Source organism: Raphanus sativus, chromosome 6, assembly GCF_000801105.2.
Source record: "Raphanus sativus cultivar WK10039 chromosome 6, ASM80110v3, whole genome shotgun sequence".
Classification (NCBI taxonomy): Eukaryota; Viridiplantae; Streptophyta; class Magnoliopsida; order Brassicales; family Brassicaceae; genus Raphanus; species Raphanus sativus.
Genome location: NC_079516.1, coordinates 43428229 through 43540032, shown reverse-complemented (window position 1 = coordinate 43540032; position 111804 = coordinate 43428229). Strand labels below are relative to the sequence as shown.

General features: G+C 33.1%; 16 protein-coding genes and 2 non-coding genes across 21 annotated transcripts; 10 read left to right on the top strand and 8 right to left on the bottom strand.

Annotated features, from left to right (window-relative positions):
• Positions 1 to 7727: 7727 nt before the first annotated feature.
• Positions 7728 to 8409, bottom strand: LOC130497041 (classical arabinogalactan protein 2-like). Its single transcript, XM_056989884.1, has one exon. The coding sequence runs from the start codon at positions 8319 to 8321 to the stop codon at positions 7911 to 7913; it is 411 nt and encodes a 136-aa protein (XP_056845864.1). The 5' UTR covers positions 8322 to 8409; the 3' UTR covers positions 7728 to 7910.
• A 4027-nt stretch (positions 8410 to 12436) lies between these two features.
• On the top strand, positions 12437 to 15202 carry LOC108811965 (GLABRA2 expression modulator). The gene is made up of 4 exons (XM_018584091.2): positions 12437 to 12934; positions 13021 to 13122; positions 14057 to 14328; positions 14833 to 15202. The coding sequence occupies exons 1-4, from the start codon at positions 12553 to 12555 to the stop codon at positions 15022 to 15024; spliced, it is 948 nt and encodes a 315-aa protein (XP_018439593.1). The 5' UTR covers positions 12437 to 12552; the 3' UTR covers positions 15025 to 15202.
• Positions 15203 to 18767: 3565 nt separating this feature from the next.
• Positions 18768 to 21895, top strand: LOC108811963 (ATP-dependent 6-phosphofructokinase 5, chloroplastic). Its single transcript, XM_018584090.2, has 12 exons — positions 18768 to 19245; positions 19522 to 19683; positions 19770 to 19881; positions 19973 to 20068; positions 20153 to 20254; positions 20344 to 20418; positions 20522 to 20662; positions 20750 to 20866; positions 20950 to 21054; positions 21141 to 21221; positions 21321 to 21449; positions 21553 to 21895. The coding sequence occupies exons 1-12, from the start codon at positions 18908 to 18910 to the stop codon at positions 21718 to 21720; spliced, it is 1626 nt and encodes a 541-aa protein (XP_018439592.1). The 5' UTR covers positions 18768 to 18907; the 3' UTR covers positions 21721 to 21895.
• A 9867-nt stretch (positions 21896 to 31762) lies between these two features.
• On the bottom strand, positions 31763 to 33706 carry LOC108806119 (cyclin-D2-1). Of its 2 annotated transcripts, none has more exons than XM_018578151.2 (5): positions 33177 to 33706; positions 32947 to 33033; positions 32579 to 32873; positions 32351 to 32478; positions 31763 to 32246 (listed from the first exon to the last, which is right to left on the bottom strand). In XM_018578151.2, exons 1-5 carry the CDS (start codon positions 33453 to 33455, stop codon positions 31992 to 31994), a joined length of 1044 nt encoding a protein of 347 aa, XP_018433653.1. In that variant the 5' UTR covers positions 33456 to 33706; the 3' UTR covers positions 31763 to 31991. The 2 variants fall into 2 exon arrangements, with proteins under 2 accessions (XP_018433653.1, XP_018433654.1); XM_018578152.2 differs by having other exon boundaries at positions 31763 to 32243.
• Positions 33707 to 36249: 2543 nt separating this feature from the next.
• On the top strand, positions 36250 to 36340 carry LOC130497329 (small nucleolar RNA snoR128). The gene has a single exon (XR_008936325.1). It is a non-coding gene; the product is annotated as a small nucleolar RNA snoR128 (small nucleolar RNA).
• A 667-nt stretch (positions 36341 to 37007) lies between these two features.
• On the top strand, positions 37008 to 38627 carry LOC130496886 (protein ALWAYS EARLY 2-like). Its single transcript, XM_056989503.1, has 4 exons — positions 37008 to 37600; positions 37672 to 37827; positions 37910 to 37988; positions 38076 to 38627. The coding sequence occupies exons 2-4, from the start codon at positions 37678 to 37680 to the stop codon at positions 38279 to 38281; spliced, it is 435 nt and encodes a 144-aa protein (XP_056845483.1). The 5' UTR covers positions 37008 to 37600; positions 37672 to 37677; the 3' UTR covers positions 38282 to 38627.
• Positions 38628 to 38713: 86 nt separating this feature from the next.
• Positions 38714 to 40124, bottom strand: LOC108813413 (mitochondrial uncoupling protein 5). The gene has a single exon (XM_018585955.2). It carries the CDS (start codon positions 39833 to 39835, stop codon positions 38891 to 38893), a length of 945 nt encoding a protein of 314 aa, XP_018441457.2. The 5' UTR covers positions 39836 to 40124; the 3' UTR covers positions 38714 to 38890.
• A 4741-nt stretch (positions 40125 to 44865) lies between these two features.
• On the bottom strand, positions 44866 to 45517 carry LOC108809497 (extensin). Its single transcript, XM_018581635.2, has one exon. It carries the CDS (start codon positions 45425 to 45427, stop codon positions 45044 to 45046), a length of 384 nt encoding a protein of 127 aa, XP_018437137.1. The 5' UTR covers positions 45428 to 45517; the 3' UTR covers positions 44866 to 45043.
• A 3117-nt stretch (positions 45518 to 48634) lies between these two features.
• LOC108813843 (E3 ubiquitin-protein ligase ORTHRUS 2) lies at positions 48635 to 52021 on the bottom strand. The gene is made up of 9 exons (XM_018586516.2): positions 51428 to 52021; positions 50619 to 51151; positions 50409 to 50534; positions 50216 to 50318; positions 50061 to 50122; positions 49874 to 49976; positions 49599 to 49728; positions 49307 to 49521; positions 48635 to 49010 (listed from the first exon to the last, which is right to left on the bottom strand). The coding sequence occupies exons 1-9, from the start codon at positions 51878 to 51880 to the stop codon at positions 48768 to 48770; spliced, it is 1968 nt and encodes a 655-aa protein (XP_018442018.2). The 5' UTR covers positions 51881 to 52021; the 3' UTR covers positions 48635 to 48767.
• Positions 52022 to 61445: 9424 nt separating this feature from the next.
• On the top strand, positions 61446 to 62877 carry LOC108809898 (F-box protein At2g21930-like). The gene has a single exon (XM_018582034.2). It carries the CDS (start codon positions 61642 to 61644, stop codon positions 62746 to 62748), a length of 1107 nt encoding a protein of 368 aa, XP_018437536.1. The 5' UTR covers positions 61446 to 61641; the 3' UTR covers positions 62749 to 62877.
• A 341-nt stretch (positions 62878 to 63218) lies between these two features.
• On the bottom strand, positions 63219 to 67941 carry LOC108806644 (uncharacterized). Of its 3 annotated transcripts, XM_018578808.2 has the most exons (17): positions 67779 to 67941; positions 67609 to 67702; positions 67487 to 67531; positions 67240 to 67407; positions 67076 to 67160; positions 66887 to 66993; positions 66713 to 66793; positions 66507 to 66559; positions 66323 to 66425; positions 66104 to 66247; positions 65872 to 65968; positions 65535 to 65772; positions 65347 to 65440; positions 64323 to 65243; positions 64153 to 64245; positions 63795 to 64081; positions 63219 to 63470 (listed from the first exon to the last, which is right to left on the bottom strand). In XM_018578808.2, the coding sequence occupies exons 1-17, from the start codon at positions 67904 to 67906 to the stop codon at positions 63344 to 63346; spliced, it is 2865 nt and encodes a 954-aa protein (XP_018434310.1). In that variant the 5' UTR covers positions 67907 to 67941; the 3' UTR covers positions 63219 to 63343. The 3 variants fall into 3 exon arrangements, with proteins under 3 accessions (XP_018434310.1, XP_056845250.1, XP_056845249.1); XM_056989270.1 differs by lacking the exon at positions 67779 to 67941 and having other exon boundaries at positions 67240 to 67400; positions 67609 to 67703; XM_056989269.1 differs by lacking the exon at positions 67779 to 67941 and having other exon boundaries at positions 67240 to 67412.
• A 3275-nt stretch (positions 67942 to 71216) lies between these two features.
• Positions 71217 to 74805, top strand: LOC108806246 (MADS-box protein SVP). The gene is made up of 9 exons (XM_018578308.2): positions 71217 to 71829; positions 72770 to 72848; positions 73177 to 73241; positions 73325 to 73424; positions 73518 to 73559; positions 73650 to 73691; positions 74044 to 74085; positions 74163 to 74317; positions 74549 to 74805. Exons 1-9 carry the CDS (start codon positions 71648 to 71650, stop codon positions 74565 to 74567), a joined length of 726 nt encoding a protein of 241 aa, XP_018433810.1. The 5' UTR covers positions 71217 to 71647; the 3' UTR covers positions 74568 to 74805.
• Positions 74806 to 77730: 2925 nt separating this feature from the next.
• LOC108806785 (protein NETWORKED 2D-like) lies at positions 77731 to 81187 on the top strand. Its single transcript, XM_056989115.1, has 2 exons — positions 77731 to 78186; positions 78261 to 81187. The coding sequence occupies exons 1-2, from the start codon at positions 78093 to 78095 to the stop codon at positions 80879 to 80881; spliced, it is 2715 nt and encodes a 904-aa protein (XP_056845095.1). The 5' UTR covers positions 77731 to 78092; the 3' UTR covers positions 80882 to 81187.
• Positions 81188 to 81261: 74 nt separating this feature from the next.
• Positions 81262 to 82678, bottom strand: LOC108806787 (nicotinamidase 1). The gene is made up of 5 exons (XM_018578977.2): positions 82408 to 82678; positions 82127 to 82310; positions 81910 to 82043; positions 81622 to 81807; positions 81262 to 81498 (listed from the first exon to the last, which is right to left on the bottom strand). The coding sequence occupies exons 1-5, from the start codon at positions 82552 to 82554 to the stop codon at positions 81418 to 81420; spliced, it is 732 nt and encodes a 243-aa protein (XP_018434479.2). The 5' UTR covers positions 82555 to 82678; the 3' UTR covers positions 81262 to 81417.
• An 82-nt stretch (positions 82679 to 82760) lies between these two features.
• TRNAA-CGC (transfer RNA alanine (anticodon CGC)) lies at positions 82761 to 82833 on the top strand. The gene has a single exon. It is a non-coding gene; the product is annotated as a tRNA-Ala (tRNA).
• A 672-nt stretch (positions 82834 to 83505) lies between these two features.
• Positions 83506 to 86526, top strand: LOC108813608 (RNA-binding KH domain-containing protein RCF3). Its single transcript, XM_018586207.2, has 6 exons — positions 83506 to 84249; positions 84653 to 85102; positions 85187 to 85426; positions 85532 to 85854; positions 85954 to 86062; positions 86149 to 86526. The coding sequence occupies exons 1-6, from the start codon at positions 83638 to 83640 to the stop codon at positions 86278 to 86280; spliced, it is 1866 nt and encodes a 621-aa protein (XP_018441709.1). The 5' UTR covers positions 83506 to 83637; the 3' UTR covers positions 86281 to 86526.
• Positions 86527 to 87406: 880 nt separating this feature from the next.
• Positions 87407 to 92515, top strand: LOC108812613 (kinesin-like protein KIN-14R). Its single transcript, XM_018584914.2, has 19 exons — positions 87407 to 87718; positions 87836 to 88131; positions 88227 to 88398; positions 88506 to 88576; positions 88657 to 88840; positions 88945 to 89054; positions 89134 to 89233; positions 89326 to 89412; positions 89501 to 89677; positions 89756 to 90029; positions 90112 to 90273; positions 90381 to 90596; positions 90679 to 90716; positions 90792 to 90955; positions 91047 to 91289; positions 91374 to 91439; positions 91532 to 91657; positions 91757 to 91822; positions 91909 to 92515. The coding sequence occupies exons 1-19, from the start codon at positions 87502 to 87504 to the stop codon at positions 92389 to 92391; spliced, it is 3252 nt and encodes a 1083-aa protein (XP_018440416.2). The 5' UTR covers positions 87407 to 87501; the 3' UTR covers positions 92392 to 92515.
• A 2596-nt stretch (positions 92516 to 95111) lies between these two features.
• On the bottom strand, positions 95112 to 102687 carry LOC108807260 (probable rhamnogalacturonate lyase B). The gene is made up of 16 exons (XM_018579521.2): positions 102331 to 102687; positions 102068 to 102185; positions 98832 to 98910; positions 98648 to 98763; positions 98456 to 98506; positions 98182 to 98301; positions 97925 to 98044; positions 97711 to 97846; positions 97386 to 97556; positions 97099 to 97254; positions 96809 to 96915; positions 96610 to 96700; positions 96259 to 96400; positions 95988 to 96147; positions 95719 to 95835; positions 95112 to 95600 (listed from the first exon to the last, which is right to left on the bottom strand). The coding sequence occupies exons 2-16, from the start codon at positions 102163 to 102165 to the stop codon at positions 95237 to 95239; spliced, it is 2028 nt and encodes a 675-aa protein (XP_018435023.1). The 5' UTR covers positions 102166 to 102185; positions 102331 to 102687; the 3' UTR covers positions 95112 to 95236.
• Between the last annotated feature and the right edge of the window lie 9117 nt (positions 102688 to 111804).

Below are 111804 nucleotides of genomic sequence, written 5' to 3'. Positions count from 1 at the left end.
AGATTTTGATCCGCGCTTCGAAAGCGCGGGTATTATTTTTTACTTTTATGAAAATATATTATTGTTTGTAATTATTGAACATATTTATTTTAGTAAAACTTTCTTAATAATAAATTTGACACACATAGTGTCTCTGGTAAACATGTGTTTCTCTGACTTTGTTTTATTCCCTCTCCAATCAACATATCGAAGCGCGGATATTATTTTTTACTTTTATGAAAATATATTATTTGTTTTGTAATTATTGAATGTATTTATCTTAGTAAAAATTTCTTTATAATAAATTTGACATATAGAGTGTCTCTTGTAAACTATGTATTTCTCTGGCTTTATTTTATTCCCTCTCCAATCAACATATTTATTTGGCTTGTTGTTAAAATAAATGATTTTTAGAACGCAACTGTTTACTTTGATATTTTTTTAAACAATGTGACATATTTATGTATTAATTGTGTTCAATTAAATATTTACATTGTAATTTAAATTTGTATACAAATCAACATATTTGTGTAGTTTGTTATAAAAAATGATTTGAATCCAAATGTAAGTACTCTTATAGTGATTTTTTCAGTTCATATAATTTTTTAAAATATATTTATTTCAACTGAACCAATTAATATTTTGTTAAATTGGCCCGTGAAATATATTTTTATACATCGATATTCAAAAGATCTGGTAACTAACGATACTCAAAAGATCTGGACCGAATCAGGTTATATGGTTATTTTTTGTTACAAATATCCGAACCCGTTTTAGATACATTGGTTATTTAGATATTTTTAGGTTCCTATACATCAGAACCGAATTCATCCAGATCTAGAATAATCCAACTCAAAATCTACACATAAGTTTATAATATTCAAGCGGGACTTGGTTACCAAAAAAAAAAGGATATCCGAAAAGAACAACATGTACCTAAATAGACAGATAATGTTCATGTCTAAATGATTATATAAATTAATAAAAAACTGTTTTATGTGTTTTGTTAAATTAAGTGAAATAGAAAGAGTTTTTTATCAAGTAAAATAATTATATGGAGTGGAAAAATTAAGTGACAATAAATGTAGGACATTTAAGTATTTTGATTTAAGTTATTATTTTATTCACAAAACATATTTTTTGAACTATGTTTTTGGGTACGTAATTTTTCCACCGATTGTAACTAAAATAAAAATATTTTAGTAAAATAAAATAAACCAAATGTTTAATCATATGTAAAACCTAATTATTTAGCATTTTTGATTTTATAATTGGCACAAAGTTAATATTGATTAACTAATAAATAAAAATATGCACTATTATTATTATGGTAATATAATTAATGATGTATTTATTATTAAGGTAATATAATTAATTAAAATTGTTAAACTAAGTGAAATATGGAAACACAATTAATAGATACTACTATTCAAGTTTCCAAACACTCCATTTTTTATAGCTATAACCAAACACACTAAATTTTTTTATTAATCTTATCCAAGTATCCAAACGCACCGAATTTGTACTTCACATTTATAAGATAGACTAGATTTTGACCCGCGCTTCGAAGCGCGGGGTATTATTTTTTACTTTTATGAAATATATTATTTGTTTGTAATTATTGAACATATTTATTTTAGTAAAATTTTCTTTATAATAAATTTGACACACATAGTGTCTCTGGTAAACTATGTGTTTCTCTGACTTTGTTTTATTCTCTCCAATCAACATATCAAAGCGCGGATATTATTTTTACTTTTATGAAATATATTATTTGTTTGTAATTATTGAATGTATTTATCTTAGTAAAAAATTCTTTATAATAAATTTGACATATAGAGTGTCTCTGGTAAACTATGTATTTATCTGACTTTATTTTATTCCTTCTCCAATCAATATATTTATTTGGCTTGTTGTTAAAATAAATGATTTTAGAACGCAACTGTTTACTTTGATATTTTGTTTAAACAATGTGACATATTTCTGTATTAATTGTGTTCAATTAAATATTTACATTGTAATTTAAATTTGTATACAAATCAACATATTTGTGTAGTTTGTTATTAAAAATGATTTGAATCCAAATGTAAGTACTCTTATAGTGATTTTTTCAGTTCATATAATTTTTAAAAATATATTTATTTCAACTGAACCAATTAATATTTTGTTAAATTGGCCCGTGAAATATATTTTTATACATCGATATTCAAAAGATCTGGTAACTAACGATACTCAAAAGATCTGGACCGAATCAGGTTATATGGTTATTTTTGTTACAAATATCCGAACCCGTATACATTGATATTTTTAGGCTCCTATACATCAGAACCGAATTCATCCAGATCTAGAATGATCCAACTCAAAATCCACACATAAGTTTATAAGCGGGACTTGGTTACCAAAAAAAGGATACCCGAAAAGAACAACATGTACCTAAATAGACAGATAATGTTCATGTCTAAATGATTATATAAATTAATAAAAAACTGTTTTATGTGTTTTGCTAAATTAAGTGAAATAGAAAGAGTTTTTTTATCAAGTAAAATAATTATATCGAGTGGAAAATTAAGTGACAATAAATGTAGGACATTTTAAGTATTTTGATTTAAGTTATTATTTTATTCACAAAACATATTTTGAACTATGTTTTTGGGTACGTAATTTTCCACCGATTGTAACTAAAAAAAAAATATTTTAGTAAAATAAAATAAACCAAATGTTTAATCATATGTAAAACCTAATTATTTAGCATTTTTGATTTTATAATTGGCACAAAGTTAATATTGATTAACTAATAAATAAAAATATGCACTATTATATTATGGTAATATAATTAATGATGTAATTTATTATTAAGGTAAATAATTAATTAAATTGTTAAACTAAGTGAAATATGGAAACACAATTAATAGATACTACTATTCAAGTTTCCAAACACTCCATTTTTTATAGCTATAACCAAACACACTAAATTTTTTTATTAATCTTATCCAAGTATCCAAACGCACCGAATTTGTACTTCACATTTAATAAGATAGACTAGATTTTGACCCGCGCTTCGAAAGCGCGGGTATTATTTTTTACTTTTATGAAATATATTATTTGTTTGTAATTATTGAACATATTTATTTTAGTAAAATTTTCTTTATAATAAATTTGACACACATAGTGTCTCTGGTAAACTATGTGTTTCTCTGACTTTGTTTTATTCCCTCTCCAATCAACATATCAAAGCGCGGATATTATTTTTTACTTTTATGAAATATATTATTTGTTTGTAATTATTGAATGTATTTATCTTAGTAAAAAATTCTTTATAATAAATTTGACATATAGAGTGTCTCTGGTAAACTATGTATTTATCTGACTTTATTTTATTCCTTCTCCAATCAATATATTTATTTGGCTTGTTGTTAAAATAAATGATTTTAGAACGCAACTGTTTACTTTGATATTTTGTTTAAACAATGTGACATATTTCTGTATTAATTGTGTTCAATTAAATATTTACATTGTAATTTAAATTTGTATACAAATCAACATATTTGTGTAGTTTGTTATTAAAAATGATTTGAATCCAAATGTAAGTACTCTTATAGTGATTTTTTCAGTTCATATAATTTTTAAAAATATATTTATTTCAACTGAACCAATTAATATTTTGTTAAATTGGCCCGTGAAATATATTTTTATACATCGATATTCAAAAGATCTGGTAACTAACGATACTCAAAAGATCTGGACCGAATCAGGTTATATGGTTATTTTTGTTACAAATATCCGAACCCGTTTTAGATACATTGGTTATTTAGATATTTTTAGGCTCCTATACATCAGAACCGAATTCATCCAGATCTAGAATGATCCAACTCAAAATCCACACATAAGTTTATAATATTCAAGCGGGACTTGGTTACCAAAAAAAAAAGGATACCCGAAAAGAACAACATGTACCTAAATAGACAGATAATGTTCATGTCTAAATGATTATATAAATTAATAAAAAACTGTTTTATGTGTTTTGCTAAATTAAGTGAAATAGAAAGAGTTTTTTTATCAAGTAAAATAATTATATCGAGTGGAAAATTAAGTGACAATAAATGTAGGACATTTTAAGTATTTTGATTTAAGTTATTATTTTATTCACAAAACATATTTTTGAACTATGTTTTTGGGTACGTAATTTTCCACCGATTGTAACTAAAATAAAAATATTTTAGTAAAATAAAATAAACCAAATGTTTAATCATATGTAAAACCTAATTATTTAGCATTTTTGATTTTATAATTGGCACAAAGTTAATATTGATTAACTAATAAATAAAAATATGCACTATTATTATTATGGTAATATAATTAATGATGTAATTTATTATTAAGGTAATATAATTAATTAAATTGTTAAACTAAGTGAAATATGGAAACACAATTAATAGATACTACTATTCAAATTTCCAAACACTTCATTTTTTATAGCTATAACCAAACACACCAAATTTTTTTATTAATCTTATCCAAGTATCCAAACGCACCGAATTTGTACTTCACCTTTAATAAGATAGATGGTTTCTACGTTTCAAAATTGTAAGTTTGACAAGTACAACTTCTCTAAAGTTTTTCTTCCTTACAGCATGATCTTATCTTAAAGTAACACATGTAACTCTTCTAGTACTGAAAATTGTAAGAACTATAAAGTTTTTGTGATGTGATGTATAAGATATCAGTGAAGTTTCTTTTGTCAAGAAACATTTAACTATGTTTTTTTTTTGTAAAAGAAAATTTTTAACCTAGTTATCTAGGAGAGTCGCAAACTCTTGGATGAACTATTTTTCTAGAGCATTCAAATGGGTTCTAAAATATGAATTTATATTCACGTTAGGTGAACAAAACAATGTGACTTAGTTTTGCATAATAAGAATATCGAACCTAAAACGTTTTAGGATCTCAGGCCCGTCCACTACCACTTGACCACAAGACCCGTTCAGCATTTAACTATGTTATTTTATGCTTCGACTGTTACGTCATCCCTAATGGGGGATAATAGCAATTGAAGTTCTCATTTGATCTCTCTCTATATATATATATATATATGCCATTCGTAGAGAAAATATGAGATTAAAATTTCCCGTGGATTTTAATGGGTGACCATGAAAATATGAATATGAATAAGTTGGAAAAAGTAGTAGGAATAAAATAAAAGAAATATTTTTTTTTGTTCCATATCAATTTGATAATAAATGTTTTTGTTCATGGTTCTTTAAAATTTAAAGAATAACAAAGAATTATAAACAGCAAATATTTCTCATAAATAGTATATTTTTTAAGAAATGAAATACAAATTAGTTATTTCCCTTAATACTCTGTGTCACAATTAAAGCCTTGATTTTGTGATCATATAGAAATCAGATCCTTTTGGCTTTTGTTTAAATTTCGATCAATAGATCAAATTTCATTTTCATTCTCGTTGGATCTGTTTTTGTTTGGCGATTTTAGTGCGATAGAATAAAATTTTAAAGTTTAAAACTTCCTCTTTTTTTACACATCTCATCATATTCCATCTACTTCTGAGAACTGAATTTCTATACTGCTGGTCATCATTGATCTATATTCTACTGAGAAAGTTAATCTTCACTATTAGATGATTCAGCGAAGTGTTCTTATGAGATAAAAACTCAAATTTTGCATGTTTGTCTTCATCATTTGGTTCAGATTAATTAGAGTTGAAGCTTGCTTACAGCAATTATTTCAATGATGACTGATTTCAAATCGATTGAAGCTTCTTGGTGTTTTAACATTTTGCGGGGATGGTGAAGATCTTTAAAAGCAGAGGTGAATTTTATCTTTAGAGTTTTGGATTTTGGGATGGATCTAATATATTAAAATAGAGTCCTAATTTTTATCTACTGTTGAAAGTTGTCATTTAAATTTTGGAGCCTTTCAAAAATATATTGTTTATAACCAAATATGATTTTAGATATGTCTATATTGAAAAATATTCCCCATTCTTTTAGGATTCCTTAAGCTAACAATATCCTAAATATAATGACTATATAATTACCCATAATCAAAACAATATCAAAATCTTTCACGTGATAATGGCTATATTTAATAATTTAATACAATATATTAATTAAATAGTTATTGGATATAGAAACTCTTCATTTAAAAATATTTACGGAACACTTTTATCAAATCCACAATTTCAAAAAGGTACATTTATAGTTTATAACAATAAAAATGTATATATATATTTTTGTCTAACTAATATACTTTATTCAATTAAGTGTTTGAGTGGGAAGGACTTTATTTTAGCTGGTTGTTTTATATCTTGGCTGTAAAGAATTTTGGTGGTTAAAATGATAAAATATTATTTTAAATATAAAGATGAAATTAATAATAAAAATTATAAGAACAGTTAATAACATTTTTCACAATAAATAGAAAATTAGGAAATAATAAAGAAAATATATAATATATATATATATGTGAAAATTAAAATGATATAATATGGATCTCAAAATAACAAATAAATTTATGAAAAATTAATATAAACTAGAATAAGTATTTTAGTTCTTGTGGGAGAGTAAAAATGTATTTTTATATTAAAATAAAGAAAAAATCAATTTTTATTCTCAAAACCACCTAAATGAAATTTCAGACGAATTAATAAAAAAAAGAAATAGAAAGTGGCTTTAACAACCACCATTAAAATTATTAAAAAAAAACATGATTAGTAAAACAGATTTTAGAAACTGTTTAATCTCATAAAGTCTCAACAATCCTAACTTCACTCGAATCCTAAATTTGTTATAAAAATTACACATTACAAGATAAACCACACAAAAAGTAAATTATTCTATTCAAAAAACAATAACATTTTCCCTGAAGTTATAAAATATCATAAAACCAAAAATAAAATTTAAAACATACGTTATAAATATGAATAATTCCGCGCATCTGCGCGGGTCTGAATCTAGTTTAAATTATGTTTATGCTTAATTTTAAATTTCATTTGTAACAGATTTAGCTGGTGGGTTTTTATAATATAAAAGTTGACAAAAAACTATATTTTCTAATAACTTATAAGAAACCTAAATAAAAAATTTGGAAGTATTTCTTTTACAAAATCTTATTGTTCACAAGATTCTCAAGAGTCAAAATAACATAAAATCTTGAAAGTTTATCTTTGAGTCTCGTTACAAAGAAATCTAATTATTTTCTCTTTAGAATGATATAAAACTCATAACAGCCACTTCTCTTAGGATACCATCACCCTTTATTTATAAACCATAAATCTCAGTGGCTTTAAAATTTTTTGTGATATTAACTTTTTGATTTTCTGTTCATATCATATTTTCATTTAATTTTTCATAATTTCATTTCTTTTTTCAACAATATGCTTAAGTTTCCAAGTCGGATTGAGTTCCAAATTAGCATTTTTGTGATGTGAGCTTTTGTGAAATATCCTGTGAGGCTTCCTGTGTTTTTTATTTATTTTTGCATCAACAAGTTGATCTAAAACGAGATTGATTTAGATGTCTCGCATTATCCTTCTACGTACAAAATGTCCATTTACTTTAAAAGATTCGATTCTGAAATATATGTATACTTTTTGATTACTTATATTTTGTGGCATGAGCAAATCTTTGGTTGATTGTGTCAAAATATTTCTTAAGAAATTTAGAAGAGCTTGTAAATGTTGCTGATAGCCTTACCATCTTGTTATTGAAAACACAATTCAAAAGTCATTTGAAAGAATACTTTTAGTTTATATAAAAATGAATAATGATATATATATATATGTCCATACTCATGACAATAAGAATTATACAAATAATAATAAAAAATCACAGATAATAACGAAAGAAGTAATTAATAAAACAGTAATCGAAAAGCAGAGGAACAAGGCATCCACCGAACTCAAAAGATCTCTAAGCCAAAATGACAGCGTATAATGCTCCGGCAACAAATGTTCCCATGAGGAATGCTTGGTTAGCCCATGCGGCGCTTCCAGGCGCATCAGCTACGGTGTCTGGTCCGGGAGCCGGAGCAGAAGTGGGAGTTAATCCAGCGGAAGGACCAGAAGCTGGAGCATCGATTTGAGGAGGAGATGCAACAGGAGATGTGGTTGGAGCGGTGGTTGGAGAAGTGGTCGGAGCAGGAGTTGGCTCGTTAACTGGAACCGGCGGTGAAGCAACCGGAGAAGGTGTTTGTGCTGTCATTGGAGGAAGTGACGTCGGTGGAGAAACGGTGGTGGTTGGTGCCGGCGCTGGAGCTTGAGAGAGACATGAAGTGGCCAAGAAACCAAGAAAGATCACTACTTGTAATGCCTTGGGAGTCATCTTTAGATTGATTCTCTCTGAAAATTGAAACTGTGTTTTATGTTTAAGCTCTTGTTCTTTGTTTGATGGTGTGGAACAATGAGAGCAGAGAGGTTCTATATATATACGATGGTTAGGACTAATTATTTATTTATTGTTGTGACTTTGTGACACTAATCATTCAAAACCGCATACATTAATTCAACATGGCTTAGCTTGACAATGGCGGTTTGAAAATCACTGCGTGTTTTTCTTTTATTATTTATGTTTTCTTCTTCTTTTGACTTGGCGTGTTTAGATTTCTGAAGTTTCCTTGAAGAATCATCTACATGGAAGAGCACCAAACCGATGCACAGAGCTCTGCCACGTGCTTATCTGTATGGTGATTAGTCTAGCATCCACTATTGTGCCCCGCGTGTGGTGTTTAGATTGGTTATTAGTTATCTATATTATTAAAAGAGAAGTACACATATAGAATACCCTTTAATTTTAAGTGTTATTTACACTTTCATGCCACTGACATTAAATAATACTTCATATTTTAATGTTGTCTTTTCCACTTTGATTAATGTGTTTTCCAAAATTAAATTTGAATTAAATACACAATTAAATAATGCTTCCTATTTTAATGTTGTCTTTTCCACTTACATTAATGTGTTTTCTAAAATTAAATTTGAATTAAATACACTTCATTAACTTCTCGATTAAATCAATGTCAAATTCAAAAAAATACATTTTTCACTTTGATTAATGTGTTTAATAGACAAACGATTTTTATTGGACAAACGATTCATGGAAATTATAATATCAACTCTTCATTGAACAAATCTGAACGAAAAAAAATATTACCAAATTTGAACCGAAACTAGATAATATCCAAACGGATTACCATTTTAGTATCTAGAGAACCATAACTAAACCTTATTCGAACGAAATATTTCGGATATTCGAATGTATTTAAATCATATTTATATACTTCAATATGTTAGCTATTTTCGAGTTAATATCCAAGATATAAGCTATTTTAAGTTGATTTGAAATATAAAAAATAGTCAAAAGTAAACATCTAAAGTAGATAAACAATAATCAAAACACCAAAAATATTTAAAATATATGTATATTTATTCTTCATCCAAATATTCAAGTTAAATTTATTTTAATTTTTAATTTAGATACTTTAACTTACATTACTCAAATTTACATGTTATATTTTTTTAGATTTAAAGATATTTAAAATATATAAATTTCGAAAATTTTAAAATAATTTAAACAGGTTATCAAACCCGCAAAGATATAAATCAAACCGGAATCAAAATTTATAAATACCCGAATAGAGCTAGAATCTTTAACTCAAAAATCTCAAACCCGAATAAATTTTAACCGAATTCGAGTGGATACCCAAATACATATCTCTAGCTTAGTCAATATAAAACGATCAAATATTATAAATATACTATTTAGTATAAATAAATAAAAATTAAAAGTGAAAATTAATATATGTGCGGTCGCACGGGTCAAGATATAGTTTCTTATTATGTCTCGTTGACTGAGTGTATTTTGCTTTTTTGCTTAACCGCGTTATAATGCCAGCTTAGAGTTTTACCAATGTTTCATGTACATGTGACGTGGGACGAGTAAATAATCAACTCTATGTTATCTGAAAATATTACTCTCTCTGTTTCAAATTAATCTATATTTTGGATTTTGCACACTTATTAATAAAATGCATTAAATCATAATATTAAATGTATAGTTTTTTGTGATTAACATTTTCCCATAATTTTTAACCAATCAAAATTTAGTAAATATAATTTTTTTTAAATCAACAATTTATCATTATTATCTATTAAAAATTGCATTGAAAAGATAAAAAATACATTTTTTTAAAACAATTTTTTTTCTAAAACTTGGATTAATTAAAAATGGAGAGAGTAGTTAACTAGTACTTAAATTTTCAACTAATAACTATTTTATGGAATTATTATAATCGTTTATGTTAGAAGAGGTATTCGGATAATCTTTGTAATATATTCCCTCTGTTTCATTATAAATGTCATTCTAATATTTTTATTGTTTCAAAATAAATGCTATTCTACATTTTTTTATATTTTTAATATTAATAAATATCATTATATATTTTTATATAATAATAAAAATTGTAAGACCTCCGGTTTATCAAAAACAAATTTAGCTGAAATCTTTAAAATGTTGCCTAGAGTCCGTTACATCTCAGAACCAGCCAATTGATTTACATAATTGTTACAACATTACACAAACTTACAACTAAACAGTCAACCAACGCGCATTCTCATCTATAATATCTTGAAACTCAAACCTTTGTTACTTTTTTATTCTAACCTACCTAACATGAGTAAAAAAATATCACTACACCCTTAGCATTTTTTTCTTTTTGGTAAACGTATTAAGATATATTACCATTCCAATTTTTTTACAGAACCACTTAGATTACAAGAGACATAAAACAAATGTAAAACTAAACAAAATTCAAATCTAAGTAACGAAGAAACCGACACTATCAGCAAGCAGCTAGCCGGAGAACATATCCTAATCGGAACTAAACGTTTGTCATAAAAAGAAGATTTGCAGGGAAAACGATAGACATAATCAAGTAGAGTTGACTGGCTCGGTGATCTGCTCTTATAGATATTGGGCACAACCAAGAACAGCTCGTGAAAGCCCTCTTAACATGCATTTAACACGGACATACAACCAAATCAGAGACCAAACCCACCCCCAAAGACAAAGACCGAGTTTTATTCGGCAAGAGAAGCCCCTAAGAGTTTCAGCTCACCATCAAACCTACACATAAGAACACAAAGACAAACAACACGGCCTTATGAACGGCAGTTAGTAGACAGCCCTAGACTTTGCCCCTGAAACCAGTTGATTCAGCACGCAGTGCCACCAAAAAAAAGAGCCCCGACTATTCTCCGCCTCATGCACCCCCACAACATATCTCTTTGAACTTATATGCATTGTATCAACGTATCTTCGTAATATATTTTGTCTTGAAAGCTGCGCTGACCTTATCATATATTTATACCAAAAATATTTCAACCAATGTGGTTTATAAAACTAGTTTGGTCGAGGCATTGGTAGGTCTATCTTCCTAGTTTTTCTGAAGTTTCACAATTTTTCTGATTTTTTCAAGTCCAAAAAGTTTTGTTTATTTTCACTCCAACACCAAATGTTTAAATCGTAGCTTTAATTAAGAGTGAATATAAAAATACTAACAACCCTAGCACCAAACATCTACTAGCTGCCCAAGATCGATTTTCGCAGGACATATATAAGATCCCTAGTGGTGATTAAGAATTGCTGTGTATAATGAAAGGAAAACTCTTGGTTGGCTATGCAATTTAAATGAGGAGTTTTATCATTGAGAAATTCGTGGAAGATGATTGAAGACTGTTTACCTAACTTTTCTAAGTGTCTTGATATATGTAGTATAGTGTGATGATACTATGAAGCTTTTCTAGTAGTTAACTTAACAATATATCGAACCAGAGCCGGTCTTTCGTAGCAGAAGTAATTACAGGTTTTCCGAGAAAATATGTTGGTTGGTCCAAAGCGGGTGAAATATGGATTTCCGGTTGCCATTTTATAAGAAATAAAAATAGCCACATTTTTAAGAAAACTACCTTTATTCTAGTGTTTAAATGGCAGCATATACTTTACGGAGAATATAAGTTTTGAATCCTCCTTGCAGCATACATTAATTTCAGGCTTTTTTATCAGGGTTTGTGGTCTTTATACTAATTCTAGACCAACTCTTGTCTAACCAACATAAACATGATTAAGATTTCAAACTTACACCATGCATACAATCTGTTGTAATTGCAACCTTTATATATTCTGTCTGACGCTATCGCCTAACTTTTAGTTACGTGCACAAAATAATCAACGAATAATCATAGAATGATGATCACATATAACGTAAGAGTAGGAAATGAAATCCCGACACCGGTTAGAAGCCGGTAAGAAATTTGTCCTTATTACCGAGTAAAAATGGCAGTCACTTCTTACGGTTCGTCACCTATCTCCCCGGTAATCCCGTCTCTCAATTAAAAAATAAAATAAAAATATATTTACATATTTATTTATTTTCACCGAGAGAGAGAGAGAGACAAAAAAAAAAAAAAGGCGAAGAAGGCAACGATACCATCCTTGCCCAAAAAAATTCAAAACTCCGATAACCTCACGCGCCTCCCTACCATTTTTTACTGATACGATGGAGCCGGCGAAGGTAGATTCCGATGCGAAGACTGTCAAGGATCAGAATCCTCATCCCTCCTCCTCGAGCGTCGATCCGAAAGCCGCGGATCAAGGACCGACGACGAAGAAGAAGGGAGGCGGCGAGGACGCGAACACCGAGATCGCCTTGTCCGAGGTCGAAATCGAGACGAAAGGGATCGATCCAGCAGCGGCGCAAGGGGAAGCGCAGCCGCCGGCGAGAACGTCGTCTGGATCGAAGAAATCGGTGCATTGGAGCCCCGAGCTGGTTTCCGGGTCTCAGGAACCGGATCAGAAGTCCTCCGCCTCGTCGTACCCGGCCGGATCTAACCCGTATATCGCTCGTTCTCCGGCTGAGACGTCGGATGCTTCGTTGAAAGGTAGAAAGAGAGTATTGAGTGGGCTTAATGTTTTTATGAGATGTGTGTGTGTGTGTTCACTATTGTGATATGAATTGGATCATCAGATACGATGGAGTCTGTGAAAGGAGCGCTTGGGAGATGGGGGAAGAGGGTTGCTGAAGCTGCTAAGAAGACTGAGAGCCTTGCCGGCAACACCTGGCAGCACCGTGAGTTTTCCTTACCTTATTCACAATGTTGGTTGATTGTTTGGAAAATGAAGATTAACATTCTAATCTCTTAGCTAAGATCACGTTTGCAAATGGTTCTGACGTGAAATGTCTGATGAAAGTTTTGACCTTTTTAGTTTACGTTTAAACTGTTTTTGTGTTAATTTTTTTTTTTTTTTAACTTTATTTCGTATCTCGTTTGAATCAGATATTTAATTTGTTATGTTTGCACTCACTTTTGATATCTAGTAGATTATTTGGAACTTGGAATATGATACCTTGGATGAACATTAACAAAAGCGACAACCTTTGGTGAATTATGAGCTAAATTTGTTAATATCAGTTTGAGAATGGGGCAAGGTTATTCGTGATTTTCGTGTGTAAGGGATAGGGAGTCGAGTCGTAGTTGGCGTAATCATAAAGTCTTTTGTTTTTGTATTGAAGAATGTTAACTTGAGCAATGGATGTTGATGGGAAATGTCTGATGACTAGCTAAAGAAATTGACTTTTTGGGATTGAGAAAATTTACACACTTTAGCTTACGTTTAAACTGTTTGTGTGAACTCTCTTCCTTTATTGGATTGATTGTTCATTTTTCATTCAAGATTTGTTTGAGTGATATTTTCTTTAGAGTATATCATCCGCATAAAGTCGTTTCACTCTGAACGACTGAAGTTCTTAGTGAGTTGGATAAATGTTTGAGCGATGGAGTTTGAGAGAAATGTCTAATGCCTGCATAGTGCTTCTACCTAGGATTGGCTGAAACTTTGGATTTGTGTTTACAAAATTTACACGATTTAATTTACGCTTATAGTGTTTATGTGTGAACTCTAACTGGTTCTTCCTTGATTCGATGTGTCTTGTTCGTTTCTCTTGAATTTTTCATTCTGGATAACTTCTAGTGATCTCTCTAATAATCTTCTATATCAATCAGTGAGAACTGCTCCGAGTTTTGCGGATGCCGCTATGGGAAGAATTGCGCAGAGCACTAAGGTCCTTGCAGAAGGAGGATACGAGAAGATCTTCCGACAAACCTTCGAGACCGTTCCTGAAGAGCAGCTTCTAAATTCTTTTGCATGTTACTTGTCGACCTCAGCTGGGCCAGTTATGGGAGTTCTATATATATCCTCTGCCAAGCTTGCTTACTGTAGTGACAACCCCCTCTCTTACAAGAATGGTGGTCAAACTGAATGGAGCTACTACAAGGTAAATAATGCCATGCATCTTGTATAATCAGGATTGTAGCACCATATCACCTCTGTGATTACTAACCATGTGTGATCTGCTAAGCTAGTAGCTGCTTAAGAAAAATGTCTCCGAGCTGCCTTGTAGTGATAGAGCCATGGAATTTAAGATTCACTTGTTTTGACATCATCATGTTTTTATATATAAATTATAATATATCCAAGTCATAAAGTCATGAACTTCAGATTCAGTGCATTTAACTTGCTACAGTAACACTTTGTGTCTTCTTTGTTAGATGCTTAATATGTGAGTAACTAGTGAGCTGCCTTAGAGTGTGATTGAATTAGATTGACAAACAATCTTGACTTGTTCTGCCTTCATGATGAATTTATTGTACTTTTTGTGGAGGATTTGTGGGAGTAGTAATACGATAGCATCAGCTTTCATCTCTTGTTTACTCATATTTCTATTAACCTTGTTACGCTGATGAGTAACTAAGACATTAGTGTATTGTTTGCTAAACAGGTAGTGATACCATTACATCAACTCAAAGCAGTGAATCCATCAACAAGCATCGTGAACCCTGCAGAGAAGTACATACAGGTAATATCGGTAGACAATCATGAGTTCTGGTTCATGGGTTTCTTAAACTACGAAGGTGCTGTGACATCTCTGCAAGAAGCTTTGCAAGCCGGTGGTGGTTTACGGTCAGTGTGATTGTTACATTTTGGTGGATTCTTTGATGACCATATGAAAAGCTTGTTTGATGAATTCTGAATTGTTTTGATCTGTACTCTTGTTCTTCTTTTTTTGCTTAGCTATTATCATTTCAGTTAACATTATATGCATAAATATAATTTAATCATCATTATATGAGAGGACAGCTTATTTGCAATCGTTTTCATAATGTCTTATGCCTTCTGATTGCATTATGTGCATAATCAAGAGGCTTTTGATGATAGGGGTGTGTTGTAAATATATTGATTGCTGAATAACGAATTGAGAAAGACCATTACCATGAGTGTGTGAGATGCAATGCTAAACCGGATTACTCTCTAGTTAGTCAGACTGGATCGACCATGGTTGAACTATGGATCAGATTAATAAAGTATAATAAATAATTATATATGAATATGAAACTATTAACCATTAAAATATAAGATATAACAAAAATTCATGTTCTATTTACAAAATGTAATTAAATATTAAATTTTAACTTCAATTTACCTAGCTATAAAAATTATTTGACTAATTTTAATAATATATTAAGATTTGACTAAAAGTTAAGAGAATAAATAATTATATTTTAAATATAAATTATTCTAAAATAAGAAAAATATTTTAGGATAATATGAAATTTTTTATCATAAATATAATATATAAAAGTCAAAATGATCAAAATGTTTCATTAAAAAAATATTTTTATTATATGATTAATTAATCTAGACTTATGATTTATATTTAAGAGTTAAATAAATCCCTCTGACTTCTTGAACCAAATAGAAGCATCAGATTCAAATATAAGGGGTATCGATTTTTAAGCATTTATTCCCGAGATCACTTACTAAAGTTTCTTTTTGTTGTTTAAATCATTAACTAAAGTTCGAAATAAGAGATCTCCTTCTTCAAATAATTTAACAAAAGTTTTATCCGGAATCATCCACTCAATAAAGGTGCACTGCAGATATGTCAACTCTACGTAGGGGTGTCAAAATGAGATAGCTCGCTCAGCTCAGCTCAGCTCAGCTCATAGTAAGCTCGGTTCTTTTATGAGTTAGCTCAGATCAGCTCATTTATTATATGAGCTTCAATATATAAACTCGTACTCGGATCATCTAGATCATGAGTTAAATGAGCTAACTCGTGATCTAACACAAAATAATTATAACTATATTAAATTAAACATCGATAAAATTACTTCTATGGTATTATTCAAAATTTAATAAAACTATTAATCATAAATAATTTACCGTGAGTTCTGAGTTACGATAAGCAAAGTGAGAGGAGACGTATATCAAATTTGAGATCAATGAAATTTGTGAGAAAGATGATATGGTTAACGTGGGTTTATATAGAAGATTTTGATAATTTCTAAACAGGATAGTCTCTTTTTTCTTTCTTCGGAAAAAGTATAGATAACTTTTAAAAGTTTTACTCCTATATTACTTATGTATACTTTACATTTTAGTTTTAAAATGGGAAATCAGCCAAAAAAACACTGAACTTTGCAGGAATTGCCAACAGAAACCTGTACACTTGTCTGACCAATAAAAGTCTGAACTTTTGTTGACTTATTTAGATTATTAAGAAACTTACGATTGACTGGCCAAATTAGCACACCGTTAAACGAGAGTTAAAACAGCGTTAACTCAACGTTAACTGTTGACGTTAAGTGAAACGACGTCGTTTCGTTTTATTTGATTTGAAAATAAAAAAAAGGTAGACTCCGAGGTTCGAACACAGGTTGTTTGGATCAAATGGCAAGGTATTTTACCACTATGCTAGTGGCACATTCAATGTATGAACAAACACGTTTGCTTTTATTTGGTATTGATTTTGAATATAAAAATTCTCTAAAAATTTAAAAAGTCTTTAAAATTCCAAAATTTTGAAAAATAAAGATTTTTTTTATAAAATTAATTTTGAAATTGAAATTAAAAATAAAATTTTATTTTTACTTTTAAAAATCAAAAATCTTCCAAATTTTACATTTTTAAAAACAAATTCCAAAAAAAGAAAATTTTCATTTAAGATTAAAAAAATGAAAAAAATAAAAAAAAATCGAAAAATAACAAAAAAAAATTATAAAGAAATTTGAATCTGAAATAATCAGAATCTATAAAAAATAATTTTTTTATTTTTTTATTTTTTTTATAAAAATGCCAAAAAGAAAATTTTCATTTTTCAAATTATTAAAAGAAAATTTGAAAAAATAAAATAATTCGAAAAAAAATTCAAAAAAAAGTGATAAAAATTTTCAAATCTGAAAACATATAATAAGAAACTATAAAAAAAACAATAATAATAATAATAAAAATTATTTTTTATAGTTTCTGATTATATGTTTTCCGATTTGAAATATTTTAACTTTTTGGAATTTTTTTCGATTTTTTTTCAATTTTTTTATAATCCGAAAAATGAAATATTTCTTTTTGGAATTAATTTTTCAGTTTTTAGAAATTTTAAAGATCTTTTTAAGTTTTTAGATAATTTTTTTATATTCAATCAGTACCAAATATAACTAAATGTGTTAATAGTTTCAATGATTGAGCCACTAGCCTAGTGGTAAAGTACCTTGTCATTTGGTCCAAACAACCTGGGTTCAAACCCAACCCAATGGTCGACTTGATTTTATTTTGAAATCATGTAAAACGACGTCGTTTCATCTTATTTCAAAACGACGTCGTTTCACCTAACACCAACATTTAACGATGTCATTTTTTCTGTTAAATTTGCTGACGGCGTGCTAAATTGGCAAGTCAACGAAAACATTGTTAATTAATTCTAAAGTCAATGAAAAGTTTGTGTTTTGTTTGACCAGCCCATATGTTCAGGTTTCTTTTGGCAATTCCCGCAAAGTTCAGTGTTTTTTTGGTCGATTTCCCGTTTTAAAATAAATATGATAAATATAAAAATTATCTTTTTCATAAGAAATGAACGAGCTCATGAGTCAGCTCATGTTCATTAACGATCGTTCATATAACTCGTGATCTTTTTTAAGCTCGATCATTAAACTCATTTATTAAATGAGCCTAAAATATAGTGATCATACTCATGAAAAAATGAGCTGAGCTGAGCTAACTCATGAGTTGTAACTCATTTTGACACCCCTAACTCTACGTTAATTAAATAATAAACTAAAATAAACATTGACAAAACATTGTTGGTACATAAACAGTAAAAAAATTACATCAGTTAGATACATTTTTTTTGTGATAATTCAGGGGTGTCCCCCCGACGGACCATGTCCCATGTCTCAACCGACTAATTTTCTGAAAGCTTGATCACTGGCGCCAGTCAGATCCAATTTCTCGCAAGGGAAATTAAAACTCCTATCGCCTGACCATATAGATGGGTAAATCTGAATAGAGTGGATTCGAATCCAGGTCTTTTAAAAATACTTACGACACCGTACACCACCCGACCACACGTAGTTCACTTAATACATATTAACCAAATACATTCCAATTTTCTACCACTGAATGAATTTTATTTAATTTATTTTTCTGATAATGTTTTTGAAAGCAATAAAACTTTAAAATCTCCACACTTCTAGCTAAGAATAATCTAATATCATTAAACAGGAAGAATATAAATGGACTTTTTCACAAAATAAAAAACTTTTAGTGGAAAAACAAGAACACCTTACAATAATGGAGATTTTACAATTTTACTTGAAAAAAGAAAAAAAAAAGAAAAGAATCGCAGACAAAAGTTATTAGGGAAGAGAATCTTAAGATCCGTCTGTTTTGTACTTCTTCGTTAGTCTCAAAGGGTTTTTAGTCAAAAACATCCCTCTCCACTCATTAGTTGACTGAAGACAAAAGAAAAAAAACAAAGATCCGATCGGTACGGTTACCTCAGTTTCTTCGCCGCCGCCATGGAAACTCTTTCTCAGGCGATCACCTCCACCCTCTCGATTCCTCACAGTAACAACAGCTCCGCTCTCGTCAGGTCTCACGGTCTCAGCTCGTTACTCCTCCTCCGGAAACCGAGATCTCCGGCGAATCTCTCGCTGATCTCTTCTCGCAGCTCTCTCACTCGAGCTTCCGCGGTTGAACACGGCAGCAAAAGCTCGGCTTCTTCGATCGATCTCAGCGATCCGGATTGGAAAACAAAGTACGAGAGAGAGTTCGAGGAAAGATTCAGCATTCCTCACATCACTGACGTCTTCCCTGATGCTCAAGCCATCCGTTCAACGTTTTGTCTCAAGATGAGGTTAGCGTTAATAGGCTGTTTTTATAGAGAATTGGTGTATAGACACGTGCTTAAACCGATTTTTAGAACACTTGGTGATGTGTCCTATATATATCTTTGTGCTCTTCTAATCTATTTATAATCTATAGACACGTAGCTGAATTGGTTGAATTGGTGAACCACGTTAAATCTCTGTGTCGTTTATTTATTTATCGCATTTATTCATCTGTTTACCCGCGATATCTTCTTGCATGCTTCTATGATCAATAATTTTTATTTTTTTTTGGGATTGATTAGGTCTCCGACGGAAGATTTTGTGGGAGGGTACCCATCAGATGAAGAATGGCATGGATACATTAATAACAATGATAGAGTCCTTCTCAAGGTTATTAGTTACTCTTCCCCAACTTCTGCTGGAGCTGAGTGCATTGATTCTGACTGTTCTTGGGTTCAGCAATGGTAATCTCTCTTTTTTTTTTCTTTTTTGATTTTTGGGTTTAGAAAATTAGAGTTTCTTTGTGGTTTTTTTTGTTGTGGATGATTAGGATTCACCGTGCTGGGCCGAGGGAGAAGATATATTTCAGACCGGAGCTAGTGAAGGCTGCCATCATCACTTGTGGTGGGCTTTGTCCTGGTCTCAACGATGTCATCAGACATGTCAGTTTTATTTATTCTCTGAAATAGATTTGGCATGATTATATATAGAGAGAAAAATAGTGTGTTGAAGTGTTTGATACATTTTTTGCAGATTGTTATCACGCTTGAGATATATGGTGTTAAGAACATTGTTGGGATACCTTTTGGTTATAAAGGCTTCTCTGATAAAGATCTAACCGAAATGCCGGTATAAGTTTGATTCTCCCTCTTTTTTTTGAACTTGGAATCTTTTCTCTCCTTTTTAATGTTTTGCTCTTTTAATCTTCTTCAGTTATCAAGGAAAGTGGTACAGAACATTCATCTATCTGGAGGAAGCTTGCTTGGAGTTTCACGTGGAGGTCCCAGTGTCAGCGAAATTGTTGACAGCATGGAGGTATATATATCACTTGGTTTCCAAGTCCTTAAGGGAACCTTTCTGAGATCACATAGTTTTGAAATTCTGTAAAATTAAAATTTACTTAGGAGAGAGGAATCAACATGCTTTTCGTGCTTGGTGGAAACGGGACTCATGCTGGAGCCAATGCTATACACAATGAGGTTGCTACTTAAAAAAACACTACAAACTATATGTTCTTCTTGTGAAGATATAGATGGTTTACCATTTCTCTCTTTGCTTTTTTTTAAAAAAAATTCTTAATAGTGCCGCAAAAGAAAGATGAAGGTAGCTGTTGTTGGTGTGCCTAAAACCATTGACAATGATATATTGCACATGGATAAGACGTTTGGGTTTGATACTGCTGTTGAAGAAGCACAACGCGCGATAAACTCTGCCTACATTGAGGTAACCTAACTAGCTCTCTCACTGTTATGTCTCTTTTTACCTTAAAGTACTTAAAACCATTTTCTATATGGTCTTTTTTGTATTTAGGCACATAGTGCTTATCATGGCATTGGCATTGTAAAACTGATGGGTCGTAACAGTGGTTTCATTGCCATGCAAGCCTCTTTAGCAAGCGGACAAGTCGACATCTGTTTGATTCCTGAGGTACTTGTTTTGTTTTTATTTGCTATAATTTTTCATTTTCCAAAAAACATGTTTGATGAGTTTTTGTTCTCCTTCACTCAAAGGTACCTTTCAATCTTCATGGACCTAATGGTGTACTGAAGCACTTGAAGTACCTTATCGAAACAAAAGGCTCCGCTGTGATCTGTGTAGCAGAAGGAGCTGGACAGGTAAAAGCTATATAAGAAGCTTTGTTTTTTTCTCCACTTGAAAAAATAATGTTTTAGTTAACATCTTGGGCCGTTTTTGTTTGCAGAATCTCTTAGAGAAAACTAATGCAAAAGATGCATCTGGTAACACAATACTTGGTGATTTCGGTGTGCACATTCAACAAGAGGTTTAGTCACACTTATAACTAAAAGATTGATTGATATATCTTATATAAAGAGTATAGTTATGAGGTAGATTTATACTTGTTGTGTGTGTTTTGGTATAGACGAAAAAGTATTTTAAAGAAGAAAGTATGGCAGTAGATGTCAAGTACATTGATCCAACATACATGATTCGAGCCGTCCGTGCAAATGCCTCAGATGGTATCCTCTGCACCGTTCTTGGACAAAACGCTGTAAGTCACGTCACTCTCTCATTGCTTAGAAAAGTTGTAATCATTCTGAAGTCTATTACGTTTGTTAAAGAGCTTCTGTTCTTATTTAAAAAAAAAAAAACAGGTTCATGGTGCATTTGCTGGATACAGTGGAATCACAGTAGGCATAATCAACACTCATTACGCGTATTTGCCAATCCCTGAAGTAATTGCGTACCCAAAGTCAGTCGATCCCAATAGCCGAATGTGGCATCGTTGCTTGACATCAACGGGTCAACCAGATTTCATCTAAAGAAGGTTTATTATTATTATTATTCACTCTGAAACGTATCAAATAAAAGAAAGCCTCGAAATATGTATATACATCATTCTTGGTTCCTCATCATTATAGTTCTAAAAAAAATAAGAAACTGTATTTCATTACCGTGGACCACTTTTTGTTTGATTCAGCTGTTCTTTGTCTCTTCCTTCAACTTGTTTCTCCTGAATCTGTTCACTATGCAACGAACACTAACCTCTAAGATCTTGTGACTTTTCAAAGCTTTCAACGTTCACTATCTCTCAGCTTGCGGTTCTGAGTGTTCAATTTATCAAGTCTGATCCTTCCACCTCAAAGGTTCACGAAATCTACTTTTGTTCAACTTTTCTTGTATGTGTTTAATTGATTTTCTTTTTGGTACTTTTGGCCTCTTCCTGAGTGGATCACATGAGTATCTCTGAGAAGAGAGAAACTGAGCAGCAAACCTACCAAGTTATATACTTTCACATTTGTAAATTTTAATTTGAGGCATAAAAGTTATATTTACTGGTACAAAACATTATATTCTCTTAATATAAAATGGTTGTTTCATTAGTTTATATGCCCCAAAACAACTTCAATAGTTCAATCATTCAGCAGACCACAGTGAAATGTATTAACAGCATTCTTGGTTCCTTATTTTGATGTATCAGAATCATATATTTTTTTAACTTGGTAGCAAAGATTCTGAATCATTCAACGCATCAGTTTAATTCGATCATTTACCAAACTTGTAGAGTTAATATGTGTTCATCATCACTGAAGATCACTTTTTCTTCTTTTTTTTTCTTTCTAATTGTTATTTTGTTCTTCGTCGAACTTGCTCTCATGAATCCATGTCCAAGTTTTCACTACTTCAAATTAAGATCATCTAAATTATTTTGTACTCCCTCCGTTTCATTTTATTTATCGTTCTATGTTTATGCACACGGATTAAGAAAACATATGATTTTGTACCTTTCCAAAATAAAAACACAATACCCTAACTATATTTCAACCAATAGAAAAATAAAATGGAGAAACTTTTAAATAAATTTTGCATTGAAACTCTAAAACGATATTTATTTTGAAACGAAAATTTTTCCCTACAACGACAATTAAATCGAAACGGAGGGAGTAGTATTTAGGAGTATCTCCAGCCACCTCTATTTTTATTTTTATATTTTATTTTAAGACAGAGAAATTATATTATAAAGATGAATTGTCTTTAATGTATTATGTATATTTCCATAATATAATTTTTCTATTTTCAAAAAATAATATAAGGAAATACTAAACCTCTATACTCAGAGAAAGAATAACAATTACATATATTTCCATCTAAAATGAGAGGAATCATATTATAAATGTATACATTGAAGTAAACTCTATTCTATATTAAAGTTTATCTTATTTTAGAAGAAAAATAGAGAAAAATTGGAGATAGTCTAAAATGTGTTCTTTAGCTTCTATGATCAATTAGTTTCCACCTGAATTAATTTGGCAATTGGTCTCTTTGTTTGTTTGTTTTTTGCTTCGAGATTCTAATATTAGAATTAATTTCCAATTTTTTTGTGTGTCCGCGCCGGTGGATTTTGTAGCACCGGTGCTGACATTTTTCTTCTAATAATCTTTTTTGGTTTTTTTAGTATTATGGTTTCATTTCTAACGGTCTTTTTAAAAAAAATTGGGGATATTTTTGTTTTAATCCAGCTCTTGTAATTGGAAATATAATCTTTGTGCTCTGATCTTTGTCGTAGTGGTTATTGCAGGTTGATTGACAGGTTCCATAGAAAACTCTTTGAATGGGATTTTTTCCAGAACATATCTATGCAAAGAAAATACATGTCTTTACACTGAAAACTTTATTGTTTAGGCAATAAACATGATTACAACCCGTTGTGATGCGGAAAATTAATTTGATTGTTAAAAAGCACGAAACAAGATTATTAGGTATCAACATATTGAAAAATCTAACATGATTTCAATGCAGATTAAGATTTCATCATAATTTCTCTTGAAGTTGTATGTCTCAAATCATATTTTAATGGCTTAGATACTTTTTTATAATTTTGTTTTGACTTTTTTGATGCAATATAGTCTATCAAAGATTATTTTTTATTATCGTCTTTGATAGACTATATTAAACAAAAGAAGTTTTAGATGGAAAAAAAATCGTTTATAAAATTGTGGACCCTATATAACAGAGCGGTGATAGTAGAACTTGATAGATTACAGCATCTGGTCATTTGTATATGGGAGACTAAATATTTGATACAATTTATAATTGTTTTCCTCTTCTTAATATTGTCATATTTTTCCTATGATGAATATGATCTGGATCTAAATCTGTCTTTCTTAATATCACTTTTGAAATTACAAAAGAAAAATCTAACATGATTTCAATGCAGATTAAGATTTCATCATAATTTCTCTTGAAGTTGTATGTCTCAAATCATATTTTAATGGCATAGATACTTTTTTATAATTTTGTTTTGACTTTTTTGATGCAATATAGTCTATCAAAGATTATTTTTTATTATCGTCTTTGATAGACTATATTAAACAAAAGAAGTTTTAGATGGAAAAAAAATCATTTATAAAATTGTGGACCCTATATAACAGAGCGGTGATAGTAGAACTTGATAGATTACAGCATCTGGTCATTTGTATATGGGAGACTAAACATTTGATACAATTTATAATTGTTTTCCTCTTCTTAATATTGTCATATTTTTCCTATGATGAATATGATCTGGATCTAAATCTGTCTTTCTTAATATCACTTTTGAAATTACAAAAGAAAACTAGAAATAAGGACAAACTGAGCAAGACAAAGGGAGAGAAGCAAGAAAATGAGGACTAAAGAGTAAAGAGAAGGTGGAAAACCTGTGAAGCTTGCAGTAAGTTTGACAGGTCCTCCCCCCACCACATTTATCAGTTATTATCACTTCCTCAACATGCACTCCTAAAGTCCTACTACCCCATTCGTTTCACTTTTTACATTTTAACACCTGTTATTTTCTTTAACCTTTATCTTCATTATACATTTTTTTTCACTTTGCGGAATAACAAATCATTATTTCCGCCGGCTTTTGTCTCCAGGAGACCTGAGCTCCTGAGTCTCGAATCTCGCTGGCTTTGATCTCAAATCAGTTGTTCTAATCAGTAAAATCTTTCGGAGGAAAAAAGAATGAGTTAAATCTGCAAGTGTGCTGATCAAAAGTTGATAAGGAGGTTACATAATAATAAAATGATATAAAGGCCTTATGGCTTAAACGTGTAATTTATTATCTTATCCTGTATTTTCTTTTAAAGCAAGCATAATAAGTTATCATGGATTCCATTTCCATAATATAAGCTGACGAAAATTCAATAGTAAATAATGATTAGCAAAAGGTACAGTGTCTTATATGTGTTTGAGAGTGTTAAACAAAATCCAAAAATACTAAGATTAAATAGCTAGTTACTTTTGTAATAAGGAAAATGACCAGGCATGCCGCCTGCACTTACTTACATCCATTAGAGCTTTTATATATATTTATTCCGAACACTAAAGTTAAAAGTTGTGTCTGAAACCACGATGTCAAAACTAGATTCGATTCCGTTATTGGAATTAATCATAAAGAAAAATATGCTCATTTGATTCGAAATTCTAAATAAAGATATGTAATATATTATGTGTGTTTAAGTAGGCACTTACACTTTGTGTTAGAGAAAAAAGAAGAAAAATACTCAGAACACTTTATAATATATACATTAGATTAAAGGAGACCAAAGCGTTATATGTTCTTAATGAAAAAATCAATGTTCATGCTTTTACTAAATCTACATGCGCGAGCTATTGATAGACGCATCCTACCAGTTTCAGTGAATCCTCATCGCTGTTTAGTTTGGAATTAGTCCAAAAAAGTTAACAGATGGATAATTTGAATTTTTTATGATCCTCATCGCTCTGTGCCATTATGTAGATACTCAGGCAATAGTTTAACAAATATCATTGGGTAGAAATTGAAAATGATAGCTGTAAATTTAATGTAGAGAAATATATCAGTGAAAAATCATGAGTATATAGAAACCTAGAATTAATGCTCAGTACTATCTATTACTATAAAAGATGGTTTTTTCTCTCCAGGCGACACATAAGCGTCCACGTCAGAAATTCGGTGTCCATCGTTTTGACACGTGTCTGCCTGGTGCTAAACGCACCGTTCCATTTATTCCTCATCACCTTTCGTTTGGGCACTAATGTGTTACACGGGCTTTTAGGATGAAGCTTTGAGAAGTCCAATAAATTAAACACGTCGTTTTCTGCTTCAGTGGTTGAACCATTGTTCTTCTCCGCCATCGCAATGAAACTCCAATTTTAGGGTTTCGATTCCTCTTTCTTCCGCAAATCCTGATTTCCACCGATTACACATTCATCTTCTTAAAGTCTTCATTGATTCCCATCATCCACGATCTCCATTTATTGCATGTTTAGCTTTTGCAAGGCGGTGGGGAAATCTCTGTATAAATAGGCCAGAACCCTGTTCTCTTGAAATCATCCTGACGACCTATTCAAATATATATATATATATATATCCCTTTGTTTTCTTGAGATCCTGATAGTAGTGTTGTTATTCTTCCGGCGATCTCAAATATGGACGTTGCTCATCCACCGTGGAGGTGCTGCTTTTCTGGTTTTGGGAAACCAGAAATCATGGGAATATATATGCTTCTTCTGGATTCTAAGGTGATTCCGTTTTTCAAATTCATGTTCATCATAGATTTGAACACATAACCTTTAGATTCATGTTTAATAGAATTATGATTTCGATATTATTTATTTCCTCTTTGTGATATATTTTGAATCCAGTTTTAAATTGTGTTCTTCCGTTTTAAAACGTTTTCAGGCGACGCTCATGCCCGTGAACCGTCTTCCCACCTACCAGCGACACTTGAAGGGGTGGGTTCTATGTTCTCTTTGAGCGGCTTTGATGTCACTAGGTGTAATCAGAATTTAGACTTTCAGACTCTCCTTTGTTGATACGGTTCAGTGATTCAACCCATTTTGATGAGACATACAGTAATGTTCTATGAGTGAAATCAATTAAAAATGTTTGTTGATACATACAATAATTTTATAGTTCTACAAGGCTATGGCTTGACTGAGCCGGCGGCTATAATTGCTTCTATTTTAATTGAAGAAGAGTCTGAGAGGTAAGAATCCTCTGGTTTGTTTTCTCCAGATGTGGAGGCTAAGATTGTGGATCCGGATACGGGTCGTGTCTAGGGGGTTGATCAGACTGGCATGGCGAGCTCTGGTTCCAGAGTCCTACCGTGATGAAAGGTGTTTGTTTCTTCTTGAAAAGGTGATTCTTTTGTGTTTGGTGTTGATATAACACTGTGTTGAGTTGTTTTTAAAGGTTATTTCAAGAACGAAGAAGCTACTGCTTTTACTATTGATTCAGAAGGATGGTTGAGACTGGAGTTTTGTGTTACATTGACAGTGAAGGTTTTGTCTTTGTTGTTGATACTTGATAGATTAAAGGAGCTAATCTACTGCAATGCTTTTTTTTTCTTTTATCTACTGTAATGCTTTTTTCTTTTCTTTTATCTACCGCAATGATTATCAGGTAACAAACAAAAAATATATAATGAACATGTGTTTGATCTTTTAGAACTTATAAATTTGGTTAGGTTAGAAGCAGTGTTGCTAGCTCATCCCGAGATTGCTAATGCACCAGTAATAGTGTAATACCGTGAGGACTTGCTTTTAAACATGACCCATCACTAAGTTATTCTCTTTAATGACTTTTCTAGGGGAGGGATGTAGCTCTTACTTTTCTATCTTATTGTTTTTGAAGTATCCCTGACAATAAAGCTGGGCAATATCCAATGGAATATATCGTCAGAACAGCTGGAAACAACTTATCCGAAAGTGGAATCATGAGCTTAGTCGCAAAGCAGGGTTTTTCAACCATGCAGACCATGTTTATAACTAATCCAGTCGTGGTTCCTTATATTATTCTGAGTTTTGTTTGGATCACTTAGGTATCTCCATAGAAGAGGATACGTAAGGTCACATTTTTTTCTTCAAACCCCAAAAATCCCTCTGGCAAAATTATAAGAGGAGAACTTATAAAGCTCCAGCAGGAAGATGTGTCCACCAGCCTTACCTCACACACTTCACCATTAGTTAATTCATTTATTTGGTTAAAGAAAAATATAAATTATGTTTTAATTTTTTTTTATTAATATTGTAATTTTTCTTTTTCTTATCAATATTTAATATAAATTTGATTTAATTAAACATAAAAATTAATATACAAATAATTTTTTAAATATAAATTATATTTAAGAATATGCATGTATATATTTAAAATTATAATCTTAGATAGATTTTTCTAAATATATTAAATAAATTTGTAAAAAAATTGTATAATTATCAAAAATTAAAATTAAACAATATTTGTAAAATTTTTAAATATATAAGAAACTAATGATTTTAGATTAAAATTTTATAATTTTCTAAAAAAAGTTGTATAAATTTTCAAAAAACTTAGTGATAAAATTGAATAATTTTAAATATATAATTAAATGATATTTCAAAATTTGTAATGAAATATTTGAATATATATATTTATATATATATATATATATATATATATATTTAATGATGATTTATGAGTTATTACCATATTCTAAAAAATTCAAAAATATAAATTATATGTAATATATGAATTATTACCATATTTTAAAAATTCCCAAAATTATAAATTAATATTAAATGTAATTATTGTCAATGTCATATTAAAGAATAAGTTATGTCATCAATTTTAGTAACTATGTCATATTATTTATGCGAAAATAATTGTAAACAATATATGGAAAAATCACTTTTCAAATGATATATAGAAATTCCTCTATAGAAATCTCCGTCAAAACTGAAGTATTGATATACAAACTTATCAAGGCTTATACAGAATCTATGTTTCTCTATATATACATTTTACATAAATAAACAAAACATACACTAAATAAAAAATATAATCTAACAACCCCGAACCAGTTGGCTAGGGAGAATCTATGAATTATCAAAACTATATAAATTAGTGGAGGTTTTATAAAATATGGGCAAACACTTGGAGATATTTTATGAAATATTAAGACCAAGATCCACATAGTTTAAAGTACTATATGGTAAATTTTAAAATATCCATTATAACTAATGATATTTTATATAATTTTGAATTTGTTATCCCGCCCGTAGGGCGGACTGACCCTAGTCCATAGTATTTGATCATATAAATATGTTGTCGCCAATTATAGGTGTATGCCAATTATAGAGTGTATCTATCAATACTCTCTTCAACAGAATCATGCGTTGGGAGGAGAATCTCGCAAACATTTTTTGTGTGGAAATTTAAACTAACCAACTACTTTGGTTGGTCCAGTACGTAGTCTTGTTCGATGAAATTATTAACTTCTAATAGTTTTTTCATAACTAAAATGTAGTAGTCTTTTTAACATAGAAACCCCATTTATTACTTATATTTGAAATGGTTAAGATGGACTAAATAAAACAACCAATAAAATAAAACATATACTTTTCTAAGACAATGAGAATTTCAGATATTATTGTGTACTTCGATGGCAAATATTAAAAAGGCCGAACGGAGAAAACAATTAACAGGCATGAAGATTGTAAGGGCCTGCCCCGCTATCTCACATCTGCTCTACGCAGATGAAAATCTATTTTTTTTTTGTAAAGCAGAAAAAGGAATGTCATATGATTTTTCAGGATTTTAAAAGATTATGAAAGAGTATCGACTCAGCAGATAAATTTGATAAATCTTCGATTCAATTTGGACACAAGATTGAAGAACTAATTCGGCAGGAGTTACGGGACATCTTAGGAATACAAAATCTAGATGGAATGGGATCTTACTTAGGAATCTCTGAAAATCTGGAAGGACCCAAAATCCAAGTCTTTGGATTTATTCAAGAGCGTTTAGATAATATGGTTAATTGATGGACTTTCAATTCTTTACCAAAGGAAAAAAGAAAGTGATTATCAAATCGGTAGCTACGGTTTTACCAAACCATGTAATGTCCTGCTTTCGCATACTAAAAACAATAATAAAAAAACTCACGAACAGTGGCACAATTTTGGTGGAATCCAAAAGGTAATTTTAGAGGCATGCATTGGCAATCATAGGAAAAACTATGTTGTCCTAAGGAAGAAGAAGGTTTAGGTTTTAAAGATCTCACGGACTTTAATACAACTATGTTCGGAAAGCAATTTTGAAGGTTAATAGAGAAACCACAAACTTTATTTTCTCGGGTTTTCAAAAGTCGGTATTTTAGGAATGTTTCACCCCTGGAACCAGTTCGTACTCTTCATCCTATGGATGATGAAGTATTGTTTCAACTAGATCTATGGTTACCAAAAAACTAATCAAAAAGGTGGGATCATGATCATCTATTTCAGTATGGAATGATCTTTGACTCTCATTTACTCGTCCAAGACCAACAAATAAAAATCAATACAGCCTTTATCCTAACCTTACAGTGGCTTCACTCATCAATGAAAATTCGAAGACATGGAGATCATCCATGTATCATGGATGTAGAATATATAGATAGATAGTCTACCACGCAGTGTAAAAAAGCAATCGTCTTGATGCAGATCCTCAGATTTGATTTATAGAGTTTATATAAATCTATTATGCTGCTGACGAAAAAAAAAAGAACATATTGTCATGTCTTTTATCGGACAAACATATTAACTGTCCAAACTGTCCAAACCTTAGTCCAAATGCAGATTAGCCAAATAATAGCCATTTTGGAATAAACGGGTTTAACCTGAATTAAAGAAGTATCCAATTAAGCTGCAAGAAAATACTCCTTCTATTTCAAACTATATTATATTCTAAAAGGTTCATATTGTTGTAAAATATAAAATGTTCTGAAATTTTGAAATTAATTTTAATTTTATTAGAAATGTTCAACCAATTTGATTCTACACTATTTTCATAATTGGTTGAAGGGATTTAAAATTATATCCTTAAAAGTGTTTAAAAATATTTTTTATATCTTTTTATATTAAACCAAAATATCATATATTATAAAACGTAGAGAGTATATGAATGCAAAATACGTTGACAAAAAAAAATATGAATACAAAATACTGAGCGGATTACATATATACATGTAAATATAATAAAATTAACAGAAGAGAAGCAGTAGATTCCGTAGGTTTCTCACGCTCAGAGATTATTGTCAGTATTTTTATTCTGAGCACGAGGACAGGGAGAAAGAAGAGATATTGACCGGTCGCATAGTCAAAACAAAAAAGTGGTCCCATTAAGACCTTTTCAGGGCCCCTGAGGCCTGATGGCTTTCCCTTCTCCAATCCCCAAAACATGCAATTCTCCTTTAAACCAATTACACAATTTCGTCAAACCAGTAAAAATAAAAACTTTAACAAATTGGTCACCTTTTCGATCAAAAAAAAAATATGTCACCTTGATCATATCAAATCAAAAGAATATCTATTGCAAAGATAAACATTTTTAAAAGGAATATTTTCTTCTCAGATTTTTCTGTTAATGCAAATTTTTAAAAAGTATCTATTACATTGTTTGATATTTTTATAATTTTCACATCTATCCAAAATCAAAATGCATCAAATTATATTGAGTTATTATTACTAATCAATCTACTATTAAAAATGAATATGATTAAATATGTAGATGTAATAGAAAAGCAAAACATGTATCAATCTTTATAAAATAAAAATTAGTTAATTTCAGTAAAAAATAAAATAACATTTTTTTGTTTACAATTCACATACATTCCACAAAATATGAATCCGATTGGTGAACAACACGTTTAATACAAATTATTAGGTCATTAACCCGTTTATAATATTCTCATTTTCAAATGCAGTAACCATAGCAGTAAATAATTTAGGGTCGCATTGAATAAAAATTCATAAAAATTAGATTATATTTGTATTTATTTTCTTATATATTTGTTCTTATGTAGCAAAATAGGTGCCTTGGAAAAAGATCATGAATAGGGATGTCTCTCATCATAAGATCCCTGTTTATTTTTTATTTTTATTTTTATTTTTTCTCTCACACAAAACTCAGGTTGAAGATGAGAAACCAAAGAAAAGTAAAGAAATCTAAGTTCAAAAAAAGAGGAATAAACCAAAAATATAAAGAACCGCAGATGTCATGACCCTTATGGATTGGTGTTGGAAAAAAGCAATGTTATGACTCTTTATTTCTCTCTCATTGTTTTCTCCTCCTCTTGTTGCTATTGTTGTTGTTGTTGGTATCTGGACTACTCTGTGAGGAACTTGTACATGACTCAACTGTTCTCTCATCACTCTTATAGCTCAGACATGTTGCTTCCAACACACCAATTGGACTCACCGGTACCACTCTTGCCACTAATCTCGGCTGCTGTGGCGACAATGTAGCACCCGTCACATCCTCCCCTGTGAGGTCCCTCATCAGATTTAAACATGCCTTCACTCTCTCCTGCTAAAGAAGGACAATGATCCAATTGATCAAATTTCAACACATTGATAAAATGTGTGATACTGAAACAATACTACAAGAATCAAACGTATTAGATTGAGTATTACCTGTTTAACATATGTTACATTAGACATTGGTTTTTCATCATCAATGCAATTTACTTCTCCTGAAATGGCAACAGACGCTGCCGCTGCTGCAGCTATCTCAGAAGGCCTGAAGTCCAAGAATTCAATTGCTGCATTCAATTTTTTTTTACAAACAGTAAAACCCATCAATCACAAGCCCTTCCTCTAAACAGAGCAATTCAAACTGCAAACAAGGAAATAATACTATACCTTTAGTGGTGTTCAAGATGAACTGTGATGACCTATAGATCAAATTCTCTGACACGTGGCCGTTGGTCTTGTAGATGAAATGGTCAATGAAGGAGAATGGAGTTAGAGCTTGCAGTCTCCAATTCAAAGTGTTGAGTACCAAAAGTTCCATCCTTTTAACCGTTTTGGCCTCAAAAACAAACTCGGGATCTCCCACCTGTAACTCAACAGTTTGAGGCACATCTGATTCTTCCATTTTAGCTGCTAATGATAGGCAAGAGACAGCTAGCAACTGAACAGCCCATGTCTTGTCTCTCTATGCAATCCAAACACACACGATAAGCACATTAGATAAACCAATCAAAGAGAGAAAGATGAATCAAACTTACTGGCAGTTCATAGGATGTTAAGAACCGATCCAAGTAGTTCATGGACAGACATATGCAGAGTGTTCCAAAACTGTAATGAGCACAAACCTGTTTCAGACACAACATCGATTGGGCATTAAAGACAAAACACATCAGTTAGTAAAATATATCAGAATCTCAATCTATTGAGAAAGATCCAACTGATCTATCAACTGATCAATAAAAAAACAGAGATTCAAGAAAGATCAAACCTTTAGAATCCAATCCAGAGCTTGGTTCCTAACACGCAGCTCCCAGTCCCCAGAACGCAGCCTCTTGAGGTAATCAGGTCCTGGCAAGAACTCAACCTCTCGCTCCAGCATCTCTCTGATCCTCTCTTCTCCTATCATCATCGGGTTTGATCCGTTGACGTTAAAGTTATGGTCTTTACTAAAAAGTTCATCGTTCATGAATCCGCCGCCGCCACAGCTGACGTCATCATCAGTGATCCATGAATCGCTGGTTTCTCCACAAGTGAGATTCTCAGCCATGGGGTTTGATCTTTTTTGTTTATGAGTTTTCTATAAATATCCGTTTATTTTTGGGGTCTCACAAGTAAAGTTTTCAGAGCGTTCGGACAAAACTCAGGAAGACACAGAAGTCATCAAGATGGGAGGAGTTTGTGTCTGCGATTTTCATGGCAAGAGAGAGAGAAGAGAGAGGATTATGGAAGAGGAGGAGGAAGTGGGTGAGTGTGTTTTAGGGTAGAGAGAGAGAGAGGCCACTCTCCGTAGAGTCGAAATGTGGGATACAGAGAATATACACTTAAGCGACGTTTGGAAAATAATTAAATTACAATCATTAATGTATGAATACTGTATCTCTTAAATCACTTTGGCAATATGTGCAACGTAACTTAAGCTAATTATAGCAATTCTGACGTGGAAGTTTATTTTGAAGAAATTAATGTTTTTAACGGTAATTAAGTACTCCCTCCAGTTCCAAAATGTAAGATGTTGTTGAATGAATGTTATCAAATTTTCTTTACTATTTAGGGCCCTGATAGGTTTTATATAGCAAGGTCCAATTTTATAATTTAATTATTGTACAAAAAAAAAAAAAATAATATGGTATATAGTCCTTTTTTTGAGCCAATCTTATTTATCATTTTTACATTCAGAATGTAAATCTCTAATTTAGACAATGTATAAAGACTATGTATATCATATAGGTAGTTTTTGCAACTGAATGTTCTGAGTTGGTGAAGATAATGTCAACAACAAAAAAAATAGCATTTACTATCCATACCCTAATTTATCGATCATACATATACCAACGAACACTTACAATCACAAAAAAAACTGTACGTGCTGTTCGAAATTCTTCATTTACTTTACTATACTTTATTATATAGTGATTGTGTACCTCAGTTTGATTATCTGAATCAGTGTTTGCTTTTACCTAGTTTAGTTATTATTGTCAACCAAAAAAAAAGTCACTAATTGATCACCCAATCTAATCAGTCCGGAAGTAGCAGGCCCGTCCCTCTTTTAAAGCTGATATAGCATTGGCTTTAGGCCATCTAATACAAAAACCAAAACCTGGGCCACATCACTCATATTCTTATGTAGTTTGGTTTAACAAGAGATTTGACCTCCTTATATCTAGTTCGAACAAAACCACAGCCAGTTCCACTTACATCCTCACTAGTAATTTTAATAATATGGGGCCACATTATTTTAGAAAGCGCGGATTTATTTTTGTATATTTTTAAAATATAATTTTTATATAAGATAGTATATAAGTCTGAGAACAATTATCTGGAACCGAGAAACCTAACAGTATTAATCTGAGAAAATGAAATCAAAATTGAACTGAATATTATAAATAACTGAGAAAATCCAGAATCTTTGAAATTAAAAAATGAAACTGAACTGAAAATCAAATGGGTATATGAAATTTTAAATACAAAATATTTACCTACATATATTAATTATATTAATTTTTTAAATTTTGGTCTATCCTAAAATACTATATATAAACCTAATTACCCAAAAACTAATTTATCTGGATATTTTTATTCGAAATATAAGTAATGTTTTCATATCTGATCCAGACCCGTGGTCTAGCTAATAAACTGGGTGGCCGTATATAATTCGGACATGTAACGTTCTTTATGTAGCACTCTATTAGAGGTTCTACCAACTGATATGTTTTCATAAAATTTAGGTTTGATGAAAAATTAGTAATTAAAAGTCTGATAAAACCAAAAAAAAATATACCATTAATCCGTAAACAACACCGGTTGACCTGTCAATATCCGATATTTTCTTGGAAATTTATTTAACTTCTCATATATTTTACAATAGTACATAAAATGAAATAAACTATTTGATTGGTCATATAAGTTAAATGCATTGTATTTATGTTATGCATTTTAATTTATATGTTTTTAATGATTATTTTAAATTTACATTTATGAATTTTGAAAGTAAAATTAGCTACAATTTTTTTCATAAAAAAATGAAACAATGTTATTGCACATTTGAACACAAATATGTTATACCATAAAATAGATATGAGAATACAAATTTATTATAATTATCATGGTTCCCTTACAAAGTTATAAAAATTTTAGATTTTGAATAAGGGTTTAGGTTATAAAAATTGATAGGATATCAGTGACACATGATAGTATGATATATGACTTTATATGGATTTATGTTTTCGATATTATAATGTGACATTGTTTATAAAGTGGGGCAAGATAGAAGAACGTGTTGGTAAAGATATATTTTATTTTTGAATTAATTAAACTTAACAAAGCACAAATCATAACTAACCGATTTCAAATAATTTGCTTGGATATTACTTTATTAGATATCAGATCTATTAAAATGAGGTGTATTAAAAGCCAAAAAATTAAAAGAAAAAGAAATATTTATTATGATATAGTTAGAGAAATATAAGGTAAGACCAAATAATTGTTACTCAGATGAAATGGTCCAAACAACTTATATAAGTAGACTTTTCAATACTGCTTCTCTTTTAATAGAATAGATATTTGGGACGCCACTGGGGAGTAGTATCGGTGCCTTTAAGTGGCTCAAAGGCCATTAGCTAAAACCCTAGAGTCTCCCTCTCTTTAAAACATCTCACCTTCTTGAATGATCATCGTGGTGTGTGGTTTACAAACCTTTGTTTCGCATTCTTCTTTTATGAAAACAAACATAAAGGCGATCTTTAAATGTTTCAGGTCTTCATGGTATGTTAAATTGCTCCTGATTAGTGCTCATTCTCGTGGTTTGTGTTCAATAGGGAAGAAACTATGTGAAATGTTCTCATTTATAATTACTTTATGATTACAATGGAAGTGTTTTAGAAACGCTTAATGAACGGTCGACAAAATGTCGAACCTGAGCGGTTAGCTGAGCAACCATCTTATTGCCCTTTTCCTCGTCAATCAATCAAATCTAATTTGCTACTTTTCTAATAATTATTTTAGCTGCAGGCGTAGTAGCAAACTGTAAAGGCCTTTGATGCATGCTTAAATGGGCATGACAACAAGCCAAGTTCAAAGCGTAACAGTCGCGATTGCAAACCATAAAGCTTATATTGATGTGATGACGCTGGACTGTTTCAGCCCACAGTCTTTAAGCCCATGAGAACAACCTAAGTTCTAATGTTCGAGTTTGGTCGTGGGGTCTGGTTGAATGTCTATCGGTTTAGTTATAGCGCTGTTTTCACCTTTCACATATACATCATTTCATTTTTTCGCCGTCACAAAAAGTTTATTTTCAGACAATAAAACACAACACAGAACCAAAAAAGTAAGATAGCAGTTCTGTTCTGGACGAATATGTTTTGTCCGAAAGAAGAGAACAATTCATATCTACGCAAACAAACGATGATGGAATCGGATTCGATGACTTAAAAGTGAATCAGTTTTGAGTCGTAAACGTGTGGTAAGTGGGTCTCGTAGACGCGGTTTAATGATACACTATTAGAATATATATTCGGTGTCTTAACGTATGTGTAAAACTAAAGCATCTTAAACACATACGTGGAAGATTGCACCGATTCTCGACTTGTTTTTATACACTTTTGGGTGACGTTGTAATGTTCGCGTTTTCGAAGATTTCATTGTCTACATCTTGATCAAAGATTTCAATTATTGATCTATATGATATAATGGAATATGTATATACTTAGGAAAGGTTCTTCGAGTCAAATAATCCATAGGTTTATTGTTTTTTTTTTTTTGTAACTTAGAGCACCACTAACGGAGACGCTTAAAGAAGTGTTTAATGTTTTTATGATTTTTAAAAATAAGAAAATGATGTAATTAGGCAAGCTACGACGCTTAATTAAGCACCACAAAAGGAGTGGCTTAAGGGACACGTGTCTCACATTCACCTCACCCCGTCTCTTTCTCTCTCTCAGGAAAAACGATCAAATCGACGGAGTCCGTCCGCCTCTATCCCGTGATCGACGGTACTCTCCGCGTGTCGTTCGCTCTCCTCATCGCCTCCATGAATCCGTCGTCGTCGTGATCTGTCCTCGAGATGATCTCTCCTTGAAGGAATCGATCGAAGAAGATGATATCTCCTCGTCTCTCTCGCTCTCCATGAATCTCTCGACTCTCTTTGTGTTTTAATTAATTAGGATTTGAGTTTTGAATCAATCTTTGAACCAGGTAAAGGGGAAGATGGAATTTACTAGTATATACTCTGTATATTCTATGGCTAACACATCGATTCTTGACAGGGTGATATGATTGCTCCTATTCTCCATGGTAAAGTATCAACCAACATTAGTAGTAGCCCACATCAGACTAATCAGCCATGTATCGTAAATTGTAGCAAAGGACGTGAATCTGAGATTCAACGAGCACTTGCGTTACAGCATGCTTTAGATGAGAAGGTAATAGGATCAACATTGCTTGCAAACGAAAACTCTACCTTCTGATTAACTTGAACTAGCTTATAAATGTGATGTCTGACAGGAAATGGAGCCTGAGATGCTAAAGATTGTCAAGGGTTCAAAAGACAAGAGTGCAAGCAATGGTGGATGCAGCTATCAAGGTAATTAATGATTCGCAGCCACTTTCATATATTCTCTTGCTTACATACATATGTTTTGCTGAGTTGTTGCTCACTCTATGGTTCTAGGCTGCATCATCTGTGAAGGAAGGAGAAGATGCCATCAAAATCCATCTCCCTCAGACGCATCAAAGCCTAAGGCTAACAACGATTTCATCTCACAAGATGGTTCAGAGAAAAACGAGGCTCAAATGCCTTCAGAGCTAATCACATCCTGTGTTGCCTCTTGGTTCATGATTCAGGTTTGTGCATATTCAAGTCTTGTAAGATTGTAGTTTAGTCTTGTGTCTTGGACATTTTGTTTAAATGGTGAATTTGTGTTATTTTTTTTTTAAGAATCACTAAACAAGATGCTTGTATTGGAGGACAAAAAATTAGAAGTTTCTTAAATAAAGTGCTTAACATCTATTTATTATTAAAAATTGATTAAGCACTCCATTAGGAGTGCTAGGGATAATGATGCTCTTAGGCTTTCTAGGATTATTGTTTTAATCTCTTAAAATTAGACCCTCTCGTGATTTTCTGAGCATAGAATACGGGTAGTAGGTAACCACGAGCTTTTCAATCTTTCATAAAGATTCATCTTTGAATAGTACAAGATTTTCCGAAAGAAATGAAAAGAATATTACATAGTTCAAAACTGGAATCAATGGATCAATCAAATATATGACTGAGAAAAATCAGAAAATATCTCTCTTCAAATCGAATCAATTGAACTGTTTCTTCTTCTCATAGATAGAAAATTTCACTCCACAGAATTACTAGATAAATGAAGAACAATTAAAACTTTTAAACTATTAGATTGACCAAAAGAAAATACAATAAAAAAAACAAAAATTTATTTTGTTTAAAGCAAATTATCGCCACCATCATCTTTGAACTTCTCAAAAGTCAAAGTCCTTGAACACCTTCTTAACTTGTTCAAGCGTCACAAACATGATCACCGTGAAGGGCGCTTGTCTCGACACCGTCGGCAGAAACCCTTTGTACAAAGCCATGATCCCTTCCGCTCTCACCGTCTTCAGCGCGCAATCAACCGCTCCCTTATACGGCGCCGTTTTCCCCGCCTCCACCTTCATATTCATCACCCTCGTCTTGATCACATCCACCGGGTTCGACGCCACCGAAGCCACGAACCCCGCCGCGAAACTCGACGCCACGTGAGTCGCTAGCCCGTCCCTCATCACCCCTTTCTCCAAGATCGTCTCTTTCACCGAGTCGTACGTGGCCAGCTGCGACGCCGTCACGAGCATCGCCCTGTTGATCGTCATCGACGATCCTCTCCACAGAGACGCGACGCCTTCGCCGCGGACCATCTGCGCGATCGCGTCAAGAACGCTCTTGTAGTTTCTCCGGTCGACCAAAGGTAGCCTCCCGTCGGCTTGCATGCGCACCATGGCGACGTCGGCGGGGTTTCCGACGGCGGCTCCGATACCTCCGGCGATGAATCCGGCGGCGAGTTTGCGGGTCAGAGGTATGGATTTGGTGTCCGGGTCGGTCCATCTGGTTTTGAGGATGTCGTATAAGCCCATACGAGTCGTGGAGTAGAGAGTCTGACGGAGGACGGTGGCGGAGACGCCGGAGAAGAGAGCGCGAGTGCCTTCTTGTGTGATGATGCGAGATCCGATGGTTATGATACCCACGCGCGGAGGAGGAGGCGCGTGGAGTGCGGTGGAAGTCTGGAAAGCGAGGGCTGGTCGGAGGTTTGTCTGAATTGAGGACGCTTCGCCTTGGAGCTGCATTCGGACCTTGATTAGATCGAGCGGGTGGGTCGAACAACCCGCTACGATCGATGCGATCCCTCCTTCAGCGAAACCCTTGAGACCCATTTCAGAGAGATCCGAGAAAATTGGAGAGAGAGAGAGAGTGAGAAATGTTAGATTTTTTAGTGTCTTAGAGAGACCAGTTGGAATTAGAGCTGATCTCACTGGAGATTAGGAGATGAGAATGGAGACCGAAAGCTATAGAAGAAGAATGAGGAACTTGAGGTCTCTGAGACATATGCCGTTCAGACAAAAGTTTTTTTTTTTTTTTTAAGATTGAGAGTTAATGTCTCTTTAAGAGAGAAAGAGAGAGAGAGAGATTGTTGTGACTTGGGAGGTTGAAGAGGAAGAGAGAAGGAAGTCGTTTAAATAAGGGAGGGACGGAAAGGAAACGCGGAGACTTGTTTGCTATTTTGCGCCGATTATTAAGGAAAAATTAAAAAAGATGCTTTTTCCTTTGAAAATTTGGTAGTATCTTGTGACTTTCCTTTGTTGTTTGAAATATATGCTACTAAATCTTTTTGACCAAATTAGTGGAAACTGGCTTTAATTCCTAGTTAAGCTTATATAAAAATAAAATAAAAACTTTAAAAACAAACCAGAAAAGTCTACTGAATCGCTTAAATTCATGATTTATGTTCAAGATGTTCACATAATTTTCGAGTTACAAAATAATAATAATAATTTCTGTTCACACAAACATGGATTTATATAAAATATTGATTTTAGGTGTATAATAAAGTAGTATATTTCTTTTAGAATAATTTATGATAAAATTATAGTATTGTCAAAACTGCTGGGCCAATAACAGTCTCGTGCATGACGCGAGGCATAACACTTGTTTTTGCTTACACGAATACAGCTAGACACCTGAACACAATTTTTTTTGCCGTTATAATATTGGTCGTGAATTTTTAGCAATACAGAAATTATATTGTGCACGATTATAAAGATAAAATAAAACCTAAGGAAAAATTAAAATGAATCAAATATATTTCTGAATCTTTCTTTTAACTTTGTTTCATTTGGTAAATTCCTATCAATAAAAAAAGCAAAAATAAACAGTGTCTTTATTTTATATGTGCATGAATTATTTTTCACCCAACATTTACATCACTCACATGGGATGCTTCCTTTCTGTTAATGAGATGCTTAGTTCGTCCCTCCATGTTTGATTATTCCTTGAAAATGATCGATTGTATGGACGAAAGAAAAGAATAGGATGCTACTTTGCAATAATGGTGTGCGATGATTTTATTGAGGGTCATAATATGGCTTTAGATTTGATCTTGATAAGCTTTGTTGGTTATTTATGTTGGAAAATATACAAACCAAAACTTAACTTTATATGGTAAAAAAGGGGAATGTTTTTTTCTTAAAATAAAACAATTTTTAGAAATATACAAACGGAAGTCAAATAATTCATGGTTATGAATCTATAAACAGTAATGTCACATAACCTAGGCCTAACATAACCATTCTTGTATGTACTAGCATGCTTTATTTATATCAAAAAGTTGTCCCCTTTTAAGCCTTTGGTCAAAAAAAAAGTTATCCTTTAAACATCATGTGTGCAATATGTCTAGAAATGTACTGTTCCTTTATTTTAGTTTATATGCGTTAAAAGTATATGGAAATGGTATCAGAAACCATATGGTAAAACTTGTATGTCCGGAAGTCTGAGAGCCGTCTGATGTGATCAAAGCGATCCAAGAAAATCAAATTAAGATTCTTCTTACAGCGTACGTGATGAAGCGTAAGCTTTATATGATAAAACTATAGATCTATTGTTTCTGAGAATACTATTGTTCCTAAGAATACTAAAAAACTAGAATAATTATAAGTTTATTCGTTTAGTTTTAAAATTTCGAATAAACGAATTTTTTAAAAATTCATAGAGATCTACCAAAAACAAAGAAAAAATTCTCAATTTTTATTAATTAGTCAAAACAAAATAAAACCATAAGGTTAGAAGGTTATTTATATGAAAACATAAAATTATGAAAACCCTAATCCTAACTAAAATAGGAAAACTATTAAAATGAAGATAATACATTTTAGTATTTTATATTATTTCAATTTAATTTTTTATTGAATATATTTTTTTGTTTTTTTTTTTGTTTTTTTTCTTAAGTTATCCTTCCGCAATTGTCCACAACTGTTATTTAGAACCAGTTTTTTTATTTTAATAAGTCTCAAATGTTTTGAAACGATTTGTAGTATTTTTTGTGATTGTTTCAAAACGTTACCAACCGCAAAATCTGCATTTGCAGATGGTACCGGGAAAACCAGTCATACCCATAATTTTTTTTACAAAATAATTTGTGTTGATTTTAACAGCTTATCAAAATAATTATTTTCTATTATATATGTCCAATTTAATTTATCTCCATAAAAGATTCAAATTTAGAAAAAAAGCAAAAATTACGTAAATTAGTACTATTACATATTAATGTTTTCAAAATAAATTTTCATACAATAAAAAATTATAAAATTTATAGTAGTAATATATAAGCATTAACATAGGTATTTTAGAGTTATATAATATATCACACTAAATATACATAAGTTATTTATAATTTTATATAAACTAAAACTATTTAGTAATAGAAAGAAAAAAACTAAGATTAGCTTTTAGATTTATCATTTAGAATGTCTCCATCTTCCAAATCAATAGTAATCCACTTGGCCAATCATCGTTTTATGATAGTTGGAACTTGAAAATATAATGATTTTGAACATAGTTGCAACTTTAATATAGTGGGACTGGACATGGCTAGGACTTCGATTTTTCCGAATATAAAAGTCAAGAAAAAGTAATAATTTCCATATTACCTTGCGCTTGGAATTGTAGGTTGGATTTTCTACTCTTCTCAGCCATCCTTTTTTTTCTCTTCTCAGCCATCTAATATTATAAACTAGGGGTGGTGTATTCAACCGAGAGTTTTAGATAATTGGTATTAAAATGACAAATCCACTGTTACTCAATCATGAATTTTAAATGAGTACTGTTATTCAATCATGAATTTTAAAAACTCATTTAAAATTCACTGTTATTGAACTTGACATTTCGTAAAGTACTCTGAAATTCACTGTTATTGAAAATATTTTAAGTTGTGGAGTTTTAAAGTTTTGAGGTGATTTTAGGATGTTTGGGTGAAGTTTCTTAATTAAAAAAATTAAAACACAAACCCCATAGTTTTAGGTGATATTCTAGAGTAGTTTAACAAAAATCACATAAATCTCTACAACTTATTAAAATCATCTAAAACTCTATTAAAAATCAAATCACATCAAATATTAAATTGAATACACCTCCTAGGTAAAAAAACTAAAACATTCAGGGGGTGAAAAAACTAAAACATTTAGGGGTTATTGGCAAATGGATTCTCATCAACTTTGGAAATTTTTTAGATTCCAATTTATTAGTTCATTGATTTTAATAATCCATTAAAATCTTTTATTCTTCAAAAAAAAAATTATTATTGATTATCTAATTATGACTAAATCTACTGTTATTGAGAGATGAATTATCTTTTTCATAAGATTTATAAAATCTATGTGATAGAAAAATTATATAAAAAAATAATCATTCTTGCTAAATATCTTTTGCACCTTCAACCTAAATTATATGTCCAAAATTATAATTTATTTTTATATAATTATGTTTTGAATGTATAACTATATTTTATTATCTATTATTAAACAAAATAGAAAAAATTATACAGTTTTTGAATTACATGTGTTTGAATTCGATTTTTTATATATTTTCCAATTTCTGTTTTTGAACATTTCGAAATTATTATTTTCAATTATTTTTTTCAAAATTTTATTTTGAAATTTGAAATTCTTTGTGAAAGTATTTTAAAAAAAATATATTTTAAATTTTAAGTATTTATTTATTTATTAAATTCCTAAATAATATATTTTAAATTTATCAACCATATATTTAATTGAAAAAATGATATAAAATAAATACTATAAATTTATAAAATAGAAATCTAGAAAATTATGATCATTTTTAAGCCAGTGTATATATATTTTCTTAATCCACATAATTTTTAAAAATCTATCGACTTTTAAAATTTACAAATCCTATATAAATTTATCTCTCAATAATCCCCTTAGCCTCTGGAACTCGGATGGTTGTGTAAGGTTGGCTTCAACAGGTCATGCACCAGTGTCTTAAGTAGATGGTCCATTTGCAAGTGTTATTTATATTAGCTGTTGACCTTTTGTATATATTTTTTTTTTGTCATCACCTTTTGTATATATATTTTTAATAAATTTCACTTAATATATTTTTAATTTGTGTTTACTGATTTAAATTAGTATTCAAATGGGTGATAAATAATGATATCAGTAAATTAAAAGCTTCAGATGAATAAGAAACTAAATCAATCGAAAATAATACTTATCATGTATTTTTGTCATCCCGTCTTCTACTACGGCACGAAATCAGCTATCAGCATTGACATTTAAAATGAAAAGAAAAACAATTACGCAACAAAGATTAATTAAAGTTCCAAAAAATAAAATAAAGATTAATTAAGAAAATAAAGCCACGATTGAAATACAGTATGTTTTACTAAGATACTGTGTGTGGCCCGAAGGGGACAATTGGGCCAAGAACAAGGGGGTCATAAAAAGAGTTGACTGATGACTTGAACACCTCTCCCGCCTAGTAAAAGCCGTTTTAACTAATAATCTTCTTACAAACTCACACCTGTGACATGTCTCCGAGGATGTCGGAGTGGCCCGAGAGTTGACTGTTAACATTTTCCCAATTTCAATAAGCAAGACAGAAAAAGTCTCTAATTATAATATTCCGAAACGCAGAGGACGCACACAACACTGAACACAAGTCCACAAAATCGTTAAACAAAATAGGCTTGACAATACGCGTCTGAAAACACACGTTTTATAGAAATGTTCTAATGAGCTTATACATCATCATTAAAATTAAAATTGGGGTTAATTATGGGCCTACGTCTATCAAATGGAAACACGTGACATGTGTGTGGAAACATTTCTAGTACTTTATGGATGATTCGTCTATTACTTACTGTTTGGTCGTAGAGATCAAGCAGAAGAAATCATGTAATCACTAGAACTATATTAAGATTTATATATATATTACAAAGCATATCAGAAACAACAACAACAAGGAGGAAAACATCAAAAGAATAAAATACATTGCAATCATATGCAAACAAAGTGTGCAAGACAAAGACGGTAATCTGTTGTGTGGCAGCAGCTAAAGAGCTTAGCTTCTCACTTGGAAGGTGGTGGAGTAAAGAAAGGGATGGTGGGAATGCTGGTGGGAATATTAAAGGGGAAATTGTTTGGAATGCTAATTGGGAAATTAGGGATATTGATTTGTGGGAAGTTTGGGATATTAATCGGTTGTGTTGGGTTAGGAAAAGAAGGTATCTGTGTGTTTGGTAATGGTGGAAACGCTGCAGGTTGAGTAAGAGTTGGTTGAGGAAGCGAAGAAGGCATTGGTGGTGGCATTGTGGGTTTGGGAAGAGGTGGGAATGTTGTTGTAACCGGTGGTTGAGTGGCTGGTGTTGATTGGAGAAGATGGCGAGCAGATAGACCAGTGAATAAGCTAGTGAATGTCACTGCAATGACGAGAGATGATAGCCAAGAAACCATTTTGGGGACTTAGGATTTTGTGTTGTTACTTGAGAGAGGGGATGAAGGCTGTGTGTGTATTTCTAGGTTTGTTTGATGGAGTGATTATGAAGGAGTTGTGTATATTTATAGAGCAGTTATTTAACTAGGGATTGAGGTTTGATGAGAAGTAGGTGTGGGGAGGTTTGAAGGATATGATTGTTGTTGCAACTTACAAACAGTTACTTGTTCCATAAGAAAATGAGTCAGTAGAAGAAGCAACTATAACATTAGCACTTTATCTCGGTTGAGCAACCTTAATCTGCAAAATCAGCGTTTTAAAAAATCTGATTGGCATCCTGATTGGTCAACTTATTACATTATATTTTCCCATTATATAACTTTTTTGAAATATGAACTATTACAAACGGTGTTAAAAAAAAAATATTACAAACATGTGCAAACAAAGTGTGTGCGATCACAAATAGATGGTGGTGATGTGTTGTGTTGCACTTGCACACATTGGTTATTGTTAGATATAACCGGTGTTTTTAAAAGCGAACCGGTAAGCGGACCAGTGTTTATAAAATGTTTTATTTTAATTATTAATAATTTATTTTAAGTTATTCTGTAAAATTTTACATATATATAACAAATTTTGATTAAAATTGATTAAACTTAGGTATTTCACTTCATTTTTAGATCTTAAATGTCTGAATCCAATACAGATCCGAAAATTACGGGTATTTACTTGTATTTTAATTATAGACCCGAACCGATCCGGATCTGAGAAAAACTGATCTGAACTCAGACCGAAAATTTACAAGTACTTACTGGATCAAAATGTTTAGGACATAAAAAATCCGGATCTGAAAGGAACCCGTACGGATCCGACCTGAAGACCCAAACGCCCAGGCATAGTTCCAACGCTGATGCTCTAAGAGACTTAATCAGCAGTTCAGATTTACAAGTTTCATAATAATGGGCAGAGTCAGGCCTCGACATTTTACCCGGACCCAAAAACTTGAACCGAACCCACTCGAATATACATGTTTGGGTCCGGGTTCATGCTAAAATATATGTTGGATCTTTTTTTGGACCTGCGGGTCTCGGTTTGGGTCCGGGTCCTACCGAGACCCGGTCGCGTACCCGAAATACCTGCAAATTATTGTATATATTAGGTATATTTGGGTATTTGGGTATATTTTTGGTATTTAAGTTATTTTTAAAAGTTTCGGATTCAAGTTTTCAGGTATAATTTTAGGTTTCGAGTAAAATTTTAGATTTTCAGAAAATATAATTTGGATATCCGGATAAAATTTCTGGTGTTTTGGTCTGATTTTGGATAAATTTTGGATATCTTCAGTATTTTTTTTTGCAGTTCTTCGGGTATTTATAGAGTTTTCGGATAATTTTTCAGGTTTTTGGGTCCTGTTTGAGTACTTCGAATCTTTTTCTGGTCCTAAATATCTGAACCGACCATGTCTGAATATTCGAAGATTACGGCTATTTTACGGGTATTGAAATTATAAACCCAACCCGACTTGGACCCGACCCAAAAAATTATAGATACTAAATTCAAATTTTCAGGATCCGAAAGACTCGATCCTACCTGATATGAATCCGAAAGACCCGACCCGACCTAAACTGAACCCGATCCAAGGATCCGGATGCCAAATTGGGCAGCAAGGGCATATAATTTGTGCAAACAAAGTGTGAGATCACAGAGAGACCTTTTTACCCTTGTATTATATTAGATTTTTTTTAAGAAAAAAGCAGACACTTCTTCACACATTGGTTCTTGTTTCTTCAATTGACACATAATACAAACTCTTTGCATAGGTGGGATCCATAAAGCTTCCTTTTCATCAGAGAAAGAGATGACCGTCACAATTCTATTACCGGTTGTATGATCATACAAAGACGTTGGTTACATTTATGTAAATTTAGTCTAAGAAAACATAAAAACCATTGGAATAATTTAAAAAGCCAACCGGCGATGGATTATATTGGCTCATAACTCTCATTACCGTGTTAGTCTTCAGTCCGAGGACCTATTTAGACACCTTCACTATATCAAGAGTCATGAACTTTTCTCTTCCACCACCAGTTGACCTAGTTAGTCTTCAGGTGGGATCCATGAAGCTTCCTTTTCATCATAGAAAGAGATGACCGTCACAATTCTATTACCTGTTGTATGATCATACAAAAACGTTGGTTACATTTATGTAAATTTAGTCTAAGAAAACATAAAAACCACTGAAAAACTCAGACCTGAAAAGAGCCGGTCTGGACCGAACCCGAAGACCCAGACATTCTCTGAGATGATGATGCTCCGAAAGACCTAATCAGCAGCTCAGATTTAAAAGTTTCATAACAATGGACGAAATGTCAGTTGGGCAGCGAGGGCATATATATGTGCAAACAAAGTGTGAGATCACAAAGGGACCTTCTTTGCTCTTGTATTGTATTAGATTTTTTTTTCGAAAGCAGACACTTTTTCACACATTGGTTCTTGTTTCTTCAATTGTTACATAATGCAGACTCTGTGCACAGGTTGGATCCATGAAGTTTCCTTTTCATCAGAGAAAACAATTCTATTACCGGTTGTGTGATCATACAAAGACGTTGGTTACATTTATGTAAATTTAGCCTAAGAAAACATAAAAACCATTGGAATAGTTTAAAAAATCAACCGATGGTGAATTAAATTGGCTCATAACTCTCATTACCGTGTTAGTCTTCAGTCCGAAGACCTATTTAGACACCTTCACTATATCAAGAGTCATGAACCTTTCTCTCCCACCACCAGTTGACTGCCTTGTCAATCACTTATATCTTATATATACTCGATGACGCCTTCCATCGCTACCGATGCGGGATGAAGTAATAACTTTTGAGCCCATTTTATTACAAGCAAAAGTCCATTACTTTGGTAGATAGGCCCACTTATGAGAAAACTGAGGAAAGTTACAAAGCAAAGGTCAATTCTCAGTGAGTGATCACAAACGTTATTCTCAGTGTAGACTCGATAACGAAGCAAAGTTACGCAGTTTTTGATTTCAGAGCAGAGTTTGCAATCTTGTTCCCTTGATCAGTTGAATATATAGTGAAACAATCTTTGACATAACAAATTTAATTTTCAGGAGCAGGTAGAACCATTGTCTCATGTAAAGTATCAACTTATGTCTTCTGGGTGAAGAGATCTGTCTCTTGAAAAAACGCTTGTCCCTAAAAAGACTTTACTCAAAGCATAACTTATAATACTTATATAGAGGATATTAGAACTAAAGTGACATGTTTGTCAACATAAATACCAAAATAAATAAGTTTGCAATAAGTACACCGAAAAGTATTAAAACCACAACAGAGAGTTCATAATTTAAGCTGAGAGTTTGATCTTCTTGGCTGCTGGCTCATCTTCGGAAACATGAACCTCTTCTTCGTCTTCTTCCTCCTCTTCTTCGTCTTCTTCCTCCTCTTCCTCTTGATCTTCTTCTTCTTCTTCAGATCCTGTGTTTCCTCCTCCTTCAGCGGAATTTTCAGAGTTTACTTCATCTTCTCGCTCCTCCAACTCTTTCTTCTTCTTCACCTCCTCTATCACATCCATCAATTCCCTATTCACCTGTTTTATCACATACATTTTAAGTTAGCACAAGTACACAATACATTGGAACAGCCCAAATTACAAGACGAAATGATTTAGGAATTAGGACTCTAAGCTTTTGCTTTAACTGTATGATGTTATTAATGCTTTCATCATATGCTGTGTGCTACCTAAAGAATCAAATACATACAACAATCTTTCTTGAGTTTTACCAATGGACTAACTTCATCAGTTTTAGCAGCCAGTTATAATATATGTAATGATACTGCTTAGTACACAAAAGGAATGGAGGAAAGAGAGATTATGCTATTGACCTGTGGGTTCTGAAGGAAGTCAGAAATGTCATTTGGGCAGCAAGGACATTTCATGACGTTCTTCTGTGCACGTAGAGTGCGCCCACCTCTGCTTCTCTGCCTCACTTGAGTTATCCCAGCAAATTTACCAGTTAGGCATTCCTTGCAGAAGTTGTGAGCGCAAGGCGTCGTCACAGGAGAGCTCATGACTTCCCGACAGATTTGGCAACCAAATTCTGCATTAAAAAAACAGCTCAGATGTGCCCATGCAGATTAACCCTACATACGTTCTATCTATAGACACTCCACATACCTTTGAGAAATTTGTCCCTATTGTTTCCTGCCCCCTTCCTCGCCCTCTTCCTCTCTGCAGGATCCAAAGCAGCAATCGCCTTTTTGCTAGCAGGTGGAGACTTCATCCACTTCCAACGACCATCAGCTTCCTGTTAAAAGTAAATATGTATCATTTCACTGTTATAGATAATGGACCAGAAGAAGTGAATATTCAAAACACTCGCAACTGTAACCGTTGGTGTATTTTGAAATCAAGCTATGTACAAGAAAGAAGAAAAGAGAGGTTGTGCTTACATCAAAATCCCATGATGGGCTTTCCTTTCTCACAAACATCTCAGTAGCCTTCTTAAGCTCTGGAATAGAAGGCAGAGGTCGTGGACGATCACCATGCTCATCACTGCGGTATAACTCAAACGTTGAGGCATAACTAAAAAAAATACAGAAAAAGAAGGTTTGACAACAACAAAAAATTAGATCAAACCTGGTCCATGGGGCTGGTTCGTTGTCACACCTGACAAAAAGGTAACGACAAACTCTCTTGCCCTATAGAAAACACACAATAGAGTAGGTCAGAAAAAGAAAAAAACAGGATCTGCACAAAAGGTGAACAATTAAGATTCTTAGCCATAACCAAACCTGAACTCCAACTTTTCGCCAGCACTTTTCAATCCTGTAGACTCCATCGTATCTCACACTTTTCTCCGCAGGGGCATACGCAGAACGCTTCTCCTTGTGAGACCTGATAATTTGTAAGAATAAAGTAAGAAACTGAACCACTAAGACAAGGCAGAGAGAATCATCCAATATCAGAAAGTAAGGACTATCTAACCTGACAACCCTTACAGGATAGCCCATTTTGCAACTAATCCTCAGAGCTTCATTTGACTTTGTAAACTTCTGATCAAACGCCTGATCTTTGTTGGTTCTCTTGTTCCCCGTCAGATCTCTTCCTCCACTGCAATACACATTCGCAACATACTTTAACAATAGAAGAGACAAATAAACAAAAAAAAAAAGAGGACTAATAACGAAAGCAAACCTTCCAGTATAGAGAAACCACTCTCCATGATCCTCATCATCCTTGTAACCTCCAGAGAGCGCCACAGACTGAGCTCCATGACTCGACTGTCCACCAATCCCAGCAACATGCGGGAAGTGAGCTCCCCACTGCCGACACTCCTGTCTATCCTCCCAAGACTCCCCAACCAAAACGCCCTGGTTCCTCTCCGGATCATTCTCCGCCAAAATAGGCCCAAAATGATCAGACGGCACGGTCACGTATATCCTCCCACTACAAGCGTTAGCCTTCCCCGTCTTCTTAGCCCTCTCTGTAGTAAACGCCTTCTCAGGCCGGTCCATGTTTCTGATGAACTGGTAAGTTTTCGTATTCGAAACAGTAGTGGACTTGGAGACCATGGCTAGACGGATAGCCGAGACGAGGATGGAGTTGATTCTGGGATTATCCGCCACCTTCTTGGGTATCGAAGCTCGACACGTCACGCATGTTGGCTTCCTTTTGCCAACAACCCATTTCTGAAAACACTTTAGACAGAAATTGTGCCCGCACGGTGTCTGCAAATTACATTCATAAATAAATAAAAAACATCAGCTAGCATTATTTAAATAATACATCACATGAACACAAAAAAAATAAAATAAAGAGAGAAACAAAACATGCAAGCAAGCCACTCTCACGACATTAATAACAGCAACAACTAAGATTCAGACAAGAACTAAAACAACCAACACAGGAATACAAATAGATTCGATAATTAATTAATTAGACAGTATAACATAAATTAATACGATAAGACTTTAACATATAAACAGTATAATCAATAGATATACCGTAACGGGCCTCTCAGGCAAGTGGAGACATATAGAGCAGCTAACGTTCTTTCGAAGGGAAACGAGAAAGTCATCTGATGACGACTCTTCCTCTTTCTTCTCCTCTTCCTCCTCGACGGCTTTGCCGCCGCTAACCAGCTGCTGCCTCTTCTTGGCTTTCTGGGCCTCGTTCAGAGAGGCGTCGGCCTCGATCGCGCGGACCTTGGCCACCAGACTCAAGCCGCCGGGGTTTAGGCCGGAGACAGGGGCGGGATCGACGACGTCGCCGGAGCAGTCGGGGCACTCCCAAGACTGGGTGGAGGCGAGGGTGGAGGGAGGGGATCGGAGACACGCCACGTGCCAGGGAGTGACGCACGTGCCGCACGTGAGGCACTCTTCGGAGGGGATCTTGGCTTTGCAGCGCATGCATACGTCATCGGCGTCGCAGGGGAGTTGAACGTCTTCGCGATTCATTCTCTAGGTGAGTGGGTGAGTTTCGAGATCTGATGATGATGTGATGAAGGAAGCGAGAGAGAGAGAGAGAGAGAGAGAGAGAGAGAGAGAGAGATTTTAAGTAGAGAGAAAGAGGGAGGCGAAATTTGGAAAGGCGCCTTTTGAAATATTTTTGGAGCGTATTTTTCGTTTTCGAAACTAGAAATGAAAGAAGAAATAAGAATAAAAATCTCTAATTTGGATAAGATCTTAACAAATGGCAACTGTATATTCAATTTTTGTATTTTTCTTTACTCTTTTATTTTTGAATTGACTTACTCATATTTATCTCCTACTATTAGGAAAGAGAATATTAATAAAAATGTAATCTAGTAGCGTATCTCTTTTTGTATAAAAGAAAAATTATTTTCTAAATTTGATTTTATTTATGGTTTTTTTTCCTACCCATAGTCAAAGTTGAACTTATAAGATACATAACATAATGAACGAATTATCTGTAAAATAAATTTGAATGAGATTTATATATGAAATTATTATTTAAAATTTGTAAATTTTGCAGTGTGTTATCATTTCAATCAAATCGTGTATGGGGAATCGTGTTGTGTTGCATGCCATCAAATCATATTAATGAAGGAAACTAGTTTTGTGGCCCGATGTAACGTTTGGTTTGCTACTAGAATGAGAATTTTGTGTCCTGAATTACTTTTCAGTTGGTTCCTAATGGAAAAAAAAAGAGAATCATACATTGTAGACTGGAATGAATATACTAATTGCGGATCTAGCGGTATAAATGTGAATCACGTAGATGTAGCGGTTTAAAAAACGAATAGAAAACGGTTCAAAACAATATATGAATCTAAATATTATTTTAAATTAAAATTTATTTTAGCTTTATTAATTTTGTTTACCAAATATATTAATTACAAAGAAATATATACATAGTCATAGATAGCATATTCAAAATATGCATAAATATATACAACTAACATTTTAATTTAAAAAAAAACAACTAACATCTTTTTTATTTTGATTTAATAATATATGTTTTATATTAAAAATATTGATGAGTTATTACACATCTGAATCACAAGGGATTTATCAAACATTAATTGGATGAATATGTTGGTAAGTATAGTATAATGGTGAATAGAGAAAAAAAAGATGTGCGCTACAGTTTAAGATGCTTATTTTTTTTCTTAAGTTTTGTTTTATCTGTATTTAAAAAAAAATTAAAAAGGAAACCAATCGCGAGTCGCCACACGTCAGTGCAAACCGCAAATAGTTAAAGCTACCCACGTTTCACGTTGCTTAATTAAGCTCTCCTTTTTTTTTTTTTGCCGTCTGAAAAATTTTATTAAACAAAGGCAAGCCCAAAAACTGAGCCAGCCCATAATCGAAACACACATAGCCCACAGACCCGATTACATAAAACCAAAAAAGGCAAATCAGAAATGGGCCAAAAAATCCCAACTAAACCGAATCGGCGCCACCGCCAACACGCGTCCAAGATCGAAAAGCAGTCACCTACGTGTCCGTCATCACCTCTGAACGAAACACGCGTCTTCAACTTCACATCGACCCCGAGAAGACGCCGGTGAAGACTTCCAGTCGCCGGTTCCCGTCATCCATTGGATCCAATCGGAGAATCCCATCTCCGTCATCACGCCGACGAGAACCCACCTCCAACGACAATATCAGAGATATAGGGTCCCCTCAGCAAGTATCCCGGCTAAAGACCGTTGTTACCAAAACAGCGCTTCACCGGACCACATCTTTGGCATGCGGCGAATCCGCATCCAACTTCATTCACACCACCCTTTTCACCGGAGAGCCTCTTCGAAGAGAATAACGAGCTCATCCTGAAAGCGGGTCTTTGAGGAAACCAGGGAACCACCGAGAGTCGGCCGTCAGCACCAGAGAGAAAGCGATGACGCCAGAAATAGAGCCGGACGACCACCATCGATAAACGCGCCGCCGGAGTCAAAAGTCGAAAATAAAACCGAGCCGATAATATACTAAGATAAAAAGAAAACGAGATGGGGCAGACTGAAGACCAGGCCGACGGTGGCTAAGGAAGCCCACCCCGTCGGCCGGTGACGGAATTCGCGCCGGAGCTTTCTTGTCTAGAGAGAGGTCAGAGGTTTCTTGGCTGACTTTATCTACCTTCGGATTAGAAAGATTTAAGCTCTCCTTTTCTTCTTTCTTCTTTTCTTTCCTTCTTTTTCAATTAAAAAAATCATAAACAACCCATTAACAAATACCGTTAATGGTGCTCTTTCAAATAGTGGTTCTCACTGTTTGGTACTAAGAGCATTTCTAATTCATTGTTATTTTTATTTTTATAATAGTATTTAGAGGTGAAATTTCTCTATAATATAACTTTCTTTTTTTTTTATTTATAGAAGAAAAAGTAGGTGAAATTTCTCTATAATATAAATTTCTTTTTTTTATTTATAGAAGAAAAAGTAGCATTACTCGATTTTTTACTCTGTAAAATAGAGATTACTATTTAAAAAAAATACTTTGAAGTATATCTCACCTCTATTATAGAGTTCATCTATTTTAGAGGTAAGAATAGCAAAATATCCTTGTAATTATATTTCGTTTATTTTAGCTCGATAGTGTTTAACCAACTACGAGGACGATTGGTTGTGCATGTACATGCAATTGACAGCCAAAATTTAATCTAAAATTGTATATGTCAACCAATCGAGTTTTCTTTTTCTTAAACAACTCACAACAAAAATATTTCTACAAAATCAAAATATGAGCTTTATTTTCAAAGCAAAAAATAGTGATTTAGAAAGCTACAGCAAAAAAAAGTTAAAGAAAATAATTCTACACCTAAAAACATAAAACTACAACTCTTACCAATCATTCCTTATATATTGTTTTATTCCTTCAAAGCTTTTGAAGTTGTAAATAAATCATATTGGTTGAATGTTTATTATTGTTTGTTATTCCAACATTTTTCTTTTATTTGTTTATCATTTTAGTTATTATATTTAAATTATTTTTATTACTCTGAATTCACTAAATACACCCAATAAGCTGAAGAAAAATGGATCATATTTTATTTGGTTTACCTCAATACTGTTTAGCATGTGATTTATATTCATTAATTTATATATATATATATATTTGTCATATTAAATAGTTATGAAACTTTTATTTAAAAAAATAATTGGAAAGTTTGTACATCAACTATTTAAGAAAAACCCCGATAATTTCGTAGCTTATGCTAGTTTCTAGTGATCACGTAGTTACGAAAATATGTTATAATACTCTATAATTAATATAGGGATATATGAAATAGATAATGATGACAAACTTATTATTAGATCCTACCGTTTATCAGAGAGAAAGAGAGAGAAAGAAAAGAGAGAAAGAGAGTTATGTTTCTCCGGCTGACGGAAAAGCTTTTATAGCCACCGTCGGTTCGGCGTTTGTAGGTCCTTCTCCGTTCTGGTTTCTTCACTTGATGTGACATGAGGTTCTTAAATAAGAAAAAAGCGTTTTACTTTTGTTAAATCGGTTTCCGGGAGGTGGTGGCTTATTTAGCTCCGCCGTTGCCGGCTTTTCTCCCTGGAGCGTGGAGGTTCCTTCGGTTCTGCGTCGTCGGTTTCAGTGGTCTTTGACTTTGAAGACGGTTGGTGGTTTCCTTTGGCTCTACGGGAGTCGGCGTAGTCGGTTTAGGGCTTCCTGTGAGATGGAGGCGGTGGATTTAGGGTTTCCGGTTTTAATTCTCGGCTCTGGTATGGTGGTCGGAAGAGATCTCGTGTCGGTTGATGACGCTCTCCGACGGACTAAAGACGGCTCGGTGTGTGGTAGCTTCGGGATGTTAAAGATGAGATCTCGGTCTCGATCTAAATCGATTGAAGCTCTTCTTGGTAAGAAGCTACGGTGATGAAGTGGTTTACGGCGTAGACGCTTGCGTTTGGTGTAACCGGTGAAACGCTGTTCCAGCAACGGTGTCCCCGGCCGTGGCGTGGAAGCGGTGGAAAAACTTGTCGTGAAGACGATTAGAGTCTATCGGTGGAAAATTTTATTCTCCTGAGCATGGATCCATTTTGTTTATGTATCTTTTATCTAGGCTGAATGTTTGTGGACCTTCTTCTTTGTTGCATGGTTTGGGTATGGCCCTCTTAAATAAAATTCAATTTGAGTAAAGGAAAAAAAAAGATCCTACCGTTTATCATTATCATCTTCCTTATCCGAATGTGATCTTTTTTTTTCCATCAAGATTTTTATATTAGAAAAGGCCAAAGCTCAAAGAAAACAAATTACAAAGTCCGAACACATCGGGCCCAAACTTAGAAATCGAAACGGGCCTACAGCCCAACAAACTCGAAACGGGCCTACAGCCCAAAACCCTCGAAACCCTAGCGATCAGGATCCCATGGTGCGGCCGCCGCGAAGATCTGATCTGGGAGAAAGAACTGGACACGTGTTCACACCTCCACATCGAGGGACACGCGTCTCGCAGGCCGTCGCACCACCACCGCTACTCGCTACCACCGAGGAACCACACTTCGGTTCGCCGGAATCAAACCGGAGCTCACCAGCTCCAAACATCCTCACCGCAAACGCTTTGAAATCCCGGGTGGCTATGATTGGAGAGAGCATCAATTGCCGCGGCGAGATTTCATCCACCACCGTTGAAAACACATACCCACGGGAAAGCTTCGCATGCAACCTCCACTTTACCACCGGAGACTTTCCTCCGTCTCCACCGAGGCCTCGAACAACCAAGCCAAAAAACGTAAAGAAAAAAAGAAAAACAGAGACGCAAATCTAAATCCTAATAATCTAAGAGCCGAAAATCGGCGGCGTAAGACAAAGACAACTTTCACACCCCGGAGACAAGAGCCGACGACGGCGGATCTTAAAGAGCTTCCCTGTCGCGGAAACAGGAGCCGGCATCGACGGAACTGACGGAGCCTCCATCTCTCGGAAAAAGATCCGAACTAGACGCATCTCCACCGCGCCATCAAAACCCGCCACCGCATCGTTGCTCCAAAAACAGACCACCAGAGTTGATGGCTGACTAGAGTTCGGACAAAGCAGGAACCAGAAGAAATAGGAAGGAGACACCAGATAGTTGTTTTTGCTGAAGAGAAACGGACACCGGCCGACCGCCGGAATCCAAACTGGATTCACTTTCTCTCTCTTCTCTCTCTCGCGCTTCTTCATCCGAATGTGATCTTTAAGTGCATATGTTTTATTTAATATTATTTTGTCCTATAATTAGTGACACATTTTATTGTTTATCATATCTTACACGAATATCTACACAATGATAATGAATAGAAGCACATAGAACACTTACATTGAGAATATCTAGATAAAAAGTTCTAAAAATACATTTATCTATATGTATAATCACGGGATTCTAAACCTTACGAAAAACGTAATCCAAAATCTATACTACTCCCTCTGTTTCATAATAGATGAAGTTTTAGGATGTTTTGATGTTTCAAAATATATGATGTTTTCAACTTTCAATGTTACTTTTTACTTTATTAAAAACTGTGTAACCAATCATACTCAACAATGTCTTTTGTAATTGGCTAAATAGTTTTAAATTTATATTTTAATCATACTTTTTAAAATAAATAACAAATTTCTTAATAATTGTGCACAGCTTAAAACTTCAATTATTTTGGAACAGAGGGAGTATTATTTATGAAGTAATTTTGCTTATGTGTCATGCTCTCCATGATTTTAGCTAATTTTGCTTATTTGTCATGTTTTCCATAGTTTTAGGTAATTTTATTTATTTATTATATGCTTAATTTATTATAATTAATAGGTTTGCTTATTTTTAATAATTTTAATTAAACATGTGATTTAAGATAATCACAATATTATAACATCTTATTTAGTACTCCCTCTGTTTTTAAAGATCCATGTTCTAGAAAAAAAAAATTGTTTTAAAAAGATACATTTTTTACCTTTTCAATGTATTATTTAATGAAAATTTGTTAACTTCAAGAAAATTAATTGTGTTTATGGATTTTTATTGGTTAAAGATTATGGAAATTGTTATTCACAAAAATCAATGCATTTTTAATGTGATTTCTTAATATATGTGAAAAGTCTAGAATATGTATCTTTAAAAAACAGAGGGAGTATATATCATCTTATTTATAATTATTTTTGATACTATTATTTATGAAGTAATTTTGCTTATGTGTCATGCTTTCCATGATTTTAGCTAATTTTGCTTATTTGTCATGTTTTCCATAGTTTTAGGTAATTTTATTTATTTATTATATGCTTAATTTATTATAATTAATAGGTTTGCTTATTTTTAATAATTTTAATTAAACATGTGATTTAAGATAATCACAATATTATAACATCTTATTTAGTATATATCATCTTATTTATAATTATTTTTGATATCTGGTGGTTGATTCTTATTTTGATGTTTTTAAGTAAAATTTTAAGTAATTTTGCTTATTTGTCATATTTTCCAATAGTTTAGGTAATTTTGCTTATTTATCATATGCTTAATAAATATAATTAATAATTTTACTTATTTTATATTTTAATTACACATGTGGTAAATTTGCTTAGTTGTCATGTATTCCATGATTTTAGGTAATTTTGATTATTTGTCATGTTTTCCATAGTTTTAGGTAATTTTATTTATTTATTATATGCTTAATTTATTATAATTAATAGTTTTGCTTATTTTTAATAATTTTAATTAAACATGTGATTTAAGATAATCACAATATTATAACATCTTATTTAGTATATATCATCTTATTTATAATTATTTTGATATCTGCTGGTTGATTCTTATTTTGATGTTTTTAAGTAAAATTTTAAGTAATTTTGCTTATTTATCATATTTTCCAATAGTTTAGGTAATTTTGCTTATTTATCATATGCTTAATAAATATAATTAATAATTTTACTTATTTTATATTTTAATTAAACATGTGATTTAAGACAATCACAATATTAAATCATCTTATTTATGATTAATTAACTTTTGGATATATATTGGTTGATTCTCATTTTGGTGTTTTTCTGATTAAAGACTCATTTTTGGTATATGTTTCAGATTAATACTAAGGGGGGTGTATTCAACTAAGAGTTTAAAGTGATTTGTATTAAAATGACAAATCTACTGTTATTCAAACATGGATTTTAAAAAACACTTTAAAATCCAGTGTTATTGAACTTGACATTTTATAAAACACTCTGAAATCCACTATTATTGAACAAAAACTAAGTTAGTGATTTTAGAGTGCTTTAAGTGTTTTTAGAGTGTTTGAGAGGAGTTCTTTAGTTATAAAAATAAAAATACAAATCCCACTGTTTTAGATGAGATTTCAGAGTGTTTTAACAAAAATCACACCAAACCTTCTAATTCTCCTGCAATCATCTAAAAACTCATTAAAAATCAAATCACTTCAAATTTCATATTCAATACACCCCCCTAAATATTAATTGATACAAGAGATGTATATTTGGTGCATCCAAATTTTATATTGTTGGTTCATTATTTCATTATCCGTAAGTGATTAGCTGTAAAATATAATAGTTGACTCTACTTATCATAATAATAATATATAAGTGCTAACACAAGGAAAATTATCTACGATGCAGAATCTATTTTATTATTTAAACCGACTCTATTACCAACTCTATGTAAGTATATATATTATTTTGGTTTCCTGATTTAATATATTTCCCATAATTTTAGATTTAAACATAGTTTATGTTTAATTATAGTCTTAGTAAATAATTTTAGTGATTTAACTGTATCATTATCTTGAGAATAACTAAAAATATTATAACGATAGTATCATATTTAAATTTATATTATATTTACTTTAGTAATATTAAAATATCATCTATATGTTTATATTATATTTTGTTTAGTAATATTGACTCGACTCTATATATATATACATCTCACATAACATAATATAAATCATCTCTTGTAAGATAAACATTTTAGGACAATAAAAATTACTCATTGTTATAATTTTGAAAATTTGGCAAAGAATTCAAAAATCTTTATAATATTATTTACAAAGTAATTTTTTGCTATCATGATAAAATTAAAGCATTTAAAATATTTATTACCCTTAATAAATAATTAGATTAGTTAATAGTATATAATTATCCATAAATTAAAAAAAGGAATTTCATTAATAATTTGCATCATAATATTTTAAAATATATATAAATATCTGTATATAGTTTTTATGTATATATATGAATGTTTTCACGTTTTTTTATGTAATGAAGATATTATATTAAAATAAAGCACTTTATCTTATATAAAGAATAATATGTATTTAACAATTCAAAAGCATGAAAATAATTTATGCTAATGGGTTTTTGAAAATTTATTCTAATGATATTTATTATTTATAAATTTTTGAAATTTTTTAAACGTGCAAGTGCGGGCAAAACACCTAGTATAATGTATACAAATGTTACCGGTCATCATGAAGTATAGTTAGTGGCCCACTAATACGTTCCACTATTACTGAGACGTATTTCACTACAAAACCAACTTCCAAACAATTTGTTTTGTTTGTTCTGCTTTCTTAAATAGCACACTTGATTTATCAAGTGTTCAGGGTCTGACTGGTTTTTCCGATATCATTGCAAACACAGTTTTTTACGGTTGGTAATAGTTGAATATATTTCAAAATATTCATACAAATAGCTATAAATCGCTTCAAATCGCTATGAATCTTTTAAAATCAAAAGATGGTTCTAAGTAGCGTTTAGGGTTGCGGATGGTTGCAGGTGGATAAAAAATAAAAAACTAAAATTTTAAAATATTTTTAAAACTAAAAATGGAAAGATTATAAATAAAAATATATACACATTTTATATATTAATTTTAAAACAATATCATAATTTGTTTTATAAAAACTTTAAACTAACTATTCATTATGATCTTTTAAAAATTAATATACATACATATATAAAAATATACACATATATAAAACAAAACAAATATTATTTTAAAAGTTTTAATATGAATCTTCAAAAAAAATTAAAATTATAACTTTCAACTAATTAAAATTAAATAAATAAACATAATATTATTATTAATTATATTATATTAATAATTATTATACTCTACCACAATAGTATGTTTTTATATTTTTATAATGTTATAATATATTTATATTAGTAATTTATTATTAAATCATTGCAATATTTCATAGTCAACCAATCACAAATATTCCGCAAAACGCAATAATTTTCAAATTTTTTACCAGTCATACAAAATGCTACATAATGCTTGAAATCACAACCACCAGCTTCCGTAAACTCTTTTGTCCGCAAGTGCTGCATTTGAACCAGTGAGACCCTCAATGTTGATGTGGTTAACACAAGTGTTTGCTGTTTATACGTAATAGAATCGTTTGCCGTTTTTATCCCTCAAGACCCATCACTCTTTTCTCGTCTAAATTTTACAAAAAACGACAGGATGTCTAGCCAATTTTAAAAATACACATCTGACGCGTTTGATAACACGCGGGATCGTTTAACAAAAACGCAAACGCACCTAGATCTCTTCCCTCTTCTTCCTCCTTCTACCCTCTCCTCTGCAACAAAGTCAACACCCCCCCCCCCTGGTTTTCTCTCCCTCTCCGCCGCCATGAAAAGAAAAAGACAGCTTCCAAAAAGGCAGCGACGCAATCGTTGAAACAACATCACTTACTGTTTCAAAACAGAATATCTCAGATGACCGAACAACAACAAACTCAGATCTGTTTCCGACCGATCTCCTAATGGAGATACTCAAACAGCTCCCGGTCAAAACCCTAGCGAGGCTCACGTGCGTATCAAAGCTATGGGCATCCACCATCCGCCGCCAAGAATTCAAGAAGCTTTGGTCTTCAAACCAACAACCTAGTAGTAGTAATAGTACTCTCATCTTCGCCTTCAAACGTGACAAAGGCTACGGCCAAGACTGCTTCTTCTTCTCCTCTTCGCTTCAAACCCAGAACCAAGGTCAAACCTCAGCTACTTACCTTACAACATACCCTGGAGACTTGTTGTCTACTCCATCTGTCCATGGTTTGATCTGCTACGGACCTCCTTCTGACGTCACTGTATACAACCCTACCACGAGAAGATCCATCACCCTCCCCAAGATCGTTTCTCAGAGGACGTGTTTGCACCACTACTTGGGTTACGATCCCATCGACTCTGATTACAAAATGTTGTGTATGACCAGAGGGAAGCGTGAGATGGCTCAAGAGCTTCAGGTTTTGAGATTAGGAGACGAGAGTTCTTCGTGGAGGATGGTTGATGACTCCCCTCCTCCTCATTACTCTCCTGAGTCTCTTCATATTTGTATAGACGGGGTTTTATACTACGGAGTTAGTGTTGGGACAGTAGGAAGAACTACGAGTGCCGTTGGTGGTAAGGACCGTGGTGTTATGAGCTTTGATGTTCGGTCTGAGAAGTTTCGTGTTATCAGAGTACCACCGGGAAGAGCAAGAAAGTTTACGAGTATGACTAGATACGATGGGAAGCTCGCTCTTATGTACACCGTGTATGGTAAAATCGGATTATGGGTTTTAGAGGATGCTGCCAAACATGAGTGGTCCTCTACGTTTTTCGATTTGCCTAGATTATCTGGATATAATACAAAGTTTCAAGTGTTTTGTGCCATTGGTGATGATGCAGCTGGGGAGTTTGTTTTGGCACCAAGAGAATTGCATGAATCGCCGTTTTATGTTTTGTATTATGATCCCAAGAAAAAGAGGGTGAGGAAGGTGGACATTGAAGGAATTACAGAACGTGAGGAGCTTCCACTTTGGGATAAAGATTGGAAGCGTAAGACAATGTCTATCTTCCCTGGTCAGGTTGAGAATCTCATGTTTCTCTAAGAGTGTTTTTTTGCAAACAGATCTTCTTTCATGATAATTAAACTCCACTGTTATACTTTGTTTATTAATTTTGTATTTTTGAGTTTCATCTTGTTACACGTTTATAATCAGTTCGTTGTTATAGGTTTAGCTTTGGTTCTATCTCTGAATCAGAAGATGAAGAACTGAAAAACCTATAAACAAACCATTTAACACCCTCTCATTGTTTCTCACAAATCACTCCCGGTTATAACAACAACACATCCAAGATATGTCTATTGTGTTAAGTCAGGGTTTCCTCGTCAGAGACTTTTTTTTGCCGTTCCATTGATGTTCCGCGATCAAGAGCGAGAATTCCTTGATGCTTCGATCACAATGGATTCTACTCCATCGCAAACTAAACAAGATGCTCTGGTTCATGAAAATCCGTTTCAAGTTTCGAGCATGATCAAGAATCCAGAACGAGAAAAATTACTGACACTATGACCCCGTATAAAAAGTTTTCTAGCTTCCGCCCTTGATTATACACACCCTCAAAAGTTAAACATAACTGTAAACTAATAGTTGTAAACTGTAAATTCGATAAATTACCTCTACATCAATTCATAATTAACTACTAGTCTACGAGTTGTTGCGTCTTGCTTCTAAGGAAGGAAGTGACGGAGAGAGTGTAGGCAACTGTAGCAGCGACGATACAAACTCCAACGTATGTGCAAACAGTGGTTGCACATACGTACAGATACCTGTTCACATTGTTTACCATCACCAACCCCACCAGTCAGCAACAATTTCTCCCATCGGTCTAATGAGATCCGGTTAAGGGTGTTGTTCAATTCAAATAAACTAAACCGAAAAACAGATTTAAGATGTATCCGATCGGACACCGAACCTAAATCAAATCCGGTAACGTGTAAACCGACCAATAGAAGATTTGGTTTTTACATTGGTTAATAGTTTTGAGAAACCATAAAACCCAAGGTGATACCTGGATCTGAGCACCCCTAACCGGTCATATTAAAATTAAAAAAATATCAAGAGTATTTTTAAGACAGAACCAAAAGACTTACTTGGGAGAGAAGACGCTCCACACAAAAAGGTGATTCCTCATGAGTAGCAGGACCACAGTGTATGCCATCAAAAGAATTGAATTTATGCAGAGCGGCACAAGACAAGGGAACCCAAGCTTTAGCTTCAAGAGTTGTCCTAAATCCGTATCGGAGTGAGCCAAGAGTGAATGGTTTCTTAGCTTTCCACCAATGTACATCACCAAGGATAAAAGGAACAACAGGGGAGATGCATAGGTGATCATGAACATCAAGATTCCAGAAAGTATTGTTGAATGACTAGAGATTCCCTGCAAAAGTGAATGTGTCAGTGTTTTTGGGTTTACAATATGAAAAGAAAAAGAAGAAGCAGGAGGCTTACAATAAAAGCACCAGCAACGTCGATGGTTGCTAAGGTATTGCTGTTTCCAAGAGCAAAGTGACCTGCCATTCCCATGTAATAGAGTGCGGCAATCTACAAAAGAAGGAAGGCCTAAATTGATGAGCGTTTCGCAGCAACATTTCCAGAAAAAGAACCAAAAGAAAACCAACCTCGACCCATTCGTTGACCTGCACATCTTTAGACGAAAGACATGAAACTGCTAAAATTTGGATGAGCAACAAAAGTATGGGTCCAGAGTTGATCGGTTGTTGTAGAAGTAGTTGAAGAAGACACCAGCATAGTATGTATGCAGAGCCAATCATATACAAATAATCACCTGCTATAGCTACAAGGAACTTGTCTTTCTTTTGCATAGACCATGGTAAAACTAAAGCTCCTCCAACCGCAGATATAGAAAGAATAAGATAGATAACTTTTGCTGTTACGGTGGCTCCATCATTGGTTGACACTTCAAACATATCATCCTGATATCTCCAGGCATGCAGCAGAATTAGGAACCCACAAATTGAGAAACCAAAAGCTTGGATGCGGACACTTTTTCTCTTCGACCCTGTTCGAAAGAGAGTGAATACTCCTAGACCAATAACAAGAAAGCTCGAGATTAGCTGGATCCATTTTACATAACTACCGCCAGCTTGCTCTAGCCACTTAGAAATATCAGTAAAGTGAGTCCAGTTCACGCCCCCTTGATGCCAACCTCTTAGTAGTCTACCAGATATAAGAAGCAGGAAGATTGAACCGATTTTATATTCTCCGAGTGAGTTCAGCCCTCTAGAGAAACTGAATGATTTTACTGTCTTGAAAAGTAACAGAAGATAGAAGGTGGATACCATGAAATGCCATATATAGTGCTCCTCTTCCACCATTGAACTAGATCCCATACTTATAACGAGGATCAAAAGAACTGCCAAAATGAACACCCCTTCCAAATTCAACAGATAATTCAAACTGCAGACTTGATCCTTCGGTCCATTGTAAACCTCTTTGAATAAGGACAGAAAGAGAGTGACACAGACGACGCAGGAAAGAAACATGGCACTCACTCCAAGACCCAGTAAGAGAACTGGTTTCTGCAAAAAGAGAAGAGTGTAGTTAAATACCACAGATCTGGAAACAAATCGTAAGTTTTCCAATATGCGTCCATACAACTCTAAGAAAAGATGTCAAACATACTTCAGTGGTTTTGCTTGCTAACCACTCACTTGCAGTTTTCAAAAAGGCGTTGTATGCATCTAAAGCTCTGTTGAAGTCTTCCACGGCACTAGACCTATTAACATGAAAGCCATCCAAAAAGTTAGTTTTGAAGGAGTTCAAAGTCAAGAGGATCATCGCCAGTAAAGCCATCCATACAAATTACGAACTTTGTTAACTTCTTGGACTTCCAAATGCCATGGAGGACAGCAGCGTTCCTAAATAAGCAAATAAGTTGTTTCTCTTTGTCCCCAGAGCACTCACTAATATCCGAACCAAACCCCTCACAAGTTCCTTCAAGGAAGCAATTGCAGGAGAAGCTTCCAAACAAGGAACTTGGTAACTGTGCTTGCATTAGTCTGAGTAACTGCCAGGAATTCAGTTCCAGTGCCCGTAGTTGCTCAAAATCTGAAATGATTCCACACATTAATGAAAAAACAGTCAAATGCGTTCCCACAGGTTCAATTTCAAACTGAAAAAAAATCAGAGAGTTCATAAGTGGTTAACCTCTTAAAGAATTAAGTGTTCCTGGGACAAGGACTCCAACATTGTTCTTTGGGATCGGCACACCAAATAGAAGAGCTAAACTTGGCGTCAAATCTACCTACATCATAAATATTCCATTGGGTTCATATCATGAATAACTTATTGTCATCAATACTCTTTCCAAACGAGGTAGATGCTTGACTGATTTTAAAAGTAATCAAATATGTCACAAAAATTGCAATGACTGTTCTACCTGGAAAGCTAAATTATTGGTAGCGCCAGCATAATCAGAAATATTGCTACTCAAGCCAATAAAGAGCATTAGGGAGTCAGTTTCTTCATATGAAGATCCTCCATGATTTCCACTCTCAGTCATGCCATGATCACTGACTACTATCTGTAAATGAAACTCAAATAAGGTAATTCCGACATAAGAAAGCCAAATGTACAACCAAACACAAAAAGTACTCACCAAAAGGGTCTGTCCTTGATCATGGCTACGATCCACCATGGCTCTTAAATGCATTGTTCTAACTATATCATCCATTTCTTTAAGTTTTGAAGCCATCAAGGGACTACAATAGAGAAAAAAGTAATAAGATGCTCCGCACATACAACCTTTCTACTCATAAATGTGTTATGAGACTAGCAAAGACCTGTTACGGCCGCCAGTATGTCCAACATGATCCAAGCCAAGGTAATGAAGGATCTGATAAGGGGTAGATCTAGTAAGAACAAAGCACAGTAAAACTCAAAGGATCTGCTTTGAAATCACTACATATCGCAGGAAATTGAGACGAATCAGTTGGCGTTCAAGTAACAAACCCATATACTGGGGAAATAAGAGAACGAAAAAACTAACCAAGAGATTCCAGTCATCATTGTTAAGCTCATTTGGCAAGTGGCGGGACACATTTTTGTCTACCTGTACTGTATCTTTGACCTGAAAAACACATATATTAGTCATATCACCATCATACAGTAGGAAAAAATTTGTTTAACATGAACAAAAATAAACTATCCCATAGAAACTCACAAAGAAACTGCTAACACCATCATGTCTCATGAATAGACCCGGGAATAACTTGATCCATGTCTCATCTCCGAGCATCACCATTTTCCAACCAATCCTAAGAAACTGACCTGGTACATTTGGAGCAGAGCTTTCTTATCAAATTACATATGTTTAGAAGCATGAATCATTAACAAAAACTCAATTATCTACCAAGAAGGTTGTCATCTAAGAGAGCTTGCGTGTTAAAATTGAAAGCCACATCCAAGAAACCACCAATTGCTCCAGAAACCATTGCCTGAAAACACCAAAATTAATAAGTCTTCTTAAACCCTGAGCATCCACTTAGCATCAAAGATACACACACACACACATACCTTCAACCTCGGCATTGTAACAGTTGGAGGTGCAGCTTTAGCATGGTAACCAATTGCATCTCCATTAGCCAACAATGACTGTGTATAAGGCATAGACTCTTTCCATACATTCCATGGAGGTTGACCATCCTTCCCTAGAACAAACTCCGCAGGAAGACCATCTATAACCTAAACTAATCATCATTCAATAAACATTCTCTCACAAACTAAGCAAGTAAAGATCACAATCTTGACAACATGGTCTCACCATCAGAATCAGTCGATCATATCTAGAAGAGATGCCAGACAACTCCTACAATCAAACTTCAAAATCAGCCAAACAGTACTCAAAAGGAAGCTCTATATATTTGTGTTTGGATTCACTCAAACCTCGTAGAGCAATCTCAGTTTCTCAGGATGAATCTCCGACTCATTTGTATTCGGCTCAGAGTCACAGAGAGGATGAAGATAACTCTCCGAGCCACTGCCATTCACATGTAAACAAAAAGAGAGTGAGCAAATCAAATAGAGTTGATTCATCTTCGCCGCCAAAATGTTACCTGACGCCAGAGAGAGTCGGCTTGACGGGGAAGAAACCGAAGACGAAAATCGAAAGTCCGATGATCTGAAGGAATATTCCGGCGACCGTTAAGATCGTCAGCCTCGTACAAGTCATCTCCGTCGACATTTCGAGATCCGGCGAGAGAACTTGGAAACCAAAGAGAGAGGGAATGATCGTAAGAAGAAAGTCCAATAAGATGGGCTTTTATAAACTCGGCCCGTTGAAAAGCCCATTATGATTTTGTTTTTTAAGCAGCTTGTCACTGTTGTTTGATTCATGGAAAAGTGTCCGTGAGTACTGAGTAGGGGTCTGTTGAGGCCTAAAAATAGCTAAAAGGTTAGGGGCATTGTTACTCAGACTCAGAGGTTGGGAAGGTCACGAGTCCACTCGCAAAGAAAAAACTCTGACACTTTGACCATCCAGAGTGAGAACACTGTGTCACGTGCGGCTCCTACTGTTTAGTTTTCAAAATACAAATCATTCAAAACGCAGTGACCGATTGAAGCGTTTCAGTTTTTGTTATACACTAGTCTCGTGTGTGTGCACCAGCACCACCACCTCTATGGAAAAAGACTTAATTATAATCTCAGCAACTTTTGTTTATTTATACATCAAGTTTTTGTGGTTTAGGAGTTTGTATGAAAAAAATAAAAGAAAAATATGTTTTGCTTTTCTTTGGTGAATACCAGATTTGCACCATCATTGTTTTGTAGTATATGTGAAAAGATTTGTAGAAAATTAATTTGGAAATCTATGATATTGAAGAGTACTTATATTTTCTGTTAAATATTTATTTAGAATTTTAGGGTTGATCGTGCTTTAACTGGAATAACGAAATGATTGATGGTCTATCAAAAAATGATTTACGATATTGTGTGAGTAAAATCAAATTATAAAAAAAAAATATCATGTGATGATTGTAGGATTAATACATTAGCATGAAAAAAATTTGTAAACCAAAAAAATGGACTGGAACTAAATTTGTTAAAAGATTTAAATAATATTCTTGTTTAACTTGTATTTGGCGTATTTATTTAATTCAATCTTTATATGTAGTTTAGGGTGATAAGTTTTTTTTTTGAAACTAAAATGGTTAAATCCGGGTCAATAATGACATATATCTAATCTTCAGGTGGAGGTACAGCCCACAGATAGACTCTCTCCTCAACATTCAAATGAGTCGAAAGTAATGGATCCATATCCGTGTGGCCAGTGAGAATCGAACCCGAGACCGTATTGAAGCCGTGGCTCTCTCAAATACCACTAGACTAACCCCAAGGGTGATAAGTTTTTGATCCTCAAATACCTGTGTTTGGTATGTCTGTTAGAAACAATGTCTGGCTTTGAATGCGGAGGAATATCCTACAATATTGGGTTTAGCTAAATGGTTCCACGGACATAAAATTAGAATGGTAAAACAACATCCTTCTTCTTGTGGTCTCCATTTGGTTGGTTTTCTGGAGCAAAGATTGTATTGATATGGAAATTTTGGATTATGCTATTGTATGAAGATTATAACAGTCCAATGGAGAAAGAGATGTTTAATATAATTGAGGATTTTTTTTTTGAGGATAAGGTTGAAAAACAAGGGTTAACGTAAGAAGCATATTTTGGTTTATGATGACATAAAGAACACAAATTCAAAAGAAAATGTCATCACAAACCAAGCGCTCATAGCTTGGTGGTAAAGGAGGTACAACTGTACTGTCCGCCATTCGATTCGAGTCTTGGCCACAACGGATTTAACATCCCTTTTGTTGGGGCGCTTGACCCCTTTCGGGGGATAGTTGGGAATGTGGCTGCCCAGATACCAGAGTTATCAAAAAAAAAAAGTGTCATCACATAAAACTTTCAATCCCAAGCGAGAAAAACGTTTCTTGTGTAGTTGGCCTAGCTAAGTTTGGTTCTCTTGTTCGATGCCAAGTTATAACCATAATTAAGTGAACCTAAATTTTTTATAATCATAATTAAATTTTAAATTGTTAAATCATGATATAAAATCGAGCTGACATATTCATTATAATTAAATATTAGGTATAAAAAATTTCGATCTAAACGTTAGGTTCTTATGGAACAAATATTTTTTTTTGACCTAAAATATTTTTAAAAATGAGATCAGCTCATCAGTAAACAAATTATGTAATTAACAAAAAAAAATTAAAAAAATGTTTAAGAGCTAAAAATATTAGTTCGATCAAAAATATAAATTTTATTTTTCATATAATATTTCTTAAATGATTTTTATATCAATTTATTATGCACAATGCGCATGTCTTATCCTAGTTACATATAATACAACATCGGTGAAATTTAGTATATTTTGTTAGAGAGAGAATTATAAGTTTATCTTGTGCTATAGGTGCAATTTCCCTTATTTATTTGTTATGTTCATCTTTTAACAAAAAAAAAACCTGTACGGACAGTTGATCGTGTTCCAATCAGATTTCTTGTGGTGGATGTTTCGGGTCTGGTTTGGGCCCCCCTTCTTAATAATTTCTCTTTTGCACGAGGATCCCTCTGTTCCCTATTTCTTCGCGTAAGGCATACAAACAATTTTTAAAACCCCTTCAATCTTTTTCTTTCTTCCTTTTCTAACAGAATGATTGTGGCGACGGAAATCAGTGAGGTTGGTCTTTAATGAAGTTAGAATAGTGTATAAGTGATTCAGTAATGTTAAAGTTATGTAATAAAAATTAAAATGATTAATAAGTCCTAACCCTTAGAGCTCTAAAAAGTATTAGGAATTTTTATATCAACTTTTAACATGGGGGTCTTGGGCAGTGGCGAGTTTTTACATCCTCAAGAAATTGCATCTTTGATTGAACCCCTATAGTTTAATTTCTATTTGAAAGAAGTGAACTGTATGAGCTCCTGACTATAAATTATAGGTTAATAGTTTTTTTGGGTGTCAATTCAATGTATTTATTTGTTAGGAGATACTAGCGTGAGACCTGCATAAATAAATATGAAATTAATAGCCACTGTTTTTTTAAAAAAATTTACAGAGAATACGACCAATTAGTTACCAGAGTGTATATGACAAAGTGAGACAACTCATTTTATGCTTCCCTATAAAAAGAATTTCCCCACTGACCCAAACAAACACTTCTCTCATTGGAGAATTGCAAATCCTATTTCCTCACCATATCCAATAAGAGTTTTCATCCAATAACCACCACCACACAACCCAATATCTAAATAATAGTAATAAGAATAAAGAACCATTTATTCTTTCCAAAAATAATCATTTAAGAAACCCCATCTTGTTGATAAATTATTAAATAATAAACCCCTTCCTGAAAAATATCTCATCTTCACCAATCAACACCCTCTTATGTCTACTTCTCTCCTTGACATTTGAAGTGGAAAATTAAAAATTTATATATTTCCTAGCTTTTTCTCTATTTTTCTTCTTTCTGAGTTTTTGTTTGATCCTATCAACTCTGTATTTTTCTTGTGGATTCTTCATCGAGATTTAACTCCTACAAAAAAAATTAGTTTCTTTACCTTTCAAATCTTCAAAATCTAGGGTTTTTACTGTCTTCAAAAACATATTATTCTTCTAAATTTAGCAAAAAGAGCACATTTTTCTTTCCATTTCAGTCGTCTTGTCACTCTCTCTCTCTTCTTTAAAGTCTCCCTTTTAGGCAAAACACCTCTCTCTCCTCTCCCTCACAATTTATTTTCCTTCTGGGTTCTTCTTCTTCCTCCTCTCTTTCTCTCTCTCTCTTTGTCTTCGCTTTAATCATCACACATTCTTGAATCTTAATCCAAGATCTTCCTCCTGCTCATCAAATCAACCCCTTGCTTTGGATTTTCGGATCAACTTAAAGTTATTTCTCTAGGGTTTGTCTTTCCTTTTTAACGATGGCAAGAGAGAAGATTCAGATCAGGAAAATCGACAACGCGACGGCGAGACAAGTAACGTTCTCTAAACGAAGAAGAGGACTTTTCAAAAAAGCTGAAGAGCTCTCCGTTCTCTGTGACGCCGATGTTGCTCTCATCATCTTCTCTTCCACCGGAAAGCTTTTTGAGTTTTGTAGCTCCAGGTCTTTCTCTCTAACTTCTCTATGACTCTATATATCTTTGTCGTTAGATTTCTCCAAGTCTTTGAAGTAAACGTCTCTAGATCCAGATAAAAACTTGAGAGTTTTCAGATGTATATGTCGTAAACGAAAGTTTACTGTATATTTAAACCTTATTGGACCACTAACTTTTTGTATAATCAATACTAATGACCAAAAATGTCATTGTTGATAAAACTATAGTAAACTCTTTATTTAGTCATAATAAGGTATCTAAGTACAGTAATATTCAAGATAATCTATATCTTAATCTTCTGCATAAATGCTATATACCTTTGTGTTGCATAATCTGTATATATAGTTATTGTGGATACATAGGGAAGCCATCAGTGTCATATTCACTAAATATTGTGGTGACCATATATCATTAGAACTTTAGAAGGAACTCTACATATGTTGTGGATGTATGAAAATTGGATTAGGAATTTTTTTTTTCTTGAAGTGATTAATAAAAATAATAAACATGTTGGAATCTTTACTAGTGTTGGTAAATATGTCAGAGGTTTTTTGGATGTTATAGATATTGGGAATCTAAAAATGACTTATCATATCATAAAGATACGGTTGTGGATTTCTGACCCACGGGTTATCAGTTCAGTTCCTATCTTCGGGGACATCTATCTATACACACACGCTCACATATATTTATATACTTTGTATTTTAAAAAACTATAGTGCTTAACATGAAATAATGTCTGTCTCAGGATTAAATTGAGTTTTGTGAATCTAGGTTTTGTATCCTTTGATTTTACCGTTGGGTGACATTGTCCACTGATGTTCAATTATACTTAAAGGACAGGCAGGGACTTATCAACAATGTTGCTGTTTATAACATAAAAATCCATCATTTACAGTCTTATATAACAAAGTACTTACTGGAATGTGTTTGCATTATTTATTGAAGCATGAGGGAAGTGTTAGAGAGGCATAACTTGCAGTCAAAGAACTTGGAGAAGCTTGATCAACCATCTCTTGAGTTACAGGTTAGCTTTTCGATTCTGTTAAATTACAACTTTCAGATTAAATGTACCATCAAGAAGCTCTAGAACAATTTATTAATAGTAGGATAGAATTATACTTATTACATATGATTCGACTACATTTAGTGACACTGAACCCATACTTAACTCAAGGGTATTAATAATATTTGCGACTCGGACTATTAGGTTTGTAGTTTGGTTCAAACCAATTATAGTGAATGGTAACGAGCCTTTTGAAGCTAGACATGCATCTACAGTTAGTCATTTGTAGAGATCTGAGCTTAGATCATATGGATTTACTAAAGAGCTTAAATCAATGGTTATCACTCAGCTGGTCGAGAACAGCGATCACGCCCTGTTGAGCAAAGAGATCGCAGAAAAGAGCCACCGACTAAGGTACAAAAATATATGCGTATTCTTTGAATTTCGTAACACCTATCATTTTCTAACGGCATGTGTTTATATGATCATACAAATAGGCAAATGAGAGGAGAGGAACTTCAGGGACTCAACATCGAAGAGCTGCAACAGCTGGAAAAGTCCCTTGAAGCCGGTTTGACACGAGTGATTGAAACAAAGGTGGTTAAAATTTCAGATGTAATGCCATGATACCATGGATAAGATCGGAGCTTACAAATATGTTACTAAACTGCTATGAGTTTTTTGTTGCAGAGTGAAAAAATTATGAATGAGATCAGTTTCCTTCAAAGAAAGGTAAGAAGCAAAAAAGCGTTTTATCTTTACTTGTTAATGCAAATAATTTTGGCAATGACAATTGACAAGTTACAATTTCTCTTTTCCTAGGGAATGCAACTGATGGACGAGAACAAGCGGCTAAGGCAGCAAGTACACATCTTACTCTTTGTCTTTAGCACGTATCTCTGATCATACTTTGAGATAATTGGTTAAACCAAGTGATTAGCGTGGTTAAAAGTGTATTATATCTAATGGTAAATTAATATTTAGCTAATTGGTTCCAATGTAGTTTAAACACAAAGGAACTCGGTCCTAGCTGCATGTAGGAATGTGCATGGTTTTGGTTTGCGCTTTCTATGTTTTCAGTTTGTTTTGTGGAATATGGAAACTTCAAATCTTATTTTGTTTTGATAAAAGATCATCATTCAGTCAGTCGATCTCTAGAGAAGGCCAAGACATTTGGTGCCAGTAACAACTCAAAATTCAAATCTTGATTTTGCAGGGGACACAGTTAACGGAAGAGAACGAGCGACTAGGTCAGCAGGTACGTTGGTGTTATATCGAATGTTGTGTATTTTTGGTTAAATGTTAAATTTGGAAGTTTGTTTGGTGACGGTGTAGATATACAATAATGTGCATGAAAGATACGGTGGTGGTGAATCAGAGAACACTGCCGTGTACGAGGAAGGACACTCGTCGGAGTCCATCACTAACGCTGGAAACTCCACCGGCGCTCCTGTTGAGTCCGAGAGCTCCGATATCTCCCTTAGGCTCGGGTAATTAAATTAATTTATCCACCTTTGGTTTTCTTGATTTAATAATTTTCCATGAATTTTTAATGATAAGGAAATAATTTATATAAAGAAAAGGAGAGTATATTTACTATGTAACCAACCATCTTTTGCTAGTCATTTGTTTGTATAAATTATGGAAACAAAGATAATTAAATAAAAATAAAAGAAGGGTGTATTCACTAAAAATAACTAAATTATTTTGGCTTCGTGCAGCTTACCGTATGGTGGTTAGAGATTGAATACTAAGAAGCTGATGGAGTGAGGAGATTAATGTAAACCCTTTCAACTCTGTAATAACAAAAGACAAAGTAGTAGTTTAGTTCTCACAAGTGTTTCTGTCCGGGGAAGATGTTTTCCTTTTACGATTTTCGTTATATGTTTTCTCTCTCCAGTACCTTTATGTTTTGTCACCACCAAAACTGTATGGACGTGGTAAGTTGGTAAATGAGAAGAAACGTCTGGAATGATAATGGTTTATTGCACAAAAACGATGGAACGCATGTTCATCGTTTATTGGGTGTTGGCCAAATGGATCGTGATGTGTGGGTATCGCCGTATCGAATTCATGATATATCTCTTGGTTATAAATATGCACCAACAAGTACGGTAGCTCGAAGCCACCTAGTAAGAGTCTAGGACTCCTACATAAACGTTGAATGAACTCAAATCATCTGGTTGCATATTCTAATTTCTAAACCATCAAACGCTAATGACTGCATTATGAATTTGTGACAAAAGTGTTTCAAAAAAAAAAGAAATTGTGACAAAAAAAGTTTGGAAGGTTCTGGGTAGAAACTAGTTCTGAGCAGTGTTTTTAGATCCGGATCGGACCCGTTGTTAGACCGGATTGAATAATGAACCGTATACCAATTCAGGTTGGATTAATGCCAAAACCTAATTAAAGTTCAACTATTTAAAATTCATATCCAACCGTTAAAAACTTGAGAATCGGTAACTCAATCAAGCGGCCAAGCCGCAGTTCATATATAAATAAAAAAATTATTAATAAAACAATTAATATTTATCTTTTCTTAAAGTAAAAATAGAATTTATGCAAGATTAATAAATTATTGTCCTTCGTTTTTTTAATGTTCTGCAACTCAAAAATCACAAGATTTACAAAATTTAATCTTTACATCGAGGTATTGGTTTTTTCTGCTTCTAACTTTTTAATATTATTTCATAATCACTTGTGTTGAAAACTTTAATAACTGAAACTTTTATGTTTGTAAAATTTGTAATTTTTATCTTAGAAAATTAATTTTTAAACTAATATGTATATAATTTTTCAAAAAAACAATGAAAATTTAGAGTGATAAAGATCTAGAGAATAAAGATTAAATGTGTTTTTCTATTGATTTTAGAATTGAACTACTCAAATTATATTATAGCTTTTGCTACACTTTAATTGTTATTTTTTGAGTTTTTCTAAACATTATGGATATTAAAACATTTTGTTTGATATAATTCATATTTGTAAGAATATATATATATATATATATATATGTATATCTGCATATTATTTACAAAATATTATTAAATTATGTTTAATTTAATCAAATCCGATTGAATCTGGTTAAACCAAAATGACCCATAAAGCAAAAAAATCTGGTTCGCTAGCAGAGGTCTGGTTTTAAAAACATTGGTTCCAAGCAACCTTGGTCATCTCTTCAATTAGTAAAAACAGTGTTTATTTACTTTTCACCTCTGGTCGGTCTTCCATGATCTTTTGAACACGTGCATAATGAGGATGCTCATAACATGCAATGTTTGTATATTCTTAAAATATACAAATACTAATTACAAGTTCGAAGGTAAGCAATAATCTACTCTACTAATATTTTTCTGATTTGAAGTTATTTTTATTTGTTCTGTTCACTCTAATCCCGACTCTAAAATATGGTCAAGCATCAGCAAAATTAGCTATACATGTATATTGGAGGCCTGAGAAAATGAAACATATATGGGCTTCAAAAAGGACAGCCCAAAAATATATATCATCAATGAAAATGTTCGCATTTGGCACACATAGTGTACGTGATTTTTTTTTTCTGGTTGATACCAAATGGAGGCTCTTCTGGCAAAATGGATGTTCTTCCCATTTTAATAGTATTGATTTAAATATTCTTTCTAAACTTCTGATTACAAGAGAATATTGAAAGAGAACAAATATTGTGAAGATTTATTTGATTACTTTCTTATTAACATTACTTTTCCAAACTACCAACTATGTTAAAAGATAATCTACCAAATATTGAAGATTCATTAGATTTAGTAAATGATTAGATTTCAAAAACATGAGACCACATACTCCCTCCAGTCTCTATGTTTCAAAGAATGTCATTTATATATTTCTCACACATATTAAAAAACAGATTGAAATGCATTTATGTTTTCATTAGTGTCATCTATTTAACCAATAACTTTTTAGATAAATAGATTTATTTATAAAATTAATGCATTTTACAATTAATATTGAACTGAAAAACAAGTATAAATTGCATTAGAATTGCAAAGCAACACGTTTTGTGTAAAGAAATTATAAATTGACAATTAATATGCAACACTTTTTGTGTAAAAAAATTATAAAATGACAATTAATATGAAACACAAAGAGTAACAATTGTTTTTCACTCTAACCAAACTTTATTCATTTATTGAATTGAAATTTTTCATATAATTTAAATCCACATATTTTCTGAAAATAATAATTATTTATTTTTACTTCTCCAACCATAATTTACGTAGTCTTTTGTATCACTGCACCTTGGTCTGACGCATATTCCATGTGTGTGTGAGATTTCAAGTTAGAGATTCAACAATGTAATTATCTAGGCGTAAAGTATCTAGGACATGATTAATAAGTTACACTAAACCCAGAGACAGAGATTAGTCGGGTCCGCGCTTACCTCTCTAAGGGATACTTTGACAAGAAAGATCTTCTTTATGGTCGGTTCAGCAAAAAGTCGTCACGCACCTACCTCTCATCAAAACGTGTCTGGTTTCATGTTTAAACTGTCAAAAAGTGGAAAATGTTCTGTCCGATTCAGTTAATAATATGATTAAGAAGAAAGGCTTTTGCTTGCTTGAACATCTTTTCTTAAGAAAACCGACTAAATGTCATCGAAGATCAATTTAATTGATAAATTATATACAGTATATTATTCTGGTTATGACATGTTCTATAGCGTTTTGATACACCAAGAACAATCGGATTACAGAGGGAGAATATACTTCAGACTTCTCCGACCACGACGCTGGCACTTGTAAGACATTTGTAATAATCAAAGTTTTAAAATGTAGTAAAAAATCTCAAATAATTTAATTCAGTAATAAATAATAGTCTTAAAAAGAAATAAAAATATTTTCACAAAAAAAATAGAGAGAGAAAGAGCTAGGTTTGCGCCCACCCATGATCGAAGTAATCAAACCAAACAGCTCAGCTCAAAGGAGAGATTGATAGAAAGTCCCTACTCATGATTCCTTTCTTAATTACCAGCACGTTCTTTCCTCAAATCCAATCTTCCTTTCATAAAAAAAACCTAACTTTCATGGTTGGTGGGGTCTAAACCTTAACAGAAAACTCTCTTTCTTTCTCTTTAAAATTTTACCTTTTTTTCCTTTTCTTATTGAGATCTAGAGAGAGAGATAGAGAAGGATCACACACACATAAAGCTTTTCTCTGTCTCTGTTTTTTCTTAGAACTTGAATGACAAGTTTTGTTAAGTGTGTGATCATATAGAGGAGGAAGAAGAAGATGCTGCAGAGAGCTGCGAGTAATGCTTATTCATGGTGGTGGGCGAGTCATATTCGTACCAAACAATCTAAATGGCTCGAACAAAACCTTCAAGGTATACTGATGATTTGTTTAGGGCTAAACATATGAAAGAGAAAAGTTGAGATCTTTTGTCCTTTTGATTTACAGATATTGAAGAAAAAGTGCAATATGTGTTGAAACTATTACAAGAAGATGGAGACTCTTTCGCCAAGCGTGCAGAGATGTATTACAAGAAGAGACCAGAGCTCATCAGCTTCGTCGAAGAATCTTACAGAGCTTACAGAGCTTTAGCCGAGCGTTACGACCACATCTCAACAGAGCTTCAAAACGCCAACACCACCATCGCCTCTGTTTTCCCTGACCAAGTCCCCAACTTTGCAATGGACGATGATGATGATAATGGTGGAGATTCGAAATTCGCAAAAAGACAGAACCTTTCCGGTGCTAATAATGTCCCCGGTGCTCCCAAACTGCCTGTCAAAGAGTTGAAGAGCGCGGTTGTTAAAGTGGCTACCAAGAAGCTTCAGCCGAGGAAGTCTATGAAGTACACTGGCGGTTCTAGCAATGTGGTTGTCAAGAGCTCGGGTCTGAGCAAGCCTGAGGCTATGGGAGAGATTGACAAGCTGCAGAAAGAGATCCTTTCGTTGCAGACGGAGAAGGAGTTTGTGAAGAGCTCCTACGAGCGAGGTTTGTCAAAGTACTGGGAGTTTGAGAAGAGTATCAAGGAGAAGCAAGAGAGGGTCTGTTGGTTTCAGGATGAGTTTGGCGAGAGCGTTGTGATTGAAGACGATGAAGCGAGGAGATTGATGACCGAGACCGCGGTTAAGTCGTGTCAGGAGAAGCTGGTGGAGCTGCAGGAGAGGCAGGAGAAGTCTTGCGAAGAAGCTAGAGAAGAGCATGTGAAGATTGTAGAGTCTAGAGAGAAGCTTAGATCGATTTCGAGTCGGTTTCTAGGGGAGGAGAGTGTGGTCTTTGCTGAAGAGGATGATGAAGTTAGAAGAAGAGAGGAGATGGAACATGAGATGAAGGAGATGTCTAGGAAGAAGCAAGAGCTGGAGGCTGCGAAGGAGAAGATCAGAGAACATTTCGAGTCTAGTAGTGTGAACTCCTCGCTTGACGCTACAGAGATGGCTGAGAGAGTTGATGAGCTTGTGAACAAAGTGATTAGCTTGGAGAGTGCGGTTTCTTCGCAGACTGCTTTGATACAGAGGCTAAGAAACGAGACCGACGGTCTTCAGACGCAGATCAGTACTCTTGAGACTGATAAGGCGACGTTGGCTGATGACAAGAGTGATCTGAGGAAGAAGCTGAAGGAAATGGAGGAGAAACTCAAAGCATTGCAGGACTTGGACAGGAGTGTTATGGATAAGAGTAGCAATCTGCATGCAGATTTTGATGACGCGTGTAATAATCTCGATGACCTCTCTACTGGGAAGTTGCCTGAGGTGAAACCAGATGGTGAGAAGATGAGTTTAGATGTTTCTGAAGAGAGTGAGGAAGATAGAAAGAAAATGGCAGAGGAGAAGAGTGAAAGCTCTGAACAAACAACTCACAATGTGACAACAGTTGCTGAAGAAGTCATCTCTCTAAGTAAAAGTCCACAACATGTTCTGGAATCTACTGAGAAAGTAGATTCAGAGAAGACAGAGTCTGTGCTTCTTGATAATGTTTTAGAGAAGGAGTCTGCATCTGAAAAGACAGAATCTTCTGTTCTGGATGATGTTTTGGAGAAGCAGATATCTTCTAAAGAGGATCAAAAGGAGAAAGAAAGTGAACCAGACTGGAAAGAGATGTTCATGAAGGGAATGGAGAACAGAGAAAAGCATTTGCTCACCGAGTACACAACTATTCTCAGGAACTACAAGGATATGAAGAAAACTTTAGATGAAACAGAATCAAAGCTGAAGACAGAGAACGCCACAAAAGATGATGAGATCAAGCTACTAAGAGAGAAGATGAGCCTCCTGCAGAAGGGTCTTGCAGACAGTAACGACTGGACTGAGAACCACTTGTCAAACGATGACTATTCCATCGGAATCATGGCTGTAGCAAGCGAGAACATGTCCCTGGTCGAGGAACAGTTCAGGATGAACATAGATGAGCTTCTAGAGGAGAATTTGGATTTCTGGTTAAGGTTCAGCACAGCGTTTGGACAGATACAGAGCTACGACACATCAATAGAAGATCTACAAGGCGAGATATCAAAGCTGGAGCAAAGAAAAAAGCAAGATGGAAGCAGCACAGATAAATATGGAATGAGATCAGATGTTAGACCACTTTATCTACACTTGAGGGAGATAAACACAGACCTTGGTCTCTGGCTGGAGAAAGGTGCAGCGTTGAGAGAGGAACTGAAATCAAGATTCGAGTCTCTGTGTAACATTCAGGAAGAGATCACAAAGGCCCTCAAGTCAAGTGCTGAAGACGATGACTTCAGATTCACGAGCTATCAAGCTGCTAAGTTTCAAGGTGAGGTGTTGAACATGAAGCAGGAGAACAACAAAGTTGCTGACGAGTTGCAGGCAGGGTTGGATCACATCACCACGCTTCAACTCGAGCTTGACAAGACTCTAGGAAAGCTAAACGATGAGTTTTCTCTTTCGGGTTCAAAGAACAGATCATCAGATCCTGATCTCCAGCATTCGGACAGCCGTTCAAGGGTGCCCTTGAGGTCATTCATCTTTGGCTCAAAACATAAGAGAGCAAAACCTTCGATATTCTCATGCATGCATCCCTCAATATATAGAAAGATGAAGGCTTCTACATAGGTAAACAATTGCATATTACCAAATACAGATTCATAAACTGTGTAACTTATTCAGATTCATGGAGGATTTGATTCATTTTGTCTGTTTTTTTTAACCTGTATTTCCCTGGGGGAGACTGAGCCTTTTGATCCCCACATCTCCTTTTCTTTTTGGTTTGCGAGATTGAAACATTAGTTTTGTGTGTTGGCTTGTCCCTTTTGAGTATTGTTAGATTGTTTCTACCTGGAGAAACAAGAGGAATGTCTCCCAGTTGTATATCTCAGAACCATTACAAGAGAAATAGAGTTGGTGTGTTTATTTGTTTCATTTGTGTTGTCAATGATTATGTTTATGAGACAATGCTAAGACTCACCATTCTCTATCAAAAGCTCAGCGTAAAATCATACTAAAACATTTCATTTAGACAAATGAGAATTCAAATACATATAAGTTGATCTTCAGCAAACAAGCTTTCATGAACAATTTACAACATAAAAAGGCAAACTCAACAATCGACTGAATCAATCGAAATCAAGAATGATATAAGTTTTAGTCTTTCAAGGATCAAAAGAAACTTCAGAGACTACCTTAGCTCCTCTTCCTTTAGCCATGTATAGACCTACATGGTGCATCATCTCCTGATACAAAGAAACACAACAGATTAACACAAGAACATGAGCCTCACCAGAAGAAGAAAAAGAAACTAATGATGCTACTAGCTTCATAAACATCAAAAGTTTCACAAGAGAAAGTTTATATACCTGGGGATGAGGCTGAGCGCCTTTAATGTTTTTTGCGACATTAAGAGGAAGGTCATAAGTGGCGCATCCACGTGAGTACACTATCACATCTTCCAGAGGAGGAAGAACACTGTGGTTTCGAGCAGAGAGTACAGTAGCCACAAAATCAAACACACATATGTCTGTGCAGATACCTACAACCACAATCTTTAAACCATCCCCCAAGACACAAGAATGATCAAGTTAGTTAAATATGAAACTAAAAGCATCAAACAGAACTGATCACGTTGTGTAAGAAAGAAAGCTTACAACTTTGATCTGTTTCTCCTTAACCCAATCCACAAACTTATTAGAACCGTCTTTCTCCATCGAACCCACAAACCCATTAATGCAATCCTTCCTCATAAGAGTGACACCAACGTCACTTTCAAGCCACTGTAGAGCTGATTCATCATATCATACCAAAGTAAGTCACTGGTTTAAGAATCTAACAAGACATTGAAAGAGAAAGAGAGGAGGAAACTACCAGGGACAAGCTCTGCTTCTTGAGTTCCTATAATACAATGAGGAGGGTAAGGGATCTCCGGAACATCAGGATGATGAGTGTCGAGAAACGCAAAGACGGGCCATTTACGATCGCAGAACTCTCTTGCGAGCCTTGCAGATTCCTCAACCATCTTCGATATCTGTTCGCTGGGCTTTGTTGGAGCCTGCAGAATCAAATAAAGGGAAAAGCTTTATTTAGAATTGTAAAAGTGTGATATGAGTCAAGCAATATCACAAACACTTGGTGGGCATGATTAGAACCATGTTTCCGGAGCCAACGGTGCAGAAGCCGTTGACCACGTCAATGATGACGAGACCGACGCTCGAGTCTGGGTTCAGAAGAAGAGATTCCTCGTCTACTGGGATCTCCACTTTCAGGTGATTGAGTATCGTTTCATCAGTCGCCATGATCGATGCGAGTCTAGAATAAGATTAGAAAACCCCTGAAGAAAAAAAAAAACAGAACACAGAAGATATAGAGAGTTTTGATTTGGTCTTGTGTTTTCCGACCAAAGACTTTCCTTCTTCTGTCTTCTTTGACACGGTTTGAAAATACTGTTTGGTGTCAAAAGTTGATGTTGTAATATAGCAAAAGATAGGACCTTATAACAATTGGGGGTGTAGCTCATATGGTAGAGCGCTCGCTTCGCATGCGAGAGGCACGGGGTTCGATTCCCCGCATCTCCATTTTTTTTTAATTTTGTTTTTTATGGCTAACGCGAGACGCCCATTACAATTTTTTATGGTTAACGCGAGACGCCCATTACACACTTTACAATCACACAAGGCCCACATAGAAAATTTTGTTTTGGGTTTCGGTAAGAAGGTAGGGAAATAGTAGGGTGCTTTTTTTGTTTGTCCAGAGCACGTCAGTAAAAAAGTATTGCAGTCGGTCTGGAAAGTAGGTTCGAATATTGAAAAAGAAAACAATGCAATCTGAAAAAGATGATCTTTTGTTTTTTGATCTTACATGTCTCTTTAGTTAGCTATGAACCATTTTCAAAGTTTTGTTTTTCTTTTTTTTTTCAAGTCAATCAGTAAACTAATACTTTGGAAATGTTTACTCTAAATGTCTTTTACTGTTCCCACTGCTTGCTGTCAATTTACGTTTGAAACGCCGAATCACAAATTTACGTAGGAAAGTTTTCCTCCTTTCCTACCTGACAGACACGCACTGAAATAAAAACAAACTAAACGAAAATCGTGTAATTTAGAGATTTACGCGTTTTGTACGAAGTGGTGATTAACTTTCGAAATAAAACATAAAAAGAAACATATTTATTTAAATTTTTACAAAATATGAAACTCCAAAAGGATATATGATTTTAATATAATGAAATAAAATGAGAAACTACAATATAGTGATCTTTAAGACATTCACATAAACGAAACTGAAACATAGTGTTTGCTGTTCCCGCTTTTGTCACTTGTAAGGGAAAAAAAAGAACACACTCTTACGAGAGAAGCCAAAAGAGTCCTCCTTTCTCCGCCATGAACAACCGTCGCGGAACAACAACAACAAAATCCACCGCGCCAAATCATAATCGACGCTCACAGCGACGTCAGGTGATCCACGTGCTACCGGACGAGACGGCCTTACGAGTCGTCTGCCACGCGTCGGTAATCGGCGGCATAATCGGATCAAACGGCAGCGTCGTCTCGAAGCTCCGCCGCGACACCGGCGCCAAAATCCACTGCGAGACTCCGGCCACCGCCAACGGCTCCGAGCACTGGGTCGTGTTCATCGTCGGCTCGACCGCCGTCGACAAGAGCTTCCTTCTGACGGACAGAGTCGGAGACTGCTACTCCTCCGGCGAAGAGGGCGAGGGATGGGTGACATGCGATGTCTCCGCCGCGCAGACGGCGCTGATTAGGGTTTTGGAGAGGTCGTGGGCGGTTCTCGCGGAGAAGGATAGCGGCGGCGTCGTGGAGGGGGATGATGGTAAAGAGGCTTATTGTGGGTTGCTAGCTGATCGGAGTCAGATTGGTGCTGTGATGGGGTTGGGTGGGAAGAATGTGGAGTGGATGAGGAGAAACTCCGGCGCTATGATTAGGGTTTTGCCTCCTCCGCTTTGTGGGGCTAGCAGTGATGAACTGATTCAGGTATGTTCTCTTGTGGTCAAGCTTTGAAAGTCAACACGTTAAAGTTTAAGTCTTTGCTGTTTCTCTACTTCAGTCAACACGTGAAGTTGATGACTTATAAGATGTGAGAGTGTGTTTGATGTTAGTAGAAAATATACATTCATCAAGTTTCTGAAAAGTTATTTATGATCAATGTTTGACAAAAAAAAAAAACTGATGAATTTTTAAAACAGCTTTTGCAGCAATTATTGTAGTTACTACATTCATCCAAATGTTTCAGCTATCACTGCTTAACAAAAAGCTACGATTTTTTTTTAAAGTAGCTTTTGCATTATTCATCTTTTTAATGTTTCAGCTTTTCTTTTATGAAAAAGTTGATGGATTTTTATTGATTTTGGTCTTGTCTTCTTTTTCTGAACATTAGATTACAGGCGATGTCTTAGCTGTGAAGAAAGCACTGGTTATGGTATCAACATTCCTTCAAAACTCTCCACCTCTCAATGGCTACCCACCTCCACTTTGCAAAGCTTACGAGTCTTCTTCTTCTTCTACCAACGGAAACTCAGAGGATCCCCATTCTGAGTTTTTCCCGGACCTGCGTTCTTCTTCTTCGTTGCCTAACAATGCTTCAGAAGCTGCTGCTGCATCTACTAGTCGTTCACCATCATTAGGAAACAGTTTTCAGGGTGGTTCCAAAGATACAGATAAGAAGGTTGTGTTTAAAATAATCTGCACGAGTGTTGCAGCTGGGGGCATCATTGGGAAACAAGGAACTATCATCAGAGCTCTGCAGAACGAAACAGGTGCTTCTATTTCGTTTGGTGCTCCGTTGAAAGCATCCGGTGAACGACTTGTTACCATCTCTGCACGTGAGGTATCTAGCTTTTATCCTCTTGCTTCCTGCTTCTACATTTTTTGATCACACTAATTTACTTTTGTCTTTCTTGGTTTTTTTAAGAGCCTGGAGTCACGGTTCTCTCAGGCACAAAAAGCTCTGGTTCGTGTCTTTACAAGATCTATCGAGATTGATGTTGGAAAAGGTCTGTTTCCGGGTGCTCTAGTGAAAGCCAAGCTACTGGTACCGTCACAGTTTGCTAATGACTTGATTGGAAACAAAGAAGCAACTGATGTTGATGTACACATCTCAGTAGGTGGACAGACTCTTGACTGTGTTTCAGAAAATGAAATGGTGATAGAGGTAAGTTTTTTTAACCTATACAGATGAGAAGATCGTGTGATGTAATGCAGTTATTGGAGATTTTCTCTTTTTTTTTTGACTCTTTGATTGTTTTGTTTTTTAAAGATTATGGGAGAGTACAGGCATGTACAGAAGGCGTTGTCTCATGTTTCTTCTAAGTTAAGGGAGAACCTATTGCCAACGAAGGACTTGGAAGATATGAGAGCTGCATATGAAAATGGAGGAGCAAATTATAATCTCTCGGTATCAGATGGTGAACAAGACGTGAAGATGGTCAGAAGCGGTACAGATGATCAATTGATGCACACTGAGGTAGGTAATGAAGTGAACGGCTTTACACCACCGAGCTTGCTGGAGAATGGCCTGACACAGGGATTGAAACAGCTTCACCTTTCTGACAATGGCGACGTCTCTTTTTCACCACCACGGTCTGTTCTTGCCACAACAATAAATGTGTATCTGTTTTGTCGTCAACAGTCTCTCTCCTGACATAATTTCTTGTGAGTGTTTTTTTTTTGGGGAAGCAGAAGTAAAGGTGTATCTTTGAGAAACGTTACCTTGGAGCTAGCTGTGGAGAAGGATGCTCTTGCTGCACTCTACGGAAGAGATGGAGCCGGTCTAGATAATCTTCAACAGGTGTCTCTTCTTGTACTTTTAATCATATTTTGGAAGTTGATAGAGAGATTCTAAACAGTTTTGGGGACTTTTTTTTTTAAAAATAGATTTCAGGAGCTAGAGTGGAGGTGAAGGATGATGATGCTACCGAAGTTGAAACAATGGTCTTACTCTCTGGGAATCCTGAGCAAACCCGTACAGCCATGTCTTTGATCGTTTCAATCCTTGCTGATCATTGATGTAATACAGCAACACCACCAACAGACCAGAGATAACACATTCTATTGTCGCGTTTTGCAGCTACTTTTTTTTTGTAAATGGAGATCAGTTGTTCTCCACTTTATTTTTACACTATTTCGGAAACCATCAAGCTTTTTTGTTTTGTTTGATCTCATCTGCTTCATGCTTGTATCTAAAAGAACAAAACATTTGCACTGTGCAAAACATATTACGGTTAATAAATTAATGCTATAGCGTCAATATCATCAACCGGTCATGGTAGTACTGGGCTTACAAACCGTCCGTAGAATATGCTAACCGATCTGAAAAATGGGGTGTGGTTCGCACTCTGTTTAAAATAATTCCAACGGTTTTTCTATATATCCATTGATTCTGGTAGGATTTCGATGGAGCTGTCAAAACCATAAAAACACACATGCAATGGTTTCTCAAATGAGAATTTCACAAACATCTAAAGGGTGAGTTTTTGGTTTGGGTCTGGACTGGATTCAATTTGGATATTTATTTAGATTGTGTAAACAAATTTTAAAATCTCATCATACCTCCCAAAAGTAATATATCATATACATTTAATTAAAACAAAATAGCCAAAATTAACATAAAAAATTAATTTGGTTTGGATATTTGTACGGAGAACCAGTAAGTCTTTAAAGTATTTCCAGTATTTTTGATGTTTTAGGTTTTCTTTTTATACTTTGGATATATTCAAATATATTATATCTATATATACTAAGCTCGGACGTTCAGTTTTCGTTTCGGTTCTTTCAAGTTTTTTGGTTATAGAGAAATAGAAACTGTTTGGTTATTTATGAAATTTGGTTCGGGTATAGTTTGGTTTTTTTCTTTATATTTTATATTTTTATACTTTATATTATTTTGTTTAATTTTTTCTTTTTGAGAATCTGCTCTTAAGTGGATCTAATAGATATTGAGAATCGAACCGGCTCAGAACCCGAGACCCGAATGCTTTTGTTTAAATATTAAAACGGACTTTACACCGCCCAAATAATTTAGAACCGAGCCCATTACAAAAAAGCGTAGACTCATCGTTAACTCTTAACGGTCGTCAATTCAAAATTTAAACGCCAAATCGCAGAAAAGGAAAACAAATATTCTCACACCTCTTCCCCCTCACTCTTTATTTTCCACCTAAGCTTTTCATTTTCGCCTTCCAAGAGATAGAGATACCGAGAGAGAGATAAAAACAAACAGGGCATAAAATGGAGGATGTTCAGATCGACACTGTGGACCCAAACGTGACCTCCTCATCTGATTCACCACCGGAGATTCCTAATCCCCAATTCGTTAGCGACGACACAACAGAGAAACCAAAGATGATCGGAGGACATACACCCATGGACGAGCGCGACGATTCCATGCTCTGCGATCCCAACTCAAGACTCCTTCTCAGCGGTCTCTCGAAAGCTAATCACTCAGGTCCGGATCTTCTAACTTCCGAATTTCAATTTCGTTCGATCTGGGTCTCTAGGGTTTAGGGTTTTGCCTAATTTTCCACTGGATCTGGTTATGATGTTGTTGTTTGTGTGTAAGCAGGAGATGATGATGATACGATTATGTTCATAAATGCTGGAGGAGTTGATTCGAAGGAGATGAAAATCGTTAAAGACAGTTATTTCGAAGGAGGAGGTGTGCTGAGAACAGACGAGTGTATAGTGGAAGCAGGAGACTTCCCTTTCATCTACCAGTCAGCTCGTGTAGGCAACTTCAGCTACGGGATCAGCAATCTCCCCCCTGGAGAGTACTTTGTGGATCTCCATTTCGCTGAGATTGTTAATACCAATGGACCTAAAGGGATTCGAGTCTTCAATGTCTATGTTCAAGATGACAAGGCTAGTTTCACCAACTAACTAAACATTTTTATTATGAATGAGAGTTTTGTTTGCTTGATTCTTTTTTTTTTTGGTTTGTTATGTTTTTTTTTTAGGTCTTATCTGAATTCGATATCTTCTCGGTGGTTGGCGCAAACAGGCCACTTCTGTTGGTTGACTTGAGGGTCGTTGTGGTGGATGATGGCTTGTTGAAGGTTAGGTTCGAAGGGATTAATGGAAGTCCGGTGGTTTGTGGGATTTGTCTCAGGAAAGCACCTCTGGTTTCAGGTATAACGATATGCTCCTTCTCTTTGTGCGTGGTTTTATTTTTTAATAGGGAGTCTCGAAGTTTTCAGTTTTTTTTTTCTAACTCATTGTTTTGCGTTCATGTACAGTTGTAAGGACATCGCAAGATTATATTAAGTGTCAGAACTGTGCTACCGAAATAGAGATTTCTCCTGCTCGGGTACTGTTTAACTACTCTGCTGGCTCTTATTGGACTGACTATTCACTTAACTTTCTTCTTTTATGTTGATATCCGAGCAGAAGAGGCTTATGCGAGCAAAAGCTCATGAGAAGTATGAGAAGAAGATTGAAGAGCTTTCTGAGAGGTACCAACATAAGTCAAATGAGTGCCACGAAGCATGGATGTCACTGACCTCTGCCAATGAGCAACTCGAGAAAGTGATGATGGAACTCGACAATAAGATGTTTGAGGCACGCTCTCTAGGTAATGCAGAAATTCCCTTCTTTGTCAATCCAACTTTGTACTTTCTATATCTTTTTATTTGACCGAGGGTTTCTTGTTTTTAATTTAATGCTTACTTAAAACAGACCAAACTGTGGAGACGCAAGCAGATTGTTTGAACAGTATCACTAGCAAGTATGAGAATGACAAGAGACATTGGACCACTGCAATTGCTACTCTACAGGAGAAAATAGAGGTAGCTTGGTGTTTCCTCATGTATTATTGTATCAAAGCCTCTCTGCATTCTTCGAATTTATTAAACTGTTTATATGCAGATAATGAAAAGGGAACAATCTCAGCTATCCCAGGAAGCACACGAATGTGTGGGATCAATTCCTGAATTGTACAAAATGGTTGATGGAGTTCAGGCACTTGGTGAGTTTCTACCTCCTCTCTTTTAGTTCTTAAAATGAGATTTAAAGAGGCACTATCATGAAGGCATAACATATAAACTCGTTAAATCTCAGTTTCACAGTGTGAGGATCTCAAGCAAAAGTACAGCGAAGAGCAAGCAAAGCGAAAGGAGCTATATAACCATATACAAGAGACTAAAGGCAAATAAATCCGATCTTTTTCTGATGATTTGCCTTAGCTTCTTGACATCTCAATTTATGAATCTACTAACAGCATCCATTTTATCAGGCAATATTAGGGTCTTTTGTCGTTGCCGCCCTTTGAATAAAGAGGAAACATCAACGAGGTGTGCCACAGCTGTTGACTTTGATGGAGCAAAAGATGGAGAGCTTGGTGTTGTTACAGGAAATAATTCCAAGAAGAGTTTCAAGTTTGACAGAGTTTATACACCAAAAGATGGTCAAGGTAGTGTTTTGTCATGGTCACGTTATATCATTTTATATAACACATATTTCTAACAAAGTTTCTTTCTCGATCTTGCAGTTGATGTCTTTGCAGATGCTTCTCCTATGGTTGTTTCAGTGCTAGACGGCTACAATGTGTGTATCTTTGCATACGGGCAAACAGGAACAGGAAAGACGTTTACAATGGAAGGTACCCCACAGAACAGGGGTGTCAACTATAGAACCGTTGAGCAGTTATTTGAAATTGCTAACGAAAGGAGGGAGACAATTTCATATAATATTTCTGTTAGTGTCCTTGAGGTCTACAACGAACAGATAAGAGACTTATTGGCAACATCACCTGCCTCAAAGAAGTAAGCTCTACTTTAAACACACAACTAAAAGGGAGAATTTTTACAGAGCTTGATCTCTATATTTATGGATTTGGTTACTCAGGTTGGAGATCAAACAATCATTTGACGGATCCCATCATGTTCCTGGGTTAGTTGAAGCAAAAGTGGAAAATATAAATGAAGTGTGGAATGTGCTTCAAGCTGGGAGCAATGCAAGAGCTGTTGGATCCAACAATGTGAATGAACATAGTAGCCGTTCTCACTGGTATCTTTGGATTTATGCCCCTCTTTCTATGTTGTTTGAATGTTTGGATTTCCTTCATTTTATGTTTCATTATGAGGGTTGTTTAATATATTAAGTTCTCTTTGCAGCATGCTCTCTATAGTGGTGAAAGCGAAGAATCTGATGAATGGTGACTGCACAAAAAGCACGCTTTGGCTTGTTGATTTAGCAGGAAGTGAGAGGTTGGCAAAGACTGACGTGCAGGGTGAGCGTCTGAAGGAAGCACAAAACATTAATAGATCGCTATCAGCTCTTGGGGATGTGATTTATGCATTGGCTACAAAGAGCAGTCACATTCCATACAGGTTAGTCTATTTCTCTCTCCGTCTCTGTTACGAGCTTAATTATATGGCCTGCCTTGACACTTTTCCATTTGTTCACTATCAGAAACTCGAAATTAACTCACTTGCTTCAAGATTCACTGGGTAAGAATCTTTATTGACCTTTTTCATAAGGATCAATCCGTGGTTTAAACTTGTGTGAATGTGCAAATGATACAGGAGGTGACTCGAAGACGCTAATGTTTGTGCAAATCAGCCCTTCTGAGCACGATGTGAGTGAGACTTTAAGTTCACTAAACTTTGCAACTCGTGTTAGAGGGGTTGAGTTGGGTCCTGCGAGGAAGCAAGTTGATACCGGTGAGCTTCAGAAGATGAAAGCAATGGTATGACTTGTGAAAGGTTTTTTATTTTTGGTCTTCCTGGATTGTGTTATAAATTTCCCTTATATGATGCTTCATGTCAAACTCTTAAAAGGTGGAGAAAGCAAGGCACGAAAACCGATCTAAAGAGGAATTGATAAAGAAACTGGAAGAAAACATACAGAACCTGGAAGGTAAGAATAAAGGAAGAGACCATTCATACAGAAGTCTCCAGGAAAAGAACAAAGACCTTGAAAGCCAGCTTGAGTCACTGCATAACCAATCGGAAAAGCAAAACTCACAGCTTCTAGAAAAACTAAGAAGCAGAGATGAGACTTGTACCAATCTCCAGCAGAAGGTTTATTTTCTTCCACTTGATTGATGATATTGTTGATTTTCTTGCCATTCTTTATGACTAACAAACCCGTCTTCTCCATTAAAGGTCAAGGAGCTGGAGTGTAAGCTTCGGGAGAGACACCAATCAGACTCTGCAGCTTACCAACAGAAGGTTTCATCACATCAAATGTTGACTGTTATATAAAAATCTCACAATGATATTTTGTTGAGAGTTACCAAACTTCTTAAATGACGCATGCGCAGGTTAAGGATCTTGAGAATAAGCTGAAAGAATCTGAAGGCAGCTCCCTGGTGTTGCAACAGAAGGTTAAGGATTACGAGAATAAGTTGAAAGATTCTGAAAGCAACTCTCTTGTGTGGCAACAGAAGGTTAGGAGGCCGACTCACTCATTCTCACACTTACTGTGTGTATTTTTTTTTTTTTAAATTGTCTCAGTATCTTGCACATCGATTTGATATGGTGTTTAGATTAAAGAGTTGGAGAGGAAACAAAAAGAAGAGCAAACTCAAGAAGCAGTTTTACTACGACAGAAGGTTAGTTTTCATGGATTGCCTTAAGGATCTTCGAGTTTATCAAGTCACCAGATGTGTGAAAAGACTTTGGTTTTTGATTTTCGCAGATTAAAGAGCTTGAAGTGAGGCTAAAGGAGCAAGAGCTGCACGTGCAGCAAATGGCAGCAACGAGAGAGTTCCCTGATGTTGCGAGTGCTACTCCTAACGAAGTGAAAACTTGTTTCAAAGAAGACAACTTTGGCAATGAGAATGCGGAATCCAACAACAACAACATCTTGAGAACATCAAACCGGCTCAAGGCTAGTGCTGCTCGAAGAAACGATTCTCTGAATCCCAATGAGGTGACTAGAAAGAAGAGGGTCTCGAGAAGCGGTGAAACAGATAACAACGGTGGTGATGAACCTCAGATGAAGGAGAAACGGATCAGGAAGTCAGACCCACCAAAAGTTGTTGCTAGATTAACCAGACCAACAAGACCAGTCAGTTCGTCGAACCAAGTCCCTGTAGCTCAGAAGAGAGTTGTTAGCAGAGAACAACAAGCTGTTGCCGGGAAAGAGAGAGACCCCAAGAAGAAGATGTGGAATAGATAGAGAAAATTAGCTTTTAAAATATTCTCTGTCTGATTTGCTTCACTACATTGATGGTTATGTTAATACCTTAAGCTTGCTAATAACTATCAGCATTATAGCTTTTCAAAAGAATTTTTTACATCCACGGACACATTTTGAATTTATATTTACACATGTGACACACATATTTGATGTGGTTTGTCTTTTATATCCTTAGACTAAACTAACTATATACAATTGTTTTTATTGAGTTTTCTCATTTTTCATATATATCAAATAAACACAATTGATACAGTAAATTGTAATTTTTTTTTTCACATTTTAACATCCATATATATATATATATATTAACAATTAATTAAAAATATTTGAACATAAAAATTGTGGACGTGGATAGAAGTTTTTTTTTTTTTTTGGTTATATAGATTTGTATAACTAAAACCCTCATAAAAATATTTTGAGGATAAATTCATATGTTAATAAGATAACCTATGTTAATAAAAGAGACATAGAAGTCATGTGGACATGAACTCATGTCCACAAAGATTCATGTGGACAAGAGAAGAAAACAAATTCAATGTGGATGGATTCATTATGTATAAAAACATTGTGGATGAGAATTTTATGGATAACTATCATGGATGGAAGTGTTGTTTATAATCTCATCACATTTGATTTGTTTTTCCAGAACCTGAAAATCAATAACTATTTACACAGATCATGTCCACACTGACGTTGTTCATATGGATAAACAATCACATTACACATGCATCTTCTCAACTATGTTATATTGTATACACTAGCATTGCTCATCCATTCAACATGCATGACAATATTCCTATATTCTTTCAAAACCCGTCCACAAAAAAAGAATGTCATCCACAATTATTTTCTTATATACTACTCATCCATCCACAAATGTTTATTTAATATCTATGTCCACAATTGTTATGTCCATAATTCATTTATATTATATAATTCATCATACACTATCACGTAATTCAATTTTGAAAGACTGTGATTTTTAAAATATCAAAACATAAATAATATGGATCTCAAAATGTAGAAGGAAAAAAGTTTATAATTATTTATGTTCATTAGATATTTATATTTATAAATTACAATATGAAATAATAACAATAGTAAATAAATTAGAAAATAAAACTAAAGTAAAACAAATCACAAGCCATGTAACTGGCCTCTTTTTGCTTCATCCATTTTTGCTTCATAAATTAATTGAGTCTCTCTTTGAAAGGTATCAATGTCAATAGCTCACAGATAATGTCAAGAAAAAGTGTTTCACATGTATTATGTGTCTCTGAAGGAAAGAGAAAGACATAATGTGTCCCTCATTGTAATCGACTCTTTTCAAAATCTCTCATCTCATGTGATTTGATTGATTACATTGATCGTAATGATACCTTACGCTTGCTAATGACTATCACCATCATTATTGTTTTTATTTATGATTAAGTTCCCATCATTGTTTCACTGCTACATGTTGCTTCTCTTGACTTTGGTCAAGCTTCTCCGATCCATAACACTATTGTAATGTCAAAATCATATGATTTTAGTATTGTTTTAGCATTGAAAAAATCATCTTCAACTATAACACTAAATTTAATACTAAAAAAAAAATTATAATATTAAATAGAGTAACTCAGTTGAGTCTCACTCCATTTTGGAAAATTGAATAATAAACAAAAAATAAAATCATTATTCCATTCGTTGAATAATCCTATTGTTTACTCAAAATAAAGTGGAATATGAAATGATTGTTATAGCATTTCTTATTCCAAATTTTATTTTGGATTAAAATATGGAATAGGTTTAGAGATGCTTCTAGTGTGGTGAATAGTGTCACACCAAATTTGATATAAAACTATAATATTGCACTAAAATAGTATAATTTTTAATGTTAGATTGGAGACAGTTTTTATGTCAAAATCACACTAAAATAAAGTTTTGGTGTTATGAACGAAGATGACCTTGAAAGACAATGGAAACAGGGGAGCATGAGTTCTCAATCTCACTATGATAACTTGGACTTATTATAATCCTTTATTATAAGTACCTTTTTATTATAAGTAATATATTTTTTAAAAAAATAAAACATATCTTAAAATTATGTGTATCTATCTATCTATAGTATTTGTGAAATAATTTTCCGGCACTCTCACTTTAAAAGTCAAAGTTAAACTAATTAATATCATTGTTATATTTAATAAATAGTCATATTTATTTGTTAGATTAGATTATTAATTATAAATTACCATAAGAAAAAATAGCCAAAAACTAATTTAAGTCTATTTGATCAGATAAGTAATAAAAATTATCTAAAAAATAATTTAAGTCTATTTGATCAGATAAGTAATAAAAATTATCTAAAAACTAAAAAGTATTTTAAAATTAAAATATAATTCTTATATAAATTGTGTTGCTATCAGATCAATCAGAAAATTTTAAAAATTAAACAAAAAAATCATAACTAAATATTAATCAAAGAAAAGTTTTAATTTTATATAATCAAAAGAATAATTAAAAATATTTATTTATTAATAATAAATATACTGTACAAAGAAAATTTTAAAATATTAATTTTCAAATGAAAACACAAACAATAACTTATCATATTATCTTTTACTTAGTAATGTAAGTATTAATAAGTAGTTATAAATAGTTTATGTCTTGTATGTGCCGACAAAATACCTAGTTGTTGTACTATATGCTAAGAGTGCATAAATCATATACACATAATACATTATTTTATTAATATTCACAATGAATAAACAAAAACTCTAGAAAACAAAGAAAATTTAAATTCCCTCTACAGTAAATTATTTTCACTCTATCCTATTTCTTTTCGTCAAGTTGTAAAAGGACTTTCAAGACGGATATAATCATACATAACACCTTGAAACGGTCCTATACTTCTCGATTGAGTTAAATATATGGTATTATCACCAAGACTTAGTAAATCTCCAGGGACGTTGATACTATACAATCTATATAACCCATGAATCCCATGTCTTGCAATGGCATTGTCTTTTCCGATTAAACCGGTCGTGAAAATATGTTCGGATTGTGGATTATTGACCCGGACTTGTAACTCTGAATCAGCAGCTGAGGCTAAAGCTATTCGGAGCGTGTAGATACCGACCCGGTTCACGTTATTCAGGTTGAATATGATTTGCCATGTCGTTGAATCGTATGTACTATTTCCAACATTTCTATTATATTTTTATAAGAAGCAAAAAGAAAACATTTGGTTTAATATAAGAAAGAATTTAATTAGATAAATAATGTGTTATGTAAGAATTGGAATAGAACTAAATTATATGAAGGTACCTGGTGACATGTGCAAAGAACCAATCTCTTCTATAATCACTAACACCAACTGTGTAGACAAGATCGTTTTGAGGGTATAAATCTGCGTAACGATCCCATAATCCATATTGTCTAAATCTGCATGTTTAATATTAAGTTCAAATTATGTTCTTTATATTCGTTTATAACAACAAAATTGTCTAAAATTTGGAAATGATGATATCTACTCATACGTAAGAAATCTAGTAAAAATATTTATAGATGAGAGTATTTAAGATTATGGTTCTAACCTGTCTTGAAGTGGGTTAACATAAAGCTTATTCATAAGTGTAGGGTAAGGATCCGGTATATAGAACTCTCCGGCCGTTCGGTCTGGTACACCTATTTCCCACAGCGTTGGACCGTTTCTAGGCGGCTCATACACTATAGGCCCTACATTCATCTGGCTACCTGCACACCAAGATGAATAGAATGGACCGTTTTTAGTAGGCTTCAAACTATAAAACCATGATTGCCTTTTTGTTTCTGCATTTACGTTATGTCACTATTGTAGTATGGTACCTGGCGTGATGGTAATGTTTTGCTCATATTTATAGTCACCGATAAAACCATAACCCCATGCGTAGAGACTATAATTGCCTGCCCTCACATTCTCTATTACGAATCTTCCTTTTCTGTCGGCTTTCGTCCAAAATTGATACCCCTTTTGTCACAAATAAATAAAAATTATTATAGATTATAGCAATTTCTACATTTGTATAAAGTATATCTACTATTATTTTTTTTTTGAACCGATTTTTTTTTTTTTTTTTTTTTTTTTTTTTTTCAAATTTAGTTTTGTGTGCTCATTATGAAACCATTCGCACATCTAATTGAATCATCATTCAACTATATCTACTATTATTACTATACCTTTGATTCGGTTTGCCATGAACCGGCTTCACCAACTGGTGCCAAACCAACAAAAGCAAATTTCCCATATATATTTAGCCTTGACACGTATCTACAACATTATATAATACGAAGTATAGAATAAGATCTAAAAATAAGAAATAAATTATATTTGACAAAAGAAAGTGAAATTATGTTTTAAACATGAATGTTTTTTTACCGGTCTCTGATATAGAATTGACCTTCGATCGTTCCTCTCTGATGAGAAAGAGGATAATCTTCTGAATTAACAAAATCATAAGGCCAGCTTTTGACTTCTTCAGCCATCTGCGACAATGATGAATGTAAATCTCAAAATTTTCGAAAAGGAATGTAACATATAGGTAAGGAGAACTACATAATGAATTTATATATATTATGTTTGCACAAAAAAAAAGAATTCATATATATCATATAAATTCATATATATATATATATATATATAACATAGAGAAATGATAAAAGAATAACCTGTCGTTTAGCATCTCTCCAGAGATGAAGAGTGGAATCTTCGGGAGAGACAGAGTTGAGATAAGCCAAGACAGGTCCAAAAACCTTCTTCCATGGCTCTCCATTTCTGTAATCCATTCTCATCTCTTTCCCCGCGTAATGAATGCTCGTAAACATCTAAAAAGCATGATTATTGATCATGATGTACGTAAGTGTCGCATGATTTAATACTTAACAAAAGTTTAGCAATCAATACATAATGATTGATCATGCATGATTTGAGGTTAAAATAGAGTAAATGGACTCACGGACAGGGTGATGGGTCCCGCGTGAGAGGTGAGGTCTTGCTTGATGGGCCCACCAAGTCGGAACTCATCGCTTGGAGTTATCATCCAAAACCCAACCGGTGGGTCCGACGAGATCCAACCATGGACGTTGTTGTCTTTGTCTTCCACTGAGTACATATACTTATCGTCCACCTGCATCACACCAAATCATTTCCAACAATGTATCATTTGTTATATCATAATGTTGAGTTTTGATTAAACTCATCCAACATTGTATAATTAAGAACCAAACTGGTTCTTCGGTTTAGTAGTTTATCCCGTTTATTTCACTAAATTATCATAGTACCTCTCCTTTAAACATAGGGTTCTTTGGGTTTGTCAAGAGAACAGCTTCTTTGTAAGCTAATATCTTGGCATTGTCTCGATCCGCCATGGATGGCATGCTTCTCTGCCGATCATCAGATATCGCCATGAAATCAAATCTGACATTGTCCCCAAAAGTGCAAACTTAATATACAAATTTTAATTAGAATTTAAATACTAATAAAATGTGTGGTTACTTTTTGGGGTTGAGCTTGAAGACGATCCTAATCTGGTCCATGTCCACGTCGGGCCAACCTTCTAACCTCTCTAATATACCGTACATGTATATTCCAGAGACACCAGTTCGAATAATGTACCTAAAGGAAAATTTACATTCGATGGTAATTAGTTACCCTCTTTTTTGGACTCATGGTAATTATTTACTTTGGACCTCAAAGCTACATAAATATATACTATCTTAGTTTAAAACTAAACTATAGTATAATATAATTACCTTTTGTCTACGTTAAGGGGGACCAAGGAGCCACGTTTCGAGATCGTCCACGTTCTTGTAAATGAAATTTCAATTTGTTCTTCGTTCTGAGTTATGATTTCGAATTTAGTTCCTTCTAGTCTGTAAAATACCAAAAATAATGTCACTTATCGAACGATTGTTGCAATTATCACTACAAATAAACTATCATATATTGTTACATACTCGCATATATTGAATAAGAATATTCTTTGTGTATACTTATATAAAAATGGCTGCAATAAATTATACTCACTTGTCAATTTCCAATGCTTTTTCCGGTTCATACCAGGCTACGTCCCAATACCTAATTCCACAAGAATGCAGTAAGACTTTATTAAATACAGTTATTTGTATGATTGTATCAATTAATTAAGGAAATGCATGTATGTAAACATTGGTTTTTCAACATGTTCCAAACGTATTATTCTTTAAGAAAAATCTTTACCCACGATCGTCAATTTCTTCGTCCAACACGTTATCGATGCCACTATATTTGATTCCAGTTATCAAACCTTGTGGGCTCGAGAAAGTAACTTGAATAATACCATTATCAACAACCACCTGAAAACCAACAAATTCTTATTATATTATAAAAATAAAAGAATTTAAAATATTTGAATATTTCTTACCTTCTCATTACTAACTCTCCTTAGCTGAACTGCTAAGCCTAGTATACTTTGTCCAGGATTTGTGATGTTCAGTTTGTTTCTGTAATAGAAAAATTGTACCCAAAAACGTTTTTTGTTTAGTATATCATGTGACGGTTTTAGTTAAGAAAAGGCAATCTTATTCTTAAACGTATTCAAATTAGTTCAGAAAACTAAATTACTATATTTGTAATACTAATATTTACAATTTAATGGGCTCAAAGGCTCGTGGGGTTTCCTAATTAGAGTTGGTGATCTGACAAGAATTCAACTCATTCTTGTTTGATTTTAATAACTTCAACTAGAGTAGTTATAGTATGGTACGAACTCCACTCGAGCAAAAAAGGTCAACATTAGTGGAAAGAGTGTTGAAGACGAAAAGAATCAACACAATAATAACACAAGTATTTCTCAAGAAGTTGACACCTAAGCATTTTCGAGCTTTATAAAAACGACATTTCACTAAATGAAAAAAACTTTTAAAGCCAATCAAAAGATTTCATTTATACAATTCAGTATTTGGTGTAGACACATAGACAAAACAATTCTACGGAAAAAAATACTTTGTAAAATTTCAAAGCAAAAAACCTATGATATTCCATCCTTCCAACTTCATCTTCAAGATTTAGTAATATTTATCACTATTGTATAAGAAAAAAGTATTTGCTTGTGTTTTTATATCCTGCTCTCCCATTGTCTATCAGTTTGCGGGTTCTTCTCTCTTTTTCTTGGTTTGTAAAAATGTTTGTTTAAAATATTTACGAACGCGTTTAGTCTGGGGAGATCAGTTGTTCTTAGAAGCAACAAATTAAATTGTTTTCATGATCTGACATTCTTTGTTTAGAAACATCTATTTTTGATGTTTGGTGAATATACATATCTCATACAAGAAAAAAGAATATGAATGCTGCACGTATAAATTATTTAGCCACAACTCTTTTACATCAACCTTCTTCGAAGACAATCTAAAACAATGCATGATGGATTTTGGTGTTTTAGGTTCTAAAGAAATTTCAAGGTGATGTGAGCTAGAGTAAGAAACTACTACAACACCTTAATGCACAAAAAGAGTTTTTAAGTATCGACTCAAAAGATTTTTTTTCTTAAAAAAATTAACTTAAAAGATTTACACCATCAACATCAAACTCATTGAACTGATTTACCTCACTCAACAAATTATGCTTTCTTATAAAACCATGAGAAATCATATATCACTGTCTTGATAATGAATTTGGAGTAATTTTGAGTGTTCATGAAAGGCATGACATGCTTATTTCAAATAGACTGCTATGGGAAGAGTTATATGTAACTAAAAGAAAATCAATTTGTAACAAAACTGATATACTTTTTTTTCAAAAAAACAAAACTAATATACATTAAAGCAAAGAAAAAACTAATATACATCATCCAACAAAATACAATTATTTTCTGATGTATACTTTTATAAATATTTATATCCAAATTCATCTTTTTCGTTCGTTTTTTATAGTTTTCTTTTAGGACATCATCTTTATCTCTTAGTATATGGCTAACCAAAATGTATGCTCATAAGAACATAACAATTAATTACATTATATACACCTTCTATAAAACTTTCCCATTATAGAGTAAATAGCTAAAACGAGAATCACTGTTTTTGAACTACATGAAAAATAAAACTAAACCAAATTAGGGATGTATTGCTTTTCTAAACATGGATAACTCCTAAGTATAGATCCATTTACTCTTAACATTGTTAAAAATATGAATTACTTTGTTGACAAATATGTATTTAATCACAATTTCGTAAACTATTTTTTTCAAAATGTAAAAGTATTTATGGTTAAGAGATTCATAATATATATATATATATATTGATCTAAAATATTATATTTTAAAATATATATACTACAACTTTTACAGAATAATATTTGTTATTTTTATAAATTGAGAAATCTTATACATATATTAAATTAACAACATAAAATTTAGTAAAAACAACCCGCAACGTAGCGCAGGCATTAATCTAGTAATTCTAATAAGGGAACACAAATATCCATCATGGTATAAAACGGAATAAAGAACATAAATTACTATATAGTATTATATAAATAAATATACCAAATTTATTTAGGTTTTGTGTGGGAACTGAGAAGAAGACTAGTAGTTAAGAGTAATTAAAGGAAGACATGCAGGTTTAAAGCCGAAAGTGAAAAGCAATCCAATATATTTCCAAGTTTTATTGTAATTAAATTTAAAAAGAAAAGAAACGAAGATTAATGAGACCAATTCCTTAAAACAAATATTCGTTGTTTCTTTTTGTCGTGTAACGTTAGTAACTTTTAGACACACGGCTCGTGACGATCTCGGTTTCGAGATTCTCGTCTTTATATGGTTTTACGTTATAATTTTTGTATGTGTTGTATATGCATGTATATAATGTTTTTCTTTCTTTTCTGAAATAATCCGGTGTATCCTAGCATTCACCGAGGTGAATCTAAATTAGCCGCGAGTGTTTGTATCAGTCTACATTATCGGTTGGAGTATGTGTCGGTCACCGGACACTAGAAAAACCCAGATATTAAATTTTACTCCCAGTAGCCAGCGGAATTCGAATCCGGGTCCGTATTGAAGCCGAAGCTCCCTCGAAACCACTAAACCGTCTTCATTTGGTTATATAATGTTTTTATTTTCCTGATAATTGATATAATATATATAGTGTATATATAAATGAAAATTAAAAAAGTATTTAAGGATTATAATTTTTTTTTTGAAAAAGGGCTTTTTTTAAGGATTGTAATTACCAACTAGACTTCATTTATGTTCTCTGAACCGTATATATACTCAAGGAAACCAAAATAATTATTATGTTTTCTATAATAAAAATGTTTTCAAAATATTATTGATTTTTTTAACTTTTGGTTTTTTTAGTAGATAATAATAATAATAATAATAATACTAATTATAATAATAATAATAATAATAATAATAATAATAATAATAATAATAATAATAGTGGGGACAAAAATAGCAAACACCAGTTTCTGATGAAAAAAGTTAAGACCCTCTGTTTTAGTAAGTTCAACATGTGAACTTAAGAAATTCAAAACTTCTCAAACCAATTTTTGCATTTTAAAGTAGAAGTAAAAAAGGGGGGACGGATAAAACATGACCCGGCCCGGTCCGGGTGCAAAAAAAAAAAGAGAAAAGACAGAGCTTTGAGTGAAGAGCAAACATACCCTGATTTCTGAGAATGAACACTTTGAACAAGGAGATGGAGAAGAAGAACTTGGAGCATAACCCAACCTGACTTCTTTCTCGGAGCTCCGAGTTTCATTTCCACAACAATTCACGAAACTTCCGACATAAAAAACAATTGTTAAGGCAGAGATACGTATATATAAGCGCACAAATACGTTTCTGTGTATATATAGACAAGAATTAACAAACCCTTTAAAATGGGTAAAATAAAAGATAACTATGAAAGATGAAAAGTAAGTACCTTCTTGATTTTCTTCTGTGTTGGGTTTCTTGGGAAGATACAGTTTGAGGAATGCAGAAGAAGAAAGAAAGGCTTTCCTATGAAGAAGGTAATGTAATCTCTCTTTCTTCTCTCTAAAATTCACTGATTATTCTTTTTAGTTCTCGCAATAATCATAGGATTAGAATCTTAAGTAGTTTTATAAATCTGAAGAATCTACAATCAGAGATGGGAAGGAGTACATCTGTATATATATATACACGTATATGTCTATGCTGCATATCTAAATGTGCGTACGTAATTGATCTAGACCATCTTAATGTTGCAGGTGTGACTTTTTGTTGCCTAACCTTTTCATCTTTCTTTACTATTAAATTAATTAAAGAAAACTGTTTTACCAAAATAAGAGAAATATTATATTCTTTGACAAAGATATAAATTTACCCCAACAAATACATTGATGATATAAATAACTAAAGATGTGACGTAGTAATAATAATAATAATAATAATAATAATAAATAATAATAATAATAATAATGATGATAATAACAATTATAAATGTATTACTATATATATGAAATAATAAATATCTGTTGTTTTAGTTAATCTAAATTAAAAACAATGAATGCATCTTTAAATGTAAGATTTCGAAGGCATTTTATAATGTTTTAATCGATTATTATTTCAAAGATACAAGATGTTAGAGCACCCGCAACAGAGTATCACGGTTGGCTCGATAACCTATGTATTCTTTATATTATTTTATTATTATTTTTTTAGCTTTAAAAAAAAAAGAGAGATGGCCAATCAGAGGCTTTGCAGCCTGCGCACAGTGACGTTCCGACCGAAACATTGATCCTTAGCTAAAGACTCCAAGACACTTTGTTGGCACAAAAACCAAAAAACATAGAACCCACATCATTTTATAATATTCTTTTTGAGCTAAGGATTCAGCTATCATCCCGCGTTGCGGGTGCTCTTATGTGGATGGACCTTCAAAGAACAAAATAATTTTACGGGTCAAAGGTGGTTTTCCAGTAAAGGAGGCATATTTGACAATATAATATGATACGAGTCATAAATATCCAACGAAATCTATCAGCTATGTATGTCAAATGTGAAGTTTTAAATTGAGCGATAAAGTATATAAAGATATTACAATTCTCAGAACCGGTATTCACAACAAATTTTCTTTAATTAGTGAAAATATACCGATGAATTAATATGATTTCACTTCACACGTAGATTAATTTGAAAGATGTAAGAGCATGAGTAATGGAGGTTTTTTCTCCAATACTCTCAAATGAAATATTAATAGGAAAATGATAAATAGAGAGAGAGAAGAAAAAGTTTTTTTTTGGTCAAAAAAAAACTTTTGAAAGATGCAAGAACATGAATATGAGCATTTCCAATCCATGCTTTTATATTTTCCTCTAAAATAGAGATTTATATTATACATATAGATTTATTCTAATGTATGCATCTATAATAGAGTTTTTCTATTTTAAAGGAAAATATAAAATAATTTTACTTTTTGTTTATATATTTAGAGGTGAAAACAACATATCTCTATATTTTCCTTTATAAATAGAGTAATTTTATTATAAAGACATACATTGAAATAAATTCATCTCAACAATAGAAATTTTTTATTTAGAAAAAAATATAGAGAGGAAAATAGAATTGAGTTGAAGATGGTGTAATAGAGGTTTTTTCCAATGTTCTCAAATAAAATATTAATAAGAAAATGATAAATAGAGGAGAGAGAAGAAAAAGTTTAGAACATGTTTTCATATTTTAAGAACACCACTTTCTTATTTGTCTCATTCTAATTGGTTCATAAAAACAAAAAATATATGATTAGAATAATATTTTTGAGAGCTTTGGGGAAGAAAGTCCCATTGATGATGCTCTAATTTCACGATCAAATATATTTTTAGAGTAGATAAACTTTGGTATATGCTGATTCAGTTCTACTGTATTATCTTGATCAACCGGTGATTGGTTCGTAATAGAGTAGATATGGTAATACATTTACTATTATTTTATATATATTATCTTTTAATTCATATTTTAGTTTTGATATTTTCTCAAATGGAAACTTTGCAACATTCCTTCCAAAGATAATTTAAAACATTTTTTTTGACGAAAAGATAATTTAAAACATTGTCATAATTGGAAGCACATTCCCATATGAGACAGCAGAACATTTGTCCATCCCTGATTAACATTTACCATTCAAAATTATTTACATGCATACAAGTTCATTGTATTGCAAAGAAAAAGAAACTTTAGCCTTACCTCATTGTCTCATGCGCAAAAAGTTTCTTCTACTTTTGTTAAGATTTTAAAAATGCTATTGTCATTTTATGATGTAATGAAGTTGTTGAATCAAGTTTCACATAAATGTTTTGGTATTTCATTTTATCAGTTCATTATATCTATAACATCTAAAATTCGCTGAGAGACTGTGGATGTGAATGCCAAAAAAATTATCCCCCTACCGAAAAGGAGAAAACATTGTATTTACATACATACAATGCATACAACATCATGTTTTTTTTTCATTTGACATGTATATACAATAATACAAATATCCATGAAAATAACTGCCAAACATACGTCAAAACGTTTGTGCTACTCTTTATTTATATAACAAGGACATTCACACGAATTAACACACACACACATAAATTGTTAGGAGAATATTCAAGTCAGTATGTTAGGCTTCTCGGATTTTGTGTGGACGGGGCAGAAAAGATACTTGTCTATGAGTTTGTGCCTAACAAAAGCCTTGATTTCTTCCTCTTTGGTGAGTCAAGTTTAGTATGCATCTATGTAAAGCTATACTTTGCAATTTCGTCAAAAAAAAAAAAAATATTCAAGTCAGTGTAATCAGAAGGACGAGTTATGTACGGTGAACACCCATTTAAGAAACTACGGTCAAAACTCATCAAATTTCCTTATTAATACTCTCTCCGTTTCGATAAAACATCTATTCTAAGAAAAAAATTTGTTTTTTTTAAATGTATTTTTAAAAGATTTAATGTATATTTTGTCAATTAATAATGAAAAATTATTATTTTCAAAAACATTAATTATATTTTTTTAAATCTTATTGATTTAAAAATATAGAAAACATAAAATTACAAAAAACTATGCAGTAATAATTATGTTTTAATATATTTTTTAATAAATGTGAAAATCCTATAATATGTATTATTTTGAAACAGAGTGAGTATATAATTATCTCTGGTCGTTTATTGCCTAACTCATCGAGAATATGGAAGCTAATCTCTTGTAGTTTTGTTTTTCTTCAAGAATATATACATGCCTTCTTCATTAATTAATTTCAGAACTGTCAAGCAGTCGAAAGACTAAATAAATCTAGAAGACTAGAAGAAAACGACTAGAAAACTACTGTCTTTTTTGTCAACTGATCCTTTCGACCAAACAACTAACAATATCAGATTTTCACCTAATTTTCCATTTAGACATTTACCGAGACCAAATGCCAGACTACTATCGTAACATTGTGTCAACGAAAAACTAACCATTAGAAATGTTTTTTTTCTATGAGCGAAAGAAAGAAAAACAATTACAAATATTTTTTCCCTTAAAAAAAAGAATAATATTTGTCTCTTGAAGGGCCATATATATCGGATTGTCACCATACAAATATTTTTTTTTTTACCAAAAAAAAAACTTACCATCTTTCGACAATCGACACCAGTTGAATTATGTCACTACAAAAAGTAATTAAGCCACATACTTTCATCAGCGATATATATTTAAGACAGACCATCGCTTCTTTTATTTTGCAGCGACATTTATGATTCTTTAGCAACAAATAGTAATCATTTAAAAAAATAGTAATCATTTTTGATTTTTTTACATTTAGAAACACTTTTCCATCTTCCAATTACATTAGAAAACACTTTGTACAATAGAACCTCTATAAATTAATACTCTATAAATTAATAATCTCTATAAATTAATAAATTTTGCCGGTCCCAAATTGGGCTAGTGTTAAATATAACACAAATCGATAAAATAATAAGATAATAATATTTTTAAAACTTCTATATAAATATATAGTCCCCTTAAAATCATAAATTAATAATCTATCTATATATAATTTTTATATAAGTACAAGCTAAATATTATATTGTTGGTTTTATATTCACAATGAAAATTCTTTGTTTTTCTTAACATTTCAATATATTTTAATAATATTTGGTAAAATTATACCGAAAACCACTTAACAATTCTATGTAACATAAAAATATACACAAAATAAGATAATAAAACAATATGAAAGTCAAATTTCTAAAATTTAAATAATGTACATACGGTAAAATAAAATATATTTTTTATAAATAAAAATATTTAAAAATAGAAAAAAATCTAAATAAGGAAACTTTTGTAAATTAATATCTCTATAAATTAATAAAATTTCAAAGTCCCAACATTATTAATTTATAGAGGTTCTACTGTACTTGAGAAACACATTTTCTTGTCAAAAAGACTTTTGGAACCCCCTACCAAAGAAAAAAAGCGAACATGAGTTTAGCTCACATGAGTCTCTCTCATTTTCTTATTCTACTTTATTGTTTTTCTTATTCCATTTTATGGTTTCATTTACTTTTATCTTTAGTTCTGAAATATATTAAACAAAAATAATTGTCATAATGAATTACATATAAAATTATCTATCTTTTGAGTTCCATTTTCATATATATTTATTATATATTAACATGTAAACAAAATTAAGTATGGACGTGGATACCAAAGCGTGGATAGTAGAACTATAAATTAGTTGTGGATATGAACATATTAACACGAAAATTGTTGGCTGATATTTTTAAGAGCATGTTTTTCGCTATAGTCTCGGAGAATGAGAAACTCACTAACCATGTTTCCACCATTCTTCTCACCATTACCGGCACGGCCGACACCACCATGATCAAGTTCCAGTTTAAACTCATTGAAAGTCACATCTTTCAAACTGTTATACACCGATTTGATGGAGACTTCGGCAGATTTGATTACACTTATTTGTGGATGTAGAAAATTTATGGATAAATCATTGTCTACTGTTTTTGTTTATATCCATATATTATTGGTTTCCTTAAAGTTATCGGCAATAACAAGCAATGTATCAAAAACATATGTATTGGATTTGATTTAGTCCACAACTTGTTGTATCAAAAAATAGAAGTTAGTACGGAAATTTTTTTTTTCTTAGTGAAGGTTTTGATAAAAGAGTCTGTGTCTATGTTTTGTGGTATAACTTTAGTAATATTAGTCCATGTCCACATATTGTGGTATAGTTTTGTGAAAATTTGTCCAAATTATCTACTATAAAACACATTAACATTCTATCTCCACATATATTACTCATCAATCATCCATACATCACCCGTACTCCGTCCATAAATAACTCATCCACGCATTACCTGTCCACAATTGTTTCTGTTAAGGACAAAATTGTCCAGAATCTGTGGTTGGCCCACATCAAAGTGTATCACATGTAAGAAGTGTCTCTAAGTCTAAGAGAAAATCAAAAAGTATCTCTTAGTATAATCAACTCATCATTTTTAGCTTACAAGTATCAGGAATATTCGAGACAAAAATATAATGTTAGGACTTGTTTATATTTAGAAGACACAGCTATAATGAATTTATAAGCTAATAGGAATACACGAATTTATTAGGAAAAAAATTGTAAAAGTATTTTGAGTGGTTTATATTTTATATTTACATATAATGGGTTTGTTCATATGCATGTAATAAAAGTTGCCAAACAAAAATAGATTATACTTAAGTGGAAATATAATGACATCATTCGAAATAACGGTTTCAACTTGACTACCACATTACGTTTATCGCCCCTCCCCAACAAATCGCATCTTATGTTGACAAAAACAATTCGAATGAAATATGTTAACAATTTTAATGATAATTAGGTAATTGTAAGATGATCTAACGGGTACTATCTTTGAATTACTTTTCAATAACTTCTTAGTGCACGGTTTAATAAGTTTTCTAAATGTTTCTGCGAAGTACTTTTCTTACAAAAATACAATTCAATACAGCCACCTTTATATATATATACACAGTTATACACATCTACCTACCAATTTATACAGTAATAAATATAAATATATTCACTATTTATACACTGATATATAAACCTCTACCAATTGGAGAAGTATTTATCATAGTGTTAAGGGACCCTAGTAGTAATATATCATATGTACTGATTAATGAAAACCAAAATAAGCTGACAAAACTAAAACATAAAATAGATATAATCTTGATAAAAAAAAAATAGATATAATCAAATTTTAAAAAAATTGTAAATAGATTAAAGACATACACCACTGAGACAAATGATGGCACATCAGGCCGTCCCACTAGTTACACAAACGACACAGCATAGTTAAATAAAAATATCATATAAGGAAAAATCTAGGCTTACATAAGCAAAATTAGAGGTTTAGTTCATCATAAATTGAACATGATGATAAAATAAAAGCGATAAAGATATATTTAGTATATAACTACATACGTACTTATGTGTATTAAGAGCATCATTATTGGTGGGCAGAGCCCTTAACTTTTTTTTTTTTTTTGGTCATCAAACACTTAAGGGCACATAAGGGCAGCCCTTAGATAAGGGCTCCCTTATGTGCCCTTAAGTGTTTGATGACCAAAAAAAAAAAAAAAAAAAAAGTTAAGGGCACTGCCCACCGATAATGATGCTCTTAATACACTAACATATTAATGACGGAGAAAATGCGGAACAGCTCTGTGGTTTCGTTAGTGCAAGACAAATAATTTCTAAGTTGGTTGGTTGGAATGGTGGAGACTATATTATATTTTAAAACAATTTAATCTTCCTCTTTTGGAAAAGTCAAAGTAACCGCAAGTTGTTTTTTTCAACGCACCATAGGCGTAAGGAAATGCACATTTAGCCGTGTGAGTATATGACTATATTCTCTGTTTTTTTTTAAAGAGTATTACAATATATGTTTATTTTCAAATGATTTTGTTTTTAGTATTAATATATATAGACCATATAGTTGGTTTAATATTGTTGAACTAAAATTTGCTCTTTCAATGATTATCTTACTAAAAAAATGATTATCTTACTAAAATTGGTACTCCTTTTTTTGTAACAAAGTAACTCTTTTTTAACTTTCTTAACTCTCTCAAATCGGATTTTAGGATAATCTACCATCGTTGAAAATGTAATAGTTTGGCCTACTTTTTTAATTCAAAGATGTAAAATATTATTTCCATTAACTTCCAAAAACGTCTAACTGAATTCCAAATGAAATATGTCCCTTGATAATAAGCGTTTTGCAAGTGCACCACCACTTGTAAAGCGTACTAACTGAATTCCAAATGAAATGGCACACGCGTAGTATTTGCGCACTGTAAACTTCAACCGTAAATTACCCTTTTGATCTTATATACAATATCGTCGTCCCATGCAGGTTTATCGTACAGGATTCTTCTTATTGATATATTGTGTGTGCAAGATCGTAAAGTATGAATTTCAAAAGAGTTATTTTTGTTGCTTCTGGAATTTTGAACTTTTAATGTCGTAAAATTGAATGATAAATTCAAAATTCTGATTATCGAATTAAACCTCTTCTTTCTTAAAACAAACATATAACTGATGCAGAAAGTGTCTTTAAAAATTAAGTGTCAATATAGAAGCGTCAATTTCATATAAACCTCATTAATTAAAAACATATAATATCAAGATCAACTGATGTGGAAAGTGTCTTTAAAAATTAAGTGTCAATATAGAAGCGTCAATTTCATCTAAATACAAAACTTTTCAGGACAATTGGACGTTGAGTTTCAGTCCATTACATCACGCAATAACACAAAGGTAGATTCCGCATGAACAAACGTTATATAACTTATAAATATACAAAGACCTGACAAAAGAATAGAATAAGACATCGTGATTCTGGTGAACAAAACGTTAGAGCATCTCTAACTCATAATACTATTTTGATGTGAAACTATATCATTTTAACGTAATTCTAGTAATAAACTTTTTCATTCTCTAGTCACAACACCAAAATTTACATCAAACTATATTTTTTTATTTTTATATTATTAAACTAAAAAATTGTTATTAATCAATATATAATAAATAAAATTTGTTATGTAATTATATTGAACAAAAATATATCACATATAATTATTTTTTAAAAATATCTACAATTTTAACATATAATAATATTAAAATAGTAAACTAAAATAAACTATTTCACTATATGTAATATACCGATTTATATACTTATTTTACTATATTATATGTATTTTATTTGTCACTAATAATTATAAAACTAATATTTTACTAATAAAAATAAGTAAATGATGTTTAATGTAGTGAATAGTACTGTATGAATAGTGTTTGGTATTGTGAATAGTAATACATCAAATTTGGTGTGGTACCGTAGCTTTGCACCAAAATTGTGTGATTTTTTACGGTTGGATTAGAGAAGTTTTAGCATAAAAAGTATATTAAAATTGTGTTTTGCAGTTGGATTGGAAACTTATGTATTTTGGTCGTCTATTGATTTTTAAAATATCATTTAAGTAACGACAGGGTTTGAAATGTTTTACAATAATAACCTAACCAGAGAATTTTTTGTTTGTTTGTAATTCGTTCGTACTTAGCTTCCTCTATAACCGCTTGAGGCTAACTTCGGTTAAGGATAAAAAAAAAATAGATTGCGCTTCTAGAAAAATAATTGAGATTTTAAAATCATTAGAGTGAAGTAGAAAAAGGACAAAGATTAGTCACATGGCCTTCACTATTGAGGATTCACAGGACTCCTTTTTGTCCCTTTTGCCCTTTACCAGATTGTTTCTGTCGACGATTATAGATTCTCCACAAGAACGAAGGTGGCATGTGGTAGAAAATGTTTTGAGAGCAGTCACTGACTCACATGTGTAGAATTAATTTTTAAAATTTAGCAGATAATTAGAGGATGTGTAAAAATCTAATAATTAGAGCATAAAAAATCCTACTAATTTGAAAAATTGTTGGAGTCAGTTTAATCGTCAGATTTTTTAGATGCGCATAATTAAGAACAAATAATGGAGTTGCAGTTCAACAAAAATTTATTATGTAGAAAATAAAATTTTTAAAGTTGTACTGTTTCTTTTATGAACAAATTTATCTTCAAAATTAGCCAGCTGCGAATTGCAAAGTGTAAATTTTCCAAACTTTGTTTTCTTCTGTAACATTGAATTTATAATATATACAACTTACGTTACTAACTACTAAGTTTTAAAATATTAGTATAAGTTTTACAGATCTTTTCTTCAACCTGAAAGTCAGAGAAATCATATAATATACTGGATTTGAAAACAATAAAACATGTTGGGCGATTTCCTCTCTAAATACGGTAACTTGTTTTCTTTATTAGTGGGCTTTGAATTCCTCTTCTAAATATCG

Coding starts and splice junctions, on each gene's coding strand:
- LOC130497041 (XM_056989884.1), bottom strand. CDS start 8,321: ATGACTCCCAAGGCATTACAAGTAGTGATCTTTCTTGGTTTCTTGGCC.
- LOC108811965 (XM_018584091.2), top strand. CDS start 12,553: ATGGAGCCGGCGAAGGTAGATTCCGATGCGAAGACTGTCAAGGATCAG. Junction 12,935..13,020: donor GTCGGATGCTTCGTTGAAAG/GTAGAAAGAGAG, acceptor TTGGATCATCAG/ATACGATGGAGTCTGTGAAA. Junction 14,329..14,832: donor CTGAATGGAGCTACTACAAG/GTAAATAATGCC, acceptor TTTGCTAAACAG/GTAGTGATACCATTACATCA.
- LOC108811963 (XM_018584090.2), top strand. CDS start 18,908: ATGGAAACTCTTTCTCAGGCGATCACCTCCACCCTCTCGATTCCTCAC. Junction 20,867..20,949: donor ACATCTGTTTGATTCCTGAG/GTACTTGTTTTG, acceptor CTTCACTCAAAG/GTACCTTTCAATCTTCATGG. Junction 21,055..21,140: donor TAGCAGAAGGAGCTGGACAG/GTAAAAGCTATA, acceptor TTTTGTTTGCAG/AATCTCTTAGAGAAAACTAA.
- LOC108806119 (XM_018578151.2), bottom strand. CDS start 33,455: ATGGCTGAGAATCTCACTTGTGGAGAAACCAGCGATTCATGGATCACT. Junction 33,034..33,176: donor CTCTGGATTGGATTCTAAAG/GTTTGATCTTTC, acceptor TGTCTGAAACAG/GTTTGTGCTCATTACAGTTT. Junction 32,874..32,946: donor TAACATCCTATGAACTGCCA/GTAAGTTTGATT, acceptor TGGATTGCATAG/AGAGACAAGACATGGGCTGT.
- LOC130496886 (XM_056989503.1), top strand. CDS start 37,678: ATGATTGCTCCTATTCTCCATGGTAAAGTATCAACCAACATTAGTAGT. Junction 37,828..37,909: donor AGCATGCTTTAGATGAGAAG/GTAATAGGATCA, acceptor GATGTCTGACAG/GAAATGGAGCCTGAGATGCT. Junction 37,989..38,075: donor TGGTGGATGCAGCTATCAAG/GTAATTAATGAT, acceptor CTATGGTTCTAG/GCTGCATCATCTGTGAAGGA.
- LOC108813413 (XM_018585955.2), bottom strand. CDS start 39,835: ATGGGTCTCAAGGGTTTCGCTGAAGGAGGGATCGCATCGATCGTAGCG.
- LOC108809497 (XM_018581635.2), bottom strand. CDS start 45,427: ATGGTTTCTTGGCTATCATCTCTCGTCATTGCAGTGACATTCACTAGC.
- LOC108813843 (XM_018586516.2), bottom strand. CDS start 51,880: ATGAATCGCGAAGACGTTCAACTCCCCTGCGACGCCGATGACGTATGC. Junction 50,535..50,618: donor TGGTTTCTCTATACTGGAAG/GTTTGCTTTCGT, acceptor TGTGTATTGCAG/TGGAGGAAGAGATCTGACGG. Junction 50,123..50,215: donor GGCGAAAAGTTGGAGTTCAG/GTTTGGTTATGG, acceptor TGTTTTCTATAG/GGCAAGAGAGTTTGTCGTTA.
- LOC108809898 (XM_018582034.2), top strand. CDS start 61,642: ATGGAGATACTCAAACAGCTCCCGGTCAAAACCCTAGCGAGGCTCACG.
- LOC108806644 (XM_018578808.2), bottom strand. CDS start 67,906: ATGTCGACGGAGATGACTTGTACGAGGCTGACGATCTTAACGGTCGCC. Junction 65,969..66,103: donor CCAATAATTTAGCTTTCCAG/GTAGAACAGTCA, acceptor TTTATGATGTAG/GTAGATTTGACGCCAAGTTT. Junction 65,244..65,346: donor TAGCAAGCAAAACCACTGAA/GTATGTTTGACA, acceptor CTCTTTTTGCAG/AAACCAGTTCTCTTACTGGG.
- LOC108806246 (XM_018578308.2), top strand. CDS start 71,648: ATGGCAAGAGAGAAGATTCAGATCAGGAAAATCGACAACGCGACGGCG. Junction 71,830..72,769: donor TTTGAGTTTTGTAGCTCCAG/GTCTTTCTCTCT, acceptor TATTTATTGAAG/CATGAGGGAAGTGTTAGAGA. Junction 73,692..74,043: donor ACAAGCGGCTAAGGCAGCAA/GTACACATCTTA, acceptor TTGATTTTGCAG/GGGACACAGTTAACGGAAGA.
- LOC108806785 (XM_056989115.1), top strand. CDS start 78,093: ATGCTGCAGAGAGCTGCGAGTAATGCTTATTCATGGTGGTGGGCGAGT. Junction 78,187..78,260: donor GCTCGAACAAAACCTTCAAG/GTATACTGATGA, acceptor TTTGATTTACAG/ATATTGAAGAAAAAGTGCAA.
- LOC108806787 (XM_018578977.2), bottom strand. CDS start 82,554: ATGGCGACTGATGAAACGATACTCAATCACCTGAAAGTGGAGATCCCA. Junction 81,808..81,909: donor AGGAGAAACAGATCAAAGTT/GTAAGCTTTCTT, acceptor GATGGTTTAAAG/ATTGTGGTTGTAGGTATCTG. Junction 81,499..81,621: donor GCGCTCAGCCTCATCCCCAG/GTATATAAACTT, acceptor TCTTTGTATCAG/GAGATGATGCACCATGTAGG.
- LOC108813608 (XM_018586207.2), top strand. CDS start 83,638: ATGAACAACCGTCGCGGAACAACAACAACAAAATCCACCGCGCCAAAT. Junction 85,427..85,531: donor AAAATGAAATGGTGATAGAG/GTAAGTTTTTTT, acceptor TGTTTTTTAAAG/ATTATGGGAGAGTACAGGCA. Junction 86,063..86,148: donor GTCTAGATAATCTTCAACAG/GTGTCTCTTCTT, acceptor TTTTAAAAATAG/ATTTCAGGAGCTAGAGTGGA.
- LOC108812613 (XM_018584914.2), top strand. CDS start 87,502: ATGGAGGATGTTCAGATCGACACTGTGGACCCAAACGTGACCTCCTCA. Junction 89,413..89,500: donor CCATATACAAGAGACTAAAG/GCAAATAAATCC, acceptor CCATTTTATCAG/GCAATATTAGGGTCTTTTGT. Junction 91,658..91,756: donor CTCTTGTGTGGCAACAGAAG/GTTAGGAGGCCG, acceptor TATGGTGTTTAG/ATTAAAGAGTTGGAGAGGAA.
- LOC108807260 (XM_018579521.2), bottom strand. CDS start 102,165: ATGAAACTCGGAGCTCCGAGAAAGAAGTCAGGTTGGGTTATGCTCCAA. Junction 98,302..98,455: donor AAAGCATTGGAAATTGACAA/GTGAGTATAATT, acceptor GGTATTTTACAG/ACTAGAAGGAACTAAATTCG. Junction 96,916..97,098: donor GGAGAGATGCTAAACGACAG/GTTATTCTTTTA, acceptor TCATTGTCGCAG/ATGGCTGAAGAAGTCAAAAG.